We start from the raw sequence: 144179 nt of genomic DNA on the forward strand, positions 1-144179 counted from the left end.
ACCTACTACAACATAGACGAGAAGTGCTAGTATAATCCTATTACAGAGCCAGAGTTAGATGTTCTGCAAGATATTTTGAAATTAATATTTATTGTACAAAACTTCTTGAAAGTAATGGAAAGATGAGTCACACTGGGATTTAGTTCCGATTTTTTTTCCCCACTTAGGCAGTGTTTCCAACAGATGTCCAGGGAGCAGACAAATGTATAAAAATTTTGAAATGGCAGATGATATTAATTATAAAACTTTAGTGTCCAGAGAAATTTAACCAGAGGTACCAGAGTCAATAGCTAGCAGTGTGAGTGTTCTAGAGGTATGAAGATTAATTATATGGTGTGAGAACCAGGGCCTTCTGTTTACAGACAGAGTTAAATTCTCACAGCAGTTCTAAAGAAGACTTTTGAATTAATGGCTAATTTCAAACAAAGAGTTTAATGTCACCACTTGAAATGTTTCAGTAATAATTCAAATGGTTTAATTCTAAGCCACTTATGATTATATTTCAAATATGCTAAGGTATTATTAGACATTTATGGGAAAAATCATTTTTCCCCTGCAAATTAAATGTTCTTCTTTGAGAATGATTCAAGTTATGATGGGGGGCTCTTGTTTCCTTTTAATTATAGCCCAAACACTTATATGGATAAGATGGCAATACGATCTTGATTTCACTTTGGAGCCATTATTACCGAAATGCAAAATATCTCAATTTCTAGCCCTCTCCCCCTCCCCCTAGGTTTTCTTTTTAATCCCATAAAAGCATCTGTCTTTGATTTCAAGTGGAGTACCTGCTGTGCAGGATGCAATGCAAATCCAATTTGTGTGTAACAAAACCAAATGGACTGAAATGAACTCTGCATTTTAAAGATGCTTTTGTTTAATCATCACCATCACTCCTCTTTAATGAATGCATAATCAAGTTAAACTTCAGGCAAGAAAGAGAATGGCTCTTCTTAAGACAGAAAAAGCAAATTCTTGTGATATTCCTTATTGCAGATCTATCTCATCTTCCTATGTGGTCAGAAAAGACATAGGAAAAATCTTCAAATGCATATTCTGGTAAACTGTTGGGAAGCATGGCATGAGAAACAGCACTGCTCATTTTTCCTGCTTTCTTCAGAAATAACCACTCCTGGTGTTTAAAGCAGAATGTGAGAATGCAGGATTCCTGGGTTCTCATTCTGTTCTCTCTTTTTCCTGTATTTTACGGAAGATAAAAAGTATAACAAAGTACTTTGGGATTTTAGAGGAGGTTACACCTTTCTGCGTCACACATTATCAATCCTAAATGTTGATAGTTTCCTAATTACAGGGATTCTTGGTGGTGGTGAAACTATTGTGAGTCTTTCATTTAGAAGGAGTCTCTTTAAAAGAACTCAAATTGTCAAATGACTTTCATGTAGTCTTAATGTTGGACAGATAGATCAACTGCAAACAAGGGAATGGGAAAGAGAATATTTGGTCATGATAGATCCTTAGAAACCATTTAATTTAGTCATTTTACAGATGAGAAAGCAAACTTGAAATGTATAGTCACTAACATGGTGTCAGATGGTGTAGCAGTTTGATATGGTTATGATTTCCAAAAATAGATATTGGATTATGTTTGTAATCTGGTCTGTACCTGGGTGTGATTAAGTTGTGGTTAGGGCTTTGATTGGACCACATCCTTAGGGTGTTGAGTTCCCACCCTTTGGTGAGTGGGGACTCAGAGATAAAAGACATGGCAAAGGATAGAGTTTGAGGGTTTTTGATGTTGGAGTTTTGATGTTGGAGTTTGATGCTGAAGCCTCAAGCTGGAGCCCCGGCAAGTAAGCACACAGAGGAAAGAGAAGCCAGCCCCAGAAAGAGAGGGACACTGAACCCAGAGTGAAGCCTGAGGAAGGGAGGAACCCAGGAAGCCTCAACCCTCACAGATGTCAGCAGCCACCTTGCTCCTACACGTGAAAATAGACTTTGGTGAAGGAAGTAACTTATGCTTTTTGGCCTGTATCCATAAGCTCTGACCCCAAATAAATGCCCTTCATAAAAACCAACCAATTTCTGGTACTTTGCATCAGCACCCCTTTGGCTGACTAATACAGGATTTGGTACCAAGGAGTGGGGAAGTGCTTTTGAAATTACCAAAATGCTGTAATGGTTTTATAAATGGGTAAGGGCTATTTGTTTGAAGAATTGTGAGATGCTTGGAACAAAAGACCTACAGGGCTTTGAAGAGACTGTTGATAGCAATATGGATGCTAAAGAGACTTTTTATGGTGACTTAGAAGTAAATGATGAAACTATTATTGGAAACTGGACTGGTGGAAAGGCAATCCGTGTTTTAAAGTTGCAGAGAATGTAGCAAGATTAACTCCTGGCATTTTATGGAAGGAAGAATTTGAAAATGGTGAACCTGGGCATTTAGCTGAAGAAATTCCCAAAGTAAACCTGGAGAATGTGGCTTGGCTTCTGCTTGCACTTTGTAGCAAAATGCTAGATGAGAGAGATATACTGAAGACTGAACTGTCAGGCACAAAGTAAACAGAAACTGATTCTGGAAATTCCAAGCCTCTGGAATCAAGCTCCCAGATGAAAGTGCCCCATTGGAGGACTTAGCTAAACTTGGAACTCGTTAATCAGCATTGAAGATGCAGTTATCTGGGAAAGACTTGCGATGGCTTGGACCCCTGCTTCCTGCATGCTAAACCGACAGACTTTTTGAGAGTGCTGTATGAAGAAAACCACTGTCAGTCTGTAATAAAGGGACATGGAAAGAAGAGATTGAAGGGGAAATGACTTCAAGAGGAAAACCATGGAAGCTGAGATCTGGAATTAAGACATCGTCTTGGGCCAAGAGAGGAACCCCACCCATGTGCGCAGAGAGGATGTGTTTGTACCAGCAGTTGAAGAAGGTGGATGTTCCCACCCGATATTCTGGAAGAATTTTGCCACCCAGGGTACAGAGAGGTGGAGCTCATTCCCCAAGGATTATGGTGGTTAAGGTCAGCACCCCACAGGTCTGAGAGGGGTGGACCTGTCTCCCAAAGGTTAGGGAAGGCCGGGTGGTCAACATGTTGCTCTAAGCGGGTTGAGTCTGTATGCCAAAGGTTGGGAAGGTCAGGTGGTCAACTCATTGCTCTGAGAGGGTTGAGCCTATATGCCATAGGTTAGGAGGAATGTTGTCTTCACATCACTGTGCTAGGGGGGTTAAGACTCTAACCCAAAGATTGAGTAAGGTGTGGCAATCACCCCGGCACTCTTGGCGGGTGAGGCCTGGAGCTTGGTTGATACCCAGTTACTTGATGAGGGTGGAATGAAGAAAATGGCCTTTGGGCAAGCATGTGGAAAGGGTGGGTTCCCATAGGGCACCAAGGAGAAGAAACCATCATCTTAAGAATGACTCTCAGACTGAAACTGAATGGAAGATGCCCTGCAGGTTTACTGAACTGTAGAGGATCCATAACTCATATTTCCCTCCCAATTTCTCCTTATTGTAATGAAAATGTTTATCCTTTGTCTGTTTGTGTACTGGAATCAGATAAATTGTTTTGTAGTTTCAGAGGTCTATAGCAGACAGGACTTTGCCCCAAAACAAACTGTATTTCTTTAAATTGTACTTATAGAACTTGCATTGTTACTGACTTAAGGTTTTTTAAAATATTGTAATGTCTTTTTGGAACTCAGAGGGTGGAGTGTAGCAGTTTGATATGGTTATGAATTCCAAAAATAGATATTGGATTATGTTTGTAATCTGGGCACGATTTAGTTATGATTAGGGCTTTGATTGGGTCACGTCCTTAGGGCATTGAGTCCCCACCCTTTGGTAGGTGAGGACTCACAGATAAAAGACATGGCAAAGGACAGAGTATGAGGGTTTTTGATGATGGAGTTTTGATGTTGGAGTTTGATGCTGAAGCCTTAAGCTGGAACCCTGGGAAATAAGCTCACAGAGGAAAGAGAAGCAAGGCCCAGGAAGAAAGGAACACTGAGCCTAGGAAGAAGCAAGCCCTGGGAAGAGAGGAACCCTGAACCCGGAGAGAAACCCAAGGAAGGGAGGAACCCAGGAAGCCTCAACCCTCACAGATGTCAGCAGCCACCTTGTTCCAACACATGACAATAGACTTTGGTGAGAGAAGTAACTTATGCTTTATGGTCTGGTATCTGTAAGCTCTGATCCCAAATAAATATCCTTTACAAAAACTACCAATTTCTGGTATTTTGCATCAGCATCCCTTTGGCTGACTCATATAGATTGTTAATGAATGGGAGAATCAGAGCTGAAACAATGGCCTTTTGATCCTTAGTCTTTCCAAAGCAATCCTAAAATACAACATTTTGTTACTAAAAAGCAGAAATGGTGGACCTCAAAAAGGAAATGTGTTCTAGAAAAATTTTTAAGTAATGAATTGTCTGCGTGGGCTTTGTATTCAAGGTGACTATGGATGACAACAGGGTTAGGTTCAATGTCAGCACCTAGAAACACTTTCTAGTTGTCAACCAAAAATATAGGGATTTATGAGGCATAGAATGCAGCACTCTATATCTTTTTTTTTTTAAGATTTATTTTTTATTTATTTCTCTCCCCTTCCCTGCACCGCCCCCCCCAATTGTCTGCTCTCCGTGTCCATTCACTGTGTGTTCTTCTGTGACTGCTTCTATCCTTATCAGTGGCACTGGGAATCTTTGTTTCTTTTTGTTGCTTCATCTTGTTGTGTCAGCTCTCCGTGTGTGTGGCACCATTCTTGGGCAGCTGCACTTTCTTTCGCGCTGGGTGGCTCTCCTTATGAGGTGCACTCTTCGTGTGTGGGGCTCCCCTACGCGGGGGACACCCCTGTATGGCACGGCACTTCTTGTGTGCATCAGCACTGTGCATGGGCCAGCTCCACACGGGTCAAGGAGGCCCAGGGTTTGAATCACGGACCTCCCATGTGGTAGGCGGACGCCCTAACCACTGGGCCAAGTCCGCTTCCCTCTATGTCTTATGATTATTTTTAATGGAATAAGGATTGGAATTGGTTTTATTTTTAGTTGAGAGTCTACATCATGGAATTTGCAAAACTCTGAGATGGACTACTTGAACACCTGCCTTTTGCCCTAGAATTCCAATGTTGCAAGTTATTTTTATGTGGTAAGGCAATATTTTCTACAAAGGGGAAAATTTCTTCTAGAGCACTAACATTATGAACCAGCATTTGTGCTTTACTCTTAAATTTCAAAAGGTTCATCAATTTCCTTTCTGGTTAAGAGCGTTTAACTGAGAGCAGAATCTGCAATTATAAAAGACTGCTAAATTTTGACAATTGATGCAAAGGTTAGGGCCTCTAGAAGGACCTAAAGGGCAGGTCTGTTAGGACTTTCAGTGAGGGTGTAGAAAGCAAGGGGATGAACGCAAACTGAGAAAGACCCAAAGTTAAGTGCATCTATTCACATGTTCTTCGAGGGTGACTGCCCTAACTTACGCCACTTGGGGAGCAGATGTCCTGTCCCAGGAGATCCCTGTCCTTTACCTGCCTGGTGGCATTTAAGAGATCTTTTGTTCTTCATTTTGGAATTTGTTTATATAAAGAGGTTAACGAATGTGTGCTAACTGGTGAGAATTTATGATGAACTGTTTTGATATTTTTAGGTAAAAGGGTTTAATAAAAAAATTCCTTTTTAAAAATAATGTTGGTTTTCTGCTGAAGAAAAATGTGAACTTCAAACAAATTATTATGATGAGCATACTTTAACAATATAAAAGAAGCTTTAATATTTGGGTTGCTCACCAGGCATCCAAAGGAAGCTCTGAATGTTGGTTCTTAAATGGTTTTACATTCCGCTGTGTGGTAGGAAGAAAGACTTTGAGCATAGTAATTACATCTCATTCCAAGAGAACAATATTTACATGCTATTTTGTATTGACCAAAATATTTCCTGCTACATCAGAACAACATCAGACAACATCCAGTAATATTATTTTAGGGAGGTGAAGAGACACATGGGTTCTTTCCTCACTGAGAGATTTCAATTCCCAAAAAGTAATGTCATCATGTATACTTTGCTTAAGTGTAGTCAATAATTTTGGACAATGTACTAGAATGCAAGTGTCTAAAAATAAGACTATTTGGGGAGATATACTTGCCAATTGGAGTATAGATAGAAACTGCTGCCAAAGGACCCTATGTATTAACATTTTAAAAATTATTAAAACCAGAACTCTTCAAAGGCCTTTTGAAGCAGAAGGGTCTACATCAAAAATCAAAACATATCTTTGTACCAATAATTCAGTTGTTATCAACCTGCGTGGCCACTGGATGTCCCCACTCTTCCTCAAATGCAGCTGAAGCATCACTTAACTGGCAGTTATAAAAACAATGCATTTTCCTGGGAGCCTTCTGAAAGATCCTGCAAGAGTTCAGGGTGTGCTTAGCAGCATTGCTCATCCCTGGGTACAGCGGAGGGACTAGGAATGGGTGGCTTAGAGAGTGAGGTGGAAGGGGTCCTTTGAGTTGTGTCGCACTGCGTCAGTGCTTATTTCCTTCTGTAATCCTCTCCAGGGGTCAGTTTTTGTAAAAAGCTCTAAAAGTGAAGTAAGTCTGAGGGTACTGCTGCTGCAATTACTGCAGGTGAAACAAGTGTGATTTGGGAAGGACGAGAACGTGAGAATCCACTGACCCTGAAAAATATATGAACAACGGCCTCATGGGAGTGAGGGATATAAAGTATATGGAACTCTTTAGCACACTAGAAGGTCTGAATTTTGATCAGTCATTTCTTCTCCGTAGTTACACGTAACCAGGTAACAGTTGTGGGGTTATTCCCTGAGCACTGGCCTGAGTTAGGAGATCAGGATTTGAATCCTACACTAAGACTTGCTCTGTGACGTTGGGAAAGCTTGCTTTGCTCTTCTGAACCTCAGGCCCTTGTCCATAGAATGGGGATATTAGTACTGCTCTAAGATTTGTTGAGAAACTTAAATGATACTTTATATATAAAAGAGCTTAGGACACAGCAATTAGGAACAAATGTCAAATTTATTGGGAATTTGGGAGGCAATTAAAAGTTTAAAAAAGGATTTTAAATCTTCAAAAGATTTCCTTTAGTTGAAATGGAAAAGAGAAGGATTTGGTTTTACTTACAATATATTTTATCTACTCAGAGTTAATGAAAATTATTTAACTACATAGTTCCCCTTTGGAATTGTCAGAGAGGGAGAATTATGCACAGCTAGTGCAAGCTGCACCTAAAGAAAGGCCATGGAAAGTGGAACGTTTTTAAAAGAAAAGTGCTACAGTTAATTCTTAGGGTTTTAAAGAGAGTGGAGGAGAGTGCCAATGAAATGAGTTTCTTTACTGATTAAGTAGCTGAAGCACAGAACTCTGTGCAAAGTTGAAGCAAAATGACTTTGTACCATCAATCACATGGCAGTGCAGACGTCAAATTGAGAGGACAAAGCACAGTAGAATTGATGTCATTTGTTCTAGGACTGAAGCATTTAGAGAATATGGAAAAGTAAAACTGAGAATGTTCCTCTATGAATGGGTTCGATCAGGTTCCCAAATGAAGTCTCGTTTCTATAATGACATTCTACTACTGAACTATTTTATTTTCATTTAGGGAAAACAATAAAACTTGTTTTTAAGTAAGGAGCATTCCCTGCACACAGTTCCTGCTGGGAAAACAGCATTGGAGTGCATCTATTGGGAGAGTATTTGTGCTTACTACTTATTTGCACTGACTACCAAGCTGCTAATTAGTATTTCTCAAAGGAGGAAGCAGACTTTGTCTTTTGGTTATAAGCTCTCTAAAATAGAACAAATTTCTCTATATGGTGTAGCAAAAATTTTTCAAAAATCAAGTAAATGTTTGCAAATGGATGGTGGCGATGGTTGCACATTATTCTGAGGGTAATGTGAATGTGGTTGAAAGGGGAGGAAGCTTTGGGTCACGTAAATAGAATGAAAGAAGATAAAACATGGGACTGTCTAACATGGTGAACCCTGCTGTGGAGAATGGACTGGGGTTAATAGTACAAGTATAAGAATGTTTTTTCATGAATTATAACAAATGAATGAGGCTAATACAAGATATTAATGATAGCATAGTATATTGGAAAAATACACCTAATATAAACCATGGGCTACAGTTAATAGCACTATTTTAATGTTCTTTCATCAACTGTAACAAAGGTACCATACCAATGCAAAGTATCAATAATAGGGGGATATATGGGAATGCTATATTTTCTACATGAATTTTCTGTAAAGCTACAACTTATGGAGGCTAGTCAGGAACATGAAGATGTAAAGGTTTATTTTCCTTGTAGGCACGAGATACAATACCGGGCCGGGAGACTGGGAGAGTGGAGGAAGGAAGGAAGGAAACAAAATTGACAGTATGGACTACTGTCCTAAGTTCCCAGGATTGCTATGGGAAATAACACACAATGGGTTGCCTTCAACAACGAGAATTCTTTGGCTTATGATTTCAGAGACTAGAAATCCCTAATCAAGGCATGGCCATGGCAGTGCTGTCTTCCCAAAGTCTGTAACATTCTGGTGCTGGCTTGTTGCAAAACTTGGGGTTCCTTGACTGGCATCTCTGCTATCATGTGGTGATTCTCTCTCCTTTTGCCTGCTCTGTTGGTTTCCTTTGACTTCCAGCTTGTGGCTCCTGGCTCTTTGCTATGGCTTCTCCTGACTTCTGTTTCTTCTTTATGAGGCCTCCAGTAATATGGATTAGGACCCTCTCTGATTCAGGTGACCCCTCCTTAACTAAAAATAACATCTCAAAGGGTCCTATTTACAAATAAATTCATACCCACAAGAAGGGGATTAAGATTACAAGCATGTTTTTCAAGTGAGTACATAATCCAATCTACCACAATTACTATATATATATATATTTTTTAAAGATTTATTTATTTATTTATTTCTCTCCCCTTTCCCCTCCCCAACCCCGGTTGTCTGCTCTCTGTGTCCATTTGCTGTGTGTTCTTCTGTGACCGCTTCTATCCTTATCAGTGGCACTGGGAATCAGTGTTTCTTTTTGTTGTGTCATCTTGTTGTGTCAGCTCTCTGTGTGTGTGGCGCCATTCCTGGGCAGGCTGCACTTTCTTTTGCACTGGGCGGCTCTCCTTACAGGGCGCACTCCTTGCATGTGGGGCTCCCCTAACAGGGGACACCCCTGCGTGGCACAGCACTCCTTGCGCGCATCAGCACTGTGCATGAGCCAGCTCCACACAGGTCACAGAGACCTGGGGTTTGAACAGCCGACCTCCCAAATGTAGACAGACGACCTATCCATTGGGCCAAGTCTGCTTCCCCACAATTACTATATCGATACATCCTATATTGATACACCATTAGATAAATTACTACCCATTGTTCACTTCAGACTGTGTATCACGCATGATGTGGAGAGTAGAGGACCCAAGAGCATGGGCTCTGTGGGTACACTATCCTGGTTTGTCTCCTGGTCTGCCAATTAGTAGCTGTGTGACTTAAAGAAAGTTACTTAACTTCTAAGTGTTTCTGTTTTCTCATTTGTAAATTGGAGATAACAATAGTACTTATTCCACAGAGTTGTTGTGAGGATGAAATGAATGAATATAAATAAAAATGCTCAGAACAGCTGACCCTTAGTAAGAGCTAGATAAAAGTTACCTATTACTGCTATGACTCATAATTCAGTGGTTTTTGGGGGGAAGGAAAGGGGATGCAGTTGGAGATGAAAATGAAGCAATGGGATGGGGTTGCTCAGAGTAGAAGAAAAGAATATAATGCTTGCCAGACCTTAAATTATGGCAAGCCATTTTGTCATCAGACTTGTTATTTTAGGATAAGGTAACATGCAAATTTGTATGAAGTTGAACTTTTACACTTTTGGTATTGGTTTTGCTTTTGGTTCTGCTTTGCTTTTTGGGAAAATCCTGTATGAAAAATTCCAAGTGGATATAAAGGAATGAATGTCCTGGAGCAGGCATTCTTAGGCTTGAGGGGATCTGTGAAGTCAAATTTTTGTTATATATACTTCAGCGCACTTGTAGACACTGGGTAGAAATGTTTCCCTCAACAAATTCTCTAAGAGAACTGGGACTTCCAAAAACGTTTAAGAATCATCTTCTGAGAGCCAGCTTCTCTGAGGCCTCTTCCTGTCTCTACTTTCAACTCCACCTCCTATGAACCTAGAAGATTGGTGTCAGCAAGGCAACCTTTCCCTCCCCCTTGCGGGACATTTATCAATGTCTGGAGACATTTTTAGTTGACGCTACTTGGGAGGTTGGGACTGCATTCAGTGGATGGAGGCCAGGATGCTGCTCACCACCCACACTGCATAGGGCAGTCCCTGCAACAAAGAATTATCTGACCCTTCTCAATAGTGCTAAGGTTGAAGCATCTGACCCTAAAGGTAATACTGGCAGAAACCCAACTGGAGACTAAAGGTAGGTCTGGTGACACTGGGCACTTAGTAGGGAGAAATGGCAGAACCACTTCTTTGCTTTGGGCTTCCTGTCAGTGATCCCTTAGATGCCAAGGGTAACTAATCTTTGTTTACCTACAGAGATACTCCTTTTTTAAAAAAATTTATTTTTTATTTATTTCTCTCCCCTTTCTCCTCCCACCCCCCTCCCCCCGCCATTGTCTGCTCTCTGTGTCCATTCGCTATGTGTTCTTCTGTGTCTGCTTGTATTCTTGTCAGTGGCACTGGGGATCTGTATCTCTTTTCGTTGCGTCATCTTACTGCATGAGCTCTCCGTGTGTGTGCGGTGCCACTCCTGGGGAGGCTGCACTTTCTTCACGCTGGGCGGCTCTCCTTATGGGGCACACTCCTTGCGTGTGGGGCTACCCTACATGGGGGACACCCCTGCGTGTCACGGCACTCCTTGCCTGGCAGCACTGCGTGTGGGCCAGCTCACCACATGGGTCAGGAGGCCCTGAGCTTGAACCCTGGACCTCCCATATGGTAGGCAGATGCTCTATCAGTTGAGCCAAATTTTCTTCCCCAGAGATACTCCTAACCATACTCTCATTGTGTCTTTGTGACTTGGTAATACATAGGTGGACTCCCACCACATGGTCATCACACTTTCCTTACTCATGGGTCATGTATTAGGCTCATTGAAACTTTGGATATTTGAGTCAGAAGCAGGCAAATTTAAATTTATCTTTTCTGTAGTACTGACTTGATCAGGGGAGACATTTCCTCACTTGGGTAATGGAGTCCCTATAATAATTAGCACTAATTGATATCCAGATAGGCAGCCTTAGTAAAAAGGCTGACAACTAAATCACTCATGGCAGTGACCTAGGGAACTAGTCTCGCAGGTCCACTTTTAGCAACATGAATGAAGGAGAGGGAGGCAGAATTGAATGGGATTACTAAATCACTTTACAGGAGGCATTACATGTGTTGTAAATAATCAGCAAAATATTTATTGGGGCTAAATTCTATGACACACACACACACACAGATCTGTACCTAATTATAGACAGATATCATAGGGTCTGCAAAATTATTCTTTGAATAATACATAGTTGTCATTAGTATCCTGGGGATGAGATCACACATGTCCCAGTCATGTCCCTGGGGTGTCTTTGTGTGACTCTCCCTTAACTTTTCTTTCATTCTCTCCATTATTAAAATGATCTAGACCTCTGTTGTTTTCTGCTTTGTAGCAACTCTTCCATACCTCTGAAGAACTACTTTTGAGGTGAGGCCAGCAGTAAACAGAGCTGTGAAAATAATAGAGAGGTATGTTCATTAGTTTTTTAGAGTTATAGACAGTTTTCTGGGGAAATGGAGTGGGAAAGAGAAAGAAAGCCATTTAGAAGAAAAGATTCCTTTTTGATGGGTCACAGAAGAGAAAACATACAATGGAAAATCTGGGAGATCATGGCACTTGCTATGGAAAATCAAATGTGCATTGGTAAGGCTTCAGTTTCATGGTATAAATCTGGGAATAGATGCCAAGGAAAGTTCACAGAACTTTGACAGTTTCTCTCTAATCCCTCTTGTAAGAGTAAAGCCCAAGAAGTGGTCTGGATTGTGTGAGGGCAAGTTGGACATAATCCAGGACAAGTACGCCAGATGCCAACAGTATAAGTGCCAGTAATCTTTGCCCTGTTCTTGGGATTTATTTGTATTGCCCCATTTTGTTGAGGAGAGAAAAGGAAAAAAACTAGCTGAACTCTAGTTCCAGCTTTGCCATTCACTACCTGAAAAAAAAAAGTTTTTTTTCATACGCCAAGGAAAAAAGGGTTGAATTCATGACATTTACGGTCTTCTTCAGAGCTAAGTTTCTGTAAAACTCACCTCAAATGTGCTTCAAGAACACTAATTTCAATTCAAAATAACTTTCTCTGACAAAAGTTTCTATGAGAAACAGAGTAACATTTCTGTAATCTACTCCCCCCTGAAACTCCCCAAGCCAGAAAAAGAACCTGGCTCAGATCTTAATCAGACCAAATTCATCATCAGAATTAATTTGTTGCTAGTGGGGTCCACATTTGAGTCTAAATTGCTGTCATCCTAGAGAGTGGGACACACTTGGTTTTAGCAAAACCAAGCCAGCAAGGCCATCTACCAGGAGGCCATTTGCACAAGAGACCTGCCAACTCCATCTTTAACTAGTCTCTGTCCAAAGAAGAAATTCTTGAAGAGAGTGCTAGGCAAGTGAGCTAGCTCTAAGCATGAAGGCTTGGTAGTTGAAAATGTTTTGAATATATAGCAGCATCCACTATTGATAATTTTTATTGTATTTATATATTAGTATTATTTTATATTATTTATAATATTTTCTGTTTCTACTAATCCTTCCACAAGACCTAAGTGCCTGGCTACTTGGCTTTGGTATTTGTGTGTAGGAGTGGATCAGGAAATGGGGAAAACCTGTTGGCAGGAAACAAAAGTATGGTTTTGGGCCAAGGGTTTCAGAATATAGAATCCCAAAGCCTCTAGCCAAGTAAAAATGCCTGGGGCAGGAAGAAGCTCTGGCAAGGGTACCTGGCAATGGGCTTGCCTGGGGTGGTCTTGGAAACCCTGAAGAGAAGACTCCTTTGGGGAGGGGCCTCACTGCGGGTACCTGCTTCAGCGGTGCCTATGAGATCCTCTTGAGTAGGTCTTTTTTTGAGTGTGTGTGGTGTGTGTGATACAACAATGGTACACTCCACCTGGTGTGCGGAGAAGATTCTTCCATGAGATTTTCCGTGTGGCAGAAACAACCACAATTGTGGGTCCAGGAGGGAACTGGACAAACACAATATATAATTGTAGTGTGATCTTTCTCTTCCACTGCTAATGTATCCATCCCTCTCTCCAGTCTCCTCCTTCTAGAGCTTCCTACTCCTAGGCTGCTCTACTGAAAACCACTCAGTCAGGAGTGAAATCTCCTGGGAAGTCTGAGACGAACAGAGCTAAACAGTAGTAGTGCTGGGTATTATGATATTTGACAGAAATTCTTATATAACACTGGGAAATAGAAATGAGTTTTAGGGGTCCAGGATAATTTGAGGCTAAATTTTGAATGGTAATGGTTAGAGTGAGGGAAAAATGCTAAAAGAAGCACCCAAGTGAGCATCTGGAGCAGAATTTGTACACATACCAGAACCACAGTGTATGGTATGCTACACAATGTTACCTGGAGGCCTTGACTTGGAAGAGAAAAGTCATCAACACAAGTTCTGTGACCTTTTCCAGTTCCACAATCAAGCATAGTTGCTTAACTGCACTATTTTTTCTTCATTGACACCCCAGATCTTGATCTCTGACGCTGACCTTTATTTATTTTTGCTTGCTTGCATCTGTTTACTCTACTTACTCTACTTTTGGTGACTGCATCCCAATTTTCCTCTGGCAGACTACTCTAGTCCCAACTTTCAATCCATATGCTTCTCTTTTATGGAGAGTCTTCCTTTCTAGTGGTCAATGAGCAAGAGCCCTAAGTAATCAGAGAATTATATGCTTGAGTTATAGTGATTGGTTCAGAAATAGATACATGCCCACTGAAGTCAATGAGATGTACTGAGGCAATTGCTGGAACTCCTGAGAAAGGAACTCTATCTAGCTTGCTTTTTGTCACCATGAGAGAAGAGCCTCATGGTTAGTAAAGCCAACAGGAGGAGGAAATAGAAAGTGGAGAAAAAGGCAGGGGTGCTGAAGTTATGGTAAGCTTCCCAGAATGCCATATCAAAGGACTCAGGACTACTTTCCTCAGTATGTAGCCTATGCAGGTGCACAGTTCCCTGTGCTTGGAAGGGCTCCATGCTTGAGTTAATGCTCTGCTATAGCTGTCTTGAAAATCTTAATACTTTTATCTCTGAGGTTGTGGTTTTTTGGGGGGAGGGAGAGATACTGGGGACTGAATCCAGGACCTTGTACATGGGAAGCAGGTGCCCAACCACTTGAGGTACATCTGCTCTCCCTGAAGTTGGGTTTTGTAACTGAAGTGTTACAGAACAACGGATCCTTGGAGAGCAGAGGAGGCTCTGACATAATGTGCATGTCAGACATTTCTTGCCATCCCATTTGTACCTAGCTTTTGTGTTTTGTGATAACCCGTGAGCACAGAATTCCAGTGGATAGGTTCAGCAAGACTCAGAGTGAGCACAAAGTGAGCCTCTTAGATCTATGGCTAAGTGTGGAAGGGTAGGTGGAGGGGTGCTAACGGGCCTGCAGCCACTGTTTCCTTTTGAACTAGAGCTTGCTTGAAAGGCAGTGTGGCATTCTGAGAAAAACAACCAGCCAAAGAACTCTGTGCAACCCTTTCTTACTCACTTCTCTGTGAGTGTATTAGCCAAAAGGGTGCTGATAAAATACCAGAAATCTGTTGGTTTTTATAAAGGGTATTTATTTGAGGTAGGAATTTACGGATACCAGGCCATAAAGCATAAGTTGCTTTCCTCACCAAAGTCTATTACTACATGTTGCGGCAAGATTGCTGCCAACATCTGCCAAGAGTTCAGGCTTCTTATGTTCCTCTCTTTCTGGGACTCCCATTTCTCTCTGGGCTCAGCTGCTCTGCTCCTCTGTGTGCTTACTTCCCAGGCTCTAGCTCAAAACTTCAACTAACTCTTCTGCCATGCTGTTTCCTCTGTGAGTCCCCTCTCCCTTGTGAATGAGGCTGGTGACTCAAAGTCCTACTGACATGGCCCAATCAAAAGTCCTAATCATTATTTAATCATACCCAGAGGAAAAGGCCAGTTTACAAACATAATCCAATATTTCTTTTTGTAATTCATCAATAATATCAAACTGCTACAGTGAGCAAGATGACTTAGAAGGAAAGGGAGAGAAAGGGAAATCTATGTTTCTTTCCTTTCGGTCCTTCCTCACTTAACAGTAAACCTAAGATAGAGAGTATTGTTGGTAGAATGTGCACATACCAAGGAGTGAACTTTTAAAAAAAAGTTGAGTTAATTTTCTGAAGCATTTCTACTACTCTGGTAAGAATAATATACATTTGCATGTGGAAGCTACAAAATAATCATACAATTTTGGTGACTTCCCCATACAAATTAAATACTCTTATATTTGCATTTAAAATTGGCATTGCACAGTTTAGAGAACGGTAAAATTCATGCTAATAATTCAAAATTTTAAAACACCATGACAAGTTGAGAAAGAGACCTCAGAAGGTGGGAAAATAAGATTTAGTTTTTAGTATCTTTAATGACACTTCCCCCCCCTGCTTTTTGAACCACATTTTCATTTTTCACTGGACTCTGCAAATTATATAGCCAGCACTACAAGGGTCTTTTCAATGATACAAGCCAATAAATTCCCTTTTTCTTTATGTCATTGGGTTTTTCTTCTTTTTTATTTTGTTTTTGTCACTTAGAACATAAAAGAGTGTAATTGAGACAGCTTCCCAGGGCATCTCAGCTCCAACTCCTCAGTATTTTGCCATCCATAAACAAATTATTTTTAATGCTCTTATGCAGCTTAGAATTGAGGAAGATTGGCAGCTAAAGTTGCCACAAAATGGAACCAGATGCTTGTGAAAATGTATCTCCATGCTTTATCCATTGAGCTCAGAAAATGTTAATGCTAGTGGAGGTCAGGTATATAAACCTTTTTCTTTTTCACAGATAATAGAATGACGAATTAGGAAAGTCAAATAAAATCCACATCTCTTCCTGCTGAGGGCAGGACTCCTTCCATTCTACTCTGTGGTACTTCCATTGTACTCCATGATACTTTGTCCACAGTGCAGAGTGGAAGGGCATGATTTTGATTCCTGAATTAGTATACTTGATTGCTAAAACTTACCTCTCAGGTGGTCTTTGGTTGTGATTTTTGACACAAAAGATCATTTGAATAAAATGTGCACCAGTATATGAAGATTTCCTCAAAATACAAAAATATGTACAACAGAAGAATGTTTGCCTCATTTTGCAACAACTTATTTTATAGAAGAAATGCAAATAAATGCACTTCTCATTCGGGAAAAATCACAGATGTTACAATCGAAGCTGGTATTTTTTTGTAGATGTGCCTTCAATTACAGTATATGCAAAGTAATCAATAATTAGAGAAGACAACGTCTCTAAGGCAATATTGGGCCTCAGAACCAAGCTTGAGATTTGAAAGTGAGAACAACCTCCGTCCGTCCCCTGGAGTCAATTCCACATGCAGGGCATAGCCTTTGTTCTCAAGAACTAACAGGAAGCAGTAAAAGCACTATTTCTCTTGCACAGTTTTCTAAAGAGGAATCACGTACAGGGTGGGTGGATATTTTTTATTTATTGAATGTTCTCAGCATTTCTCATTGGTGTCTCTAAGCAGCAGAGCTAAGATCAATAGGAAGGCATAAAGTTGCAAGATGGGTATGAAAAATGAGATTAAGAGTAATGCTTGTAAAAATGCAAAAGTACCTGCTTGAGTGGATTCAGCGTGACCCAGATTCTGTCAAGTTCTCCTTTCTTCTTGCATGACAGTCCCGGGGTTGGGACCACCTTGAAAACAGCCCTTTGCACAGTGTGGAAGGTACTGTGGAGGCAGTGACAGTGTGCCCCGGACTTCATGAGAAATAACTGCCCACAGTTAAGAGGTTTGTCGCTGCCTTCAAGGCACACAGTTATAAAGCATTTTTTTGAGTTGTTTCTTGTTTTTCACAAATAAACTAATACGTCGAAATAAATGCTTTCATTCAAAATTATCACCTTGACAATACATACCGTAAAACACAGTGGCCTTTGCTCTAAACATCTTTGGGATTTCCTTTATTCTTTGAATATATTTCACAGCTAATAGACATTTGTCCCTTGATTTTTGGAAACAGCTGGAAGCCAGCAAATGCCAAGCTTGATGAACAAAGCCATGATTTCAGTTGATCATTTTTTCTTTTCTCTTTTTGTTTTTCTTTTACAATTGGTAATCAAAAATGGAGAGTCAATAGAAACTAACCGATTTTCTTATATGGTTTATAGACTGATGCCGAAGACTTAAAAAGGGTTTGAACAATGACAACATTGTACATAGGGTCTCCCGAGATGGCTGAGATGGCTGTTCTGCAGGGTCCAATGTTCAAGTACATTTGGTTATGTTTATACAACAAACAAACCCACTCCCAGACAGATGCAGCTTGTGTAGGGCTTGCAGTCCTTACATGAGTCTTGGTTGTGTGCGAAGTATAACTTTATTTTATGTAATTCAAATAAATATACATTCAGACACCTCATCATTCCCTGGTTATAGACAACATAATCTAAATCAATTCTGACTTGTCTCAGTTTCTGGCTTAAAGTCCGTCAAGTCAGAACTTTTCCTTTTTTGTCCCTGGAGCTGTCTAAGCTGTGAGGTTTTCACAGCCTCCCCATAGTGGTGAGGAGGTGGTATTTAGCCCTTGGTCTCTGCCTGTCCTGCATTGGTCTCTACTGGATGCCTGACTGTCCTATCTGGTCCTGTAACAGGACCTCTTCCTGTCGCAGTGCCCCCCCTGCCCCTACCTTGACTACAAGGACCGGCTGGCCCACTTTCTCTCTCTCACACATTCTTTTAGAGTTGCAAATGTGGAGAAGAGGGAATGTTCAGTCTTCCACACCTCTTTTTTAAAATTTCTTAAAGATTTATTTATTTATTTCTCTCCCCTCCCTCCCCCCACGCTGGTTGTCTGTTCTCTGTGTCTATTTGCTGCGTCTTCTTTGTCCACTTCTGTTGTCAGCGGCACGGGAATCTGTGTTTCTTTTTGTTGCATCATCTTGTTGTGTCAGCTCTCTGTGTGTGCGGCACCATTCCTGGGCAGGCTGCACTTTTCTTTCATGCAGGGCGGCTCTCCTTATGGGGCGCACTCCTTGCGCGTGGGGCTTCCCTACGCGGGGACACCCCTGTGTGGCACAGTACTCCTTGTGCGCATCAGCACTGCGCATGGGCCAGCTCCACACGGGTCAAGGAGGCCCGGGGTTTGAACCGCGGACCTCCCATGTGGTAGACAGACGCCCTAACCACTGGGCCAAGTCTGCTGCCCTTCCACACCTCTTGAGTAAGTTGGGGACTTGGGGAAATCATGGACCCTCTGTCCATGAAAACATTTATCTCTTGCTGTAGAAGTGTAGAAAAATATCTGTGATGATATCGCTGTTGGGTCACAGGAGCTCTAGGAATCCTGGCTTCCTGGCTGGCTGATGGAACGCAGTTGCGCCTACCCAGGGTTCTGGAAGGGAAGAAGGGTCTATGTTTTCTTGTATTTTGGTTTCCCTCAATTATCCAGGAATTCTGTTGTTTTCTCCACTTTTTTTGGAAATGAATCCTGGGGTACAGGGGTGGGGGAGAAGAGGATGAGGTCACTTCAAAGAAACATTCAGGTATAATTCTCGTGTTTGAAGTGACAAATGCACACCTATGTGATTATACCAGATACCACTGATTTTATACTTTGGGTGAGTGGTATGTTTTATTAATATGTATCAATAAAATCAATTAGTTAAAAAAAAAGAATAATTCTAGATCTCCAACGACTTCCTCAAACAATGTAGTCACTTGAGGAGGCTGCCCAATTTTGAACCATTCCTCCTCTTCTAAATTACACGCATCTTTAGGTTTTGAATGAGACCTCATCCCTTGATTTGTTTCCAGACTGTGCTCTAGGAGCAATAGCCATTGCTGTCCCTGTTACCTTTGAATTACCAGGTGCCATACTTGGCATATCAGGCCATCAATATTCACTTCCAAAATATTTAGTGTCAATATGAATGATCGAACTCTTTAAGTCAGGCTATTTTGACATTTCTGAGGGTCACTGGGGTTTTCTAGATTTTACTACTTTAGTTACCTAAGAAATTTGGAAGCATTGTTTTAGTCCTGGCTGCATCCTTGAACTTGAGGATAATGGGTGAAGAAGGAAATGTTAATATCTCCAAGTCAAAAATCCCTTAAACAGATCAAATCTTAGGAAGGTGCTTTTGTTTTAAGATGCTCTATATCTAACTTTTCAGATAGTTGCTTTTTAAAAAAATCACACACATTCAACTTCCTATTAGAGTGCTCTGGGACAACCTAGGATTTGACAAAGCCAGTAATCACATGCAAATTTTCTGTTACATAACCATTTCTTCCATTTCAGATTCCTCAGTGACCATAAATGAAAATGAAAGGAAGAGTTCTCCTCACCAACTAGTCCAGGGAAATCTCCATTGGACACTTTGCACAGTGAAGATTAGGAATGGTTGGTAAATCTTTAATGGACAATTGGCTCCATTCTTCATGGGTTTATGAGACCAGCTGCACCAAACTTTCTAAATTGAAATATTCTACTGAGAAAGATCAACTTTTCTTTTCTCTTTCCTTCATTCTTTCCTCTTTCCTCTTTTTCTTCCTCCCTCCATCTCTTCCTCCTTCCTTTCTTCCTACCTCTTCTCCTTGCTTATTTCAATCTTTTTTTCCTATTGTATTTCTAACCAGTATGTCTTTAACTTAGTTAAAAGTTTTGCAGAGAAGTAATCAGTTTTAGAATTGGCACATGTGGAGTGAGAGGAGTATTTATTTCCAGTTGTTTAAACCTCACCCATCTCCACCAATTGTACGTAGAAGCTGCATTTTGAAGGATGAAGAAAGGAAATGGATGTGACTCAACCAATTGAGTTCCCGTCTACCATATAGGAGGTCCAGAATTTGATGCCCAGGGCCTCCTGGTGAGGGCAAGCTGGCCCACGCAGTGAGCTGGCCCATGCTAGAAGGTTGCCCTGCTCAGAAGTGTGCCCCCTGTGTGGGAGAGCCCACCTGCATGGGATTACCATACAGTGCAGGCAAGCTGCCCTGTACAGGAGTGCTGGCCTACAATGAGAGCTGGTGCAGCAAGATGATGCAACAAGAGACAGAGAGGAGAAAAAATAAGAAGACAGAGCAGAAAAGGGAGCTGAGGTGGTGCAAGAGAGTAATTGCCTCTTTCCCACTTCAGAAGGTCCCAGAATCAGTTCCCAGAGCCGCCTAATGAGAATACAAGCAGACACAGAAGAACACACAGTGAATGGACACAGAGAGCAGACACTGGGGGAAATGGGGGTGGGGAGTGGAGGGGAGAGAAATAAAATAAATCTTTGGAAACAAAAAACAAAGGATGAAGAAGAATAAAATTCAAGCTGGATACCAGTAAGTAGTATTCTTTTCATCAGACATAAAACACAGAGTTTTATATGTCTTTAGAGCTCTGACAAAAATTTATCAAATACATGCAATATTTCATCACCGAATGGCACACAGCCAATAGGAAGGATGGAATTTAGAATACATTGATTCTTTATCTTAGAACTGGAGCAGTTTATTTAACTATAGCTTTGAAATCTGGAATTTCTTTTCCTGAGCAAACATAGATATTTAATGTTTTTAAAATTTATTTTATTTTTTAAATTTCTTTCCCTTTAGTTTTGACAGAGGATCTTCAAAATATTAGGTAGGAAGTTGGATCACCAGGAGGCATCTGCTAAGCAACTAATTGCATATGTCACTGCCGTGCTAGTAGCATTTATAGCACCCATGTACTTTTTAAAAAGTTTTATTATGGAATATTTAAAAATATATACAAAAGTAGTAAGGATGGGTGTAATGAACTCCTATGTATCTATGGTTGTTTGGAACTGTATGCATCCCCCAAAAAAATTGTTCTTAAAGTTAATACATTCCTATGGGTGTGAACCCATTTTAAGTAGGACCTTTTGATGAGGCTACTTCAGTTAAGGTGTGACCCACCCCAAACAGGATGGGTCTTAATCCTATTATTTGAGTCTTTTATTAAGGAATGAAATTCAGATAGAGATAGAGAAAGCCAATGAAGCAAGAAGCTGAAATCAGCAAAACTGGAAGAGAAGGGAGAGACCAGCAGATGCCACCATGTATGTGCCTTGCCGTATGACTGAGGAGCCAAGGTTTGCAGGCAGACAGCCTTTAGGAAGAAAGAATTGCCTTGATGATGCCTAGATTTGGACATTATCCCAGCCTTAAACCTAAAAGTGGATAAATTCCCGCTGTTTAACCTGACCCATTTCATGATATTTGCTTTGAGAAGCCTAGGAAACTAAAACAGTACCCAAATCCAAACTTCAATATTTATTGACTCATGACCAGTTTTAACTTACTCAGTTCCCTTTCATCCTAAATTAATTTGAAACAGATCCTAGACATCATGGCATTATCTCCATCAGTATTTTTGTGTTAGTCTCCAAAATATAAGGATTATTTTAAAACACTTAACCATTAGGCCATTATCACACCTACAAATGAACAATAACTCCTTAATATCATCAAACATTCATCAAATATTGACAGTGTTCAAATTTCTCCTGTTTTTTTTAATTTTTATATGTATTTGTTTGAATCAGGGTATAAAATAATTCCATACACTGGAGTCAATTCAGATTTTATTTAATTTTCTTTTCATCTAAGATTATTTTCCGTTCAGTATATTTATTATAGTAGTTGAGGTTTTTTGTTCTGTGAGTCTCTCTTAGTCTTGGTTTTGCTGACTGCATCCATGTGGTGTTAAACATATTCCCCCACCCCCTGCATTTCCTGTAAATTGATAGTTAGATCCAGAGGCTTAGTCTACATCATAGGTCATGATGTATATTTTTATTAGGTGGTATCTAGTGTCTGGTTTTCTTTCTATTTGTATAGCATACATTTTAACACTGGATTACACACCTTTTAAAAAATTGTTTGTTCCATTAGTGAATATCCTATCTGCCAAAAGAAATTTTAAGTGCCTTTAGGGTGATGTGGGCTTCTTATATTTATGGTGTAGTTTCCAAAGGCTGGATTCACAGCAGGTAAGAGTACTAGGCATAACTGTTGGCAAATATGGCAAATAAGCAGACCTTATTTCTTTATTAAGAGGCTTAGGAAAGAGGGTAGGTGAATTCATAACTGTTGTTCACGGAGGAGGAAATTAAGTTAACTCTACCAAGGCTCGCATTCTAAAAGAGGAATTCTTTTGCAAACGTTTAATGTGCAATCAAGATCTTATTTATTTCTTTGCATTTTATATGGTGATTATTTCTATGAAGCTCTGTTTCTATTTGTAATTCAGATAGGAATACCAAAGAAGAGGAGAGCCGTAAATTGTGTTTCTGGAGAGATTCACAATTCCATGGAATTTGGAGACTTGTTATAATATATTGTCAGAGACTTTTTTGTTCAGATAAATGAGATTTCTGCTTCCCCAACTCTTCCAGACCAAGAATTGAATCTATTTAAGATCTAGTATCAACATGATTGGTATTAATGGATAAATATCTTGTTTGGAGTAAAATAAATGGGAAAGACTGCTTTTAGTTTTTCTGGACAATAGTGAGGAATATAATGTTCATTAATATATATTTATGAATGGTTTGGGGTGTATAGAAAATATTCAGTAAATATTTGCTAGTTGAGGTGAAAAAGAGTAGGTGACTAATTTGTATTTACCATCACCATGTCTGAGGGTAGATAGAAAGATAAAAAAAGTATATATTGATAAAAAATGTACAAAGTCCTGTACATTTTTATTTTGGAATATTTAAAATATATCCCTACTTTGCAATGTGGAAACTGAGGCGCAGAGGAATTAAATATTGTGTCCAAGGCCACCCAGCTAGACGGGTAGACACATAGTTCAAATCCAGTCCTGTCTGATTTCAAAGCCTCTGCACATTCCACCCTACCAGCATTTACAAAGTGCATAGCGAAGAGCAGTGCTGAAAATATTCCCTGAATAGAGAATAATGTGGCCATGTTAATTTAGAAAACATTGAATACCAAAATCCCTTCCTTTTGTGATTCTCAGTATACATAATAAAGTTTCTGAAAAGCCCTGTAGAAGTCAAGCTAAAGCATTTGATTATGGAGACTTTTCTTCTCCTTAATTCTGGGAAATCTGTACTCTACTGAGCTGGATGAGAGTCAGAAATCCTGGAAGCCTTAACTGTTAAGTAAGTGTTTATCTAGAGTGTATTAGTCAGCCAAAGGGGTACTGATGCAAAGAACCAGAAATCAGTTGGCTTTTATAAAGGGTATTGATTTGGAGTAAAAGCTTACAGTAACAAGGTCCTGAAGAGGTCAGTTCAAGATTACTTCTTTACCAAACACTGTTGCCATGTGTTGAAGCAAAATGGTGGGCTACATCTGCGAGGGTTCAGTTTTCCTCTTCCTCTTAAGGCTCCATGGGTCCAGCTTCTTCCGATATCAGCTGTATGCTGGGAAGGCTCGTCTCTCTTCCCAGGGCTCATTCTTTCCAAGCTCAGCTGCTCTGGTCTCTTCGCAAGGTCAGCTGTAAACTATCAGGCTCACGGCTCATGGCTCTTCCCGGGGCATCTGCTGTGTCTATGGAGCTGTCTCTCTTCCTCTGTGTATCTTCTCAGTGTATCTACTTCTGACTTCTTGATTGAGTGTCCATTTATATAGCCCAGTAAGGGAGCAGGGACTCAATCCTGCATGCCCTAATGATGTGGTTGAATCCAAGTTCTAATCTTGGTTTAACCAAGTGAATGCCCTTGAATTTAAATCAATCAAAGGGTATCAAGCCCAGAGGAACAGACAAGTTTACAAACTTAATCAATATCTCTTTTTTGGAATTCATAAATAATATCAAACTGCTACAACGAGTAAGGCACTTCATCTCTCTGGGCCTTGATGATCTCATTTATGGAGTGAAATTTGGCTACATATCCCTTCAGGTCCCTTTTAACTATAAATGCTCAATAATCTGATTCCTTCCCATATGAACAAAACCCAATATGCCTTCTCTAGATCCCAACAGATTATTAGAAATCTCAAACAGGATTTCTGACAGACACCTCAAATTTATTATGAACAAAGATGTTTTTATCCGTTCCACTATCTCCCTCCCTCATCTGCCTCCATTGCTGTATGGCTGTATCTAGTTAAGTGGCATCAGTAGTCATTCGGGTGCTTAAATCAGAATCCTAGTAATGATCCTGGACTCCTTGTCCTCTGCCACCACCACTTCCAGTCCTTATAACGGTAATTCAAGGTGTGGGCTCCAGTATTGGACTGTAGGAGACCTTTGGATCCTGGCTTTAGTTGTGGACTAATGAGATAGTTGAAGACACTCTCTGCATCTCAGTCTCCTTATCTGTAAAATGGGGATTATAATAATACCAAGATCATAATTATGAAAATTACACAAGATAATTACGTGCACAATGGACATTCACTAAATGGTTTCTTCCTGTTATTCCACCATTGAATCTCTTGTATTCTTCCCCTCTTTTCCATTCTCATTACCTCCAGACCTCATCATCCCTTTACTGATATTGTTAGTCTCTTCACTGGACTCTCTAACTCTTGTCTATCCTTGCCAATTTATCCTCTCCATTTTTGACCAAATGCTCTTTTTGAAACACAAATCCATAATATTCCTCTGCCCTTCAGTCCTGTGCTCCAGGCACACCAAACGACTTGCAGTTCCCAGAACTTGCTGTGCTGTTCACACTTTTGCTAATGCCACCTCCTAAGGTTGCCTGGAATGCTTCTGCCACTGTCTCTTGATTGCCTAACAGCGTCATCTTTAGACTTAATAGATCCATAGCAGCATTTCTGCTCCCAGATACTTTTCCAGAATCTTTCTACTCTTGAAGAGACAGAGTTTATTTCACTTCCCCCTAAATCTATACAGGACTTCCTGATTTTCTCAAGGAACAGAATGCAGTGAAGGGGATGCTGTGTAACCCCCAAGGCTAGGTGGTGAAAGGCAAAAAGGCTGATGCCTGGTTTTCTTGGGATACCTGCCCTTGGATACTAGCCACCAAGGTGTTAAAGAATTCCCAAGTAGCCCATGTGAGAGACAACATGGAGAGTCCCATGTGGAGAAGACCGAAGATTCCAGCTGGCATCCAGCATCAACTGTGGCTATGGCTCCTTAAATATAACATGTATGTGTGTTTATACATCTCTGCTTTCATGGACCACACATTATCTATGAGACCTCAGAAAGCATCCTATTACATAGACTTACTTGCTTGTGTGCAAAATAATTTCCTATTTAGCAAGAATTAGAAGAGAATGCTTGAAGGTGAAAGGGCCTTTGAGACTGTCCACCTGCTCATCTCCCCAGGGAACTTCATGGACAGTTCCCCACCCTAGCTTCCTTGTCATTTAAGCCTCCTCTTGTGAGCTGCATATGGTGATCTGGGCGAGCCGTCTGGGATGTGACTCCTGCTCCAAGAACATGGATAAAGTTGCTAGCACTCACTGTCGTTGCGGGAAGCAGACTGTTGTTGAAGTGTTATTATTAATGAGAATTACTGCTGGACAGCTTGAACTTGAGGATAATTTATTCTCCGTGAACTTCTAATTGCAATGAAATGGTTCATTCCCTGCCACACTTGTCCATCTTGCTCATTCCTGTCTCTCAGGCAGGGTTGGCTGCAATGAAATAAGGCAGAGCTGCACAAATCCACACCAGAAACCAAAGGCTGCATTTCTGGCAAAGCCGTGGAAACTGGTCAGAAAGATTTAACTCCTGTATGAGAGGTTTTGGAAAAGGGTAAAAAGCTGTCTGGCATGCTTAGGGTGTTGTAATCCTATGGCTCAAGGCACCTACTATGTGCATGGCATCATGCCAAAACGGGTAGTTGGTGTTTCCAGATGGCCTCTCCCTGCTCTTGCTTTTGAAGCTCAAACTTCCTCTCTGGCATTTTCCTTATCTGAATGATTTCTTATGCCCTTATTTTAAAATTCAGCATGTCCTCTCCACTCCCTTTCTCATTTTGCTTGAATAGTTTTGGGAAAATGAAAACTGTCCATGATGATGACATATATATATACACATATAAATATATATTTTTTGGTAATATTGTTCCTTCTCCCTGATTTTTGCCAAATCTCTGCCTTCCATTGATTCCATTTTACTTTACTTTTCATCCTTGGTACATGGTTGGCTTAGTCTTTGCATAAACATCATCAAATGTGCACTGACTTGCTGCTACCATGGTAATAGACACTTGTCATGGGCTATTGATTCATTACTGTATTTATATGAGATTTGGTCACTTGTGGTTTAGCAGGCTTATGAAGCAACCTGATTCCCAGCCAGTAAATGGATTCAAACCTGTCTATGATGGATGATAGATAGATTAGAGTTTGGATCCTATTATTTATTATTTAATAGTAAAGTCTCTGAGTGGACTGTTGACAGTGCATCACCTGAAGAAATGATCCTGCGTGTCAAATAGCATCCATGTCTATAGACAGTCTTAGCAGGCCACACAGCTGGGGAGAGAGACTGGATCCTGTTTTCCCTCTTGTCCTTGATAGTTTTATGCTCCCTGGAGAACAGGGCTGGAGGAGTCCCAGGGAATGTCTGAAGATGCCAAGGAAGCAGAGAACCTGTTTGGCTTCAGACTCCCCTCTTGATCTAACTAAAATTGTTTACAGGAAGAAGAGCTTACATTGTGACTTGAGGAACACTGGAAAAGTCTCCATACAACAATTCCTAAATAGATAGGTCCACTCAGTGCCACAGAGCCTGAATTTCTGCTCTTAGCATCATTCCTTTGGGTTTAAGCAAGATGGGGAGGGACACAGCCTGGGGTGCTGAGAATCACTGTTGCAGTCTGGTAGTTACTAATGGAAGAAGTCATATTCTGCTGTGTAGGGACTGATAAAGGCATTGGGTTAAGGCCTCGTCTTCTTCAGTGTTCCCCTAAGAATATACTCAAACCCACTGTAGACAACAGCCAGACTGAGAGGCAGTTACACACCTTTTGCAGCCAGACTCCTTGGGTTCAATTCTTGACTCTGTTCATACTGTCTGCACAGCCTTTCGATGCTATTAACTTTTCTGTGCTTCAGGATTCTGATCTATAAAGTGGGGATAACAGTTCATAGGGTTTTTTGAGGATTAAATGAACTAATATTAAAAAACAAAAACAAAAACATTGGAACAGAGTCCTGCACTTGTAAGTACAACAGAAATCTTCACAGTTATTAGTAAGACTTTTGGGGGTAAATTTGTTCTTTCTCAAACTGCTCTTTTCTTTGGCAGCTTGCTATTCATCGGCAGCAGCGCCGCCAGGGGGTTTTGAGTAAAAGAGAGGAAAGGAGCAGCTTCGAGTCTGTATACTGCCCCCTGCTCCCCAGGGCTGTGGGCCAGTGCAGGTGGGTCTCTTCCGTGGCGAACTTCCGACAGCCTGCGGGGCACTGGAGAACGGTGCACAGCTTGGGAGCTGAGTGAGAAGAAGAGATGCAGGGAAGAGGCTTGGTTTTTGTTAACTGTTTTGCCAGGGCCTCTCGCCAGGATGCGCTCTTCCCTGCCATTTGCATTTCTTTGGAGATGCTATAGGAAGGGTTCTGGATGGCTGGGAAAGATCCAGCGTTAGCAACCAGCTGTTGGTAAAAGGAACTGGCACTTTAGAGACAGATAGCCCAGGGTTCAAGTCCTGTCGGTGCCACTTACTGCCTTTGTGTCTTGATAAATCCCTTCATGTCTTAAAGCTGCATTTCCTCATTTACAAAATGGCCATACTAAAATGCGCCTACCTCCCAGAGTGGTGGTGCTAATCAAATGTGATGATGTGCATGACAGTAACTTGTAAACTGTACAGGGTGACATAGATGTGCCTTGCTTTTATTAGTGGCTCCTTTAATTCTGCTCTCTAGCAGCAGACCTGCATTTCAGCAGCACCTGTGTGCTGTCATCACCTAGCTGATGATTTTATTTAAGGCGTTTACTTAGGTAATTGCACGCGGCTGCCTTCTTTTGCATTGGAGAAGGTGTATGCCTATTGCCAGACTGGTTCATGGTCCTAAGGCTGAAGCTCTGTTCTCATAAAACAAGGGATTCTGGCAGTTTTCAGCAGGGGTTATTCTCTCTTCTTCAATTTGTAAATCACACAAAAATTAATAAGAAACTTGTTGGAATCATAAGCTGTTTTTTTGTGATACCGTGAGTCTGATAGTCGATAAAACACCCTCAGAAACCAAGAGAATTAGAGGTTGGCCAGGGTGGAATGAATGCTATAAATCAAGATTACCTGAAGGGGATATGAGAGATAAGGGATTAGGCTGAGTAAAGAGATAACAAGGAGAAATAGCCAAGGAGCTTGGAAAATTTACCAACTTCCAGGAGCAGGTCTCTGTATGCTATTTTGTGCCATTAAAAAAGCCACTCTGATGGGAACATTTTCACTTGCACGTTCCTGTGATAAGAAGGATGGCTTTCTTAATTTTGTATACCGGATTCATTGTAGTGACTTTTGACTTAAAGCATTACAAGGAAAAAGAGGATGAAGAAAGAGATATCACTGTCAGTTTTGGACAGAATCAGATGGGGCCAGACCTGTGCTCTTCTGGGGGTGACAGGTCACCTTTTCAAATACCTTTCCATTCTGGTCTCGGTCTTGACCAGAAATAGAATAGAGCTTTTTTTTTTTTTTTAGGTACCAGGTGCTGGGGATTGAACCCAATAACCAGCTCCCCTGATGGATCCGAACCCGGGACCTCCCACGTGGGCAGCCGGCGCTTCACCGCTTGAGCCACATCCACACGCGCCTGCAGAGGGAGCGTGCTTCTTAAGACTTCTTTTTCCATCCTTTCACCACTTGACCAATGGAGCCCATGAGTGGCTGGGTAGAGGCCCCTTGGCACCAAGAGTGCCAGTACACTGCAGGGACAGAGGACTTTGCCTGCCACTGAGCATATTCCTGGAGAAATAGAGTCGGGAACCCAGCAGGCTTCTGCAAACAGCACATCCTTTTAAGCTAATTGGTGTTAGATAGAAGCTGAAATGCTCCGCTTATTTACAAAGCTACAGATTTATGTAAAGCAAAACCAATTACACTTAATGCCTAAACTATTCCAGGTGCTCAGTGATAATGTTGCAGGCACTAGAGAAGAAACTGCTGTGCGAAGGCATCCTGTTCTGACGGGAAGCACGTGTAGCTGCTGCAATTTAGCTAATCACGGGTGTCTACCCCAGGGTGAGAATTCTCAGCTCTTCTGGTGTTTGCTTTGGGTCAGCTTTATAATTCTGTAGATCCCCTTTCAGCTTTAAGGACAAAGGAAAGTATAATGAGCACCTTTTTCTATGATGATTTAGAAACTAAGGACGTGAAGGCAAAATTTGGGGAAAAAAACCCCGACAAAATAAGACAGAGCCTTCTTATTTTTTCATCGGGGAGAAACGGCAAGGGCTTCTCACTTGTGCTGAGGGGAGGTGTTTAAAGGTGTCTTGGACTTTGGGGTGTTTACTAAACTTAAATAGCAAACTTGCCATTTAACCTTTTGCTGCAAGGAAAACTTTTGAGGCATGTCAGGGGTCTGCTTTCTCTTTTGCCAGAGAACAAATGCTAGACAAAGGAAGGGTTGCAAGGGAAAGAATTTCTGCCTTTTTGTTCTCAAAACAAACAAAAAAAAAGTAGTTTGAGTAAGAGAAATGCCTAGTACTTTAAAGCTGCTCTTTGGCAGTTAAAAATGCATATCCAACTGAATGGTGTTGAGTAAATCTTTGATTCTGTAGTCTAAAATATTTTATGTACATGTAACGGGGCATTTAATAACGGAATCGGTTGCCATCAACTGACCTCCACCCCTCTCCTATCTGACATGAACTGTCTTGGGAAGCAGTGGTTCTCCAACTTCAGGAAGGCTGAGAATGACTTGGGCGTGCCTGTTGAAATCCTGAACGGTCCATGGCAAAAGGTTTGGATTAAGGCAGTGTGTGGAGGGGCCAGAAAGATTCACCTGAAGCAAGTGGTTCTCAACCAAAAGTTGAAAAACACTGCTACAAAGGCATGGGGCATTAGCTTTGTCTGACTTTTTTTGTTTAAAATGAGTTTCCAGATTTCTTTGCTGATCAAAGAAGACTCTCTTTAGGATGATGACCCTGCACGTGTTTGACGTGGTAGCAGTGGAGACCAAAGTTGTCACCTGGGTTAAGCATCTCTTTGGTTTGGTCATTTACCTTCCTCTCAGAACTCTCACGACCTTCCTTAATTTTCTTATTTTTGTTAATTCCAATAATTCCCTTATTTACATTTATTTTATAACATCTTAAATATCTGGATAGTCTCTCTTTGTGAAGGACATCCATTTTAGGAATTGTGTTTTTGAATGCAGAGAAAATTTCCATAATCAATTCATATCTTGATAGTGTAATATCAAGATCATATATTGTAAAACGGAATATAGGTTTATTATGTACTCTGACATAGAGAGTATAAGGTCACAATGCCTGGCATATAGTAAATGCTCAATAAATTTACTGAAGGCAAGAATACTTACATACTGTTATTTTTCTACCAATGACTCTTATTAAACCTCTAAAAATCATATATGTTGCTTTTAATAGCCAAACCATTGTAAAAGTTGCAAAAATAGTATGATGTATAGGAAATTGACATTTTCTTGGCATAGAGCAATCACTTAGACTTTGAAACCACCTTATTAATGCTAATGTATAACACAATGAACAAACCTAACAGTTTTGCTTGAGAGGTTGTACTGGTCTTTGTAAATAAAGTAGACAAGTGATGTCCATAAAGCCACTCCCATATATATTGGCTCTTATACTAAAATGCATGAAGTATTTGGGTGAAACCAACAGTGAAAGCTGTGCTCATAAGACAGGTAGAGTCAAATAGTTTCATAGGGCTGTCTCCCAAAGATCAATACTTGAAGAAAATTCTTGTATGCTGCCATAAAATTTCAGAGACTTTTCATGGAGGAGAAATGTTTCTTCGAGATTACTTCCACCGATCTTCTGGGCATTAAAATGATTTAGATTACAATATCTAAAAAAGAAAGAAAGAAAGCTTTTCTTAGCACCAGATGTAGATGACTTGATAAATCATCTGTTTTCTTCCCATGCTTGCCTCCCTTTCATGATGGGCCTGTGGATACTGGCACAACCGTGCCGATTATTTAAGAGCCCTGCTCTGGGAAGAGTCTTCACAAAAAAACACAAGGAGGTTTAGTGAGTATTTAGGGTGGCTCATAAGGATCTTTAGATGGCGCTCTTTTACAACCTGCAGCAAGCCTGCTTTCAATGCTGACAGCCGGGGAAGTCTGAAACCCTTCGACTTGACAGATTTAATGTGGCCAGGACTCAGGAAAGGTTTATTAGCTGGCAATGGGGATTTGTAAATTTGGTGCTGAGATTATGTGGAGAACACTATTGTTGAAGAAGGAAACCATGACTATATTTCTAGAAGATTCTACCCTTCTTCCCACATCCTTCTACCGAAAAGAAATTTTTCTTTGGAAATGGCTTTCCAAGTGCCTTCTATGTACAGGCTTCATGCTAGGGCCCAGCACTCACCCTAACTTGCTGAAGTCTCCCTACGACTCTAGAAGGATGGCGTCATCCCCATTTCACAGACTGGGAAACCAAAGTGCCAAGAGGTTCAATAACTTCTTGGGGTTATTGAATTAGGGTTATTGACAGTATTCTTTATTCTGAATCCTGGGCTTTTTCCTTCATGGCAGCTGCTTCTAAAGACATTACTTTCTTAAACACTTTTGGGTGAGCTCCAGGAGGATGGGAATGTCTGACTGCTCGATTCACTACTGTATTCCTGGGGCCCAGACCAGTGCCTGGTACATAGCACGTACTCAGTAAATATTTGTTGAATGAGCAAATGAGATGAGTTGTAAGTTCAGTTTTGTCGAGTAGACCTGTGTCTCTAGGGTCAGACATCTATTTTTGATTTGTGAAGATTTCAAAAGCTAATTTCATCTTCTTTCCTTCTCAATATTTAGCTAAAAATAACTGTAAGAGAGTGAATTTTGCCTGAATCACTCTGGTCATTTGTTTCTGAATTATGTCTCTTTCAATAATTATTACAGGTTATGCACGAAAGATTACTGGGATCTTTGACAAAGTGAGTGCAATAATATCAACTTTACAAGGTGTGTTGTACAATACTGGAGGGCCGTGGTCTCAAATTATAAAAACAAATACTCTCCAACCCCCACCCTCCACAATAAACACGAGTAATTTCTTTTATTTATTTATTTATCACCCCCCCCCAAGTTGTCTGCTGTCTGTGTTCATTTGCTGTGTGTTCTTCTGTGACCGCTTCTATCCTTATCAGCGGCACCGGGAATCTGTGTTTCTTTTTGTTGCATCATCTTACTGTGTCAGCTCTCCATGTGTGCAGCGCCATTCTTGCGCGGGCTGCACTTTCTCTGGTGCTGGGCAGCTCTCCTTACGGGGTGCACTCCTTGTGCGTGGGGCTCCCCTGTGTGGCAGGGCACTCCTTGCGTGCATCAGCACTGTGCATGGGCCAGCTCCACACGGGTCAAGGAGGCCTGGAGTTTGAACCACGGACCTCCCATGTAGGCGGATGCCCTATCCACTGGGCCAAGTCCACTTCCTCCCCCATTTTTAAATATAATTATTGTTCATTAGTACTTGACAAAAATAATCATTATAGAAGTAATTCAGAATCATGCCCTCCTCGCGATAGACACTGAACTTGCTCCTTTAGTTTCCATACTGGTTCTTTCTAACTCTTGTGCCTCAGTCTATTCAATCCCAATGGCCAATAGGTAACCAAGGTACACCTTTGCACTAATGCCTTTGGTTCTAGCTACTTAATTTTCTGGAGTCAAATTTTCCAGACGCTCCTGTCTTCTGATATGTGACCCTCTGTTCTTTTCCTGTAGAGTATAGTAGTGGGTAAGTTATGTTAACTGAAGGGACTAGTTTCCTCCCAACCCACCAGAGTTCAGGGGTTGTCAGCAGAAATAGGGCTCCCCATAGAAGAAAATGTATGGGTTTTGGAGAAAATCAAAGTGGGTTTGAATCCTACTTGTGTGAACTTGGTCTATTTACTTAAATGGCTTTGCACTTTAGTTTTGTCATTGATAGAGTGATAAGATCTATGTGGCAGTGGTGGAGAAAAAATGAGGTTATTTGTGTGTGTCTAAGATGCTGTCTGAGACATTAAAGATGTGCACCACATGGAAAATTAATTTTTTCCCTTCATGCTTTGTGTCATCCTCTTTATTCCTTACTTTAAAAAGGATGTAGGAGAAAAGGACTTACTCAGGAAATGGACATTTGGCAGAAATCAGATTTAATTCTAAATAAACCCTACATTATCTTTTAGTCCCATCTCCTCTTTGACTCCTCCAATGGTGCTTGGTTTATTTTTATTCTTACCTCCTTCCCAACACTCCACCTCACAATATCTCACTTTTCCATACCTTACTTGCTGAACCATCAGAGGGACAAAATCACACTTAAATATTTTAATTTGAGCAGTAGATGTTAGCTTCATGTAGACAGGTACTTTGATTTTTTTTAACTCTATTTCTCTAGGACCTGGGACAATATTTAGCATGTTTATTGAATAAACAAATGAGTGAATGAATGAAGAAATCCCTGAGCTAATAGATTCTTGTTCCATTGCTCATTCTACCTGAATTCCACCCAGAATTGTAACCACCTTGGTTATACCTCCAGCATGAGTCTAGAAGAATAAAAAGCAACTGATAGAGCATCTGCCTACCACATGGGAGGTCCAGGGTTCAAACCCAGGGCCTCCTGACCTGTGTGGTGAGCTGGCCCATGCGCAGTACTGAAGTGCGCAAGGAGTACTGTGCCACAGAGGGGTGTCCCCACATAGGGGAGCCCCATGTGCAAGGAGCGCGCCCCATAAGGAGAGCTGCCCCATGTGAAAAAAAGTGCAGCCTGCCCAGGAGTGGTGCCACGCACATGGAGAGCTGACTCAAGAGGATGCAACAAAAAAGAGACAAAGATTCTGAGTGCCGCTGACAAGAATCCAAGCAGACACAGAAGACACACAGCAAATGGACACAGACAACCGACAATGGGCGACAATGGGGGGTGGGTGGGTGGAGCAGGAAGGAGAGAGAATAATAAAATCTTAAAAAAGCAGATTGAAGAGGGAACACAAGGCAAATTATGAGGGCATTATTACCATTATTGCTATGTTGTTTGAGCATTTACTCGTCCTCACAACAACCTTATGAAGCAGTTACTATTCTTATTGTTTCCATTTTACCAATGAAGAAACTGGGGCTTATTGAGGTTAAACAGTTTGCTCAAGTTTGTACAGCTGACTGGTGGTTGTGGCAGTTGGATTCAGCTGGGCTGGATCTGGAGGCTGCCTTTGAACCACCCTGTGAAAGCTGAGACAAACATCTTACAGTGGGAGAAAAAGGAAACATTGCGAGACAGCAGGGGGTGGCATGGGCACCACTCGTGGTGGAGGGGAAAGAGGCTCTGCCTGCAGACTCGGTTTCCATTGCCTGCTGTTTTGCTATGAGGCTGGGGAAGTTCCTTTTGGATCTTTCTGCAGGGCTTTCTGATTCTCTAAGTTGTTTTTCAGTCTAAGAATGAAACTTGTGCTTTAGGGAAATTGTGTATTGTGGAAGATGAATTTGATAACCTTTGAACGGTAAGAAATTTTTAAAAATCAGGGAGCCATGAAGGCTTTTGAATTGGTTGTTAGTATCCTGCCCTGCCTGGGTTTAAGTGTCTTTCCTTTGTACTGGACCACATGTTCCATGAGAATAGGAGCATCAGGGCACTAAATAGTTATGAATTATGACTTTATTTCCTTCAAGTCTATTCAGTACCTATTGCATGGTTGGTGCTCCGAAAAAGATTTGTGAGATCAATGAAAGAATGGCTTAGGCAACAGAGAACTGACAATGGATGAGATAACATACAATTAAATAGATCAGTGAGTGGAGGGAAGTGGAGAAAATGAAGATCTGTTCAGTTCCTACTATGGCAGGCATTGTGCTTGGCCCTTTGCCTAAAGGGCCCTAAACCCCACAAGAAGTTGGTCGTTCTGTCTTTATTTTACCCGAGTGAGAACAGAGGCTCAGAGAAGTTAGGCAGTTTGCTCAAGAGCACACAGCCATTCTAGAATGTCATTGAGAACGAGACATGGCCTGGTGATGGATTGATGGTAGATGATATACATTAAGCCACTGAAAGCTCTCAGGTGACTGGCTAAGCAATTTTGCACAGTTTGCTATTGTCCTTGAAATGGTCACTGCTGATTTAAAGGCCTGAATGGGATCCAAATCTTGTCATTGTATTCTTAGCTATTTGTTTAATGATATTTGCTCCTAATGATAATGCTCATTCTTCATTATTATCAATATCGTTATTTCTAATTCTAAAGTGGTAAAGTGAGGAGAAAAAGTCTTGCTTTAGAACATGTTTTAGAATTGAGTTAAACACGATTTCATTATGTGGATCAATGGAAAAGTGAAGTCTAAATTGCAATTTCTTGCTCTGAATAATCTGCTAAATTTTTCGAATATGCTAATTTGTCCAGTCATGGCATACAGGATTCCCGTTGGTTCGGTGATGGTTCCCAGACCAATATTTCATGGGCTCAGAAATTGTTCATCTTACTACACACTTACTTACCTTTGTGAAACACTCCAGAATCCCAGGACGTTCAACAACGTTAATGATGCCAGGAAGAAGAAGAAGCTTTCTAAATTGCCTTTGTTTAATGTGTTTGGAAACCAATTGCCTGTTTGGAACAAATGTAATTGTTATTCAACTGCAGAGATGTAAGTTTCTTTGAATATTTTATCATTCCACAATTCATGGAGCTTTATTCACTTCAATAGTATCTACAAAGCAATGAAGCTCACCTGAAACTTCATTGTCAAAATTCATTTAATTCTGTAATTAACAGTAAAATTGAAAAGCAAAGTACCCCAAATATTTTAAGTATTTTGAAGGTCAAAAAACTAAATTTGCATAACACAAGTTTAGGTGTCAGAATAACTATATTCCATAGGTGACTCTGATTATGCTATTAATTTGCAGGAAGCAGGATTGTCTTATTCATCCTTATATTTTTAGTATCTAGAACAGTGCTTGGCACATAGGGATTGTACAGTAAAATATGTATCAAATTGGGAAGTGGCTGTGGCTCAGTTGGGCTCCTGTCTACCATATGGGAGGCCCTGGGTTTGCATCCCAGGGCCTCCTTGTGAAGGCGGGCTCGCCCACACGCTGCAGAGAGCCGCCCAGCCCACAAGCCCTGTGGAGAGCCAACTCAGCAAAGTGATGCAACAACAAAAAAAGGGAGACAAGCAAAAATAAAACACAGAAGAGCGTGCAGTGAGTGGACACAGCGAGCAGACAGCAAGCAAGCCACAAGGGGGGAGGGAATAAAATAAATACAGATACAGAAGAATGCACAGCAAATGGACACAGAGAGCAGACAGCACACAAAAAGCCACAAGGGGGGGGGGATTAAAAAACATTATAAAAAAATGTATGAAATATTTTAAATGACCAGATAGTCTGTCTCATATGCTCTTTTTAAAGTTAGTGAAATAATATTTGTAGATGAAAGATGCTATGTTATATTGACAAATTAGATAAATCCAGTGTTACCTTATTATAATATCACAGACTTTATTGGTGAAATTATTTGCAATCTCTGATTGATATGGAGATTTTCTTTTGATCTGGTAAGTAATACCTTCTACATAATATCACAAAATAAGGAACACCCATTTCCTTAAAATGTCAAATGGTATGTATGAAACTATCCAGGGTTTAAGGTAACTGTCCTTACTTTGCTCTTATATTTTGACTTTTGCTTTGGATATTTGCTGTACTTCTACATCTATATCAATCTATCTGCTCGTTTTTTTTTCCTCTTTGGATTTGAGGTATTTTTATTCAATACATTATATAAAATATTATGTAACATGCCATACATATTTTATATGTAACATTTTTTATGCAATGATTTTAAAAAGTAATGGAATCTAGTATTACTAAATATATTACAGATATATAGTGTTACAGAATGTTTAGAATTCTGTTTAAAAAGGAAAATCACAAAGAGAACTTAAACTCAATTGCAGCTCGGAATGGGTAAAATGTTTCAAAAATATGTGTCATGAGCACAGGAGTTGGTTATTTTGAAAGAATCAGATGCTAAAGTTTTAATTCCTTGCCTTCTGGCGGGACAACCTCCAACAATGGGCGAGGAAGGGTGTGGGACCAGCACAATCGGGCTTTGTCCCAGTAGACATGATCTTTGGTGCCACCCTTGGCACATGGGTTGTAGGTTGCTTCCCAAACTAGAAAATGGTTCTTCACCTCTCCCTTGACTGTGAATACTTTCAGTTGGAACTTGGATCACCGCTCTGTTCAAGGTTGATATCAGCTAATGCATAAGTATTACAGCACTGATTAATTGTGTTATTTCCCATTTAAAGCTATTTCTCTTCTGTCACTTAACTTCCCAATGACCATTCTTACGGATCAACCGTGAAAATTAGCTTGGGTCCATTATAGGCTTGGACTCATAAATGAAAGCTGGTACTGAGTTTCAAGCTATTTGTAAGTTCCACTTCCCCATTTTATTGTTTTGTGTTCTATTACAAAGAAAATTATGGTTGTATTGTTATATCGACATGAATCTTTCATCTGATGTTTGGATGTATTTGTGTATTCGCTGAATGTTTCCCTACATGTCGGTCAGTTCAGTGTTTTGTAGCCCTCTTTGTGTGTGCACGTGTGTGTTTATGTTTGTGTGTAGGAACTCAACATTTGATTGCACTTGAATGGGGAGTTGGAGTGGAGGTCAAGATAAAGTGACATAACATCCCACTTATTTTCAAGAAGAACTAAACCATCCTGCTAAACCTACTCGAATAGTCCTATTTTCTTATTTCACTTGAATTAATATCCCAGTCATATTCCTACCCTTTTCATTTCTCATCAGCACTTTCCATGTCACACAACTATATCGTTTTATGGCTGTGTTTCTCTAGCTGGAGTAAGAGGAGTTTGCACAGAGTATGTGAAAACTTAGAATTAACATGACATTAATTCTTCATGGAGCATGAATTTTGATCCATAATACGCAATTGAATAGACTACCTTTATATTACAACGAAGTCAGATGCAGGAGAGGAATATAAATTTTGTAAGATCTTTAAGGGTAAAACATAATATTTCTAAGAAATTGTGCAATCCCAGCAAATACAAGCCCTTCAGGAAGTGCACCAGATGCCCCTGGACATGCCAGTGCCTGCCAGTGAACTTGCACCTGTCATTGGGGATCCTGCGGTGGACACAAATGAGAAGCACTGCAACTTGGTGTATGGAGATGTTGGGTGACAGGAGGATATTGTATTAGAAAGAGTAGAGAAGGGTGGTGGAAATTTGCAGGCATTAACAATGCATTATGTGAGTGGGGTTATTAGAAAATAAAATGAAATACTGCCATATCACCTATTCAAATAATGTTCCCATATTTCTTTCTTCTCTTTTTTTTTTTTTTTAGGAGGAATCAGGGATTGAACTCAGGACCTCATACCTGGGAATCAGGTGCTAAACCACTAAGCTATATCCATTCCCTTCCCATATTTCTTTTTAAATATCATTTTTTTGGATGCAGCTTTCTTCCTCATGCTGATCTTTATTCCAGTCCCATATTTTTGCCTGATTTAACTGACCTAACATTCTCCGTGTAGCTAATTTACATGGTGAGCATCGTGGAAAAGAGAACCATCACCTGAACTGATAGCAGGGAAGAAATCCTAGCATCAAATCTGTCAGAGAGGTTCTTTGAGACCTTAAACTTGCTTTATTTATATCAAAATTATTATCTGTCTATGTAAAGAGACATTGGGTACAAAAAGATAAAGAGCATGGACTTTGGAGTCAGACTTTCAAAGTCAAATCTTGCCTCTGTGATTTATCAGTTTTGTTTTTGGGCACATAACTGGGCCTTCTGAACCTCGGTTTCTCCTCTCTAAAATGACAACAATACCTCCCTTACAGAGTTGTTATGAGAAATGAAAGAGATAATGGATGTCAAGAGGAGGCACTCCATAAAAGTTAGATTATTACCTTCCCCCTGCCCCTTTTCAAGGTAGTTCACACCAAATCATGTAGCCTGAGTTTGATCTTGAGCCCATTTCCTGTCAGATATTTCTTCATTTTTCTGTGTGCCATTTTTTTTTTTTATCATTATCCCAGGACTGGTTGTAAAATGTTCCATTTAACATTGTCAGTTGACTCAGCTCTTAGGTACTATAACTTTATTTTAGTAGCTTATAAACTTTTATTGTCGTAATTCACATTTATGACATTTTTCATCTGACATTTCTAGTAGCTGATTGAAATCAGGAGCATCCGTGAAAAACAGGAGATAAAGGGAAGACTTTTGGTCTAGGATGGGACTAACTAAATGTCTTTAGATTTTAGCTTGGGTAGACAGGAGGGTTAACAAGATGAGAAAAGTATGCCACAAAAGGAGGCTGGTGGGTCACTAATCGCCATTTGTTAATGCTCATAGTATAAGTATACTCTAGTGATGAGCTTTAATAGTGTAATCAGCTAATGGCTTATGAGTGTTAGACTGCTGAAGTAATACAGCACTTACAAAATATTTGGCATTGTTCAGAATTCTCTCCAATACCTCTGGCTCAGCTCGATTTATTTTTCTATTTGAAAATCATTTATCAAGATCTTTTCATGCACCACGAAATGATTATGGCAGGTTGCTTTAGAAAAGGAGTCCATTGGTTAGTAGGGGAGACATGCAAACAAGTAAATACACTTACAGATACTAAGTATAATTTTGCTATTTGTCTTAAATTATAGTCATATTAAAAGAATGATAAAATAATCTAGACTATTTTTTTTATTTTTCAGATTAAAGACTGAAGGTAGAGCTATAAGGTGAAACAGCAGTCAGGAGAGCCCTCATCTTCTAAGACAAATGTTCCGAAACAGCCCCCTGTTGGTGCTAAAGGAAGCATCACTTTAGTAACTTTCCTTAACATCTTAGTAGTTTAAACTGTGTTTGGACAGCTGCCTTTGAAATACCCTACCCCGAATTCCCTCTAAAATATTTAGGACAACATCTCCACCTACATTCTGGGATTGGCATTCAACTGTTAAAAGGATCTTGGGGTAATTTGCACTAAATTTAAGGCTTTTGAAACTAAATCCTGATCCACTCATGCTGTGCTCCCCTAGAAACAGCACCCAGTAGCTAATGTGAGAGAGGAATATAATTTATTCCTTTTCCATCTTTATTTCCCCACCACAGAAATCAAGGTCAGTTCTAATCAGAATACTAATAGCCATTTCTCTAAAGCATAGCTCCTGTCCGTATACCTCTCGATACCAGCACCCAGAGCCGAGTACCTCTGCTTCTGAACTACACCAGGGAGTGCAGCTCCCTTAAAACCACAGGCAGGGAACCCTGCATGCCAGGAAGTGCAAGTCCCAGAAGGAAGGCGTTATCGGTGAGAGTGAGCCCCTCTGCTATAACTGACTGTAGGGGACTCTCTCATAGCCCCACGTGCTTGAGACCATAGCCACTAATCACTCAGGTTGATCAGAGCGTTGGAGAACCTGACAGCGGGTGCAGATAAAGTTCTCACTTCACCCCAGCAGTCTGCTTGTTGTACGAACTTGGGTTTTACTGGAACACATAACTGTCGACTTAAGCGCCCAAATGGAATGTGAGCAGGATTAAGGAAAACCGTAGATACTCTCAACTGGTAAACTGTTTCTCAGTAAATCTCTTCTTTTGAGAATGAGTAAATGAAGAAAAGGCCAATATGGGGAAGAAAAAAATGACTAATATATGTACATAAATGTTGCTTACAAGAAATACCCCCAAAACAATAGGACAAAGGTAATCATAGTAATAATAATAATTACTATTACTATAAATTTATAAGGTGAAGACAAGTAAAAATAGAATAGTGGGAAATATTAATTTTAGACGGAGTTGAATTCAAAGGGACATTGAGGATCATTTTATATTGAAAAAAAATCACAATCCAAATGAAAGATATATCATTGAATATCTAGTAAGTAATGAACCATAATAAAATCTATACAGGGATAAAAAAGCTAGGAACACAATTCTTGAGAATGATTATATCACACTTTGATCAGTGTTTGATGGCCTAGACAAAAAGAAAATGATGTAGAGAAAAATTAAAATAATGAAATTAATACAAGTTTAAAAAGATTATAACAGTTATAACATTGTTTTATACAAAGGAAGAATATACCTTCTTTCAGAAGTTTAAGTGATAGCAACACCAATCAAAAACAGCTAGATAGTAACGAGACTGCTCCTAAACAATTAACTGGTCAAAGAGGAATTCAAAACCACAATCACGAGACACTCAGAAAATAAAGAAAATTGCCTTTATAAATGTGGGGATACAGATATAAAACTCTATTCAGAAGCACTTTTAAAGGTACACGTTTTCATTTTTAAAGTAATAATGAAAACGAATTAAACACTCCTGGCAAGAAATCAGAAAAAGAATAAAATCTAAGGAAAGTAGCATGAAGGAAATAACAAAGATGAAAGCAGAAAATCAATATATTAATGTCCATTAGGTTTAATAGTTGTAAGAGCTGATTTATTACAAAAAAAATAACAAAATGGGCAAATCCAATCAGAATATATTTCAAAGATACAGAGGCTAAAAATGTTTAATTATGAGTATGCTACATAATGTTGAAAACCTTATGGAAGAGGGAAGATTATCTAGGAAAACAATTGCCAAAATTGAACCAAGAAGAAATGAAAAATTGTAATGGCCAAAAATAACGAATAAAAGCAACAAAGAATGATCTCTGAAAGAGACATTTGGCCCTGAATATACCTTCTAGTTTTCATGGAAGAAACTGATCTTTCCCGTGCTTTGCAAAGAGTGCCAGAGAATAACCAAAGGACCATCCATCACTAACAAGTGTTATTTCTTCCACATCTGTAAAGATGATTTAATATATTTTTAAAAAATCTATTAAATATACCATAATAGGTTCAATAAGAGAAGTCACAAAATCTCAATAGCTGCTTATGAAGCATCTAATAAAACTGAACCTGATTTGTTCAAATCTAAGAAAGGAAGAAAAAGAAATTTTCTTATGGTAAAGAATATCCATTAGGATTACCATTATAAACCTGCAAATATACTTAATGGCAAAATAAGAGAGATTCATATGAAGATCATGAGCAAAATAAAATGATCATTGCCACTCTCTTCTGATGTTAACATTGCCCTGGAAATTCTGTATTTTGATAAAGGCACAAAGCATAGGAATTAATTACTGGAAATAAGGATATAAAATTATATTATTTGAAGATTATATAATTTTGCCACAAACTTAAAAGCATCAACTGAAATACTCTCATAAATTTATTATGAAAGTTTAAGGAATTGGATGCAAGATGAGAACTTAAGTATTAATAATCTCCCTATAGAATTGTGATAACCTCAGTGAGTTGTAATGGGGGGAAATAATTCAGTTCAAAATAGCAATAAAATAAAATAAAAGAGCACAAAATGCTTACAACAGGAAATGTTCAGCTATATATGAAGAAAATAACAAAATCTTACTGAGCAGAACTTTAGAACACTGAATAAATAAAAAAGGTATTTAGGGAGGCAGCTGTGGCTCAATCAGTTGGGCTCCCGTCTACCTTATGGGAAGCCCTGGGTTCGTGTCCCAGGGCCTCCTTGTGAAGGCGGGCTCGCCCATACACTGCAGAGAGCTGCCAGCCTGCAAGGCCCATGGAGAGCCGACTCAGCAAAGTGACGCAACAACCAAAAAAAGGGAGACAAGCAAAATAAAACACAGAGGAGCGTGCAGCGAATGGATACAGAGAGCAGACAGCAAGCAAGCCATGGGTGGGTGGGTGGGGGGGGATAAATAAAAATAGTAAAAAATAAAAAATATGGACACAGAAAGCAGACCACAAGCAAAGCTATGGGGGGCGGGGGGGATAAAAAAATAGGTGAAAAAACTATTGTAAAAACTTCAGTTTTCTAAAATTAACTTACAAGTTCTGCTTATTTTATTAAAATATAAATGGGATTTGGGGAAAATTGATAAAATGACTCCAGAATATTTAGATTCTCTCCTAAAAAGATATTCAGTGATATAGTCAGATTATACATAAAAATGCTCACTTTAGGAATATTGATAGCAATGAAAAATTGGAAACAACCTAGACATTCTATAAGAAAAGAAAGGGGAAATAAAATATATATTTATACAATGAAACGTATTATTCAAAGTGGCCTTCATATTTTCCTTTTCGGAGAATTTCAAGTGGCATGGAAATATGCTCACAATATTATTTAAGAAAAATGTAGGGACCTGATACAAATTTGTTTATCGAGCATTCAGCAGGGATTATTTAGAACCTAATTTTGTTTAAAGCTATATGAAGATATATAAAATTTTAATTTATGCAAACATAGCACATGCACACAGAAAAATATTGGAAGAAAATTTACCTAAATAATAATTACCATCATCTCTACAAAGCCTTTTTTAAAATTCCTTTATAGTTTTGATTTATTTCATCATATATTACCTTTAGAGCTGAAGAATAATGTTTTAAAACCACTTCATCAAACATACGTTGGGTAAAATTTGATTCTAAAGATCATTTCTGATTTACTGTGATACAACAAAAGGTCAGTAATTGAAGTACTGGATGGCAGGCCTGTAAGCCTTGAGACTGTAGCCTAGAAGTTAGGTGCTCTTTATAAAACTGTCCTACTCTAGAGATCAAATAACCCCCAATAAACAATAAATAGTTGATTTTGAATCCTAAGACTCAACTCACTTCAGTGATACGTCATTGTAGTCAGTACTGAAGCCACAGAACCAAGAGCTGCAAGCATGCATGGCGTTATTCTAAGTGCTACAGAATATTGCTTTTGATTGGAGACAACTTTCTGTTATCTCTTTTTAGAGGAAGATGCAACATTTCCTCAGAGGCTTTTTACCAACTACTATTTTATTTTTAACATAATGGAACTTTGAAAATTTTATAATGTGCCCCTAGGAAGCTCCTCAAATGACAGTGGCATACGGTGAGCAATTATTTCCCCCATGCTTCTTTGGATTTTTTAAGAAGTTTTTTTGAAATGTCGATGCTCTAGCAAACGTCCACAGTTGTTGAGACAATACTGAAACGGGTTTTATATCCTGTTTCATTTTAGGCACACCTTTCTCCACACTTTGTGTTTTCTGTTTGGGAGCAAATAAATGTGAATTAAAAGATGTAACAGTCATTCTCCGGGGTGGACATGCTTCTGTACCACGGGAAATAAACCCAGTGTAGTGGAAAAGACCTTTGGAATCAGAGAACCCTTGCTTCAATACTATTATATGATTTGGGCAACTTTTTCTGAGCTCATTTTCCTCTTATATATGATGGGGCTACCCCCAAAGAATTGTTGAGAAGATTTAATGAAATAATATCTTTGTGCAATGCATATAGCAAGTTCTGCATATAACTGACACTTAATAAATGTTAATTTCTTTCTTTCCTCCTTTCAGTAACCTGATTTAAATGCTTCATTTCAGATTCATAGCTCTCCTACCTGAGTTAATTTTTAAAACACATTAATTTTCATGGTACCTGAAGGAAATAATACCTAACAACTATATTCTAACTTTGACTTTTCTACCATTTTTTCATATTTATCTAATAAGAATTGCTATTACTCTCAATTTACAGATGAGAAAATAGGGGCACAGAGAGGCTGAACTGTTTGCCTAAAGTCATATAAAGGAGACAGAATAAATATTTGTTGAATGAATGGATGAACTGAGATTGGGCCCCAGATCCGCACATACCTAATACTTTGCTACTGATAAAACTTTAATTTGCATTTCTGGTTCTTGGGAATTGTGGATCAAAATGAAGGCAGGTTGCTGTTTTCCGGAAGGGATGCTGTGTCTTTCAAACTTGTAGAGAAATAACTCTGCACCATTCCCCTGAACTGCGGAGGGCACGGGCATGGGTGGTATTTGGCATCATAAGCTTTCTTAAAAGAGGGAGTTCATTCTTTCTAAGAGCATTGGGAGGTAAAAACCCATCAAGATAGTGTGTTCTCATGATGATTTCAATGAATTATCATGGAAATGAGTTTTAGAAGAGAGGTAATGCTTTGTGATAATAGCCTGATAATGCCATTAGCTATGAACTGTAATTGTAATAGCATTAGTCAAATGAATATATCTGATATTAATTTGAGTGTCAAATATTTCTATAAGGTTCTTCTTGTTAATTAAGCCTCAGCCTTAGTATTATTAATTCAGCATCTAGCCAGTGCTTGTACATAGTAGGAATCTAGTATGCATTTGTGGACTCAATTAATAGATTGATCTCTAAGTGGAACTATTTAAAAATAGCAACATACTGAATTTAAGTCATAGCATGGATATAGCAGAAAATGACTTTTATCCACTGTCTGCTTGTTTACAGAGTCTGTTCTCTCATTTGCAACACAAGTTAGCTAATGTTACAGACTTTTTTTCAGAATTTGAGAAGAAAGCATTTCTAATCTTTTGTATATTTGGGGGGAAAATAGTGCATAAGATTTACCCCAATTTACTTTAATTCAAGATTAAAGTAATGTCTTGTAGTCTAGAGATTATTTTTATTTTATTTTATTATTTTATTTTTCATATCAACCAAGCACAATGTGTGGACTTTATTTGGAACTTAATGCAAGCAAGCTATAAAAAATTAATGACATTTATGGTGCAATTGGAATTTGAACACTTATTGGACATTTGATAAGGCTTATTCCTAATTTTAGATATAATAATGATATTGTAACTATGTTCAGAAATAGTCCTTTTATTTTATTTTTAATAATTTTTTTACTTTTAAAGAAGCTTTAGGTTACATAAATGCTACATAAAAAATATGGAAGATTCTCATATGCTCCCATTCCCTTCCTCTCTCACACTTTCCCACATTAACAACATCTTTCATTAGTATGGTCCATTTGTTAGAATCGATGAACCCATACTGAAGCACTGCTACTAACTGTGGACTACAGTTTACATTACAGTTTACACTCTGCCCTGCGCAATGTTTTAGGTTATGACAAAATACACAATGGCCTGTATCCATCATGGCAATGTAGAGACCATTTTTAAATCTACCAGACATCTTCGTGCCTGCCCTGAGCACCTGAATATTGCTTGGCAACATCGTGCTTTAGTATTGACACCAATTTCCGTGGTCACCACTAACTGGGACTTCCACACTGCCAGCAGTCTTAGGGTTTTTCTTATAAATTGTCTCTTCTGCTGCCACAATGATGAGTTCCCATCTCCTTGCTGCACACTTCAAAAAGGAAATTGGAGGCTTTGAAGGGAGGCTCTGTCATCTTCTCAATTCCAGAACTACTCATCTGCTTGTATCTGTCCCCGTCCTCTCCTTTCTCCCTTCTGCTTTCGTGCAGGAAGGAGCATCCATCCTTCTGTAAGAAGCCAGTCTCTCTCGGTAGATTCTTGACTGTGTCCACCACCCCTTTCCTTAGTGCCTCAGCTCCATCAGTTCTCACCTCTTTTTCCTGCATTTTTAAACATTCTCTTTACACCAGATATTTTCATCAGTGTTAAATATGCTCAAGCAACTCTCATAATAAAGAAGTATTTTGAACTCATGTCTAGGATTGCCAGATAAAATTCAAGATTTCCAGTTAAATTTTAATTTCAGAGAAACAGTGGTTTACTTTTCAGTATAGACATGTTCTAAATATTGAATGAATAATCTTTTAATATGTGTTCCAAATATTGCAGGGGGCATACTTATACTCAAAATAATTCATTGTTTTTCTGAAATTCACATTTAACTGGGCATCTTGTATTTTTATTTGCAAAATCTGATAACTCTACCCACCCTCCAGTCACCATTCTTGAATCTCCTTTAGTGCCAAGTTCTACAAAATAGTTATTTCCTCACTTCCTAGATATTCTTCACCAATCTTCTGTTTGGCTTTCATTCCCATCTCACCAGAAATGGCTCCTGCTAAAATTATTGGTGACAATAATGTTGCTAAATCTTAGGGACACTTTCTATTCTTCAACCTGCTTGATCTCGCTGTAGCATTTGAAACAGTTTACCATTTTCTGCTTGAACCAATCCTCTTGTTTGTATTTAAAGAATATATATAAATATATACTACATATAATATATAATATATATTTATACACACATACAATGCACATATATTTATTAATTTATATTTCACCTTGCTTTGGCATGATATTTCACCTTTGTTCAACTTATAACATTGGTGTTTTCAGGTCTAGGTCCTGGGCTCCTTTTTCTCTTCCTTCTTAATATTCACACTAGGTAATTTTATTCACTTCAGTGGGTTCATATGTTATTTTGTGCCAAAGAGTCCATATTTGTGTTTCTAATCCAGATTTATTTTCTAAGCTCTAGATATTGCTATTTGGATATCTCACAGGTAAGTCAAATGTGTTTAAAAATGAATGAGGGGAAGTAGATTTGGCTCAACTGATAGAGCATCCTCCTACCACATGGGAGGTCCAGGGTTCAAAGCCAGGGCCTCCTGACCTGTGTGATGAGCTGGTCCATGTGCAGTCCTGATGGGAGCAAGCAGTGCTGTGTCACACAGGGGTGTCCCCCAAATAGGGGAGCTCCACAAACAAGGAGTGCACCCTGCAAGGAGAACTGCCCAGGGTGAAAAAAGTGCAGCCTGTCCAGGAGTGGTGCCGCACACTCGGAGAGCTGACACAACAAGATGACGCAACAAAAAGAGACACAGATTCCGGGTGCCTCTGACAAGAATACAAGCGGACACAGAAGAACACACAGCGAATGGACATAGAGAGCAGACAATGAGGGGGGGGAGGGGCGAGGGAAGAGAAATAGATATAAATAAATAAATCTTAAAAAAAAAAGAACAATGGGTGATAAGTTTCTTAATCACTTCTTTTCTTAGAATTCTCTATTTCATAATAGGAATTGTTGCCCACCAAGTTTCTCACGCTAGAGTCTAAGATGCTCCCTTGGTACCACCTCCTCTTTCCTGCATCCTACAACCCCTGGCTCTGTATCAAAACCATCACTCTGCATTATTTTATTTGATTTTACCTCTAAAATATAGCTCGTATCCATTCACTTCTCTCCATCTGCCTATTACCTCTCCAGCTCATCACCCTAAACTTGCCTGGTTTACTTCAATTGTAATCTCCCTGCTACTCTCAAGCCATTCCTTTTCCCTTGCAAGTTATACTGCATCCAGAGTGGTCTTTTAAAAACACAAATAGATCATGTCACTCACCTGATGAAATCCTTTGATTTATCACTTTCAAATTTAAAAAAATCCTTGTACGCCCAAAGGTCCTGCATGATTTGACCTCTAACTGCTCACCTTGATTTCATGTCATTCTCTTTTTCCTCAGAATATTTTCAGCTTACTGGACTTCTTCGGGTTCTTCTGATGTTCCTAGTAACTCCCCATTTCAGATGCCCTGCATACGTGCTTTCAGCTAGAAAAATTCGTCCCCATGCTTACCAAGCCAAATACCACCTATTCCATCCTTCTAGTTTCAGTGTCAGTACCATTTTTAAGGACTCAGTGTGAAGATGGATACGGCTCTAACTCTCCCCAGACTTCTATATTTGCCATGCAGTGGAGGATCCCTTAATGTCAACAGGCCCATGCAGCCAAGAAGGATCACAGAGCATTGCTTTATTTCACCTGATCAAAATCTGGACCTGAAATTGGAGTAGAGTAGAACAACCTGGACCTGCATTTATTGAGCACATTCATTTTTTGAGAATTATTAAAGTGCCACACCAAACTATCATATCCAGTTGGAAAACACTGAAAAAATCCCACTCAAATTACAATAATAACACAACAGCATTTTTTGTGCACCTATATTTACCTTGCACGTGGTATCCATTTCTTCTAATCCTCCTAAAAATTTTGCAAGGTAAGTCGTTAGGAACATTATATTAGAGAAAGAGAAACTGAGGCTTGGTGAGGTTAAGTAACAGACTCAATATCTCACAGCTCTTGAAAGACTGAGTCGAATTTGAACTCATATTTTTTGACTAAAAACTCTGTCCTTTCTATTTCTTGTGAGCCAGCAGCAGCAGGTGATTCCTTTCCATAGTCTAAAGGATAATTTGTGCTGTTCTGATATGGTTATGAACCCTAAGATCTCTGACTAGCTCCAAGGATTTCTGTAGAACCAAAGATTGAGGGTGTGGAATAAATTGTTTCTGAGATAACATAACCCTATTATATGAAGAGGGCTCTGCACCTAATTCCGACTGAGGACTGTGGGCAATGTTTGCCTGTGGGAGACTTTGGGGCCAGCCAAGTTGGCCATGAGAAGACTGTCACTAAACCAGTTGACATGCAAGCTGAGTATGGGCTGGCCTAAAGGTGGATTATAGACCAGCAGGCCACTTTAGCCTCTGGTTCTAAAAATCTATAATCTCCAGACCCATATGAAGTTGGACTCGAGGCATGGAGCTGAATTTTGAATAAGCACATCACTTAAAAAACAGGCATGGACCCATGAAATCCAGTCAAATAGGGTTCTGTATGCATAAATATTTTCTCCTTTCAAGTTTATTGCAACTGCAAATTCCTGTGTCAAGAGTGACATGGTGATTCATGCTGACATTGGCTGTCAGTGGCCTCAATAATCATCGATATTTAAATGAGGATTTTAAATGATCTCACTTAGAATTTAAAATGATCTTGATTAGAATTAAACAGATAAATTCTTTGCTCCTTTTCTGAATTTCAAGGAGTGAAAAATTGTTGGGACAAGATGTACACTTTGACCTCTTGACACTGCCCAATTATCCTTTTCCTCTTAGACATTTTGTTTTGGATCTTTTAACCAACTTGTACATCCGTAAGTAAGATGTCATCTTTTATTGAATTATATTTTTTTATTTTTGTCAAAAGGTAAGTTTGAACTCATGAGTGTTAAAAAATTGATCTTGTTGCTAATGGGATATAGTTGAAATAAGCAGTTTGACTGACTTCTTCACTTCCTTATATTAGCATTGCTACTTTTAGATAAACTATTTCTGAGATGATTAGTGTAGGAGGATGGGTTAAGTTTTGTATCTTTCCTTTAAAGCACTCAGAGTTAGAGATCCCAGAAGGATCAGTTTTCTCACTTGTACTGAAAATGTCACTCTAACAGTTATCTGTCTGCACAGTCAAGTTTTGAGAAATCTTTTGAATTTACCGCATTCACACCATTCTCCATCATGGTGCTAAAAATGACTAATGCAGCTTGAAGACTGGGAGACTGTGATAGCTGATCATCTTTTCAAATGGTGCTCTCACACTCACACACACTTACATATACAGATGCTCAGCTGACTTTATGACTACTTAAAGCTTTAAAATATCCTATATGCTCAATAGAATGCTAAGGGAATTGGGTGGCCTAAACTACAGTTGAAGTGAAGGTTTCACGAAGGTTGGTTCTGTTAAAAAATTGGTCTGTTTGTTTGACTGAATAGACTTATCTTGTTTTTAACCAAAGTGGGTTATTGTAATGTTTGACTTGATTTTTATATTTAAAAATAATCTCTGGCATTAAAAATGTCAAATACCTTATTTAATCTTATCTTCTCATTATTTCTGAGGAAAGTGAAATGCAGTACGCCCAGTATTCCCTTTTTAAAATACGATGAAACAGCCTTTGAGAGATAATGACCTTCTGGAAGTCAGGCTTATGGTCAAAGAGTCACTATCTTTTAATGGCTCTAATTAGTCACTATAAGCCAGGATAGGGCCACTACAACCAAATCAGCTAAATGAAATTCATTTCCTTTCTTGAGGATGATATCCTGATGGTTCAAGGAACTGTCACAGACACAGACATATCCTACTCCCAGAAAGACATGTGACAATATCTCCTACGATGTCATATAGAGCTGGATGGAGAAGTGTGTGGGCTGAATGATAATGATTAAGTGAACTGGTAGCTGATTACATCCCAAAAGGAAGATTAGTTGATTGTTATTAACTTGAAGTAAGGTGTCTAGGAATTTTCCACACAGCTCTATTTTTGGTCTTGTCCAATTCAACAGTTTTTTCAATTATCTGAAAGAAGCCCAAGAACTTGCTTACCAAATTTGCAGATGACACAAGGCTAGCAAAGAAGTAAAAATTAGTAATTCACTGGGTGACAGAATCAAGTTTCAAAAATGTCTGTTTTTAAGGATGATGGGTTGACATTTATTAACTCTAAAGTCCTGAATTTAATTAGAAAGACAATAACCTTGATAAGATGAGTGGAGCTGAACTGAGAGCAAATGCTAAAAATACAAAAATAACTTCAGGTTATAATTGACCATATGCATGATGCAAGTACTAAAAAAGTCAACATGATCTCGGTTGACATTAGGAGAAAGTGTATTGGGTTGATAAAAGTAATGTATCTCTTCTGGTTGCACCCTTCTTGATTCTTGTTTTATTCTGGAAACTGCATTTTAAGGAAGATATTGATAAGTTGTTTAGGTGGGATGGAGGGTCTTGATAGTGAAAAATTGGAGAATCATACTATATGAAAAAACTGGGCGTGGTTTGTCTATAAAATAGAAGAGGATCATGATAACTGTCCTTATTGAACACTTAACTCTGTGTCATAGACTATTCTAAATATTTTTTGAATTAATGTACTTAAGCCATAGAAAAACATGATGAAATAGTTATTGTCATTATGGACATGAAAATGGAAGATACACAACTGGACTCTGCATTCAACTCCAGATAGTCTGCCTCTGGAACCTACTCCTTTAACCACTATAGCACATACGTTTTCCAAAAATCTATCAAATATTTGAAGACCTGCTAGGTGGACAGAAAATTAGGCTTGTTCTATTGAACATAATTAGTTACCAATAGAGGGGAAGACTCAGCATATAGAATTTTCCTAAACACTAGACGATGCTAGGGCATCTAGATTTTGGTGCAAGGTTAGACAAGATGACCTGGAAGGGAACATCCAACTATAAGATTCTAACTTATTGGGATACGCTTATGGTGAAACACAATATTTTATGCACAGAAAAAAAAAAACTTGAAGAAGTAAATTAAATTAGTGATAATTTAAATGGTGTTCCCTTAAGCACAGGCTTGAGAGTACCCCGCACATATCCTATCTTGCTAAGATATAATTCCTTATTTCCCTATAACCCTCTTTTCATGAGCACCAAATTTTGGCAAAGTTATATTACATTTTTATTCACTTATCTTTGTACTGTAATCTAGAATATTATCAATATTATCTCATATGCACACACAACTGTGGCAGTTTGAGATTATTTATGAATTCTAAAGAGAGAGATTATGTTTGTAAAGTGGTCTGTTCTCCTGGGCATGATATCCTTTGACTGTATTAGAGTCAACTGAGATGTCTTTGATTAAATTATGTTAAGATTAGGGCTTCATATTCAACCACATTAGTAGGGTGTAACTCAGGTTAAATCTCCACTCCCTTGTGGCTATATAAAAGGGCACTTGCTCAAGAAGACACATAGAAGAAGATACAGAAGAGGAAAGAACTTGGTCATTTCGGTCCTGCCATGTGACAGAAAGGAGAAGGCTCAAAGAGCTAAAGCCCCAGGAAGAGAGATGAGCCCTGTGCCAGCCTACAGCTGAGACTGGAAGAAGTGGGGCCCACAAAGTCGTAAGAAGAGAACAGGCAGAGGTTGCCTGCCATCTTGCTTCAACACATGGCAACAGACTTTGGTGAGCAAGTTACCTTGAGTTACACTCTTTAGGACCTTGTTAACTGCTTCTACCTCTTTGGCTGACTAATACACCATTTGCTTTAGTTTACTATGCTGCTTAAGGCAAATACCACATAGTGGGTTGGCTTAAACAATGGGGATTTATTAGCTTTTGGTTTTGAGGCTAAAGCAAGGCACCATCAAGGCAATGCTTTCTCCCTAAAGACTGGCATTCTGGGACTGGCTGCTGATGATCCTCGGGTCCTTAGTTTGTCACATGGCAAGGCATATGGTGGTGTCTCCTGGTCTCTCTCTTCTCTTCTGGGTTCAGCTACTTGCCTCCTTTGACTTTCTCTCTCTGTGTATAAATTTCATTCTCTTATAAAGGACTCTAGTTATAGGTTAAGACCCATTCTAATTGAAGCAAACTATACATTAACTGAAGTGACCGTGTCTAAAGGTCCTACTTACAGTGGGTTCACACCATTGCACCAATGGTGTTAATGGTTAATTGGAATAACTTTAAGGGCACGTTTTTCTGGGGTACATACAATTTCAAACCACCAGACCATCCAAGGAGGTTGAGTTATAAAAATAACAAATGTCATTAAAATGCCCTTTCTTTAGGTTACTACTAACAGTAACAAACAGCATTAAAAAGCCCTTTCTTTGGGTTACTCCTAATAGCTGCCTAGTGTATGGCGATCGGCATTGGCATTGGTTTCAGAAGGCTGAGTTTGGCTCTCTGTCCAATACTAGTTGCAATGACTGGAGCACTTCATCTTCTCTTTTCTTCCTTAATTGTTTCATTAAAAACATGAATGATAACATTATTGTCTTTATAGGTCTGTGGTAATAAATGAGACAATGCATGTAGAAACTCCTGCCCCTCTACGTAGAATCTCAGTATTTAGGTTTGCAGGGAAATATATTTACAAGAGTAGGCTCTTAAGCAAGTACATGAAAAATTTAAATTTATATAAAAGATAATTGGTAGTAATATTGAATCTTATAGTTCTTCTAGAATACATCAAATGTTATTTGATTATAAAAATTAAGTTTTTCAGAATTATCTTACTTGAGTAATAAGAAGAAAAGAAACGGTGCGTTTAAGGCCTAAAATGTTAGGTAATGATATAAGTAAGACTTTCCCAAATTATTTTACAAAATCCAAAAGGCTTTGCTTTGCCACTTGTTTACATACTAGGATTATGATCACCAGAGAAGTTGGCAACTTGCTGCAGTTCATTCAGTTAGTTACGACAGTTTGGATTTGAGCTCTTAGAAGACTGAGCTCTTGAGGAGTTCTAGCTCGTGTAATTCTGTGTTGCACAGGGCCGGACATAGGCTAAATATTTAATATGTGCTTTTACTTACATTTCTCAGGTAACTAAGAAAAGGGCAGGGTTTGATTCTGTAAGTAGCATTCCAAGATTTGTGGGTTCCATCTCTAGACCTGTACTATATTTATCATTGAATCTATCACTTTTGTTTCCCTGCACCACTGTAAATTTTGTGAGGACTTGCAAGTATTTATCTTGCTTGTCATGGTATTCCTGGTACCCAATATGGTGCCTGGTACAGAGCAAATACTGAAAATATATTTTTTGAAGGGAGACATATTGTTCCAAGGAGTTTCTCATTTGTAGAAGTTAATTCTTCTATAGTTTGGAAGTAAGAAAATTGAATTTGTTTGTTAAAAGAGAAAAACACTTTGCTTACGTTAGTATAAGTATAAAACTGTATGAATTTTTGAAAGTAAGAAAAGTAAGGCTGCAGTATAAAATAAGTAAAAGTAAATTAAAATAAAATTTAAACTATGTTAACATCTTAGAACAATTAAGTAAAAATGTCCCAAAGACCAAGTATTTAAAATACAGTAAAGACATTTCATTGTGACAACTAATCATTATGGTCATCTTATTGATTTTTCCAAGACACACACCTAACAAAAGATTAATAATTTTTGTATTTGCATCTGAATTTTCAGATTGGTTGTTTTCCCTGACTAAAATCTCCACTGGGAAAAATTTCCAAGATCATTTGTTATTCTGCTCACATTTTCTCTTCAGCTGCATAGACAAGATTTCTGGCAAATTGAAAGGGAAAAGATCAGCCAGATACCCTACCCATGTGTATTTCTTTACCTTTTCAGGGAATTGGCTATGCTAACTCTGAAGCATTATTGAATATGGCCTCACAGAAAGACCTAATAAGAATACAATGACCTGTCTGTTTCAAAATACACTTAAAAAAGACAGTAGACAGGGTCTCATGAGAAGTGGCATTCTGTAATTACCTCTTTCTACCAAAAGAAAAACAATTCCCAGAAATTAATGAATACAGCAAGAGTCTATTTCCTATCTTAATTCTATCTTAATTGCGAAAGTGGATCAATTAAGAAAAAACTACACTGGCACAGTTCCTCTCTTTAGGTTTTGTCTCCCAATTCTCTAGTCATCAAAGTTTATAAACATACCATGAACCAGTTTTTACCTTCTGAGATGAGATATACCAACTCTACCAGCAGTGCCCCCGTGAAGCATCCAAGTCCATTGAACAGTGTTAGAAAACTCATGGAGGTTCCTCTGATGCTACTTGGAACAAATTTGTATGATATTACTGAGACTGGGAGAAAAAGAAAAGGTCAGACTTTAGAAATTCCTGCCTAAAACACTCCCATAGATATTATCCAAATTAGTGTTGATTATTCCTCAAAGAATGTTTGCTGGTATGGTCATATTTTGAGTTGGACTTTGTTAAGGTTATTGTACTTAGATATATTATGATGTTACAATTTACACATGTCTACCAGAATAAAATATGGCCATATATACCCTTTTAAAGCTATTAAGAGAATTTGATTACCCGATGGTTGGGTATCCCAATATGTTCCCTCAAATGTCACCCTATTTTTGTAATTAGAATATTTCTGATGAATTTTGGGTTGAGGTAAGGTCTGTACAAGATAATAGCATGACAATCTATTAGTAAGAGCTGTAATTTCATGCTTGTATGTATATTGTTAGTTTCCTTATGGAAAAATTTGACTTTACTCTATAAAATGAAAATAGCAATTAAAAGCATAGGCTCTGGAGTGAGTCAAGATTGTGCGAATACTGAAGGCCAACCATTTACCTCCTCTGTGACTTTAGGGTAAGTTACTTAAACTCTATAAGCTTTGATATCTTCCTCTGTAAATTGGGAATAATATATTTACTTGCCTTGCAAAAGTGCTATGAGGTTTTCCTGCTATCTTGTCTATAAAATACTTAGTACAATGCTTGACTTGTAGGGATTAAATAAAGGTTAGTTATTTTCAACAATATCAATCAAATCAAATAGCACCTACTTTAAGCAAGACATTGTGCAACGCACTTTACATACATGGTCTCATTTATGGGCAGAAGACTTAGAGAGAGATAAGAGCTTAAGCATTGGGTCTCAAAAATGGCAATGGTTTTTTTCCAAGCCATTGCTGGGGTTGTAGTAATGATGGTGGCAATAGAGTGAAAAAAATCATGGAGGAAAATTTAAAAATTCAATTAAAATAATTTTTTTATATCAGAAATAATGGGTGAAAATAGGTATTCGTGATTTTTTATATATCGCATTAACACATCTTTTAAAAATATGCATGGAAATCTTAGTGATACATACGAAAATATTTATGATATTTATTATAATGTGATACCTGGGATTTGCTTCAAAATTTATCCAGCAGGGAGGAAGGGTGGAGGGGATATGTGAATGAGAGGTAGAAATGGAACAAGTTTGGACGTGAGTTGAAAATTATTGACAGATACATGGGAGTTTCAAATACTAGACTCTCTCTTTTGTGTATGTTAACCTTTTTCTTGTAATCAAAGTTTTTAGAATTGCATGGCAGAAAAATTATAAAGAAACATTAAATAACATGAGTAGTTTTAGCTTTGAGGAGCTGAACTATTGACTTGTAATTTTTTCCTCTCCTTACTGTTACTGTTCCATACTTTCCAAATTTTCTATGAGATCATAAACAAATATTAAAGTTCATTTTAAAAAAAGAAAAGGGATAATAGAAAACTGATGTTACGGTAAATGCTAAGCCTTTAATTTCTCTCACTGTGAGAAGAGACAGATCTTATTCTCTCTTCTCTTCCCTCTCGGGAATATTTCAACCCAAATTTTCTTGTTCTTTACCCCTGTAAAGCTCTGCCCTGGCTCAGCACTTACAAATGAACTTACAGACAGTTAATGTTCCTTCTGACATGAATTTAACTTTTCTGCTTTAGTTTCTGTGTCCTCCACATGGTTTTACTTTTTTATCCAATATATTTAAAGGAACCCCTGTTTGTGCTCCAGGAAAGGTTCTGTGTGCTGGGGTATCAGCCCATCTTTCCTGGATTTTAAACTCTGGGAGGGCAGAGAACAGAGATGCACATTTCTAAGGGAGGTGCCAGACTCTTATGCACTCAATACCGCAAATACTGATTGGAGGTGAGGATAATGATGGTGGCAAATAAAAGCAGTGGAGAAGGGCTTCAAATATTTGGCAGCAAGTGGCAGCATGCCCCACAGGTCCCTTGTGCAGGGGTGTATAAATCTCTGGCAGGAGCCAGAGGCCATACTTTTAAGATTTTTAAGGAAGGTGCAAACTAGTGTAAGAGGGAAATGCTGAAGAGGCCTTGGAAGAAATGATTCACAGTGATAAAAAGGAACTTGGCTTATGAACTTTCCTCTTTATAAATACGGGCAGACAAACAATGGGCAGAAAGACTAAGTAGGCCTCTCTTTTTCACTAAGAAAAAGCAGAAGTACAAGCCCATTATTACTCTGCTAGTTAATTATTAATCCTATGCTTTTCTCTTGCTAGAACTTCTGGTGCAGTATATAATTCATGAACCCACTTTGCCAGCTCTCTGCCTGCTGGTTAATCTCTCTTTGGTGTCATTTTAGTCATTTTGAAAGTCTCCAGTTCCCTTTTATAAGACTTTGCTTTTCAAGCTCCGGGATCTCCATTTTCAGGCATCTCCTTGCATGTTCTGATCATTTTCAACTTTAGTGATCATCAACTTGATTTTTTAGGCTCCAGAATTCTTCTTTTTATTAGCGATAGTATCATCAAGTCTGCCACTATTCCAAAATTCTTATTTTACTGTGAAGAAACAGTAAAAAACAAAACTTCTTTGAACATGAAAGCTGGTCTTCTTGCCAATGAGAGCTAAAACGAGTCTCCAGGTGGTGGCTGTTCAGTGTTTGCAAAGGTGCCACGCTGGAGCAAATGCGGACTCTATAAAATATAGACCCATAACCACCTTCCTGAGGCACCTGGTACGGGGGTCTCATTTGCTGGAAATTTCCTTCACTCCAGTTATTCTTAAACAGTTGGAACACATTTACTGTGTTTGGTGAGAAGTTGTGAACATGTAGAGGAGGACTGCGGGCCCAGAAAACGGAAATTTCTTCTCTTGCCCCTTTAGACCATTATTCTTTCCTCATCCCCCCAAAGCTTCAGCTTTAGATCTCATGCTATCAGATTATATCAGCCAACACTTCTCTTTGTGATATTATCTACTGACTTCTGGGCCATTTTTTCTCTGTTTCTTAGAGTTGTAAGTTTCAGTCTCCTTGTCACACACCTGCCTTAAATCCTGATAATTTTAGTTTAAATCTAGATCATCTTTGCGACCTTCCATCTTTCCACATCTTGGCCTCTCAGCTCCTTGACCTCCTCTCCAGTGACCTTGTCCTTCGCTCTACTTTAGCCATTCTGCCCAGACCAGGGATTAGGCTTCCACAGCCAGGTGAGGTCTGGTCTGCCACCTATTTTCATGAATGAAGTATTATCAGCACACAGCCACACCCATTCATTATTCACTGTCTATGTCTGCTTCCATGTCACAACAGCAGAGTTGAAAATAGTTGTGACAAAGACTATCTGGCTTGAGAAGTATAAACTATTTACTGTCTGGTCCTTTATAAAAAGAGTTCATGAACCCCTGCCCTACACCAATAACTGTGACCTCTCCGTAATCTCAGTTTTGTACATTCAGCATCATCAGCATCTTCCCCTTCCAGTGTCCTTTTTACTATTCAGTCCCCAAAATACTGGTACTCCTCCAGGTCCTCTAATCCATTGCTCCTTTTGGTATTTTCATCTCTCTCACCCCTCGACATCCCCACTACTCTTTTCCCCAAGTTACGCTCCATGTTCAACTGATATAGCATGGTTCTTTCACCTACCCTCATTCCCTTGCCCCTCTCTTGCATTTTGAAACTTGATTGCCAAAACAATCAACTCTCTCTCTGCTCCTGTATCCATGCAGCCTAATGAGGTTGGAGAAAAACATACAGCAAGTGAACTGACTCATTTCATATTCTGCCCACAACCCTCAAGTGGGCTCCTAATGCTTCCTGGATCATACTATATTTCTGGGAGGGATCCACTGTGCTTGCTTGTTAAGTACCATCCATGTAGGGCATTGCCAGTAATTTGAATTGTGTGTTTCATTATACCAGTATAGAAATGCCTGTAGATTTCACCAATTCATTCATTCATTGGTATATTCACTCAGGCATATTTGTTCATCGTGCGCTTTCCTGCACCGTGCACACACTTTCCAGGGAATGCGGGAATGGTCAAGAGGTGCGAGAGCCTTGGCTTCAAGGAATGTGCATTCTCATGGTGAGAGGCAGGCAACAGACATCCAAAGCTAAATAAGATAAGCTCAGGTGCGAACAAGTGCTATGAAAATAACAGGGCAGGGTAACGCAATGGAAAGTGACAGGGGGCCCAGGAAAGCCTCTCCAAAAAGGTGAGTGACTTTTGAGAAAACACAATAGTGGGGAGAAGCCAGCCAACTGGAGAGGAAAGGGGATTCCAGGTAGAGAGAACAAGTGCAGAAAATACATCTGGCACTTAAGAAGACTCAAATTTCTAGTTAAGTGGTTAAGGGGCAGAATGTTCCATAATGTAGTTGGGACACCACATGGAGGCCAAATCATGTAGAGTCTTATTCACCATGGTGAGGAAGATGCCTCTAAAAGCCCCTTGCCCTATTGTAGAGTTTTAAGCACAAGAACAATAGGACTAATGTTTTGGAAAGAACATGGTAACTCTTCTGAGAACAAGCTCTCATGGGGCAGGAGAGGAAGCAGGGAGACTAGTCCAGGAGGCTCTGGGAAAGTTGGCCCTAGAGAGGATCATGATGTGGACTAGGATGGTAGCCAAGGAGACGGGGAGGGGGGCGCTGGCATATCTAGATTTTATTTCAGAGTAAAGACTAAGACTTGCTGTTAGATTGGAGGTGAGAAGGAACGGAAGGGGTGGGATCTATAAGGATTCATGGAAGAAAGACACAATTCCGATCACTACGCCCTGTCTCCTCAGTCAGCGTTGGAGTTGCGAGTGGTAGGAGGAGGTGGAAGCAGGTCGCTTGTGTTCGAGTCCTGAGTCTGACCCTGTTCCTTCATGTGGAAGATGATCATAGCAACAGTAACAACAGCATATTTTATATCTGCTAATTATTGAGTGCATTCTATATACCAGGCATGGCACTGGTTGTTTTATATAAAATATTCCATGCAGTCCTTACAGTAACTCTTCCCCATTTTATAGAGAAGGGTCAGAAATGTGGAATAATTTTCCCAAGGTCACACAGCTGGTCAGCAGCAGAACTGGGTTTGAATTCAGATCTGACTTTAAGTCTACAGACCTGAAGCACGATGCTCTACTGACTCCCAGAAGCATAGTATTTAATTTTAGGTTTCAACATACCCTTTCACGTAGTATCTCATTTAATTCCCAAGGCGTATTCTCCCATTTCCACAGATTCCTACATTAATGCTATGATGTAGGAAATAATCATGATTATTTCCATTTTAAAGATGAGAAAGGTGAAGGTTGGAGATTAGAGTTCCCAGGGCCACACAGTCTTCTGATTGCTCCTTTGTGAATGCTAAGTCAGTTGACTTAATTGGCCCATCGTTTCCTGATGAGTACAACAAGGTGGGTGGATTAAGTGATTTTTATGTATATAGTTGGCCTTTTAACAGTCTATGGTTTAAGCATCTCTCTGGCTCTCGTATCTTGAATCAAACACTATTGATAAATTGGCTGGGAATTTTCTCACCATATTCATTTATTACCTGCCTCCACATCTAGCCCTGAAAATTTGACTGACTACTTCCAACAATTTTCCAGAAACAACATCAGGAAAGATCTCAATGTTCATGTAGTGGCATTCTTTTATGCTTCTATATTCCTTGCAGTTCACAGTGATGTCCTGTCATAGAATCTCATGAAATAATTTATTCATGTAAAATAAAGTGGAATGAAAGGTGTTAAAATTATAAAAAGGAAGTTTGACACTTAAGTATGACTATAATTATACAAAAGTTATGAATTAATTTTATTTTGAGTTTTTTTATTGAATTGCTATTGAATTGCTTTGGTATCATGGTACACACATATATATTTTCCTCTATGCAGGAAGTCACTGAAATATTTTGATGAATTTTAAAGTAGCTAGTTTAATAAAAACAACTTTGATAATCCAGAAACCCTTTAAATTTAAATAAAGTTGTTTTGAATCTGTCTTGTGAAACGCTAGTGATCATACTTAATTTAGTGTAATTTAATTTAAATGCATTGAGTTATCTAGAAAATTGGCTTAAATTTTTATTTCATTTGCATGTCTGTGTACTCACGTTGAATGTCATTTTTTTGAAGGGGGTGTATATGTGGGCTTAGCTATAATTGAGAGGGAAGGGAAGAGAAGGAAGGAGAGTTTTCATCTGAGTATTTTTCAGTTTCTACTTTTGACAGTTTTTCCCCTCCTGTTGTGCATCTGACCAAATGGTTACTGCCTTTAACCAGGTTAGTAAATCTTTCATTCCACCTAAATCCGGGTAGAATTAATAATTGTTCTGTATGTGTGGTAAATAACGAAAAAAAATTAGACATTTTAAAAAAATGAGTGATGAATAGGCTTGTTCTGAAGAATTGTGGGCTATTGCCAGGGCTTGTGTAGATTGGCAGTTGCTTTAAGTGTCCCTGTGAAGGTCATGTGTTCTGTGGAAAGGTTCAGTATATTCTAACCATAGTTGATAAAAGCTGTTAACTTACCTGCTGGGTTTACCAGTGTTTCAGCCACTCCAAGTAAAATATACTGAAGAACTAGGTGGAAGTAGGGCATGGAAGAAACGGTGAGAACTTTGCCTAAAAGAGTCTGCTCCACTGCAGGGAAGTGTTTCCTGTGTATTTCAAAAAAGCCAGCTACCATGACAGACAATGCAGCAGTGAGATTTCCGGCAACTGGAGGAAAAGAATGCAAAAGAACAAAATTAAAGAAAGAGCTAGAAGTCAGTGTAATCTACCAGACTGTTTCTTACACACTGACATTAGGGGATATTTCTCCAATATTTTTTTTTACCTGGGGACATCCAGGAGCCAGCTTATTGTGGTATAGCTATCCGGTGCCTGAGTTCTGGTTTTAGAACGAGCTGTGCTCATTACTTACTTCCCAACTTTTTAGTTACGTGACTGCAGACTAGTTACTTAAGTTCATATCACCTTCCTCAGCTTTAAGATGGAGTTAGTGATTTTATGTATCGTATATATTAATATAATATCACAATTATTATAAGTATCAGTTTGGTGGGTGGTGAGACTTAAATAAAATAATGTACTGGTATTATTATAATGGATCCTGGTAGCAAGTAGTAACAATTATTATTGGAGATAAAGCAATGGTTTTGAACTTTTATCCCCAGATGGGATAAATGATTATAGAAAATATTTTTAAATATATGTGAATGAAACATGATACTAGCAAAATTAAAATTATCTTTTCATATAGTTGCAATCATTACCTTTAAAATGGTTTTGAAATAACCTGTAGTCTTCAGATTTTCTGATATTTGCTCTAATTTGTTTGCAGAAAAAGTAAAGCAGCTGTTAGAGAACTTAAGGACTGGAAGCTTTAAATAGGAAACTTTCTTTTTAAAAGGGTAAATTAGCTAGATGAAGTATATAAATTGAAGCATTATTTAGAGAGTCGTCTAGCTCTTCTCTTCCTTTTGCCTTTGAGGAATTTTCTAGAGGATTTTGGTTGGACAGTGAGTCATTATTTTGTTACAGTTTATATCTGTTGCAACCATTCTATTTCTCAGTTTATCATTCATATTATTAGACCTAATCCCTTAGTTAGAACAGAGACAAACTTTAGCTTGATAGAATTTATTTGAAATTTAGAGATAGTCACATTTTGCTAACTTGCATAAAATTTTAGATAAGGTAAAGCTTTCAATTCAGAAAAATCAATCTCATGTTTATTTTTAAAAAAAATTTTTTCAATCTCATGTTTAAATAGCTTAGTGTTTGTTTTGGTTGATAGAGAAACAGGTAGATGATTTTTTAATTTTATCTGAGCATTTAAATACATCAATTAAAGTCTGCTCTCTACTGGGTCTCCAAGAAATATAAACTGTAAAAAAGGAAGAAAGCTGAATAATAGTTCAAGAATTTAGGTAGTTTATTGTTTATTACTATTTTAAATTAAATCCCATAAAGACCCATTCATAGTGAAGTAGAGATTGTGGTTAGAAAACAGCTCATATTGAAAATATGAGTTTCACAAGTTATCTGCCTTTAAGATCAAATTTATTGCATAATTGTATTTATCTAGATTACTTGGCACATTACAGACCCATGAGAAAGAGAGTTAATATGTCAATTCAATTTAATATTTACTCTGTTCCTGATATTTGCAAGGCACAGTGAGGGGTACAAAATGAAAAAGATCTGTTCACAGTCATTGCAGACTCATATACTGTTGGGAACTATAAAAAGAAGAATTTACTTCTAGTTGGAGAGGAGAGAGACATTTTATGCTTTAAAGAAAGTTCTCAGTAGGAAAAGGTGAAGGCAGTACAATTGCATTGTATTAGTCAGCCAAAGGAGTGCTGATGCAAAATACCAGAAATTGGTTGGTTTTTATAAAGGGTATTTATTTGGGGTAGTAGCTTACAGATACCAGACCATAAAGCCTAAGTTACTTCCCTCACCAAAGTCTATTTTCATGTGTTGGAGCAAGATGGCTGCCGACATCTGCGAGGGTTCAGGTGTCCTGGTTTCCTCCCTTCCTGGGGCTTGTTAGTCTTTCCTCTGTGTGCTGACTTCCTGGGGCTCCAGCTTAAGGCTTCAGTATCAAACTCCAACATCAAAGCCCCTCAATTCTGCCCTTTGCCATGCCCTTTATCTGTGAGTCTCTATCCACCAAAGGGTGGGGATTCAACACCCTACTGGCACAAGAGGTTTACATAATTGCTTAATCAAGTAAACCTATGAATCCAATATAATCTAATATGCCCAGTGGAAAAGATCAATTTACATACATAATCCAATATTTCTTTTTGGAATTCATCAATAATATCACACTACTACAGGCATGAACAAAGGCACTGAGCTGTGGAAGCGGTGGCCATATTTTCAGAATGGTGAGCTCAAGTTACTTGGAACCAGGGGAGAAGATAGATTGGGGTCACATCATAAGAGGCATTTAATACCCTTCTTAAGGACATTAATCTGAAGATAATAGAATCATTGACAATTTTGGACACAGATGAAATTATTAGAATTGTCATTTAGGATGATTATTCTAAAGGTCATGGGCTGGGTGGTTGAATGGGAGAGATATTGGAAGTAGCCTGACAGGAAGCTAAAGAAATAATCTTGGTAATGGGGTCTTGAATCATAATCAGGGCTCCTACTGCAGGAAAATATGAAGAAGAAGAAACATAAGATACAATAAATTCAACATAAAATCACAGCAACTGAAGCAAAGAGGAAGCATATCAATATTGAATGTGAGCTTAAGTAACTGGAAAGATGGTGGTGACTTTACTATAAATAGGACTTATAGTAGATATTCAGAATGAAAATGAATTTGATTTTGAACATGCTGTCTCCAGGTACAAAGGGATCTTCTAAAGAGATATGCACAGAAAACAACTGAAAATGTAAAAGATACCTCAGAGTGAACGGGTTAAGAGAGAAAGATTTATGAATCATCTGCTTAAAGTTGGAATTCAGAGTTAGATGAAACTGGAAGAGGATTGGGGAAGGGGAGAAGAGGACATCTAGGCAATGTGTTCAGATGTATTTGCATTTGGGAGCAAGAAGAAGTAAAATCCTGGAAAGAGAGGTCAAAAAGATAGTGTGGTGTCTAAGAAGACAACTAAGGGAGGAGGATACACAAAACAGAACTTTTGATCTTTTCCTCTAATTCTCCTTCACTTTTCAGTTTCCTCCAATAGCTTCAGACATTCAAGACAGAAATCTTGGGTCCCCTTTGTCTCTTTTCCCCTACCTCCAAATCCGTAATTAAATTCTGTAGATTCTTTTTCCAAAATACAGTATGAATCAACATGCTTTGCTCCATAGCCATTTCCACCATACTAATCCAAGCCATTACAATTTTGATGTCTGTTGCACAGACTATGTACAGCAACACTAACTGGTCTTCCTATTTCCACTCTTGTCTACCTCTAACCTCCTTAAGCACTCAGCAGTCAGAGTGATCTCATATAAATGCAAATTGAAGATTACGCCTATGTTTAAATTCTTTCTGTGTTTTCAATTCACTTAAGATGAAATTCCAAATCTTTAACATGGTCTTCGTGATTTTGTCTATGCTAATACTTCACTGTAATCACTTACTTTCTCTTTTCTAACCATGGTTCAGTCACTGTTTTAGCTTCCTTGGTCACTCAAGCAAATATCTTGCAATGGGTTGGCTTAAACAATGGGAATTTATTAGCTCAAGGTTTTGAAGCTAGGAGAAAGTCCAAATCAAGGCATCAGCAAGGTGATGCTTTCTTTCTGAAGACAGGCATTTTGGACTTGGCTGCTGGTAATGCTTGGTCCTGAGAGCCTCTGTCACATGGCAATGCATATGGTGGCCTCTCCTGCCCTTTCCCTTCTCTTCTGTGCTTCCTTCACCTTCAGCTTCTTGCTTCCTGTGACTTTCTCTCTCTATAGCATCTGTTTTAATTTCATTTGGACTCCAGTAATATGATTAATACCCATCCTGACTGAGGTGGGCCACACCATAACTTATGTAATCCGTCAAAAAAAATGGATTAAGTTTAAAAACATGTTTTTGGGGTTTTTTTTTTTTTTGTACACTCAGGTTCAGCCACCACAATTACTGGTCATCTTTATCTTTCTTCAATATCTTAAACTCTTTCCAACATAAAGAACTTGCTATGTTCTTCCCTCTCTCAAAAACTTTATTTCCCCACTCATTATCTGCCTAATGCCTACTGGTCCTTCAGGTATGCAGTTCATATCATCTAAATTAGATCCTGACTGTTAATCTCTCTACCATATCTATACCTTTCATCATATTTATCACATTTGAAATTAAATATTTTTGATATATTCATTTGTACCATGCCTGTATCATTTGCTTGACTGGAAGCTTCATGAGAACTAAAACCAAGTGTGTTTTGTTTACCACTTTTTAGTAGCCAGAAAACTGCCTAAATTCACAGTATGCAATACATATTCCTTACATGTACACACACATGAAAATGATTCCCCCGTACTTGAATAAATGAATAAATGACAATAAAGTATTTTGAGAGATAGAGGATAATGAAGACTGTGAAAGGCAACAGTATCGATGGATGGATTCTCAGTTACCTTTTACATTGAATCAGAAAGCAAGGGGTTCAAGAATGCATGGGTGTGAGTATGTGTAAATAGTGTCATCTAATCTTTTAAGAAGTTTCATGGTACAGGAAAGGAAAAAGCTAAATCTGTAGCTTAAGAAGTTAACAGGATCACAGGAAGATGTTTTATAAGACATGGATGGTTTGGCCATGTTTGTATGCTGAGGGAAGACACCAGTGGAGATGGGAAAAATTAAAGATATGTACAAGAAATAAATAATAAAGGAATGCCCTAAAGTAGGCAAGAGAGGAAAAAAGATCAAGGACCCAAATAGATTATAGAAATGAGGAATAAAATCCTTTAAAGGAAAAGAGAAAATGTATGCAAGGTTGAGAGACAGAAAGGTGAATTTGAGGAGATTCTTACCTTTTGACCTTGATCTGGTAACTTAAAGGGGACAGTCATTTGCTGAGAATGAGTGGATGGGCACAAAATTGAGGGAAAAGAGGGGAAAATGTTTCCAGCAACTACTCTTGCTCAGTTTAGCTGAAGGTGGAGGGTCTATGGTAGAATTAGAGCTGGAGGCTGTGATTTGCCACTTATGGTAGTGAGCCAATTTTTTTCCCCAGTAGTGTAACAGCTGAACTAGCCTAGACAATGGATGTGAAGTACAATACTTTTTACATTATGCTTTGCTTTGGACATTATAGAAAACAATGAGAAAAAATACACAATTTTTTAACAGAATTTGGATGAGTTGTTTTTATGTTTCACCAAAAAGGGTAATGCATTACAGTTTTTTTATTTTTTAATTTGTAGAAAGGACAAAATCCTTAAACAATTGTACTTTTCAATTCTCAATTAGTCAGGTTTGGGACTACGTAATAGAAATGTCTTTCTAATTGAATAGTCACTAATGGCAGCAGATATAGTATAGAAAAAAGAATCCAGGGCTGAAGATGCCTTTTACTAGTTATGTGACTGTGGGCAAGTCAATTTACTTTAGAGTCCCAGTTACCTTTCATATAAAATGGGGTTATTAAATGGTGTAGGGAAAAGTACCTTGCAAATTGGAAAGGATGATATAAATTTAGAAAAAAAGTCAAGACTCTATTATATGATGAAATAGATTTTTATCTATGTTCCAATATCTAAAAATGATAGAGTGACTTCCAGTTAAGATGGCTGATTGACCACACAATTTTATCTGTCTTCTTCCTACAATCTCAATTAAAAAAGAGTAAAGAGATTTTAAAAAGGTAAAAAGCCAGAGAAGGAGGAGACACAAGTGGACAGGAGACTGAAAAAAATATTTGGAAATTTAAATAGAGAAGTGATTTAGCAAAAAGAGAGAGAGCTACAGTGTAAACTCCTTGCTGAGGGAGATACCGAAGAAGTGTGACCTTTGTACCCTGAGGACACCATTAGAAACTTACAACTTGAAGGTGTCAGGTATTTCAAAATGTGGGGTTGATTTCTGATTTCAGTTAGATTCCATTGGTCTGTTATGACTGTCCTTGTACCAGAACCATGCTATTTTGATTACCATGGCTTTGTAATAAGTTTTAAGATTGGGAAGTGTGATTCCTCCAATTCATTCTTCATTTTCAACATGGCTTTAGCTATTTGGGGTTCCTTACTTTTTCATATAAATTTGGCGATTGGCATTTCCATTTCTGCAAAAAGTTTTTGGAATTTTTATTGGGATTGTGTTGTATCTATAAATTGCTTCAGGTAGTGTTTTAGTTTGCTAATACCTGCTGGGAGCAGTATACCAGAAATGCATTGTCTTTACTAGCTTATACACTTACAGGACTGAGGCTGAGAAAAATGTCCAAGTCAAGGCACCAGGTGTAGTTCTCTCCGCTAAGGTTGGCTGCTGGTCATCCTAGACTCCTGCCCCATGGCAGGGCACGATGGTGGCTCTGACAGTCCCTGCCTTCTCCTCTGGGCTGTGTTGCTTTCAGCTTCTTGCTCTTGAGGCATTTTCTCTGCTTACTGTGTTCCTCTCTGTCCCTCTGTGGCCTTCTCTCTGTGTCTGTGGCTTTTTATTTCTCCATTTAAAAAGGACTCCAGGAAGAGGATCAAGACCCACCCAAGGTCATGCCCTACAGAAATAATCTAATCAAAAGGAAGGTCCGTTAGCTGAATCTAAAAAAAGGTCCCATCTATAATAGGTTTTATACCCACAGGAATGGATTAGCTTTAAGAACATGGATTTTCTGGGATCCACCCAGTTTCAAACTGTCACAGGTAGGATTGACACCTTAACAATATTTAGTCTTCCAATCCATGAACACAGAATGCCCTTCGATTTATTTAGAATTTCTTTGATTTCTTTTTAACAATATTGAAAGTATAAATAAAATGTGTTTTATACATACAATGGAATGTTATTCAGCCATGGAAAGGAATGAAGTCCTGATATATGTGACAACACGATGAACCTTGAAGACATCATGTTGAGTGAAATAATACAGATACAAAAGGACAAACATTGTCTGATCTCATTGATTTGAAATAATTAGAATAAGCAAACTCACAGAGTCTGAATCTAGAATATAGGTTACCAGGAGATGGGGTAGGGATAGGGAATGAGAAGTTAAGGTTTAAATTATACAGGATTCCTATTTGGAGTGAAGGAAATGTTTTGGTAATGGACAGTGGTGATGGTAGCACAACATTGTGAACATAATCAACAGCACTGAAATGTATATCTGAATGAGATTAAAAGGATGAAATGTTGGATCATATACATGGTAACAGAATGAAAGTTTAAAAAAAATTCATGGAGCTACATTACACAGAGAACTCTAAACCATAGGCTAGAGTTGATAGTATAATTATAAAAACATGCTATCACCAATTGTAACAAAGTTTCCACACCAACGCAAGGTGTTAAGAATAGGTGGTATATAGGGATCCTGTGTTTTATGCACTGTTGGTCAGTGAACCCACAACTTCTCTAGTAAAGAAAAGAGAAATAAGCGGGGATAAGACACAGAAGGAAAACTGGGAGGACTGAAAGTCTGTACACTAATAAATGAGAGTTCAAGCCTCCATCCCTAACCCATGAAACTGGTTGGTTAACCTTGCCCCATTCCCTCCTTTTTTCAAGAAACTGGATATATACTTTAGAGAGTTAAAATAAATGAGACCTTGGATGAGTGAGACTGAAAGTGGGAAATACATAAAAAGTAGGATTCTGAATGGTGTGATCCCTTCTTCCTTTCCCACCTCATGCTCAGCTTTTGGGAAGATACCTCAAAATAGGACATTGGAGGAGTCTTCTCTCAGTAATCCAAATGATCCAATCCAAAAGACATCCATATTTCATACTTGGGAAGGGGTGTCCTCACAATAAAATGGCTGGTTCCATACCAAAGGATTTTACTTCCTGAAGCCCACCATTTGGTAAGTCCAAACAACGCAAACAGAAGTTCCTCAATCATACTATCTGCTTAGAGTGTACATAAATGGATAGCTGAAGATCACCAGACATTTGACAATAGCCTCCAATATGAAAACTACCGAGACCAGTAAACAGGAACCTGAGGTAATCTGTAGTAAATTGTATCAGATAAATGAGAAAAACTATTACATCCCCAACATATAAATAGGTTGTTATAAAAAAGGATGATAAGTGTAAACCATAAGGTAAACTATAGACCTTGGCTGGTAGCAAGGTTTCAATATTGGTTCATCAAGTGTACCAAATGTACCACACTATTATAAAATGTTAATGATAGGGGAAAATGAGTGTGGGGGTTATATGGGAATTCTCTATACTTTTGATGTAACTCTTCTGTAATCTAAAACTTCTCTAAACAGAGTTTATTATTACCAAAAAAAAAGGATGATAAGAAACCTTGAAAATATGACTAATCAAATTCAAAATTCTATAGAAAATTGGAGGCTAAACTCAAAGAAATCTAGAAAGTAGAATACCAACCAACCAAAAAAAAAAAAAAGGCAACAACAACAAAACTAACAACAACAACAAATCTGGAGAGGAAAAATCAGACTGGATTATTTTAGATGGGTAACTATCTGATTAATCAGAGTTCAGAAAAGGAAATACAGAGAAAATGGAGAGGAGGGAATTATTTTTAAATATAAGAATCATTCTCTGATTTAAAAAGTCCATCTGGTCAGCAATACAATGGGTGAAAAAGACTTTCACAAAGGCACAGTAACAATGACATTTTAGAACATCATGGGTACAGAGAAGAGCCTTCCAGTTAGGAAAACCCAGGAATGAGATTCGAAAGGGCACTGTGCTTCTCAGTAGTAATTCAGGCTGCTGACACTGTGATTAGGAGTAATGGCTATAAATTCTGAGGAAAAATGATTTTCAACCTAGAATTCTAGATCAAGTATAAGAATAAAATAAAGGCATTTTTTTTTGGTCATATAAGTACTTCACAAATTTACCTCCTGTGCACCCTTTTATGGGAAGCTGTTAAAAGATGGATACCAATAAGATGAGGGAGTAAACCAAGAAAGAAAACGAGAATGACCTAGGTAAGCAAGAGGTCTAGAAGAGGAGAGCCTGGGAGAAGATCTCTAGGAAACTGTGGACATTAGTCCATTGTTCTATAAGTTTTAGCATTTGGAAAAAGCTTATGATAGTACAGTGAAACTGATAGAACAATTTGAAAATATAAGGAAAAGTCTAATAGGAAAAAATTACATAAAATTATTTTATATGAAAAAAATTGAATTATAAACCTCTTTTTAGGTTTTACAGTAATATATATAACTATAGTAATATATATTAAACTGATATTGATTTTAATAAAAATATCCTATGTTTTTTAGCAATATTTACTAGTACAAACAAACAACAGCTAAAAGATTTAGAAATGATGTATCTCTCAGAACTGTAACTGGGTGAAGGAAAAATTGTAGCTGGAGACTGTTATTTATTGTTATAAGACTTTCAGCACTATTTTTTAACATACCTTGTTTCCCTGAATCTAAGATTAATTCGATTATAGGAAGTAACATTTTTTTATGTACTGCCGAAGAAGAAAAAATGTTGCCAATCCATCATAACACATAACCCAATTTCAGAGATGTACATTCATATATTGTATGTTCAGTTATACATAAAATTTGTATTATTCAAACTGCATAAATTAAATTGGCCTCTGATAATCAAATCAACTTTAGGGATAGTGTTGGATGTGTAGGGATAAGATTTTCACACTTTCTTTGGTCTTCTGTTTTAAAATTTGAATTCTATAAGTATTTTTTAAGTTATCCCTCATCCTAACTCATTTACATTAATCTAGATTTTTAAAAATTAAGGTTTTTGGTTATTACCTATATGTTATAAAAAAGTTTATATTTTATCCAAGAAAGTTTATAGCAATTATAAGCAATAGTTTAGACCAGGGACAGCAAATATTTTTTGGGAAGAGGCTAGGAAATAAATATTTTTGGCTTTGTGACCCAAAAGGAAAAAATCAAGGATATTATGTGGATCTCTAGCAGGTCCGTATTTACAAGATAAAGCACAATGGCTCCAATGGAGATATTATATTGAGATAAATAATGTTTTAATATTGGCTATGTGGTTTCAGGCAAATCCATAAGAGTCGTGAAACTCTTATGGTTTATTCTATTATCCTACCATGTAATAATTTTCCAAACTAGACCACAATGAAATGTAAGAAAGTCAGAATAAATTCAAACATTAAAGTTGAACTTTTCATTTTGTATTGAAGTGAAATCTTTATATTAAAGATATGGATATTTTAGGAGTTTTCAGCTAATGGCTAAATTTACTGACTGCAAAAACTATGGGTTTTCTATGGGTAGTCTGATGTATGAGTCTATGATATGTAAGCTCACAACCATAAATATGAAATTCTATTGAGTCCTTGAAATATTCCCCTTTGATCAATGATTCTGACAAATTCCCAGAATAGGAAATTTGCTTATCTGAGAGCACGCTAGTGTCCATAAACCACTCTTATGGAGGTGGCTATAATTTTATTGTTATATATATCTTCTGCCTTTGGGAAAGATTTCTCACCCACTATTAGGATGGCATACGCTTTTTATTTTTATTTGTTTCTCCTATTAGTAGTGTATTCCTATATTTAACTGGACTGTCTACCTTCTTTCTTTTGTTTCTCTTTCGACCATGGAAATTTATTTCATGAGATTCAGCTTCAGTTTGTGTTTCAATTTCTGAGTTATGGGACAGATAACTCATTTATATGGAGATCAGATAAACAAATATATCTCTGTAAGGAATCAATGATTGTTTCAGATGGTATACTAGATGGTCGCTTTACCTCAAATTTAAGTCCAAGGTTGATGTCTACTTTGAAAATAACCTAAGAACACTGACGTGCTTTTATTAAATAAATGAACAATTGAATGCATGACTTATTCAGGCTAAATATTTGCAGATTATTTCTTTTAGGGTTTGTGTAGTCCCATTTATTTGGCACTTTGCAATGGATATACATTGTGGTGTTTCTTGGGAAAGTTTCGGTTCCAAAACTACAGTAGAAAGAAGTAGTTTTGTCCAAGATAATCCTACTTCCAGTGAAGGTGACTGGATCCCTGACTTGGATTTTAATTTACCAAATAATTTGGTCTCAGCTGAAAAAGAAACGATATAATTTCCATTTATTAAAACTAGTAGGAGTAAGTAGTTTTATATACAAAGGGATCAATGCCCTCACATACTGAGGTCCTAAAGGACTTTAGTTAGAATTTGGATTGTCTGGATTTTGTTTTATAGAGGAAGGTCTTGTAGATATTTGGATATACTCCATCTGCATTCAATTTAGATGTTATTTAAAAGTCAAGATAATTGCTACCTACTGTGTTATATACTTCTGCTTTGTGTGAGGCTTAATAACAATCTTAATTAGGCTAATTTTAGTCAGATTAATACTTCTGTGTGTCAGCAGTAACTACTGAATGCCACATACTGCTGGATTCAATTAATGCTAAGGAAAGGAAATACTTACACTGTAAACATTTCTGAACTGCACAAGAGTAAAGTGAAGTATGCCCAGTCATACTTGGGATAATTACAGTAATATCACTGACTCTAGATTTTGTTGTCTAAAAAACAATGTTAGGAAATGATGGGGAAACACAGTCTTGATAACACTCTGGACTTATCATCCTTTTATATTTCATAGTTTGGAATGTTTGGAGAAATTTTTATAGTTGGTACCTTGGCACACTTCTTGAGTTCATTAGGTGGTCAATTCAGGAAGGTAACACCTTGGAAAGAAACCCCCATTCCCTTTTGTTGCATTACTCAAGAGTTAGGTAAAGGAAAGAGGCTTATTGGTTGTGTGTGTGTGTGTGTGTGTGTGGGTTCCCCCCTTCATTATATTTCAAGTCTGACCAACTGGGCAAGATTTCCCATCTCTGTCTTGACTGGGGCTGTGATCGTGCATGTCAAGCATGAGGCATTTGTCTTGTTCACACTCTGCCTTCTTAAAGGTGACAGTCCTGAGAGAGAAGGAGAATGAGTGAATGTGGAAGGCAGTTGAGGAGTGTAGGGCACAACTACCCACTGTGGTGGCAAAAGGATGTTTTCATTTCCTTCATAGGATTTATTGGAAATAGCAGTGAGATTCCAAGCTAATACTGATAGTTTAATGCAATTTAGCTTCAATGCTGTATAGCTGGTAGGTAGCATGATGATGATGATGAAAATAATAATGGTAATAATAATAAAGCAATGGCCTTAGTTGATCTGAAATACAAGATCTGAATTCAAAAGATATTTGTTATCTTTGTGAACCTCCATCTATTAAATGGTGGTTTAAAATGAGGTTATGTGTGTTATGAATATGAGGTGCCCAGCTTCAAATTAGGAACTCAATAAATATTAGTTCATTCATAATTTATGTACTTATGAATTTCACCCACAATTCCAAGGCACTTGAGTTCAAGGTGAAAGGAAATTTTAACTAATTCAGTCAGAGTAAATAAGACTAATTTGATTATGAAAATTACTATCAAAAAGTATACTAAGTTTGTACCTATGTGTCTTGATAAAACATGTTAATCTTCCACAATCATGACCAGAATATAGAGGCTTAAACAAATGTAGAATTAAGAAGTTGAGTATCCTGGTACTTTTAATATTTCCATTGGACACCAAGGGCTAGGACTAAGATCCCATATTCCTAGTCTGAACCTGGTTTTACTGTACCAGCAATTTTCTCCGTGTTCCATGAAGGTGCCTAAGAGGCCACAGCTAGTAGAGGGGAGTGTGATCAGGATATACTTCAGTTCCCCTTTTCCCATTTTAATCAGAGAAATTCTATTTTATGTTCTATTGATTGTGTCTTAAGATGTCATAATTTTTATCGCTTGTAAATATGTTTGAAAATCATTGCTGGTATGCCTCACGATTTGAAGAATATTATATTGAAGCTGTGACTCATAATACTAATTTTTAATAAAATTTGCAATTGGTTCAGAAATTAATGTCTTCCAAGTCTAACCTGGTAGTTCTTTTTAGGTTCATGACCTCTGTTAATTTTAAAAGAAATAGCATTGTCTTAGGACTAAGGCAGGGGTTCTTAATGTTTTTCTTCCTCAGACCCCTTTGCCAGTCAGGTGAAATGAATACTACTGTAATTTATTTATTGCATATATTCATAAGTTAAGGAAATGCTAGCTTTCCATTAGTGGTCAGAGAAAATAAACATAATAAGTTCATTTTTTCTATTCTAGTCTTGGAGTCCCTGAAATCGTTCTATGCACCCCTAGGGGCCCATGGACCCCTGGTTAAGAACCGCTGGACGGCCTTACTTTAAGAAGAACAGGCCATCTTGTGCTGTTACAAATTTCACCATCTTTTTCTATCAGGTGTGACTTCTGAGGGGGCATAAATAAAGATGAGAATGAGATGGGATACTGAAGCAGAGGTTTGAGACAGTGGATAGTATCACTCACAAATTTACTTTCTTCACAATTTGTCAGAATCTGGAGCTTAAGAATTGTAAACAGTTCACTTAGGGTGCCAAGTTGTACTTACTAATGCATGCCAACAGAAAGGGACCATTTCTCTTAGAGGGAAGCAGGCAGGTGCTGAAATACTCCATAAAAGGCACCAGAATTAATAATGGCAGGATGCTAATCACATTCATAGCGGCAACTGGCAGAAGAAATCCATCCAAATGCAGGTTGGAGTTCATGGTCTGCAGATAATATCCAGAAGGAATCTGCATTTGAGGTGGAAACAGTCATTCAGTAAGACAGCGGTTTAACTTAGGGGAAAGCCTGGCCCCTTGTGTGTATGTTGTGACAGAGGAGCTGGATGTTCTTCAGCTTTTCAAGGTTCCAATTATGAGCTGCAAAAAGGATTTTCATCTGTGGCAGTAGGAGCTCTTTTTAGTTTATGGACAGTACTATGGAGGAATTTTTTGTCATCTTGTCTGTCTTCTTACTTTTCCTTTGGAAAGTAAAAGAAAGCCCTAATTTTGTTCTTAGGGTGGCACATACGAAATCAAATAACTTAAGTTCTGCATGTAAGAAACTAGACTTTCTTTTTCACAGACAGTAACGTCAGAAGTATTAAAGGTGTTTTCACTCCAGTGGAAAAAAAGTTTTTTTTGTTTTTTCTTTTCTAGGATAGCATCTTGTTTAAATAGCATCTAGTTTAGTGGCAAATAGGAGTGTTTTTTTTCCTAAGAAGAGGGACTGTGTGGAAAGCACATTACTGTTGACTGTTGTTGTGGGCTTCCTGGATTAGCGTCCTTTTTGATGGAGCCAAGTAGCATGAAAAGAAAAGAGAGACAAGACGCCTGTCTCCATTTTCTATTAAATTAACTCTGTGATACTAATGGACTGCTAAGAGGACTACATGAAAAAGGTGGGTATGACAACAGATACAAAAATAAAAACTCCTCTGCTCCCACAAAACCCTCAGTGTATTGTTGGAATTTTTTCATTTTTGAAAATAACCCCAACTGTAACTAAAATCCCTTACCCTAACCTGAAGCCTCTTTCCGTGTTCCACGTCCCTCCAGGACTGAGAGGCAGCGTCCTAGGAAAGAACTCTCTCCTCCCTTGTCTAGTCCACGGGCCTTGCTGCAATCATCGGGTCCTCATCCTTATCAATAACAGAATATATATACAGTATTTCTTGAGTTCCCATTGGCGCACAAGGCTCCTGGGAGGAATGGAGAGAAAGTCAGCCCTCATCTTCTCCTGGAGGAATGGATTCTCCCAATGGTTTTTCTTACAGTGTGTGAACTGTGCTAGGTTCCCCCTTCACCATAATCCTAGGGAAGCATTTCCACTCAGGCATCCAGATGGTAACTTCTCATTTGACACCTTCACTAACTCCTTCTTCTGTAATAAATTGCTAGCTTTAGGGGAGAATGAGGAGAATCAGAGTCGTGGAGTTGGCTCTGCCGGCACTGAGTCCACCATTTGTAATGAGCCTCATACCATGTTAGTGGTCTAAAAGAGAGACTGGACTGCATTCCCACGAAGGCTCTTCTTTCTCTTATAAAACATGTCCTGGTGATAATTTATCTTCCAATTTTTAATTTGACCCTTAGACAGTAAACAAAGATTGTTTTGAATGGCTACAGATGGTGAGAATTAAGGGAATATTAGCTAGTTCTGCCCTAGTTCAATAAAATTCATAAGCATACTTCCCTAATCAGAGAAAAATGAATGATGTTTTAAAATGAAGGGCTGGCAGCAGAAACACGCCAAGAGTGACAGGCTCCCAGCACAACTTGGAAGTTTCTGTTACTGATTCCAAATGAGAATTATTGTTAATAGGAATAAAGTTATTATCAGCATGAATCACAGACACAGAAACCTGTTAACTTAATAATGTGGCAAATGTACTATTAATCTTTAGTGAAGCAATATTAATATATTGCCTAATCTAAGAAAAGGCTCCAGAGCCTTGAAAGCTTGAAATCATTTCTGCTTCTGCCTCAAGTTCTGAAATCATCCCCTTTTAAAATTTTAAATACTTTTATTTCATACAAGCCTCTGAGTATTCAGAAATAATTGCCGTCAATAGAGATTCATTGTCACCTTTGAGTGGCCAATAATGTCAAATGGCAACATCATCAGCCTTAATATCAACATATTTTACATGTATGTCTTGCAACCGAAGGTCAATGTCTACTAAATTTAAAATATGGAATTCTATGATGCTTTATTCTTGGGACATTGATTGCCTTTGTACTGGTGATTATTTCATCTGGGGGCAAAAATGTAATCCCAGTCTATCCTAATGAAAGTTTCCTCTGCCTCCCAGGGGAAAGAGAGACTAACCATTTTCTCTGAAGTTTCTGGCATAATATTACCATATATAATTTGGAATCTACATGGCCTCTATCAGAGATTTTTAACCCAGCCATGAGAGAGGCACTGCCATGTTGATACCGTCCTAGCATGGCTGTTGACACCAGCTCTGAGTTGGAATGGCTGCTCTGCAGGCAAGTTCCTTTATGTCTCTGAGCCTCAGAGTTAGAATAATAATATCAGCCTTTGCAGGCTTGCTGCAAGGATTAAATTAGATACTGGGAAGCCAGCTTTTAGAGGCTAAGACTGGTCAAGAAATATTAGTTTTGTTCTTTGAAATAAACTGGACATCTAGTGTTGATGAAAAGCTTAAAAATTAGTTCATCAAAATTTATTCTAATTTATGTGCAATTAAAAAATGTATAATGGTGTTCAGAAAGTCTCAGATTTAATCAGAAGAAACAACAGGTATCATTATGAAGATTAGAAATAGGTAGTTTGTTGGAGAGTGGCTGTAGCTCAGTGGTTGAATACCTGCTTCTTATGTGTGAGGTCCTGGGTTCAATTCCCAGTACCTACTGAAAAAGAAAATAGTAAAAAAATAATAACAATAAGTAGTTTGGGCTATCACCACAGTATATTTGAGGCTAGGTATGGACCACTTAGGAATTTTTGTTCTCATTATTAATTTCTCTATTCTAAAATGTTTTTATGATAATGACCCTGTACATGCATTTATTTTTGCTGTATTCTACATTTTTGTGCCAGCTATGATTATAGTATCAGAAGGGAAGTTGAATCTGCTAAATCAGACTAGTTTTCATGCATTGTTTAGAGCAAGAGTCAGCAAACTTTCTGTAAAGAACCAGATAGTAAATATTTCCACATATGGTCTCTGACCCAACTGGTCAAACGCCACTATTATGCCTAAGCGGCCTTAGTTAAGACAAATGAGCGGGACCGTGTCTTAATAAAACTTTACTTATGGCCATGGTAATGTGAATTTCATATAATTTTATGTCACAAAGTTGTATTTTTATTCTTTTATTTTCTCACCCATATAGCAATGTAAAAACCCACTTAGCTGGCAGGCCATACAGAAATAGGCAGTGGGCCAGACTCTGTCTGCAGGCCGTAATTTGCTAAACCCTGGGTTAGAGAAGGAGCATTGTACTGAGTCAGAAGGGAGGTTCTGCTTTGCCTTTCATTACTAATTAACTGAATGACCTTCACCCCCTCAAGTCACTTTTTTAGGTTGTTTGTTTTTTTTGAGGTACTGGGGCTAGGGAATGAACCCTGAACGTAGTATGTGGGAAGTTGGCGCTTAACCACTGAACCACATGGGCTTCCCCGAGTTTGTTTTATCATTTGTTTTGCTAGCCGTTTGTTTTTTTTTCAGGAGGCACCATGACTCCTGGGACCTACCGTGTGGGAGGCGGGGACTCAACTGTTTGAGCCACATTAGCTCCCAAATTACTATATATTTTTGAGTCTCAGTTTTTCTCTCCAACAAATGAGGTAGTTGAGTAAATTAATACCTAAATTTCTTTTTACTTCTATTATTCTACAGTTTATGAATATAACTCACTCAGTAGCCTTCTTAATTCCATGTTGGGGGTTTGCAATGAAGAAAATACCAAATTTGTTCACAGACTTTTAAAATCATTTATTTTTTTTCCACAAACATGTTAGTCTTTGACCATACCATATTGTTTTATTTAAATTACATATGTTTATAAAAGGTCCTTTGGACTTCGCGTTTTTCCTCTGATTTCTCCATAGCATAGGTAGCGATTCACCAAGAAACCAATAGAGAGGGTGGGGAGAGATGCACTTGCTCATTAGTACTTTCACTTAAGAGTGCAGCGGAAGTGGTTCTCAAATCAGCCAATTTAGCTACTTGGTAGCGCCTCCTTTTAAAGACTTAATGAGGGGGGAGGGCAAAACGTTTGGCTAAAGGGAAGTTTCATCATTGCCCATAGATCTGGTATTTTTGTGTGCCACTCCTTTGCCTTTTGACCATGCACTCTGAATATTATTGTATGTTCTGTGCCCCCATTGATGGATATTTAAAATTCTATAGATCAACAACAAACAATGCCAAGGTCCCCTTGGCTGCGCTTCTGCCTGATCCTGCTTAGCTCTTGAAATTAGAGCTTGAAATGGTGACAAGCATGTGTGGGATAACTGCCGGAAGAAGCATGTGAAGCATTTGCTGGGGAGACAGGAAACATCTACTTGCAATGTTAGTATACACCCGCGCTGTTGTTGTTGGCGGGCTGTTAATTGTCCTTGCTGTTGGAATAGGATCAATTATCCTTCCTTACCTGCATAATGCACGTTCTGTATAGGAGCTGGAAAGTGAAGAGAGGGAAAAGCAGGAGGAGAACTTTCGCGCCTTCCACGTGAAGCTCACTGTAGCCGCCACCAGTGTTTTCCTTGGCATGATCTAACCAGCTCGTCCCATCTCTGCCGAGATGGCAGTAACGAAGACAGCACGTTTTCAGTGCATTAACAAACACCTCAAAGGTTGTCAGGAGGGAGCAACCTGCAAATAATTGGCGATGTTATGTATTAGTAAAGACATTGCTCTTCAGTTTTCCAAGATGCCAATCAAAAAGATGACAATTGTAATGATGAAATGCAGGAAAGTGATTGAGGTTTTAGCACCCAAGGGATTACATTCAAAGCTACAAGCTTCTGACAAGGGTTCCGGCATCCTGGTGACCAGCCCAAGGTGGTGCCTGACAGCTATGTAAAAAATGTAAAAGGTAAGATCAATGGGAACATATTTAAAAGGGAAGAAAGGTGACAAAATAAAACACCAAAGTAAAGCATTTCAGAATCTCTCAGAAGTCTCTAACTTTAACTCATTAATGAATGACAGCCTGAACTTTCTTTTACATCCTTAAGACAAAGAACTAGTACTATTTTTTAATATAATTCGTTATATAAATAATCCTCACTTTACTTGGCAGGTAGAAGGCGGTTTCTTATTTTGACACGGAGATGAAGGGAAATGTATTCTCTGCTTTGACTTTATCCTTGAATTTCAGACGTAAGGTTAAACTTTGAACTCTTCAAATGACTTTATACATGTTGATAGTGTCACCAAAAGTTCAGATTAGATTAGGTGGCTTTTGACTTTTTCAGTAGTTTCCCCTGGATTTAGTTGGCAGTTGCTTTGGTTTCAGAAACACTTTCTTGCTTCAGATGTTAGCAGTCACATACTGCTAGTGATTTGCAACCTCGTTGTTGCTTCTTTTTATGACCTTTCAAATTCTACCTTTTCTTTGACTCTATTAGGACTTCCTGATACAATGACAGATAAGAGACCCCTATTTAGTTAGCAGTTCAGTTGTGCCATCATAATTGTTACAATTGTTCACAGCACTCCCTTTGACCAGATAAATCCTTTCACAAATTATATAGACATCAAACCACGGTTGCAAGGTAAATAGTATAATAAACATGAAAAGGTTTGAGTTTCTCCAAAGAAGGCTACTATAAAAAGTCAAAGTATAGTTTGATCATCATTTTGATGGTGTTCACGTTTCCTATAATAAAATTCTGGCTGAAGGGCCGTATGAAGCGAATTCATTTTAAAAGCCAAGGATTCTTGGTTATTATATTTAAATAAAGAATATTTATTGATATTTCTTTTATGGTTATAGAGTGGTTATATTGATTTGATCTGGTCTCTTCTTTAAGCATTGGACTCATTTTGTCAGTCTTTGATTAATTAGGGAAGCTTGGGACCTAGTAATTGGATATTGAGCCTTTTACCACTAAGTCACTGAATCAAATCCAGCCCAAATCCAGCAAGAATGATTACAGTGGTGGCTCTTTGGTGGCCTCTGTGAAGTATATCTAGGACATGTGGAAGTCTGTTGAGATAAATGCTGACGGAACATAGGCTGATATCTATAGTGACTATTGCCTTTTCAAAGGTAGATGGATGTAGATGTAAGGGCCCAGGGACTGATAAAGCCAAGAGACATCTTTCTACTCTTGCAGAAAGAACTGCTCTACTCTGAGACTTTCCTATGTATTTCCATTAGTTTATTTAAGGTTTCAGCGAGATGAGAACTGATAGTGTGTTAATGAACAGTCTAGAGACCTAATCTGAACAGTCCTGGCCAAGTGGGTTAACTGTCTCACATTTCCTTAAGGTCTTGTCTCTGTGTGGCTCTTCAAGCAGTTCTCTATTCAACTCTTGCTAAGCAGGGCTGTGTAGACAGGAGGGTTATTATTAGTGTTGATCCATATTTCTCTGTATTTTCAAATAGGCTTTATTATTAAGCTATTTGCAGGATGAAAGACTATTCTCAAAGATATTTTGCCCAATTTCCCCCAATATTTTTAAAATTGGGAGCTTCTATTGAATTGAATATAATATATTCTCCACTTACTATTCCCTTTCATAAATTTGTTAGTATCACTATTTGTTGCAAGATAAATTGGGATCTTAGCCTAGATTAGAGCTTTGCAAACTGTTAAAGAATCTTTTTTTCAAAAACATTCTCGACTACCATGATGAATACATTTGTGCAATACCATTAAAACAAAATACCTGAAAAATAAAAACATACAAAATATGAGTTCTAATTTTTAGTTTTCCATTCAAAATACATAAAATTACTATAAACTTTCTAGAAACATTTCTAAATTTTTCTCTCATTTTCTACATTGATGTAGTCATAAGCCAGTAGCCAACAGTTCATAGACCAGCACTGCTCCGTGGACCAGGCCTTGAGCAGCACTGGCGTCAACTGAATGCACATTTTGAACAGCAGATTTATTTAAACAATAACATTGTATCTGGTACAGGCATATAAAGCAACAAACACAAAAAGGTCAAGAAACAAGAAATGGGTGAGTGTGAATAAGGTCTAAAATTCCATACTCATAATAATTTTGGGGGTTAGTCTGTGCTGAGGTAGCACAGCAAGTGCACACAATTGATGCCAAACAAACGTACATATAATCATTCATTCATTCAACTTATTTATTGAGTACCTACTCTGTGCCAGGGTCTGTTCTAGGATGTAGGGATATGGTAGTGAAAAAGACCTACAAAGCCCTGAGTTTTCTTTCTGGTAAGGGAGACATTAAATTAGCAGGAAAATTTTAGACAAGTTCCATAATGAAAACAAAATAGGCTGATAGGATAAAAACTCACTGGGGGCCTAGTGTGTCGGGGAACCCTCCTAAGGAATTGGCAGTTGAGCCATGGCTTGAACGATTAGAAGGCAAAAAGACCCAGAGGAGGCATATGGCAGGCAAACCACAAAGTGAAAATGAGCTGGAGAGGTATTGGAATTGAAAAGGCCAATGAAGCAGTGGCTCAGTTAGTGCGAAGACTGGGAGGAGATGAGGCTAAGAGGTGGATGGGGGTCCAGCCTGTAGAGGCAGAGGTAAAGAACTTGGAGCTTGGGAGCCGGTATAGCTCAAGTGGTTGAGTGCTGCCATACCACATACGAGGTCCTAGGTTCAATCCTGGAAAAGGACTTGGAGCTTATTCTCAGTAATACGGGACAGCATTAAGGAATTTTAGGTAGAGAAGAGGTATGTTGTATATTTTTAAAAGAAAGATTACTCTGGTACTTTAGTAGCTGTGTGGATACTGGATTTTGGGGATAAGAGAGGAAACTGGGAGACAGGCAAGAGATAATGGTGACTTGAACTAGAATGATACTTGCAGCAATGGAGAGTGTGAATAGAATGGCATGCATATTTGCAGAATTGAGAGGAATTTCTGGTGTGGGGATGAAGAAATGAGGAGATTTAGGATGACTACCATAGTTTCCTTAAACAATTGGGTGTTGGCAACAGACTGAGATGGAAAAGACGAGAAAGGAGCCAGTTTGCAGTCGGGAGAATTGAGTTTGGCCAGGTTAAGCGTAAAATGACTACTGGATAACCAAGCCAAAGTGCCAAACAGGAAGGAGGATATGTGGGTTTTCGATGTCAGGAAAGAGGTCAATATAAAATTGAGTGTTTGGTGTATACATGGCATTAAAAGCTATGGGACGAGAGGAGATTATACATAAGGACAGTGTGGGTCCCTGGGATGAATGGGAGTCCCTGGTATGAATTCTAGGATTCCGTACCAGATAAGAGTCTATCAGAGGAGAAAAATTTGACAAGGATACCAAGAAGAGGTGGACAACGTGCTAGATGGATTGTAAGTAAGGGAGAAGGAAGACAGAAAAGTGATAAGGTAATCAGCTGGACTGAGTGTGAGCTAATAAGTCAGAGAAGGCAAGAAAGGGAACTGCACAGTATAATCTGTCTACACAAGGGGAGCAGTGTTGTCCCGTGAAATCCTAGGGTTGTGATTGAATGTTAGGAGGAATATCTTATTGGAAAGATCAGAGCACCTTCTTGAATGAAATCCATTAGACAATAGAAAATTCATGCCTTCTAAACAAATAATTTGGAGTGTCATGTAGTCATAGCCTAAAAAAAATCCACTGTCATTACAATTATCAAATTGCTTTTCTATACCAGGGGCAGAAATGGGAAGTTGAAAAAAATCTAGAATGAAAAATTCAATTGAGACCTCATGCTCTGCTTTAAATGTGCATGGCAAACACACCAGGCGTGCACATTTTAAAATAAAACAGATGAGCTATTTTAAATATTTTATTGCACAACTTAAAGAGTGTAGCTGTTACTATTTTTTAAAAAAACTTTTAGGAGGCAATTTTTCTATTCTTTGTACCTTTAAGTCCTTGGCTCTGAAGTTCTGCTTCTCTGACCTTGATCTAATCATGAATATCTATGATACTTAATTATAATGAAAAAGCCTACATTGCACTCTAGATCGTAGATGCACATTTTTTCTTCTTTGGTCACCTGCCAGTTCTCAAAATTATAGCAGTGGGAAGAAATGCAAATGAAGGCCATGCTTGACAGCTAAACATAATGGAATACATGGTCCACATTTGAAAAGTTACCTTAAAATAAAAGGTAGCATATAAAAAATCATTTCTTTAAGGTCACCTATGGCTTTGAATTACAGCTTTGAGGAATTTCCAATTTAGTCATCAGAGAGGAAGAAGCCAAAATAAGGATTATATACTCTGCTAGAGGGAAGATAGAGTTTTACTTCATCATAGTTTGGTGATCTTTTAACTTGGAAATAGTTTTTTCACAAAACCAAAATATTCATGTTATAAAGTACCATGTAAAGTAATAAACTACTATTTTCTATGCTAACCGTACTTATAGCTAACAAAGTTTTTCTTGTGAATGTCAAAAGAAAGGTTACATTTTCATGTGTTAAAATATGTAATATATGGACTTCAATATGCTGGCAGTAAACAAGGTTAATTCTATAGATCTGTATTACCTGATAATAATTGTATTTCTTTATTCAGGTAGATCTATTTTCAAATAAGAGATTGGTATGCAAATGAAGGGATGATGAATAGTTATTTAGAAAATCTGAATGTGTAAGTAGTGTAGATATTTACATTTGCAAACACCCAACATTAATTGATAATTAGGTCTTCCAGTAGAAAGTTTATAATTAACATCTCCCCTCAATTTTTTGCTTTTCAGGGATAAAAGAGATAAACTTCTCAACTCTTTTTGTTTATTCTATCTGTTCCATAAATTACCAGGAGGGCCTGTTTTACTAGCTGAGGTCCACAGAGCATTACAGTCTCTAGAAACAGGGAAAGGGGCATCTGTGGATGATATTTCCGGGGCTTTACTGTTTCAGTATGCAGGGTCATAGAACGTACTCTAGCCAGAGGAAAATGGAACCGAGGTTCTGGTATCCCTTCAGTCATATTCTGCAAGATCTTGGACAGGTCAACTGAATTATGACTAAGTTTCTGCATCCAGTTTTAACAATGACCAGCACTGATTGAGCACCATATTTCAACTCTTTAAAAGACACAGGAGTTTCTAATTGTATTCATAAGCAGGTAATTTTAAGATAATGTGCCAGTGAAATAGTAAAGATGAGTTCAGGGTGTTACAGGAAGGGACGCAAAGCAGGCAGAGTCTACTTGGTAAAATGATACAATGGTACCTACCTCCCAGGCCTGTGATGAAAACAAAAGTAACTCGAGAAAATATGCCCATTGCTTAAAAAACAGCCCATTGCATTGCTATTAGTGGTAGTTGAAATGAATAATAGAGACAGTAAGAGTAGTAAAGGAAAATATATTGGAAATTAGGTCAGAATTAAAGATAGATGAATTGATTGATCAGTGGAACAGAATAGAAACTCAAGAAATGCAAGTGGCAATTAGTATATAATGAAGACTGCATCTCAAATTAGTGGGAAAAGATGGACTTTTTGATCCCAGGTTTGTATAACTGGATAGCCATGTGGAAAAAAGATAAAATTGGGTTCATTCTTAAAACCTCTTCTAATACTTCCAAATGCATCAAGGACATAAAGGTAAAAAAAGAAACCATTTAAGTACCAAAAGAAAAGATGTATGAATTCCTTTATAATTGGCAAAAATCCAAAAGTTTAACAACATACTCTGTTGGGAAAGATTGTGGGATAACAGACATTCTCATACATTTTTGGTAGAAATGCAGCATGGTACAAACAGTATGGAAGAGAATTTGGCAATATATAACAAAATTATATATTGATTTACTTTTTAACTAGGAAATCATATATCTAGGCTCTATCCTAAAGTTATGTTGCCGAAAAAAATGCAAAGAGAGGTATGCTCCAAGCTGTTGGCTAGAACCTCTTTACTATAGCCGACAATAAAGAGACAACCCAAATATTCATCAATATGAGACTGGTGAAATGAATTCTGGTTCGTTCACACAATGGAGTACCATGCAGCTATAGAAAGGAATGAGGAGTATGTTTATATATAATTATGAAGGGATCATAAAGAAGAAAAGAGGGTGAGAAAAGTATAAATAACTTGCTACTGTTTATATGAGAAGGGGAAATACAAACATATACACATAATTTTAAACTTTGTCTTTATTTTTGAAAAGTGAAGGGTAAACCATACTTAACTGGTGGTCTATAGGAGAGAAAGGGAAGAGGGTGGAGGACAGTACTAAGGATATAATTATTGGATTTTTAGATTCATAAATTTTAGATACATGAAAATATTTCCATGATATTAAACAAAATTGTATTTAAAGGTAAAAAGTAGTAAACAAAATGAAACAAAAGCACTTGACTGTATATCAAGTTAGTGGCATAACCACAGAGAGGAACGATACCAAGTGAGTTTAAAACACAATAATTTGAGTGTACATCTCTAATGGCTATAATATAAGGACAAAAGTAACTATAAGAAAATTACTGAAACTACTTTAAATGAACATATGCCTGCTGGTAGTGTTGGGAGCCTGGTGAGTATGTCCTTTTGGATAAAGCAAATGTTTAATCATATTAATGTCATTGAGAATTGGGATTTTTGGCAGTTATTGATGCTCAAATTCCTATTCCCTTCCCCCCCATAGGTCACTATTTAAATATGGTTTATCCTTCCATTTTTCTTAATAAAGGTAACTATTAAAAGCATATTTGTGTATGTATACATGTATGTGTATATATCTGAAACTCAGAATTAAGATCTGACTTTGATGACGTTAAGTAGAAATTCTATAGCACTGAATTTGATTAGGATATTACTGTGATTCATATCGTATGCTATCTTAGGAAAAAATAATATTTTTAATTTCTTTGCACTGAAAAGTCTTAGAAAGTATGAATCATTAAGTAGCAGTGAGCATCTCCATTGCCAGGATTGCAGTCTCTAAATACACTGTTTACTAAAAGGAAACAAAGCTCTTTGGAGAAATAGATGATTTAAAGTTCAGCGAAGACAATGCTGAACATGGATTGTTTTGTCGTGCCAGAAAGCAAGCAAGCAAGCAAGCAAGCAAAGACAGAGAGAGGCTTACCCAAAGGACTGCACCCACATAAAGACCTCATTGCCCAAATATGGGAAAATTTGAGTTTGAATAGCTGTAATGGTTTGGAACACATCAGAGATGTTTAAGTCCATTAATTCATTATAATCTTTTAATGTAATGTCTAATAGTTCACCTCTGCAAGATGCTGAAGCCCAACTCATTAATTTGAAAAACCTATAAATATAAAGAAAAACCAAACATTTCTCTCCCTTTTCCTATATAAACTTTACCTCTGTGCAACTATAATAAGTAGTTATTGGGGGGATATTTCACTTTACAGAGTTATTTCAGCTAATAATAAAGGAAGGAATATAGAATATCATAATTTGCAAGCCCCAATAGCATAGTGGATTTAGAGAATAATCATCAAAATAATGCTGGCACTACAAAGCCAGAGATAACTAGACATTGTGCCTCTTGATTGAAGAACAGAACATTACCTAAGAGGGAATTTTGGAAAAAAAACCAACACCACCTGAATTTGACTGAATTTGATTAAGCATCTGGACCTAACACAGTTTCTAGGAAATAGGGGGGAAAGAGAAGCCTGTTATACTATACCGTGTGCATGCAGTTAGCAAAATCTATGTTATGGGAAATGCTACATGAAAATGTCCAGATTATCATAAAAAGGAAATAAATAAATTGAAAAAAGAAAGAAGAGTGGGCTATGTTTATGGTTTAAGGGACATCTCTGCTATTTGGAATATAGGGGCCTTATTTGGATTTGATTTGAACAAATTATGAAATAAAATAAACAATATACACATGTAATTTATTACTCTAAGTGTGATAATGATACTCAGATTCTGTTTTTTAAAAAGTACTTAGTGTATATACATATATACACAATATGTATGTACATATTTACAAATGCAATGATATAATATTTAGTTCTTGTCTCACAATTATCCAGGGTGGAATTGGGGGAAAGTGAGTGATGAATTGATAATTGCTGAAGCTGATAGCTAGATATGTGGGCTTCACATGTGATTCTTTTTTTTTTCTTTTCTATTTGTTTGAAATATTCCATTTTTAACAAGGGAAAATAAATGGGAATAGAGATTATGGATATTCTTGAAGACTGTGTTGCTATCAAGAGTAATAATTGGCAGAATCCATAAATTCTATGAGTTGAAGGAAAGCAACAGGGAACCAAAGAGGAAGGAGACTTGGCAAGAAAACAATAAAACGAAAAAAAATACTGTAAAGTATGATTTACTTACACTTTTCTGGCTGATAAATCAGTTTCCAGTACATCATATGAAGAGTTATCAGAGCCATAAGTGTAGACATAAAAGGAATAATTAAAACCAGAGCCTGGGCCCCCGAATGCTGGATGTAAGATATTCCCAGGAAGACTATAGTTGCATTTAGATTCGTGAGCCAATAAAACCTGGGGTATACAGATAGACAAAAATAAAAATTAAAGTGTACTTCAGATTATAATTTCAGCTCTTGTATACAAACATAAGCTTTGAAAGAGTAGTATGGTAGTGGAAATTGAGTTTGGAAATATTGTTAGATTTCCTAATAAGCATAACCCATCAGCCAAATTCTTATCAGTTATGTTATCTTTGTTTCATCCCTATTTAGTATAGATGTAGAAAGAGTGAACTCTATTTTATCTAAACGAGAGGTTGACAAACATTTTCTGTAAAGAGCCTGATCATAAACATGTTAGGTTTTGCATGCCATCTGGTGTCTGTTGCAACTCAAAATCTAAACTAGTAACTTGTTGAACCTGGAAAGGGTTAAATGGCCAGATAGCTGAATCTTCCCATTTAATTTGGTTTTCAATGTCTAGGAAAACAGAAAAACCTGGGAAGTAAAACCCATAGATTATAAAGTCTCAAAGTTTTATCTAGAGCAGGCATTAAGTTAAAGAAACAAATGATATTTGAATAAAACTTCTAAGGATATAGTTAACTGCTCCACTAATCTGGTTTGCAGATTTGAGGGAAATAACCTTTAACTCTCAACTTTTGACTGGATTTTAAGTCTGATGTTAGAATCCCATTGGGGGTAGGGGTTTTACTATTAACTTAAAAAGTATCGAGGTAAAATAAAATAAAGTAAAATAAAACAAAATAAAGCCTACCCCTTTCAAAAGTATAGTTTGATGAGTTTTGGTTTCAGTTCTACAAACACCAATAGATTCAAGTTTAGAACATTTACATTACCCCAGATTTAACAGGCATATGTGGTTAGGTCAAGGCTACCCATGATATTATCGCCTTTGATTAATCAAAATCAATTGATTTGGGACAATTATTATATCTGAAAAATTCCTTCACCTTAGCTATATAATGGAATATAATGAGGGGAAGTGATATCCCATCATCTTTGCCATAATAGGTTGGTTAGAAACAGGTCACAGGATTTGTCCACACTCAGAAGGAGGGGGACATACAAGTGTGACTCACTGGGGTCGTCCTATGCATTTGACGGCATGTCCACCTCATCTGTAGTCTTCCTTCCCTCCTCTCTGCCCTCTCCCTCCCTCCCTTCCCTCTTCCCCCCTTTCCCCTTTGCCCCTTTTCCCTTTTTCCCCTCCCTCCCTCTTATCTCCCTCCCACTTCCCTCCTCCCTCCCTCCCTCCCTTCCTTTCTTGGAAAGCAAAGTCAATAGCTAAGAAACCAGGAAGGGGATATGATGCTTGAGAAGAAAAGGGAAGGTAAGAGAGGGTCATCTAAAGGAATGGATAGGGAAGTGGACTTGGCCCAGTGGTTAGGGCGTCCGTCTACCACATGGGAGGTCCGCGGTTCAAACCCCGGGCCTCCTTGACCTGTGTGGAGCTGGCCCATGCGCAGAGCTGATGCGTGCAAGGAGTGCCCTGCCACGCAGGGGTGTCCCCCGCGCAGGGAAGTTCCACCTTGCGCCCCATAAGGAGAGCCGCCCAGTGTGAAAGAAAGTGCAGCCTGCCCAGGAATGGTGCTGAACACACGGAGAGCTGACACAACAAAAAGACACAGATTCCCGTGCTGCTGACAACAACAGAAGTGGTGAAAGAAAAACACGCAGCAAATAGACACAGAGAACAGACAACTGGGGGGAGAGAAACATAAATAAATCTTTAAAAAAAAAGAAAGGAATGGATATTCCACTGTGTGCTGGCTGCGTGGTATTAAGTGTCCACTCGACGTTGGTAGTCATGGATTAAATGGGAACCTGGTCCACATGATTTTGCATTTTCTCCAGTCATGTTTGGTTGTGTGAGCACAGTAGTGGAGTAGGTGGAGAGTTAAATTTTAATCAGGATTGCTTCCCCTGTGACTCAGGAGAGGACAGTAAGGTTGTGTGTGTATGTGTGTGTGGGTAGGGGGAGGTCTTGGTGGAAGGAATTGAGGATGTGGAGTGTGGCAGTTTGCTATTATTTATGAATTCCAAAAAGAGATATTGATGATACCCTTTGAATGGTTTAAAATCAAAGACTTTACGTTTACTTGATTAAAGTGAGATTAGGGCTTTGATTCGACCCCGCCATTAGGGCATTAGGGCTGAGTCCCTGCCCCCTGGGTGGGCCGATTAAACAGACTCTCACACAGAAGTAGAGACACAAAGGAATAGAGAGCGCTCCACTGACACAGAAGAGGAAAGAACTTTGATTCCCTCGGCCCTGGGAAGAGAGATGAGCCATTTGCCTGATAGTCTGCAGCTGACCTTGTGAAGAGACCAGAACAGCTGAGCCCAGAAAGAAACGAGTCCTCCAGCCTACAGCTGAGATTGGAAGAAGCTGGGCCCACAGACTCTTAAGAGGGAAGGGGAAGGCTGAACCCTTGTAGCCATCTTGCTTCAACACTTGGCAACAGACATTTGGAGAGGAAGTACCTCTTACGGTACCTAGAGTCGGACTCCTTAGGGCCTGGTAACTGTAAGGTTTTACCCAAAATAAATACCCTTTATAAAAGCCAGCAGATTTTTGGTACTTTGCATCAGGACACCTTTGGGCTGACTAATATATGGAATTAGATGTTAGTTAATTGACAACAAGCACTGTCTTGAACCAGCTTGTCCTGCTTCATTGATACTAGTTTGGGTAGATGCTCAGCTCCCTGCAGTACTCAGCTGACCGCAGAAGACGGGAGTTGCAGAACGCCGGCTAGCCCAGTGAGCGTGGAGGTCAGGTAAGGCCTTGAAGTCCACGGTGAGGAGTTTGGTGCGATGGGAAGCCATTTGAAGGGGATAGAACAGTGGGTTGATATGATCTGATTTTAAATAAATTAAAAAAAAAGATTACTATGTCAGTTGTATGAGTGGTAGATGGCCCTGGTGAGGGGACTGGTCCCAGCTTTGTAGGAGCCCAGATAGAATCCAACAGGGGTGGTAGCAAAGGAAAAGGAGAGAAGTGGATAGATGTGTGGTATATTTTTGAAGAGGAGACATATGGACCATTGTCTTAGTCTTCTCACTGTCCTGTAGACAGATCTGCTCATCTTCTTTCCTATAACTTTTCATGTGCCTTGGCTTGCCCTGTCTCACTTCCCCATGTGCGTATCAAATCTTTTCCCACCCATTCAGTCTGCTCTTGAATATTCTACTTGTTCCTGTCTTTGAAATTCTAATGCAAAGACTCATTTTTCCAATTATTTCACTTTTGCCGATTTTGTCTTCTCATTTATAGATTGCAGAGCTCCCTGGCAGGAGCAATACCTTATTCATTTCTTTATCTCCACAGACCTAGCACAGTACTAGGTCCACAAGACATGCATAGCAAATAACTAGTTGGTGAGTCATCTGGCACCTCTCATCAAACATCCATCAACGTACCAACAAACAAAAAATGCTCAATAATTGATGTAATAGAATTTTAAACATGGCCATGCCCAGTGAACTGATTTAGTGTGATCCTGTGATGGAAATTTATCACAATGGAGGCCAAGTACAAAGTACTACAGCATTGTCTAGGATGACTGGGTAGAGTCCCTAGGCTCAGTTAGGGTCATTTTTACGACTGTAGCAACTGAGAGAACCTGGAGTGGAAAACTGTGTTACAGCTCTTTCAGTCTATAGGAGCCCCCTTTTTAATGTTAAGCACTGTTGAGATGCTCTCAGAGAATACTGTGTGCTCTTCAGTATACCACATGGTGATGCAAATTGCTCTAAAAGAGGGTCAAGGAAAATTACAATTACTCCAAGACGTAAATCTTCTGAAAGGCAGTTAGAAACCAAAGAATTATAGTGCTGAATATCTCTGTGTAGGAAGAGAGTTCACATAAAGTACTAAATGTATTTTAACAAATGTCACCCAACCTATTTGATTGTGTAATTTTCTGGAAGAATTACCCAGTTCAGGCATGTTTTATATATGTCTTTGTTGATCCATGGACAGGACAAGTCATAGATAATTAAGGGTGAAATTGTATATATAGTAACTGTAAAAAAAATAAAAGGAATAAAAATCTGCAGTCTTCAAACTACCATTAAGGTTCCTTTCACCTCATAGCTCACTAGCAAATTGAATATATAAAGCACCTCTTACACAGAAAGTCAGAGAGCAAAGCACTAAAGCAAAACAAATACCAGTGATTAAGGAAAATTGAAAGCAGCAGTAAAAATATGTTTCTTTAGTTTACTTTTAAATACAGACCGGGAACTGCAAATAACTGGGAGTGTATACAAGTGGTAATATTTATTTGTCTTCATGGTTCTATTGTGTTGAATACAAATAAGAAAAAAAAATTGTTGCTGCAAACCTCAGTAATCTTTTCAAGTTTACTAATTCTAAAAAATCCACTTTAATTTCTGTAGTAATAATTTTAAAATTACTCAATTATTTTGTCATTTCTTAGATTGACCAATTTGGACATGTTTCAGATTTCCTTGAAGTGATTTTAAGAGAAATGATTATAATCTCATCTTCCTTAACCTGAGAAGGCATCAAAGCGGGGAGATAAATTTTCTACAAGTTGCAGGGGGTTCATAGTGTTAGTGGACAATTTTGAAATGACAGAATATTTTATTCTACCCTGAACAATATTGAAATAATTCACGAGGGGATTTGTGACTCTTCAATGAGAGAACACTGAATTGTTTAGAAGAGTCAATGACATTCTTGAGGGCTGATTTCATGTGGCTGACTATTACCAATTGTTGTTTCTTTTCTTATAACCATTCGCCCATTGAACTACCTCAAAGAATGCTCTGGCTGCCATGGATTTAGAGAGAGAAGTAACAAAGAGAAATTTTACAATCCTTTTTCACCTACAAATTTTTTCAGCCTAACTGTACAAGAAAAGGAAGTTTAGTAACAGAAATTCATTGCTTTTGGTGATTAGATAGCAAAATGAAAGTAAAAGTTTCATTTTTAATTAAGAAATTTGGAGGAACATTTTCTCGTTCTTGCTCTTTGCTCTCATTCTGTTTACATGCTTTCATTCCCGTTCTTTCCTTCTCTTTTCCTTTGCCAGCACCCCAGTTTTAACAGTTGCTTACATATGTCATTTTCTTAGTCACTATATTTAAGATCTGTGAACCATCACACGTTTTAAAGTTTGCTAATGATAATAAGTCCTGACTTCTGTACCTTTCCAGCTTAAATGAGATCAAGCAATGTCCAAGAAAAATACGGGAAGTAGCCAGAACATTAGAAATGGAAAAAAAAATTTCTCTTTATTTTTTGTCAATTTTCTTTGATTTCCATGGTAATAAATAAGTTTCGAGAGAAATCCTGATGATATTTCCTGAAGGATTATAATTTTAGCAAAGGAAAAAGGTTATTTTTTCAATATTTAACGTCTCAATATTTATGTTATTAAATATGTTAAATATTTCAATATTTAATAAACACTCTTTTGTTATTAGGGTTAGAGGGTAGCGTTTGTTAAATTTAAAGCCAATGCAAAGTGAATTTTGGGAGGTCTAGGGATTTTTTTAAAAGTTATTTGCAGGCTGTTCCTTCGTACGCAACTCAGAGATGTTATAAGTATTAAGGAAATTATTTGCTCAAACTCTGAATTTTTCAGCTCTAATATACCTTATAAATTATGACTTTTCTACTATAGAATGTAATTAGGTTTCTATTTTGCTTCTCTCCCTTTTCAAGGACTATGTAGAATTTCTCTAGCAGGTAGATTGCTAAATGTTATTCATAAGTTAATATGAATTATAATGTATTCATAAGTTATTATGAAACATCAACTGTCCAAAGCAGCCTAGGACACAGTGCTCAATCAGTGTTCAGTTCCATTTCTTTACAGTGCTAACTCTGGACTGCATCTGAAGTCCCCTACTCTTATGGCTCTGGAGTTGCTTTCAAAATTTGCATGATCCTCTGGCTCACATGAAGTACTTTGTTAAAAATGTACATTTCCTGGCTGTCCTCCCAGGAAATTCTGGTCCAGAAACACTTTTTAACAAGGCCCCAAGTGATTCTTAAAATCAGGTAACACTGCTCTAGAGCAGTGGCTCTCAACCCTGCCTACCAAGGTAGCTTAAAAAAATACATATTACTGGTGCCTGGGACCCACTTCAAACCAATGCAGCATGAACCTTGGTGGTGGGGCCAAGGTATCCACACTTTTTTAAGGAGTCTGCTGTTGGCTTTAGTGTGCATGTAGGATTGAGAATCACAGTTCTCAAACAATGCTTAGATGAATATTAACATTGCTGTAGAGTAATAAATCTTTTCTACTAGCATTTCCCTAAGATGAAAGAGAATAAATTTGAGTAAGTTAAGTATTACAATCAGAAATATTTCATTATGGGACAGATACCATGTAGGAACAATTGGAGTACTAGAGAATCAAAATTTTTGGAACATATTCAGTTTCTAGACTTTTTCAGGAACTTCACAAATATTGTAGGCCTTTGATCATATCTAATTCACTCTAGTAATCCATTAGCCACAGATTTTGATAGGCAGATAGAATGCAAATTACCAGGTGAAGTAAGTTTAAAAATGCAGAAGCATGATTTGAGGTTAATTGTGGTAGAGTTTAAAATTATGGCCATGAACAGACTTAATTATCCACCCTCTCTTTGCTTCCAGAAAAGAATCTGCCCAGGGTGTATTTACCTAGATGATCTCTAGCTTGGTGACTCTTAATTGTACACTGCTGAAAGAGCCAGGTTCCAATCTGGATAACGGCACAAGAATGTTGGCAGATTATTATGCTTCTTGATTTCAGGGAGTTTAGCTTTATTCTTTCATGACGAAGCTCCAGCACCAGATGGTAATGTTGGCTGGGAGTGGTTTTCTCACCTAGTTTTCGCAGCTCTACTCGGAAGTGGTGCTTTCAGTGCTGAAACTTCCAGACTATGCTATCTAACATGATCACTGAAGAGCTTTAGGTGGTAGAGATGGCAATGCTATGTCTTCATTAAAGGTCTGGTAACTATGACTATCTGACGTCTGTGCTGAAAATAGGCCTGTGTTCAGGTGATTAGATTCAAGGGTTATGTTCTGAAACTCATGATCTTAACCAAGCTTGTAGTTTCCAGTGGCATTTTTGCCTTTGAGAAATAGGGTATGATTTAATGGGCTGCCCATTTTAAAGATGGTCTCCTCTTAAATGGGTTCCCTCCTTAACAACAATTAAGCAGTGGTCTTAGTTGATGATTTATTTATCATCCTCATCATAGCTGTCATGACTTGAATACTTATTATGGGCTAGGATACTTTATGTATAAGTTATATAACAGCTATCCAAGGTATTGTCATTTTGTGGGTAAGGGACCTAGGGCCACTTGCTGAAGGCCACTGAACCCACTAAGTGTCAGAGCCAGGATTCTGTGGTGATCTGCCCAGCGGGGCCTCTGTCCATCTTGCCGTCAACCCCTACAGAATGTCTAGGAATAGCATTAACATTCATTCTTGGGAAGCGGACTTGGCCCAGTGGTTAGGGCGTCCGTCTACCACATGGGAGGTCTGCGGTTCAAACCCCGGGCCTCCTTGACCCATGTGGAGCTGGTCCATGCGCAGTGCTGATGTGTGCAAGGGGTGTCCCTGCGTAGCGGAGCCCCATGTGCAAGGAGTGCGCCCCATAAGGAGAGCTGCCCAGTGCGAAAGAAAATTCAGCCTGCCCGGGAATGGCACAGCCCACATGGAGAGCTGACACAACAAGATGACGCAACAAAAAGAAACACAGATTCCCATGCTGCTGACAACAACAAAAGCGGACAAAGAAGATGAAGCAGCAAATAGACACAGAGAACAGATAACTGGGCTGGAGGAGGGTGTGGGGAGATGGCAAGGGGAGAGAAATAAATAAATAAATCTAAAAAAAACAAAACAAACAAAAAACATTCATTCTTATATATGGTAACCTGTGGCTGTTTATAAAAGTTTCCTGTAGTTTAGTATTTAAACTGGAAAAACAAAAAGAACAAATTCAACTAGATTCAGTCTTCAAGTTGCTTACCATTCAGATAGTTCTTTAAAGCTTTAAAGAATAACACCCTGGCTCTTCATATACATTTCTAGGAGCTTTAACTTTAGGTTTTTAAAAACACTGAATGATTCTTTTTACCAGAGATTTAACTGAAATTAGGAAATAATCATTTACAAAAAGCTAAATAAATTCATCTTAAATTTGGCCTGGATCCTTATAACTGCAGAAATTAATTTTCACCCCATTCCCTACCCCCTCCCCAAAGTCCTAAAGCAGGGACCCATTGGGAGTCCCCTCTATTTCCCAAAGGAAATAATTCATTCATATAATGTCTCCTTTGTAATCAACACTGAGAAATGTCACTTTGATTAAACACAACTCTGAATGACTAAGACCATAGTACAATAAATTCTCCAGAGCTATCTTTCAGAACAACTGATTGCTCTCCAGTCTTAATCCTCCAGAGTCTTATTTAATCAAAATGATGTTGCTAATTAAGGATTAAAACCTCTGAATAGAATAAAAAAGAAAGATTTTTCTTTCTCCTTTGGGCAGGTCAAGGAGGCAGAATTTGCTATAAGGAACTGAAGAGTCCCTTCCACCTTTGGTAAAACTGCATTATTCTCTGACATTTGGACTTAATCCAAAACAGGCCTATGGGCTTTGTAATATTAATATAATTGGAAGAGAAAGAAAGAAAGAATGAAAGAAAGAACAAGAGAAAGAAAGAAAGAGGGAGAGAGGGAGTGATGGAGGGAAGAAAGGAGGGAGGGAGGAAGGAAGGAGCTGCCTTGAATAGCTACATATATCCCAGAAATTATTTATTCAAAGATTTATTCATTTAATGCTTTTAGTATGAACTTTCTTTAAACGTTTTGTTTGATACTGTTCGTTCATTGTTTTGCTCTATTGCCAGCATTGGTGGAAAAAATTCACAGAAAAGAGGGAATAAAATGTAACTCAGATCTCTCCTATGTCCACTGATGAACAACAACAATGATGAAAAGAAATTCCATACTGAATACTGAACTACTTTCCTTTCAGAACTAAATTTCTAATTTTTCCTTGAATTTGTATTTGCTTATAGAAATTGGTTTCTTAAAAACCACCTAAGCTGTAGAAGAACTCATTGTGAGAAATGGTTCATTATTTAAGGTGTTGGGGTGAAAGTGGGTGAGAAATAGAGGTGCTGGTTGATGTTTTAATAATTTCTAAAGTACTTCATCCTAGTTTTTCTCTCTTCATTGGCCTGTGAATTTATAATCCTGCCAAGTTAGTTTATTACAATGTAGACATAACTAATAACAGCTACTTTTTATTGATCATCTACTATATGCCAAGCTCTTTGCCACTGAGCTGCATATTATTACCTCTAATAATCAGAGATGAGGTATTATTACTTGCCTTTACAAATAAATAAATTGATACATATAGAGAATAAACGACTTGGCCAAGGTCAGGTGGCTTTTGTTAGGTAGAGTTGAGACTTCCAACCATTTTGACTTGGCTCCAAAGACACATCCTATCCAACATGACAAGCCACTTTTGTACCTGTTTACGTGAAGGGTAAGTTTATCAATGTGTCTTTGGAAGGTGCTGGAAAGTTGTATCAGTTGGTACATGACTCATTTGCTCCCACAATAAATGACTGGATCATCATCATGTCGTGACTTACCCAGCCCAAACAATAACAGAGACTGTTAAAATGGACCAGAAAGTGAACAATGAGAAGTCCGCAAAGAGAAGAATGCCATACACTGGTTTCCTCTCTGAACTGATACTACTTACCAGTTAAAAAAAGACATTTGTTTCTTTGATCCATATTCCTGAAGGCTGTACGCCCCCAGTGGGCAGACGATGGCTCTTATTCCCCCGGTACCAAGGCAAATGGTCAACAGTGCTGCATAGAACAGTCTGTTCTGCTCCTCCTGTGCTACGTGGGTAACCACATGGTAAGTGCCTACATAAACATCTTCCAAGGGAAAAGCAACCACAGATAACAAAGCAGTTCCTGTAGGTAGAGCAGAAAGGGGAATGAATATGGCACAGACCAAATGAATGAACAAATCACATCGTAAGTATTTTCCTCTGAAACAGGGGGTGTTAACCTTGTTTGTTCCATGGACCCCTTTGCCAGTCAGGTGAAAACCACAGACCCCTTACTAAGTCCACACTGTGCTGTGTTTCATTTAATAAATCTGTCACACCTGCACCAACACATCCCCAGAAGAATGATGTTTTTTAAAAAAAATTTCAATCCAAGCTCAGGGATCCCTTGCTAAGAACCCCTTCTCTGAAAGGATTGTTATGTGATTGTTTTATTAAAATATTTATGTCAATTACTGAAATTTGGGGGATAGCCTGATTTTTCTAACTGTGAAATCTTCCTTCATTAGGTGTTTGAACTAATTTAGACTCCTTTTATTTCCTTCCCTCATATTTGAACCACCTTTTCCCTCAAAACGTATAAGCAAATCATGTCCATTTTAACAAAATTAAAACAATTCAGAAATACATCAGTAGGAAACAAAGATGCCTCTAATTCCGCCCTCAGAGAAAACTGCTGTTAACAAGGGTCATCTGTCCTTCATCTCAGCGGTTTGTTAAATTCTTAAAGAAAGAATATTATTCTTGTTAAGGAGAACACAACCTCTATTTTCCTTTTCTCCTTTCCCTTTCTTCTTTGTAATCTCCTTGCTTCTCTCATTTTCTGTGCAGTTGGATGAAGCCTTCCTTGCCACACTCAGAGGTGAGAAGGCTGGGAGAGGGGAGTGAGAGGTAGGCGATACTGTGCAGCTGGAAGGAGAGGAGGACACGGAGTGATGAAGGAGGGCTGGGGATCCTTCTCGCTTCCACCTCACAAGGACCACATGTGAGGAGTTTTCTTGTCTAATCAAAATTACTCTTCAATTTCTTTTGTTAAGCTCTTATAACTTGCAAAACATTTTTCCAGTACTATATTGTTTTATCTTGGGAAAAGTTGGTGATGATGGAGGGTAGATTTTATTATTCCAATTTTTCAAATAAAAATGCAGGATCAGTGAGGCTAAGTGACTTGCCCAATGTTTCAGAGGAAACCGGGCGTAATCTTTCTCTTCTTGGAATTCCCATCACCACTTGTCAAATCATTACTTTTTTGAATAGCAATTTCTCCCCATCACATTATAAAAGTAATGCATTCTTCTTCCAGAAAATTTGAAAAATACAGAAAAATACCAAGAATAATATTAAAGACCCAGAATGTCATAATCCAGAAATAGTCTTTACTGTTTATTATAATTTTATGAATCTATTTTATTTAAATAACAAATTGAGATTATGCTATTCATTCTCCTTAACATAACCAAATAGCATGAACAATTGCTAATATCTTTATATATTCTTCTTCAACATGATTTCTAATAATTATGTGGAATTCTAACCATAATTTGTTCAAAAATCCCTTTTCAGTTGTTTTGAATGAATGCTGCAAAATATTACAAAAATACCCTTATACAGAACTTTTGTGCACATTTTTAATTAATTCCTTACCATAAATTCTTAGCCAGAATTCATATTTTTATGGCTTTTTAATACCATTGACAAAATGTTCTTTAGAAATATAACAATTTAAGTTTCCACTATCATTGTATGAGACTGACTTCATCAACATTAGTTACCTTTATTAATTTTTTGTTTGGCAAATTTGATGGGTGAAAAATGGCTTCTCCATGTTATTTTTGTTTTCCATTTTATTAATATGATGTTAATTTTTTTTGGTAATAAATCTTTTATATAATCATTTTATGTGGTTGTATTCCTCCATTAGGCTCTCAGTCCCTTAAGAGCAAAAATTGGGTCTAATGTGTCCCCAGTAGTGGCTTTTACAATGTGAAAGAAATACGCACTAAATAGTTATTTGCTAATTGACTAGTTTACCATCAAGTTGGACCCTTTAAATTATAGAGTTCGAAAACTTTCCTTTCCTGGTTAACCAGTGTGGAATTAACCATTCTCTCTCTCATTTCCCACTCAGTCCTCTCCTTTGGCAGCGTGATGTATATAGGCAATGGGTATCTAAAGAAGATGGGTAGAGGAATTATTTCATGCTAAAAGCATTTGTTTAAGAACAAGGCACTTTTAGTCCATATGGTGCCTTTGTGTAAGTTAGAAAGACACTTTACCCCCATCTTTTATGAAAATGTCATAATGTAATGTTTTGTTAAATCAAGAATTTATTTCTAACTCCTGAAAAATTGATGTAATAAAAATACAAATTAATGGCGTATGCAATAGTGTCTCTTCTTTGATGTGATGCTGCATAATCACCATACCTGTACTCAGTAGCTCTGTAAAAAGCACCACGATGTGTCCTATCCCCTCCTAGGTGGTGGAGGTCCACTGGCTGTGCTCTCCAGGAGCTCATCAGTCCATTAGAGAACATAGACATGCAGGTAGACAATGATATTACAGTGTGATGATAATGTGATAAAGGCAATCCCATATGTGTGACCAGAATGAGGTTGAGTAAGCACAGAGGAGCAAGCAGTAAGTACATATGTGTTTTGAAAGAAGAGTAGGAGTTTTCAGCTCTCAGATTTGAGTGGAAAGCTGAGGGCCAGTAACAAGTTAAGGTAGAGAGGAGAGCATATGTGAGATTAGAAGAGTAAAGAAGACAGCAAGGAGAAGTTCAAATGGTTAGGGCCGCACGCTGAGGAAGAAGTCTGGAGAGGTAAACTTGCGATTGATTGTAAAGAGTTTGGGGTCTAAATTCATGTTTGAATTTTATCTTCTAGATGATAGAGCCAGCATATAGATTTATTTTTTGAAAGTCAATGTCCTGGTAGAATGGTATATGGAGTCAGACTGATGACCGGCAGACTGATAAGCAGGCTGTTCTGATGGTCAAGAAAAAGAAAGCTGCATTTTTGACCTAATGTTGTAGCAATTCAACAGAGGGTTTCTGATAGAACCCTTGACGTTTAGTGACTGGTTGGATTTTGGTGGCAGCTGTGAGTGGGTGGGTGCATGGAAATGAGCTTTAGTAGGAAAAAGAATGGGCATGGAGTTGACCTTGTCTTTTGTTTGCCGAATTCAAAAGTTGGGACTTCAGTCCTAGTCTGAGGGCTTGCACAGGACCTTGGACCTGTAGGAATTACCATGTTCAACAAGAAGTCACCAAACGCTACTGATGTTGCTAGTAGGATAGCCTGTCCCCAGGCTGAGAGTAAATCATTCAGGTCTCTGCTTAAATGTCTCCTTATCAGAAAATATTTCCTGACTTCCCAGTACAGAAGAGCAGCCTTGTCACTGTCTATTCCCTATTGTTTCCTTACACAGTTTCATTTTTCTTTATTACACTCATCATTAACTCACATAAGATCTATTGTTAATTTTATCTCTGCAGCAGAGCAGTCCCTACTTTTTGCTCTCTTGTTCCCCAGATCCTAGAGCAGTGCCTGTCAGAGTAGTCAAGAAGAAATATCTGTTGATCATCGATTGAATATTTGCCATGCAGTGACTTAGTTTTTGTTCCACAGAATGTAAGCAGTGAATAGTTTGCATGTTTGGATCACAGTGTGGTCTTGTTTCGGTGAAAGGTAATTTACTGCTGCCTGAAATGGTGTGCTAGGTTGAGGTCCTGGCATCTGTATCTTCCTCATTTGTGGTCCCCATCCCATGTACATTTCTCTTGTCCTTCTCATAACTGATTAACAACATACTAAGTTCTTCAGCTGGCAACCTTGGAGTTAATTTTTGTTTCCCCTGTGTGTTTGTGCCCTTATTTAGTTGCCAAGTTTTTTAAAAAAATACTTTTTCACATGACCTCTCCTGAATTGACATTTTTCCATCACCTGCCAATACCATTATCCTGAGATTTTTCTGGTCTCTTTTTATTTAATCTCTCTCTGGTTGTCCATTCTTTTTTTTCATAGAAAAATGTTTTCCAAGCATTGTTTTCATCTTATCTTCAGTGATTCCTTGTTGCCTAGAAGAATGACTTGAATTTTTCAGGCTAAAATTCTAGACATTTCATCAACTGGCTCTCTACTTCTTATCAGGCTATCTTGATATTTCCCCAACATCATTTCACACAATCACTTTACTCCTAAACATTTACTTCTTTTTCTCAGTGTAAGGAATCACAGGTTAGTGTATGAATTCATTCATTTTTTAACATATAGCCATAGCTCATAATTCAGATATCATGGCTTCATATACAATCTAACTAAAGGACCATGTTTTGATGAAAACTTATTTCTCATTTATTCTATGTGAACATCAAGAAATGTTTTAGTACATTTCATCTTAGTTGTGGAGCAAATGAATTTCATGTTTCAATTGGGGTGTATCATGAATTTGGGTCCTGGTAGGAAGAAGGAAAAGGAAGGTAATCTAAGGAGTATAGAGGTCAGACACATAAAGAAATAATAGTTATAAAATATAATAAATGCAATGATATAGGTATCAATGCATCTTCTAGTACACACACATACATACACACTTACTAGCATCCTTCAAACAAATATGAGAATGAAATGAATGAAAGCATTCTTAATTTACTACACTTTACCCTAAGAACAGCATACGAATAGAATAGTATAAACAAAAAATTCTAACAAAAATCCATTTAATAAAGTTGGAAAACAATCCAATCCCAAGAGGACACTCACCTAGAAAATGTAGAAATAAGCAAATATATAGCAGCTTGTTTCTTCCTAAACAGACATCCGCAAGCCATCCGGCAAACACAGGGCTAAGTATTGAAGTTCCAATAAAACACAAGTTCAAAATGGCAGCCTGGTAATTACGATAGCCAAGCTTGACAGTGCAAAAGGGGATCATATTGCAGACGACTTCAAAGAAAGTGAACCTCTCGCACAGCTCCACCAAAAGCAAACAGAGTCCAATCTGAATTTTTTTCGCAGAGCATGATGAAGAAAAATAACCAACATGTCTTATGGTTTTCTCCTTCTTGGTGCTCTGATTTAAGAGAACTCCCTCATCAGATATTTTAAAGTCTATAACAGACATGACTATCCTCCGTGAATAAGAACTTGTGTTAGTGGTTTGCACTTGGTGATCTTTTTACCCGCCCCCTCGTGGAAAAATAAATAAGATCTTTGCTTTGAATTTCACATGTCCATGCTAAAATTCCTTTTTTTTTTTTTTTTTGCACATTAGGGTTGTTCATTTTGATGATCCAAGAGCACAAGAGAGGAAGCATAAGGCTTAAGTATCAAGCATTTATGGTAGTCCAATGTGGCCAAATTGGATTTGTTTGTTTGATTACTTAGAGGCTAAATTAGAATCTTCTTCCAAAATTATATCGAATTACATGAATCCAGTTGAATACATATGGAAAGTCATCTGCCTCACACTGATAAAGGTTTAAATACTGAGACTGAAGAAGCTGTTTTTCAGGAGAATTTGAGCACTAGATCAAGTAATAATTTGAGGCTAATAATTTCTGATACTTTAATTAAACAAGCCAGAACAGTACCAAGAGATAAAATGTGAAAGAAAATCTGTTTTGAGGGGGCAGGATGCCTTATCATTATTATATTTCTTGTTATATTTGGTTGGAATTCTGATAAGAAAGTTAATTAGGTAACAAAAGTGCTAGTACACTGAGGTAACAGGCAGAGTTTACAAGAAAGTAATTTAAGTGCACTAATGAAAGGATAAAACATTAAACAAAAACTCTCTTCCTTTACATTGACCCCATACTTGTAGAACAGCCTCTCAGAGGAAATCAGAATCAAAAGGCACTATTTGAATCTCTTATTATTAGACATCAGCTAGGGATACAGCAACCAGCCTGCACATTCTTTGGGGAGTATCAGATCTGGTATCATCCGCACCCTCCAGTTGGGTGAATGGATATTGGCTTTCTGTTTTAGAAAGCAGAGGGCACCAATTAAAATGTAAAAAACAGAAAGCAAAAGAAAATACTTTAACAGTTAGATATTTAGCAGCAAGGATATATGAAGACCAGGGAATGAGGCTCTTGGGTCAAAGCCTGTAATAATTCAACACATAAGGAGTGAGGTAGGAGTATTAGTCTCATGTTGGAGTCAAAAGCAAAGACTGCTGGGGCTTTTGACTATGGTTCTTATCTTTTGACTTGAGAGACTGAGAATAAAACATTTTGGCTCCTTCTAAAAGTCTCATTGTAATGGCAGCTATTTTGATCTGCTCAGCCTCACTTTTACCTTCTTTGGTAACATTGCCCTAATTTTCATTTATATAGAGTAAACATGCCATTTTTTACTCAAACTTGGACATCCTATGAGTGAAGGTGATGCTTTTTGTGGTTATTCCTGGACAACAGGTATAAACTGGCTCTGTCCAGGGCAAACTCCATCATGTGGACAGCTCTGCCTATGCCGAGGCACTCTCCCCTATTATTTGAGGTCATGTTGGGCTGTTCATCAAGGAATTCCTTTTCTTCTGGCAAAGGGGAATAGCACATCATTTATTTACTTTTTCTACCGAGGAATTTTCATCAGGAGTGGAATGACTCAAGAAAGGACATGGAAGAGGCGGAGTCATTCGGATGGCAGTGCCCAAAAAGAGATTGCCCACGAGGCCCTGATGGAGAACTCGGAGTTGCCCTACTTCTGATCCTCCAAGAGGTATGACTATCCAGTTTTCCTTCTGTAAACTCCTAGAACCATGCTAATCTATTTTGGTTAAGGTACCACACTTGGTTTCTGTGCTTTACAAAGAACTTTAATAGACCTCACATTTTTGTTTGCCCCAGATACAAGGGAAAATTTCTCCCCAATCACTGACTGATATATTTAGATGGTCCCAACGTTGTTTCCCAAGGAGGGTACCTCTGCCCCTTCCCAGGGCCTAGTGAGCATCCTGTTTGAGTTCTTTGGTTTCTCTGTATACCCTGCTCAAGAACAGGCCATGTGTGGTAGGAATGTGTGATGTGGAGTGGCTCGGTTAGGGAAGGCAACAGCATTTGTCTTCTCTGAGGGGCTACTTGGTAACTCCCACACAGCCAGCTACTCAGAAATAAAGTTTATTTTAGTTTTAAGTTTTCAATTACCTGTGACTGACAATAGCATTGTTTAAAAAAAAGTACAAAGCAGCAGAAAGAATACTTACTGACTTGGGAGTTAGGAGACTGGAGTTTCATTCCTGCCATTTTGTCACTTAAGACAAAGTGTTTTACATCTCTGAACCCATTACATCAGCTGTGAAATCCAAACCGAGACACTTACTTCAGAAGGTCATTTCTGAGCCTTGTTTTAGAAAATGACGAACTCTCAGGGATCATACATGAAAAAGCCTTCATTAGCCCTTGCTCCTATATTCCAGCTTTTTCCAACCACCCTAACCTATGAGCCATAGAGAAATGTGGAACCATTTCCAAATTTCCCATTTGCATAAAGTCTACTTGGTACCTAGATATTGAAACTTTTATGAGTGAATGAATGACTGGTTAGCTTTCTGAATGAATAAATGAAAGAATAAGAATGTAAATTCAGATATTCTCAGGATGTTCTGAAGGAAAAAAATGCATTAATATGTACTACCGAGACCTTATCTGACTACTAATAAGTATTTATTGAGCACCTAGTAGTAGCCAGGTGCGACGGTTTGCTCGGTCGGTAGAGGTGGGGTCTGGCTGCGGACGAGGGGTCGGTCCCTCTTGGGACGAGGGGTCGGTCCCGCTTGGGACGAGGGGTCGGTCCGGCAGCAGACGAGGGGTCGGTCTCACAGGGGTTGCGCAGTTCGGCTGACGGGGTCGCCCGGCGAAACCGGCGACGAAAGGGTCGCCCGGAGAAGCAGGCGACGAACTGGGGACAAGGGAGGCCAGGCCCTTGTCGGGGGCTCTCAGGACTAGAGGGCGCACGGCAGAAGAACTACCGCGGAGACCAGGTAAACACGCAAGTCCACTTTATTGAGGGAGAGGCAACAGTTTTATAGGGGCTGGGGAAGGCTGATTGGTCGAAGCCACGCCCTGTTCTGATTGGTTGCCGGCGAAAGGTCAGTGGGTGGTACTGGACGGGGGAGGGGTGGTGATTAGGGATTGGCTGTTGCTGTTGCTGGGGGAAGTGGCAGGGTTTAGTGATTGGTGGCTGCTGTTGCTGGGGTAGAGGGCAGACTTGAGTTTCCCACCCACGCCTGGCTGTTGCTGCTGTGGGGGGGAGGGAAAAGGGCAGACTGGATTTTCCGCCCTGCGCCTGCACAGGGAGAAAGAAGAAGGGTGCCGCCCCACAGGCATCGTGTGGCGCCATCCGGGAGGAGGGGTGGCCGCGGAAGCATGGCTGCCGAGAAGGGGAGACCCGAGGGCACTCTGCGCCCATGCCGAGCTTCCTTCAGGGGTGGCGGTGAGTCCGACCAGCCACCCTATTATGGGGGCAGCGGCTTGGCCTGCCGCGGCTGCTCCCCCGCCAGGCCAGCAAACCACACTTCAGCCCGAGGGGTGACCGCAGCCAGGCACAAAACACTAAATCCTGGCTTAATGGGGCCTATGATCTAGTGAGGAATAACAATTAAGTGAGAACTGAAGTCCAGTGAGCTATGTGCTACCTTACTGAAAGAGGAAAGTGGAATAAGAGTATATAGCAGGGTGTTTCCATTTCCTAGCTGCCAGAACAAATAGCATACAATGGTTTGACTTAAACGATGGGAAATTATTGGCTCATGGATTTGAGGCCAGGCAAAGGCCAAACCAAAGTGTCATCAAAGTGATGCATTCTCCCAAAAGACTGACATCTTGGGAATTGCTGCTTTTCCTTCACATGGCAGGCACATGGCAGCCTCTCCTGGCTTCTCCTTTCTTTTCCGGGTTCTGTGAACCTTCAGCTTCCAGCTGCTCCTTCTGACTTCCTCTCTCTCCGTGACCTGTTCTATAAGGCCTTCAGTAATAGGATTAAGACCCATCCTGGTGGAGCAGGTGCAGCTCAGTGGTTGAGAGCTTGCTTCACATAGATGAGGTCCCAGGTGCAACCCCTGGTACTGCCAAAAAACATTAATAATAATAATTAATTAATTCAAAATTTTTAAAAAGACCCATCCTGATTCAGCTGGGCCACATTTTAACTGCTGCAACCTCATGAAAAGGTCCTATTTACAAGGGTTCACATTCATGGCAATGGGTAAATTGAATAACATGCTTTTCTGGGGTACATCATGCTTGTATCTCAACCTAAGAAGATTTCCATAGAAGTAATGTCAATGCTTAGATCTAAAGAAGGTTCGATTTCAGCTTGCAGAAGATATTTAAGGTGAAGAGTGATCCTGACAGAGAGCATGCCCTGCCACCGCCATAATAAACAGCATGTTCCTCTTTGAGGACTGGAAGAAGCTTTTTTTTTTTGGTTCAAGGCAGGAACATATTGGAAGGTCTGAGCTAGGGAGCTATAGGAAGAAGGGAGAGAGGAGGCTGAAGAGAAAAGAAGGAGTCCGATTATAGGTGGCTTTATAAAATACTGCATTGGCTTCCCTGGTCTCCCAGGCCTGCTGTAGCCAAATACCACAAACTAGATGGCTTAAAACAATAGCAATGTATTTTCTCAGAGTTGTGGCGGCTACAAGTCCAAAACCAAGGTGTCAGCTGGGTTGGCTCCTTCTGTAGGTCCTGAAGAGACTCTGTTCCACGTCTCCCCTGGCTTCTGCCTGCCATCCTTGTTGTTTCTTGGCTTGGAGAAGCAGCATTCCAATCGCTGTCCCTGGCATGTGGCATTCTCCTCCTCGGCCTTCTGTCTTCATGGTATTCGCCTCTCTATGCCTCAGTCCAAATTTCCCTCTTCTTATATGGACACCAGTCATGGGATTAGGGCTCATTCGAATTCATATGGCCCCATCTTGGTTTAACTAATTACATCTGCAGAGACCCTGTTTCCAAATAAAGCCACATTCTGAGGTTCTGGGTGGACATGAATTTTGGGTGAAAACATTCAATGCAATACAGATGCATTAGGGAATTTTCACTGTTTCTTGAAGTCATTGTTCTTGTATATGCTGGATCTGTCTAAATAGAGTGCTTTTCTAGAATAAAACCATGTATAGAGGACTAAAATCTTTCATACCAAACCATTTTTCTACTCAAGATCTGACATACAGGCACCAGTTAGGAGGTTTTGGCAATACTACATAATTCTTAGCTACTACTTTTGTTACTGCTATTACCACCATCACTCCTGCTATTCCTACAATGTTATTAATGATCCAGGCAAAAATGTAGGTAGAAAAGAAGTACAAGGATTTGAAAGAGAATTGGATCTTTAGGACTGATTGGATATAGGGTATAAGAAAGTGAGAGCATCAAGGATGATGTGTGGGTTTTTGGCATAGACATCTTGGTGGATAGTCATACTGTTAAGTACAAAAGCACAGATCTGGGGCAAGGGAAATGACTATACTATTGACTTGTTGAGTCTGAGGTACCCGTGTCATACCCAGTAGGTAAAGAAAGAGGGAAAATAAACTCCTTTTTTTTCTGTTGGAAGAGTTCCTTCTTGCTTTGAGTGGATGTGAAACATGTCTTCCATTTTACAGAAAAAAACATGGTGATACTTCATGTAACAATGTTACATGGAACAGGACATTTTGGTCAAATCTCTTGGTGACCCAAAACGAAAGTAGCTTAGAACATTACTGCTTAATTACCTTTTAATGAATAACATTCAAATTTACGAGAATTTATGGGAGCACTATGACATTCCCTGAGAAGGCTGTAGAAATCACAGATAATGCTAAACTTAAAGTACAGAATAATGAAAATCTTGGAAAAGACTTAAGTTTTCAATAAAATAGAAAAATAGATATATTTTAGTTACTTTGCAGTTAATTACAAAATGCTAATCAAATTTAAATTTAATTTTTTAGTCATTCTCTTATGCTATTTGTAAATAATTTGGCTGTTACAATGTATTTTCATTAAAAGAAAAAACCAGCAGTTGGATTGCCTACTATGTTAATCAATGCAAAGGTAAAACTAATTCTTTCTTATACATATCAGATTTGGATTTTGCCTGTACCAATTGTAGGGAAGATGTGTAGGAGGCAATTATTAACCTGTGTGGTACTAGTCTTTTTTAAAAATTTTTATTTTTTTACTATTTTTTAAAATTAAAGTTAAGAGATCACAAGGAATGTTACATTAAAAAACATAAAAAAACAAGAAACATAAGAGGTTCCCATATAACCCACTCCCCACCCTCCACCACATCATTTTTGAAAATTGTGTTTCTTTAAAGTTATATACATCACACAAAAAAATGTTACACTAAAAAATATAAGAGGTTCCTGTATAGCCCCCTACTTCCCCACCCCACTCCTCCCACACCAACAACCTTCCTCATCATTGCAGCACACTCATCGCACTCGGTGAACACATTTTAGGGCACTTCTGCACTACACAGATAATAGTTTACACTGTAGTTTGCACTCTCCCTCAGTACATTCAGTGGGTTATGGCAGAATAGACAAGATCCAGCATCTGACCCTGCAATATCATTAAGGACAACTCAAAATCCCAAAAATGTCCCCACATCACATCTCTTCTACCCTCTCCCTGCCCTCAGCAACTACTGTGGCCACTTTCTCCAACTCGATGCTAAAATTTCTTCTATTACCCATCACAATAGTTTAACAGTGGAATATCAGTAAGTCCACTCTAGTCCATATTTTATTCCTCTATTCTGTGGACCTGGGATGGCAATGTCCCCTCCACCTCTAGATCAAGAGGGGGCTTAGATTCCACATGGATAATGGATGGATTTCCTCTGCTTACAGTTGTAGGCACTCTTGATTCCCTGGTGTAGTGGTTGACCATCTTCACCTCTCTGTTAGCTAACCTGGGTGAGACCTACGAACCAGAGAGTAGGAGTCACCACTCTGCTGAGGCTCAGTGCCCAGCTGGCACATGGGCAGTCCAGAGATTCAAGTCTCCTGAGTATGGATCATCCCTAGCACCAACCACAGGTTCAGTAAAAGTGACAGAAGAGGCATGTTTAGAAAAGTCACATCTGAGTCCAGCTCCATCACACTCAGGAGCACAAGTTCCAAAGTAGAGGACCTTCTGACATGGCACAGAGCTCCAAATCCATCTGCCATGATTATATACCCTGTGGATCTCCATAGCCTTCAGGAGAACCAGTATGTAGGGTTGTATCTACTTTGGCTTTTTCTGGGGTCCTGCTGAGGTGTATGTAGTGTAACCCCTCTGATGACCTCCCAACTCTTTTTGAAAGGCTCTTAGCCATATCAACTCATTTGTCTTTTCCATTACCCCCTTTTATTCAAGGTCAAAGAGCAGTTTTTAACACTCGATCCGACATGTAGCCTGAGATATTCTGCTGGTCTGAGTTGACCCTTTTATTCGAGGTCTCTTTCTAGCTGCTTCTCCAGTTAGTGATCGGCAGTAATCCCTCAGCGCTAGGGAGGCTCATCCCCAGGAGTCATGCCCCACATTGGGGGGAAGATAATGTATTTACATACTGAGTTTGGCTTAGAGAGTGGCCACATTTGAGCAACATGGAGGCTCTCAAGTGGTAACTCTTAAGCAAGTATGGTACTAGTCTTGACAATTTAAATTGTTAATTAATGCTATAGATGCCGTTCTCAAATAAACATTCACATAGAATTGGCTGTAAGTTAGCAGGCATGTATTGAAGGAAGTGATGCTTCCATTAAGGAAGTGTGGGGGAAGGGGATTGGAGTTGATGGGTATAGATGGAGGACTGGCAACATCTGATCTTAAAAGTTCATAATTTTAGACTGTCTCCTGATTTCAGCATTTGGCAATTTTGTATTTGGGAAAGGTATTTTGGTTAAGCCTCTCATTTTTTTTTAGGTACTAGGGTTGGGGATTGAACCCAGGACCTCATATGTGGGAAGCCAGTGCTCAACCAGTGAGCTACACTGGCTCCCCTGAATTGATTTTTTCTTTTGTATGCTTGTTGCCTGTTTCCTTTTGGTTTTAGGAGGCACCAGTCAACTGGGGAACTAGGAGGTATTATAACTGGTCTAAGCTAACTTAACTCATGACTAGCTTGTTCAGAAATGGAATTCATGCCCCTTTGCTGTTGGTCCAATTTTATTCCTATAAAATTATAGTTGAATAGACAAATTTCTTAGCACTCTGAAGATTACCTTGAAAATTAGAAGTTGGCATGGACCAAAGACCTTATACTTGATCAATCCATCATATTGTAAAATACTTGTAGATCAGTTATTCCACTCTCTGCAGAGGTGTATACAATAAACTTAACTTCTTAGTACCTCAGTTTTCTTATTCAGTGACTAATGGCTTTGGATTAGATGGTATTTAAGTTCCTTTCTAGTTCTCTGATTCTAATTTCCCTTGCTAAAGACCCTGGAAATTTATAAGAAATATATCTTTTTCACAGCAGTAATCGAATCATCTTGCTATAAATTTTACTTTTCACGTATATAAACCATGCGCAGGGCATAGGTAAGATTAAACTATTTTAAAAGATGCAATTACCATGGTTATGGCTAGATTTCTCTCTTTGTAGTACCGTCCCTGAGGATCCAATTTGAGGGGTGGGGGAGGTGAAAAGCAAAGGAAGAGCTACTGCGTCTGTTTCCCCCTGGGTCCCAAAGTTAAAAAAGTTATCCCTGGCCTTTCAAAATGTGTACAGAGGAAAAAACAGAAAATTTAAATATATATAGTTATAAATAGCACTTTGGTTCTAATTTCATTGTTTCTTCCAACACTGCAAATTTTAGTCTGGGGACTTCATTCAAACACATGTAATTACCTAAGCTAAGCAGTTTTTCATACTTTCAGGGCTCTTGCATTATTGCACCTGTACGACGGCTTTATAATTCGGTAGTAATTGAACAGCAATTATTTTTCATGATGCATGTACATTTTTATATCAGATTGTTGGCAGATATTCTTTATGATGATGTCGTTTTCACTAATGAGGAAATTAGAGCAAGTTATCTCATAGAGTGCAATGTCTTTCTGACTCATTTCCTAGTTCTTGACATGGAGTTTCAGAAGGTTTTTGTAGTGTGAAGCTGCATAGACAATAATGGGAGCGATGTTTTTTCATGGAGGCGGGTGGCCAGGGAGGAGTGGGGAACGGCTTAATAGGGCCAGTAAGGTCCTGTTGCCCCATCCATATGATGGACTCTGATATTATACATGTGCCTCAGTGTGTGTGTACATAGAGTAAAATTCCCAGAGAACAAAGGCCAAACCTTGAACCACTTTATGCTTTTCAGCACCTAGTACAATGCTCTGCCCCAAATAGGACCTCACTGTCTTCATAACTGCCTCAATAATTTGGCGTAAGACAAGAGAAGAGAGACCTGGCTTAACTATCCAATAGATGCAGACAGCAAATTTCAATTGAGACTATTTAAAACCAATCAAAACTCATTTATTGAGTGCCTGCTGTATGTCAGGCACTCTGCTTGATGCAGGGGATTCAGAAATGAATAAGGTCTTATCTTCAACTTTCAATTTACTCAAATAAGTAGATTATATATTATAAGTATTTTATATGCATACATGTAACTATAATATGATTACTTCGTTCAATCAAGAAATATTTCTTTAACTCCTATATTGTACTAGAAGACCGTATTAAGTAATATGAACTCCAAGATAAAAGAATCAGTTTGGACCATCAAGGAATTTGTAGTCTGATATTTGAAAGAAATACAATGCATTTAGAAAACAGTTACAGTAGCTGTCAGAGAAATACACACAGGGCACTATGGGATTATAGATGAGGTGCGTTTTAATGAGATTGTAGGGAAAATACTTTCTTGGGGAAGGTATGGTTGAGTATCAAATCTCTATAAAGGATGATGGGCTATCTAGGCCAAGAAGGTGAGAAAGTAAATCCTGGGAAGAGAGAGGATGGGGCAAAGTAAGGATACATGACACCAAATAGGGATTGTGGGGGAAGTGCAATACTTTGATAGTACTGGAGTACAGTGTGAAGAGGAGAAGCAGTGAGAGAGAGGCTAGATGGGGTGAAATCGTGGAGCCTTGCATGTCATGATAAGGAGTTTAGATTTTATCCTAAACTCAGTGGAAAGCCATTAAATGTTTCCAACTTGGGACTGAAAGAGTCAGAACTACATTCTAGAGCTTAATGGGGAACATTATTCTTGTAGCAATGGGAAGATTAGACAGGAAGCCATGGAAAATGGGTAATCTAGAGGTAATCTAGGTGATAAGTGATAAGAATCTTTAGAACAGGTGTTATAATGGGGTTAGAAAGTAGGATACAGATTGGTGAATCATTAAGGAAGGAATGTTTTTAAAAATTCCTCTCTGCTAGGGGAGGAGGAATCAGTCTTGACTCCCAGGTTTCTGGCTGGAGAAGTTTTACACTGCTATTCTGTGAGACACAGATTAGTGGAAGGGATTCAAAGTGGGAGTCTGGGTGAGGATGCGAGAGATAAAGAATTAGGTTCATATGTTGTTTTTGTGAAGTCTATGGTACGTACAGAAAAAGATGTCCAGGATTTTCATACCTGAAGTCAAGGAGACAGATCTAGTTCATAAATACAGATTGAGTCGTCTGTTTACAGATAGTAGCTAGAGCCATAGGAGTGGTTGAGGGCACTCAAACAGGGTGGGGAGAAGAATCAAGGGTCAGGCCAGTAATCTTGGAGCACTTCAATATTCAAGACAGGAAGGGAGCTGCTTATGTGGGAATGTTGGCAACGGTAAGGATTTCTGCAAGATTCAGGAAGAACTGAGTTGTCAAATGTCAAGTTAGATATGAACATTAACGTGTACCTATCTGATTTAGCGAACAAGCTATTGACATCTTTGGAGAGGAAACAGTAGCATTGACACATCAAATGCTGTCCTGAAGGTGTTTTCAAAGTGCTTAGGAAGAGTGAGGCAACAGTTCCCCTGAGGAGGGGAGACAATTTTTCTGCTGGTTCTGGAAAAAGTGAGAATTTGCTAGGGAAAAAAGATAAAAAGTAAATTCTACCCAGTGATATAGGTTGTGCAAAGACCTGGAGACCTGAAAAACACAGAGTCTTTGGGGTTCAGTATGGCTTAGAAATAACTTAGTTGTCCTCCAGGCTTCCAGTTTTCTACCTGTGCCTCCCACTGGTCAAATTGAAGTGGAAGCTCATTGGGAATGGGTCTTAGAAACAGAGTTGGCAGAGATCAGCCAGCAGTGGGGAAAGCAGGAAGTGGACCTGGGAGACAGCCATATTAGAAATGGTAAGACAGAGATTAGTATAACCCACAGGGCAGGGGTACTGATGCCTAAGTATGCTGGTAGATTGGGATGGGTCAGGAATACCTCAGAGAAGATGGATAAAAGTGACTTCGTCCACATCACCAGCTTTAGGTGAATGATATTTAACTGGGATGGAGAACATAGATGAAAAAACAGCTTAGAGTTGGATAGTTAGCTTGGATTTGGGCACACAGGTTGAAGTTACTTGAACCCATTCAGATATTGATGGAAATATGGGAAATATGGGAATTGGGTACAAGAATATGAACACTAATGATGTTGATTTGGGAATTACCAACATACAGATAATCATTACAGCCAACGGGATCAATGAGGCCACTCAGAGAAGGTGCATACTATAAAACAAAACAACTATCAAGGACCCCAAATAGTCTGGAGTAGATGTCTGTAATATCTGTTTTCATTAATTACCCTTATAAGTTTCTGATGTTTTTGTGACCAAGGGTATTCAATCTAAGTAGAAAAGTGAAGTGGAAAGTTGAGGTTACTCTAATATTGCTAAGTATTCTAACATGTCCCTGAAAAAGAACTTTTACTACAAAAAGAAAGAAAAGTTTGGATCGTATAATTGATTATTTGCTGATATTTTAAATTTTTACATAAAACCATACTGATGATCTGGGTTGACTTATTACATCATCTAATTTCCTGAAAAAATAAAACCCTTTCTTGGCTTGTGTACTTACAGTCATACCCAGTTAATTTGCTTCAAAAAACGTACTTTGGGTCCTACTTTGGTCACCTCTACTGAGAGAAATCAATGACTATTTCCTGAATCTCTTTATGCTGTGCCTCTATTTAATATCAAGAGAGCATAGAACATTTAGTTGTTGCATTCGCTTACATTTCCAACTCATTTTTGGTGTCAATTCTTGTGGTTGCTATTGTAAAAATCATTTTAAACCTAGTTTAACTTTTCTTTTTTAACGTTTGGCTTATTCATAATTTTATGAGCTATAAATTTTATTGCATTGTGAATTGCCTTTCCCATCTGCAGATAACTCTGAGGAAGTCCTAGGAGGAATGGCTTAACATGTGGCAAGAAATGAAAAGAAAGGGGCTTCTGTTGTGACTTGGTATATGTTAGGCCAAAATGTATCCTTGACCAGGAAATGACCAAGGGTAAAGTTCTGGGCTCAAAATCTGGTTTTATCTGAAGTATTCATTCTGGCTAAACAAGTAAATTCTGTCCACAACATGCAAAATGAACATGACATTTAATGCTTGCATGGTTTACTGAAACAACGGCTCTAACTAATGCATATCAACCTATTCTCAGCTGAATATTTTTGTAGGTGTGAATTATCTAAGTAAGCTCTTAAAAAGAACTAAAATAATGAGACAATGCAAGTTTCTATTTTCCTGGTGAAGTGCTGACTTAGTCTTGGTAAGTCTAAGGCTGGGGCTACTAAGGTCATACCAAATGTATTTATTGAATGTTTCATTCATTACACCAGTATTTGTTATTAATGTAAAGGTAGAAACTAAGGGCAAGAAGTTTGGAGAAGGAAAATTATATTGATTGGTTTCATGTTTGTATTGCTAACATCTACATAACTCAAAGAATACTGAAGAAAAGTTAAGATAAATTTGGGGTTCAAGGTCTTTTGGTTTTTTGATTCAGTACAAACAATCTTATCTAGCACCTTTCTATTTCCTAACTCTTTAAACTTGTTGTTTTTATTATTCCCAGTAGTGAATTCCTCACTCTTTAATTTTGCTTCCTTTGCAGACATAGTGTATCTATAATTCTTACTTCGTGTGTCCATACACAACAAGCATGCATTTAGGGTCTTTTCCTTAGCTTTTCTCTCTGTTTAGAATGCGACTTGCCCCTGCCAGTCACATGTCTGACATCCCTAACCTCTATCAGGACTTTGTTCAGATACCATCTTCTCAATTAGTCCTGCCTAGAACTTTCTCTTTAAAATTGCTTACCACTTCCCCACCCACCCTCTAGGGTAACCATCTTGTCCTGGTTTGTCTAGTAATTTCCTTGTTTAAACACAGAGAGTACCAGATCCTGGGTACCCCCTCAGTCCAATACATCTTATTCTGCCCAAATTATTTTTTATCACTTTTTAAATTTTTTTTTTTTCCACAAAAGCATTCTAAGGACCTCAAAATGTGCTCAATGAATATGTGTTGAGCAAATGAAAAAATGTACGTCAGGGAAGATTAGTTAAAATTAAAATAGAAAGACCATGTTAAGTTTGTTCCATCTATCCAAATGGCTACCCAAATTAAGTTTTGATTTTTGTCATTTTCCTAACTCATGCTTACAGGTAAATTCTGAATGTGTTGGAGATCCCAAATGGCAGGAAATGTAATATGTACGTGCTGGTAGTTTGAAATGAAAATTGAGATTTATATAGTGAAAATGCTGATTCATATCAGAACAGTGGTGCAGGATGACCTAATTGGATAGAAACTTTCAGTTGTGCTTTAGTTTAATCTGTAGAAGGCACAGAATAGAAAAATAAAGAAATGTTGGCCCTAAAAGAGCAAGAGAGAGAGAGCTTGTCATCTGTCTTTAAAGTAAGCGTGGCATCGTAGGTGCTAGTAGATTTGGATTCAAATTCAGTCCATCAAAATGTGTTTAGGCATTTATATATGTATCATACAGATGACTATTATCTAGTAAAAAATTAAAACCAGAAAACAAAAACAATAGGCTTCAGAAGCAGAAATATGAGCTGGGATGCCTGGCTGCCAACACCAAGATTAGCCCCGCCACATACACACATTTTGCGTGTGAGGCGGCAACAAGAAGTGCAGGCCCTGAGGCTGACGTGGGGAGCTTCTCGTTGGGATCTGAGTGCTATACTCGCCAAAAAATGATCATCATCGATGTTGTCTTCAGAGCGTCCACTAACGAGCTGGTCCACACCAAGACCCTGGCGCCGCGCTGTATGTACTGTGCTCGTTGACAGCACAGCGTGCAGCAGTGTTCCGAGTCCCACTTTACTCTGCCTCTGGCCCACAGGAAGGGGGCCAAGCTGACTCCTGAGAAGGAAGAGATGTCAAACAAAAAACCATCAAAGGAAATTCAGAAGAAAGGTGATGAAAGGAAAAAGAATGCCAAGATCAGCAGACTTCTGGAGGAGCATTTCCAGCAGGGCAAACTTCTTGCATGCATTGCTTCGAGGCCAGACCAGTGAGGCCGAGCATCTGGATATGTGCTGGAGGCAAGGAGTTGGAGTTCTAGCTGAGGAAAATCAAGGCCTGGAAGGCAGGTAATTCCTCCCTCGCATCCTAGCTCATGTAATAAAGGTGTTTATTGTTCTACCAAAAAAAAAATAGACCTCAAAATGTTCTAATTAAAAATGAAGAGGCGGCGGACTTGGCCCAGTGGTTAGGGCGTCCGCCTACCACATGGGAGGTCCGCGGTTCAAACCCCGGGCCTCCCTGACCCGTGTGGAGCTGGCCCATGTGCAGTGCTGATGCGCGCAAGGAGTCCCCTGCCACGCATGGGTGTCCCCCATGTAGGGGAGCACCACACGCAAGGAGTGCGCCCCATAAGGAGAGCCGCCCAGCGTGAAAGAAAGTGCAGTCTGCCCAGGAATGGCACCGCACACACGGAGAGCTGAGGTAGCAAGATGATGCAACAGAGAGAAACACAGATTCCTGTGCTGCTGACAACAACAGAAGCGGACAAAGAAGATGCAGCAAATAGACACAGAGAACAGACAACCAGGGTGGGGGGAGGGGGAAGGGGAGAGAAATAAATAAATAAATCTTAAAAAAAAAAAGACATTAGACAAGATGCATGACATGCTATACCTACGATTATTCAACTAGTCTCTCTCTCTCTCTACATGTCTTTATCATAATTTCTTTTACCTTCTTACCTTCAGTCTATAATTCTGGTGTCCCCCCATTAAAGGAAAGATAAAAGCGATTCTACGGCCAAGCGTGTTTACCTTTCATTCTCCTTCCACTTTCTCATTTAAACTTTGGAGGTTTCAGACATTTCTCCTTCGCCCCCACATCCAATCAATCATGAAGCCCTACCATTTTTTTCTTTAACTATTTTCCAGGCCATCTCCTCTTCTCTACCCTTAGTGTTCCTTATTTAGGCCCTCATTATCCCTGTCTAATTATTGTAATGGCCTTCCTACTGATCATTCTGTCTTCACTTGTGTACCATTAAAACTGCTTCTCTATTCAGCAGCTAGAATCCTCTATTTACCATGGCTTTCCAGAATGAACCCATGTTCCTTGAGAAGGTCCAGAAGCCACCATAATCTGACCTCTTCCTGTGTCTTACCCTTCAGTACTCTCTGCTTCAGCAGTACTTGAACTGCTTGTACTTCCCAACACAACTGGCTTTAGTTTCTTTCCCTTGATCCATGCTGTATTCTAATTCAGTAATCCAATTTGCTAAATTTTACTCAGATTTCAAGATTATCTCAGGTGTCCTATCCTCCAGAAGAAGTCCCCTTGCCTCAGACCAAGGAGATGAGGTATGTTTCCTCTAGGCCCCCTTACCTTGCAGTGTTTCATGGTATTACATTGTACTTAGCTGTTTATATCTCTCTTCCCTGCTTTGTCCTCCTGCCTTGCCAACATGGACCAAGTTTATTCTCTTTGTATCAACAGGATCTGGCAAAGTATTGGTGGTCAATGACTGCTTGTTGACTGATTGAATGAATGATGTTCATCTGACTTCACTGTGATCAACATGACATCAGTGGACACGGTCATTCATTGATCAACATAAGGCTTCATTTTACTTTTTTTGAAGGCATCATCTTTTGTTCCTCTTATGGAGAATCCTCTTTGACTTAAATACCTGAAAAAGGAGTCACCTCTCTGCTGTACTAAAATTTCCTTTTTACTGCCAATTTTCTGTTCCTGATGGAAAGATCTATGTTCAAACTTTTATTTTATTCCCTTTAGACTATTGTAATGGCCTTTTGGCTGGTGTCCCAGCACACATAATTAACAGACTTCAGTCGGTATGAAATGTTGCTGCTAGAAGCCAATCCAACACTGAATCAAATAAGCACATAACTCTGGTTTTTGTGTCATCAAAATTAGAGATGGAAAATTATTATTAGTTTCACATAGATCCTGTTCCTCTGGGAAGTTAGGGCAAAATTGTTCCCCTCTGGTGTTTTGTCCATTGAGTTTAAGTGAATCAAGCAACAGGTCCTCTACTATTTCCCTCGGGAGACTTTTACACTGTCAAATAGAAGTGATTGTAAAAAAGAAAAAAAAGGAGAGGAAAAAAATCCTTCAACTTATAGTAGGTTTCCTTTACTGTTTTCTTTCTAGCTCTATTCAGTTGAATTCTAAAGCATGTATCATGATGCAGTGTATCCTTTGGCCAAAAGGTTTCTTCCTCTGTGATGCTAGTTGAAGGCACTGCCTTTATAATGACCCACTTAATCCTAGTCATTTGGAAATGAGTTAAATACTCCCTCCTTCACACATTCTAAATTGGTTTAACATCTCTCAATGCAAGTTATTTGTGCAATTCCCTGCACATTCTAATATATACACCTCAATCTGACTACATAGACATCAGGTTCAAACAAATGATTTCAGGGGCCCAGGAGGGAATTACTGTATTGATCTATTAAATAGACCTAAAACGCTTGCTTGGGTTCAGAAGTCACTTGCAATCAGCAGCATTTTAGTGAAAGACTTAGCCTGTGAATGACTTAGTGGCAGGCAAAGCCATGTTATCTAACTTCATACAGGGACTGGTATTCCAAGAAGTTTCCCAAAGAGCTCTCACTACTGGCAGGTTTTGCCATATGGCTTGATGTCAGTTTGTGCCCTTAAAGTAATATTCAAAGTTAGATTAGGGGAATAGTGAAAAATTTTCCCACCCTACTTCTTCACAGCTACAGACTTTATTCATTAGCAACTCTTTCAACACAGAGGAAAGAAAACTTGCTGGAATGTGAAGCCAGAAGAACTTCGTTTAAATATTAATTCCCCTACCTTCAAGCAGTGCAATATTGAAAATGTTACATGGAATTTCTGAATCTCGGAAATTTATTCCCTTTATAAACTGGGGATAGTTATATGATACTCATTTGGTCACTGTGGTAATGAAATGATATAACGTTTGTAGAGTGTCTTGGCACATGGTAGACACTCAGTAAATTTTAGATATCTTTCTCCCCTTCCATTTTGCTAGGTCTATTCTACTATACAAATCAGTGAAGGTATTTTGGCCAATGTACATGAACATCTGGCATGAATTTAACATGTGTTTTATGGAGATAGGAAGCCGAGGTGTACTCTGTATTTAATTATTAATAAATTACCACAAATGACATTAAATAGAAAGTTTCATGTAAATTGAAGATACTACTGCTAATATTATTATCCACCTCACCATCAATCACATTTCTTAATAGCTCCCTCTTGACCTATAAAGTCCTTTAAACTTTTCTTCCGAGGTATCTCTCTATATCCTTGGATATTATTTGGGGCATCTCAATCTTCCTTTTTGTCTCAATAGTATGAAAATTTATCATACTAAAAAGTATCATTTCAGACATTCTGTAGGTCTTTGTTAACTTTTCTTTCAAGGTATCTCTCTATATCCTAGGGTATTATTTGGGTCATCTCAATCTTCCCTTTTGTCTCAATAGTATGAAAATTTATCATACTAAAAAGTATCATTTCAGACATACTGGCAGCCTTTGTTCCCTCTTATTTGTAATTAATCAGTCAATAAAAGCAATTACGTAATCAGGGCAGGTAAAGTGTGTGTGTATGCGTGTGTATGTGTATAGGGTGGAGGTGATGGTATTGAGCAGAAGAGAAGATTTGTACCATTTAGCTGGATCCGGTTTCCCAGCCTACAGCATCCTCTAACTGATTCTTGAGATCTCTGAAGCTTTATTTTTTTGTTTCATGTTACAGTATATTCTACACTTTTTTCCCAGTAAGAAAAGACTGTGGAGTCTTTGGATTCAGGATATGGGTGTGGTATGGGGTTGTGTGGTGTGGGGGCGGTGTGGAAAAGTGCCGCCCTACACTACCCTAGGGTTTCCTTGCTAGTTCCAGTAAGCCCCAAGGGTCCCCAGCTTCACCAAGTTCCTGTAGGAAACCCAGGAGAGAATTTATGGCTGCAGGGATGATAGCCTTGTGAAGATTAGCTGCAGAAAAGTGATGGTGACAAGGATTTCTAGGCTGTGTTTCAAGCTGTTATGAGTCAATGTGAAGAATCCAACTCTATTTTTGTTTTCAATTTTTTAAAAGGGATTTCTGTCACCCTAGTATTTAATTTGCATAGCCTATTTTACAAAAGATCTAATTTTTCTTTTTTAAACAACTCTGAGACAGATCAAAATCAACTCTGGTTGAAGAAAGTCAGTTCTTCAAGACAGGTGTTCACTAGAACTTGTTTCTATCTAAAACAAGGCTCTGGTCCCATGAAAAGAAATGCCAGAGCAATATTAATTTGGTTATTTTTACATAAATCTGCATTAATATTCAAAAGACCTACTCCAGGTATACAAAATAAAGTAATCATTACTTAATTAGTGCTACCTCTCTCGGATTTTTTCAAACCCAGGATTCAAAGCATAAAAGTAGCTGAAACACAACAGGTATTTAAACCAATCAGTGCTTATTCATGCTTAGAGGAGACACACAAGGAAAAGGTTCCGACATACACACACAAAGGAGAATGTCAACAAGAGATCGCCTCATGCTTGCATCTGGAAACCTGAACACTTCCTTCCTGTTCCTCCCAAATCCCTCAAAACCTGCCACCGATAATGAGATGGAAACAGACTAGAGAGGCAGAAGACCTTTGGCCGGGACTCATTCAAGTCACCACCTGCAGTGTCTTAGTTTGCCAGGGCTGCTGTGACAAATTACTAAAGACTAGTTGGCTTCAACAACAGGAAGTTACTACTTTACAGTTTTGGAGGCTAGAAATCCAAAATGAAGATGTGGGCAGGATCCTGCTTGCTCTGTAGTCTGGGGTGTCCAGGGTCGTAGAATTCCCTAGAAACTTCTAAGAGCAGAGTCACATATCAGGGCTAGATCCTCTGAGCCCTACTTCCTAACTGGTACATGAGTGTTATGTACATTTCTGTCTTATTTGAGACACTGAACTGTTTGGCTCTCTGTGTTATAGCAGTTTAGCCTAATGGTAACTGTGGCAGTTTGAGATTATTTTATGAGTCCCCAAAAGAGAAAGATTATGTTTGTAAACTAATCTATTCCTTTGAGTGTGATACCCTTTTGGTTGTATTAAATTCAGTTGAGGGGCCTTTGATTAGATTACTTGGTGAGATTGCTTTAGGGCTTTTGGTTGGACTCTGTCAGTGGGGTGGGACTCAGGCTGAGTCCCCATCTCCTTGTTGGGTCTGATATAAATGGACTCACACAGAGAGGAAAAAAGGGAACTGCCATGTGAAAAAAAAGACTCCAGTATTGCCCACAGCTGAGCTGCAAGGACAGAAGTCCTGAAAAACAAGCCCTATGCCAGGAGAAAGGGGACTACAGGATTGCCTAAGTAAGAAGTCCCAAGAGGCTGGACCCATGGAGCAACTCAAGAGGAGATGGTGAGCCTGGAGGGGAAAGCAGATTGGTAGTCATCTTCCTTCACCATGTGGCACCACACTGGGATCAACAGTAGTTGACTTTGGTGAGAAAGCATTTCTGATGTTGCCTTGGTTTGGACTTTTCATGGCCTTGAAATTATAAGCTTTTATCCCAAATAAATCCCCTTTATGAAAGTCAACTGATTTCTGGTACTTTGCATTGGAGGGCCTTTGGCAAACTAAAACATTAACAAAAACAATTGGAGTTCATTTGATTATTGTCTATATTTTTTGGTATGTCTAAATAAAATTGAAGGACCCATCATAGATCCAGTACTCTATAGCTCTAGGATGTGTAATTCATTCATTCATTCATTCATTCATTCATTCAACAAATATTTATTGAATACCTACTATGTGCCATTTACTAGGCCAGGTGTTATGAATATAGTGGCGAACAGAGCTGATGTGATAGTGACTTTTAGGAGCAAATATATGCCTCTAAATCTTTGATTCTGGTCTTGCCCATTGGTGGTTGGGATGGCTTGGAGTTATGTACTCCAGACAAACACATATATATGTTAATCTATTCCTGTAGGTATGAACGCAATATAAACAGAACCTTATTAAGAGGTTATTATTACTATTATTTTTAAGAGGTTATTTTTTAGTTAATATGTTGCCAACTACATAAGGTTAGTATAGCAGTTTGGCATTATTTATGGCATTATTTATGAATTCCAAAGATAGATATTGGATTATGTTTTTAAACTGGTCTGTTTCTCTGGGTGTGATTAAATTATGATTAGGGCTTTGGTTGGGTCACATCAATAGGACATTGAGTCCCTGCCACTTGGTGGGTGGGACTTACAGAGAAAAGCCATGGGAGAGGACAGAGTTTGAAGTTTTCAGTTGGAGCCCTGGGAAGTAAACACAGAGAACACAGAGGAATAGAGGTGGCTTCCATAGACAGAGGCCCTGGGAAGAGAGCCTGATAGTCTACAGCTGACCTTGTAGAGAGAAGAGAGCAGCTGAGCCCAGAGAGAAATAAGTCCCAAGAAGGGAGGAACCCAGGAAGCCTGAACCCTTGCAGTCATTGGCAGCCATCTTGCTCCAATGCATGGAAATAGACTTTGGTGAGGGAAGTAACTTATGCTTTGTGGCCTGGTAACTGTAAGCTTCTACCCCAAATAAATACCTCTTATAATAACCAACGGATTTCTGGTACTTTGTGTCAGCTCCCCTTTGGCAGATTTATACACTGGCTTTAATCCAAGTGACTGGAGTCCTTTATAAGCAGAGGGACAGACAAACAGAGAAGCTATGGGAGCAGCCAGAAGCCTGGCAGTTGGAATATCATTGGAACCCAGAGGTGAAAGGTAAAAACTTTACCGCATGCATTGCCGTAGAAAAACGAGGAACCCCAAAGCCTGCCAGCCAGACAAAGTTACTGACATGGGAGGCCTGGTAGTCTCTGAAACCTTAAACCAGTAAATTCCTGTGGTTAAGCCAACCCATTATACGGCATTGGTTTAAGCAGTTAGGAAACAATACAGGTAGTCTCTGTGTTTCTACCGTATGCCTCCTTTGAGCTGAGGGAATAGTGTAGAGTAGTTATTTCAAATGACTCTCTACTTAATTACAATGATTTGAACAAAGATTCTGAAGGGGACTTCGGGGAATTTTCAAGAGCTTTAAAGTTTGGGTATTCTGATTCTTTAACAAGTTGTTTGACGTTTGTGAAATATTTCATGCACACAAAAGTGCATAAAACTCATCGGTATAGTTTAAGGAATAATAAAAAAAAGAACACCAATAAAACTACCGCATGGGCTAAGAAATGGAATCTACCGCATTCTTCCCTTCCCCACTCTCCCAAAAGTAACAACCATCCCAAATTTGGTATGGATCATTCTCTCCTGAACAACACCTTGTTTGTTTTTTCCTATTTTTGTGCTCTATGTACATGGAAATACTGTATGTAATTTTCTGAGATGTGCTCAGGTTTTGACCTTGAGATTATATTGCTGTATGTAACAGTAACTCATTAACTTTCTCTCCACTGTCATTTTATTTTATATACCACAATTTATTGATTATTCTGTCCATGGCCGGTAAGATTGTTCCCTATTTTGGGCTATTAAGAATGCTCTTGTACACATTCCCTTCCCTTATACTATAGAGTTTCTTCATGGTATATAGTTAAGAATGGAATTACTGGATGTAGGATATGTGTATGTTCCAGTTTCAATGGTAATACCAACTTAAACATTTTTTACAAAGTGTTTGGAACAATCTAAGTCATCACCAGTAGTATGTTATAGCCCCTAGCCTTGTTTTAACTGAACTTTAATTTTAATTTATCATAATTTTAATTTTCTACAAAATTAATTAATTGTTTCTCACTGGGGCTTTAATTTTTAAAAATTACTAATAAGGATAGGCATCTTTTCTTATGCTTAGGGCCATTTGTATTACCTTTGCTGTGAAATGCCCATACACATTTGTGTTCATATTTCCAGTGGATAGCCTTTTTCTTATTGATTCTACATACAAATCCTTCAATAAGAAGTTATCTCCAGCAAAACTTTTCTCCCACTCTATGATTTGTCATTTTAACTGTTTTTTGATGAACATAAAGTTTTAGTTTTAATATAGCTATATACCCATCTTTTCCTTTATGGTGTATAGCTTTTTCTATTTAAGAAATCCTTCTGCTTTCTGAGGTCCTAAGGATATTGTGTATCTTATTCTATAATTTCTATAGTTTTGCCATTCATATTTGCCTTTAATCTACAACTGGCAATTGCTTTTTTAAAAAATAAGGTATTCCTGAAGAATCCCATTTTATTTCTTTATAGATGACCAATTGTCTCAGACCTACTGATTGAATAAGCATTATTCTGCCCACTGAGCTCTAATTCCTGCTTCAAGTTATTTGTGCAAGTTTATTTTAGGATTCTCTGTTATTTTCTACTATTCTATATGTCTAATCCCATGTCAGTACAACACTTTCCTAAGTATTGTAGCTTATTTAAAATGTTTGTAAAGGCTAAGACTGAGAAATTCTAATTTGGAGCATACTAATATATAACACCTGCTTTAAAAAATGTTGGTGGCAGAGAGGCTTAATCTCCCATCCTCCTTGTTCTTCTCATTCAAGATTATTGTGAATATTCCTGTCTCATGCTATTCTATCTTAACTTCTGAATCAGCTTGCATGGTTCATTGTAAGTATAGATACTGGGGGTTAGATTTTTGACTTGGTAATTTGTTTTTAAATTTATTTAAAACACATTTCTTTTAAATATGTATTTCACAAGCCTGCCTTTTACGTTCCTGTTCTTATGTGGGTTGTAATTTTGGTTCAAAGTTAATCAGAGGAAGTAAAAGAAAGGGGTAATCGGGAAATAATTTTTTTTTTTAAAAAAAAAAAGAGGAAAGAGATTTTGTTGTTATTGTTTAAAGGACAAATTTAGACATTGAGAAAAAGATGATCTGATATGGAAAAAATGAAAACGTAAATCGTACAAACTAAAAAGGAAGAGCAAAGCATGTGCCCGTCTACGTGAAAGGTGAGGTGAGTACATGGAGGCCGCACTGGCTACCAGCTGGCCTGTGTTGGCTTAGCGTAGCTCCGGTACATTCTGGAGCTCTCTCTGAGGGAGAGGGTGGATCCTGAGGTAAATACTGAGGATGGGAAAGAATGAGTTCATTATATAAATAATAGTTGCAAGCCAGATGTTCATAGCTTGGGTATACCTTACTAGCCTGAGGCAGCTGTACAATGCATTTTGAGCTAGTTTTCATATCCTCGGGGGCCTTGCTATCAAATTCCAAAATTACTCCCTCTCCTCAGACAGCTTTCTTCACAACTGCTGAAAAAAGAAACTGTTAGGAAAGTCTCGCATTGAGGAAATTTTGGTAAAGCGAGTTACATGCAAACAGGAAGAGAGAGCGAATTAAGCAATCCAGATAATTATTGTCATGAATGCTGGATGTATAAAAAAGAGAAAGTAATTTGCTTTTCAGTATTTATACTGCAGTACATAAAATGAAAATAAGAATGCCATGGAGCTAATTTTTTAACAAACAAAATAGGCTTTTAGCTGCTCAGATGCCGTAAAAATCAAAAGGACAAATGTGATTTAAACTTGCTTTACTGAAGCAAATTTTCACAACCTGGTATTTAAATTGAGCTTAGGGGCACTGAAATAATCCCACAGGCATGTAAAATCTGACACTATATCTGCATCTAAATATTCTGCTCTGGGATTTGGAATCCTAATCGGCAACCTGGGAAAACCCTATTACTTACACTTGCTCAAATAGTCTCTAATTAGTTCTTCTGACCCTCTTGTATACTAATAAATGGCCCATTACAGAACATTAAAACTGAATTCTTTCCATTAAAAATGATTTCCTTGCTAGTGAGCGCGATCTCAGTATAATGTACAATGTTGGTTAACATTCGAAAGTTCTAATGTACAGTGAATATTTTCCAGTATGAAAAGATTGTAGCACTAATTAGGCTTTCTTGTTCAGTCAATTAGCTGAGAGGGAGATGAATCTTCCTACAGTGATCTAAATATTGCTTATAGTCTTAGTTTGTTTTGGGTCTATTACTTTTGATCTAAAGAGCTGAAGACTCTAATGTGAAATTGTATAACAAGCCTTGGAAAACTATGAGCCTAGGGAGACATTTAGATCACCTCATCAGGCCAATTTTCAAGTTTCATTTGGTTAGTGGTCTGAAGAGGCTGATGCAATGGGAACTTCTTTTGGGATTCCAGCACACATCCCCCAGCTCATCCCAGGCTCTGGCCCCCGGAAACCTAGCACAGTGTCACATGTAGTAGGTATCCAGTGATGACATGTTGGATTAATATTGTAATAAACTTCTAAGTGGTTGGTAATTATAAATTTCTGAGAAGCACCTAGATGTGCCCAACACTGTGAATAAGCCCTAAGGAAATTGTAAAAGACACATTAAATGTAGTTCCATGAGACAGTATTATGGGGGAAATATGATGTCTATATTTGGAATTTCCATTTTTATTCTCAGACCACCCCAGGAGAAGATACCATTTGCTTGTTCAGTTAGTTCTAGAAAGGCGTATTGGATAAGCTGAGAGTGGCTGAATTACTTTCCTTAAGGAAAGGGAAGACTTACAGGAAAAGCTTGTAATGGAGGGGCAGGGCACTAGCAAAAGTGGCCAGTGAGTGGAGTGAGGAAGGCCAGTGTGATGAAGAGGTATGAGGGTGGGGTTTAGGGAGCAAAGGGAGGAGCTAATCAGGGCTAAGGAGAAATATTTAATGAAATTTTTTAGACACTCCTGCTCTGTAATGTGTAAGGCAACCAAATTCATTGTCTTTCCAAGAAAACATTGGTAAAAATATCTTTCTTCAAAGCTTTTGGAATCAGATGTGTTGGGAGATTTGGAAAAAGATGATGGCCTGAGCCTCAGTAGGTTTACACTGTTGAAAGAAACAGGGCAGCATATATCTAAGTGCTTATTTATAAAGAATGAACTCTAAGTATAGTGGTTTTTCTAGAAGCCAAAATTAGGACACATCGTTTAAAAATATGACTGTAGTTATTTAGTAGTTGGATAGACTATCTTAGATTGGGACTATCCCAGAAAACATAGGCCAGAGGTTCCCTAACTTTGCCTACTTTCAGGAGGAGAGCAGGAGGTTGGGGAAAGTTGTAATACCAACAATTATAACTTTTCCCCCTGAATTGCTATGGTGGGAATCTTATTCATTGTACTCATATTTATTGAGCAGCATGTATTTGCTGGGGACCCTTCTAGGTTTGCACCCATGGATAAAGCACCATCACTGCCTTCCAAAATAGCATGGCCAAATGGAAGAGAGAGATGTATACACACAAATATTACAGTAAAATGAAATAAGCATCACAGTAACTGGTATTGCATGTTTAGCATAATATTGAGCCCATCTCCCTGCTGAACTCGTCTTTGCCTACCCAGGTGGAAAGACAAGAACTCTTAAGACTGGCTAGGGATAGCAGGTGAGGTAAAGGAATTGGTGAAAAATGTTGACTAAATGGAAACGTACAAGGGATAGGAGTAGATGCAAGAAAGCTGAGATATTTGTTGAAAAGTATGAGGTTCTGTAGAGGTTTGGGAACTTGGTTTAAGTTTCCTATGCTGTTCAAAGCAAATACTATGAAATCACTTGGGTTAAACAATGGGAATTTATTTACTCATGTTTGTTTTTTAAAAAGATTTACTTTTATTTATTTCTCTTTTCCTCCCACCCCACCCCCTGTTGTTCATTTTCCGTGTGTTCTTCTGTGTCCCCTTGCATTCTTGTCAGGCAGTACCAGGAATCTGTGTCTCTTTTTGTTGTGTCAGCTCTCCGCGTGTGTGACACCACTTCTGGGCAGACTGTACTTTTTTCACATGGGTCAGCTCTCCTTGCGAGGCGCACTCCTTGTGTGTGGGGCATCCCTACGCTGGGGGCACCCCTGCATGGCATGGCACTCCTTGCATGTGGCAGCACTGCATGTGGGCCAGTTCACCACATGGGTCAGGAGGCCCTTTGTATTGAACCCTGGACCTCCTATATGGTAGGTAGACACTCTATCAGTTGAGCCACATCCACTTCCTTACTCATGGTTTTGAGGCTGGGAGAATGTCCAAATCAAGGCATCATTAAGGTGATGTTTTCTTCCTAGAGACCGGCTGCCAGCAATCCTAGGCTCCTCTGTCACATGGCAAGATACATGGCGGTGTCTGCTGGTCTCTACCTTCTCTTCTGAATTTCACTGATTTTAAATTCTTGTGTCTTTGGTTTTCTCTTTGTCTGAATTTCATTTTCTTATAGAGGACTTCAGTAAGAGGATTAAGACCCATTCTGACTGAGGTGGGTTACACTTTAACTGATATATACTCTCATCAAGAAGTCCTACTTACATTGGGTTCACAACCATAGTAATGGATTACATTTGAGAACATGATTTTCTGGGGAATATATAGCCTCAAACTATTCCAGCTGGTATCCTGATATAAGAGCTTCCAAATTGCTGGCCCTATTTTCAGTCTGAGGATGCAATTTGTAAATGAATCTCCTTTAAAATACAGCACATCTATGCCCTCTGCTCAAAGGTCTCTCAACTGCTCAGGAAAATGAGCCCAGATTCCTTATTCTGACACTTCACACCTTCTACAGTTTGGCCCCAACATATAATTTTGACCTATTAAAATAGCATTTGATTTGGTTCAACAACATAAGGTTTGTCTCTCTCAACTTCTCCACAAATATTCAACTTTAGTGATGCTTGACTTCTTTATTGCCTCTCTGTATTTTCCAAAATCCCTGCTCATTGGTGAAAGCCCTTTTCTACTACTGCTCCTCTCCAAAGTTCCTCTTGAACCATATCACCCCCACATGGTGTATGATTTCTTCCTCATCTGAAAACATACCCTGATTTATTTCTCTTATGGTATATTTTCTCTTAGGTTATAATTATTTATACACACATATGTTTACATAAACACTCTTGATTATAAGGGATTCTTATAGTACTCAATTTTTGGTCTTTCCTCTCACTCCTTTTACTCAAAGGAACTACCATAGCGTAAGACCCTGAATAATTTTCATAAAGAGCAAAATTGAGTGCTTTGTGGAGTTGACAGTGAGAGACTGAAAGTCCAGAATGGAAGTGCAGGAGAGGTGCTGAGTTGTGATCAGCTGGGAGGATCGATTGGAGAATCTCTCTCTCCATCTCTCTCTGTGTTTTGTGGGTCTTAATATTTAAATGGAGATCAGGAAATCTATGCTTAAAGCATTAATAGCTTGGACTATTCAAAACCATTTTACTCTCCTTGTTTATTGTGTAATGAGATAGACAGCCTCATTTAAACATAGTGAATAATGCAAAAAGTCTTTGTTCAGTATTCCAATCGACAATTTTCAAAAGAGTTTCAATTAGTGAATATAAAGTATTTTCATTGCCAGTTCTTTCTAAGAACAAATTTGACCTTAAAGATTTTGTCCCCTACTTACATGATAAAATTTTGCTATATTTTTAATAACAAATATTTTGGGTGGAGCAGAATATCTGTGGATACAGGTAGAAAAGTTGAATTCAGTACTTGTATAATAAAAGGTAAGTATCAATAAAATAAAAGGAAAGATACATATGAAATAAAACATCACATAACATACAAATAAATGGTGCTTATCTACATTGGCTAACTTATTTCCAGCTATAGCAAGTTTGCTACTCAGAATATTCTCCTTATACCCATAGGAAATAAGGATTTTTCTTCCAGACATTGACACTGAGGCCCAGAATGACCATGTAATAGGCTTTCATTTTCTTCCTCTCTTGCTCTAGCTTTTGCTTTCCTTCTCTTAATCATTTAAAGAAATGGAAGTCACTGCTCTATAATCTTCCTGTATTCCATACTTGTGTTCTACTCTATTTGTTAGTCAACTCTCTCAGTTTTGCTAGGTTACTATCACAAATACTAAAATCTGGGTTTGACTTTAACAATAGGAACTTAATGGCTCATGATTTCTGAGACCAGAGGTCCAAATCAAGGCTTTGGCTATAAAGTTTGCTTCTTACCAGGGTCAGTAGTACTCTAGCTGGCCAGCAATCCTGTGTTGCCTTGGCTTTTCTGTTATACAATGATGTCCGTTCCTTCCTCTTCCAGGTTCCCACAGCCTCTGGCTTCCAGCTCCTCCCTATGGCTTTCTCTTACTATTTCTGAATTCCTTCTATTTATAGAAGACTCCAGTAACCTGGATTAAGGCCCACCTTCATTCAGGTGGGCCACACCTTAATGAAAACAACACCTTAAAAGATCCTGTTTCCAGTGGGTCCATACCCACCAGCTCCAAGACCAAGAACATATCCTCCTTGAGGCACACAATTCAATCTACCACAACCTTTTAACCCCAGGTCCTATGCTAAAATAGTGAGTTGTTCAGATGCAGATACTCTTATCTAATACTTTGATAAAACTTACTTTGTCTTGATTCCTCCCATTTTTTCTGCTATATATAATGTTATTATTGATCTTAATCTATGCCTTATATCAATATTATTGCCCCATTTTTTTTTTTGATAAGAAGACTGAAGTCCAGACAATTTATGATATTTGCCCAAAGTCACTGGGATTCCAACCCAGACCACTGAAGTCCTATGCTTTTTCTATTACATCATGTTGCATTCTCTGAATAGTTGTCACTTTGACTTGGGTCTTAAGTATCAGACTGTTGATGCACATTTATTGGGAAACACAAAAGAGGAAATGACTTATTCTCTCTGGGCATCATGGATGGTTTTATTGAGAAGCAATAATTTGTTAGGGAATCTTGCTTGAAGGGTTGGAATCTATCAGATATAGGCAGATTGCTGGTGGGAGGAGGGAATTCCAGGTCAAAGGAACAACATGCCCTACATTCACAGGTGTGTGTGTATGGAGGGGTGGTGCACAGTAGGTTAGGAAAAAGTACATAGTGTAGGGAAAAGGTCTGACATGATTGCAGGAGATACAGATGTTCTGGCATGTTTTAGTAAAGTTTATAGCAGATTAAGATATTTTAGGAAAACAGTTCTGACCATAAGGAAAGACTTGAAGGGAGGTCATTGTAATGGGTTCTTGTACTGGACCTAGTTTATGCATCATCCCAGGCTCACTCAGTTCCATTTATCCCCTAACCCAGGCCTCAGCGACTTTGTCCCCCTGTCTGGCCAGTGCAACCCCAGCAATGTCTCTCACCAGGCCTGTTAGCCTCTACCACAGCCATAGCCATCTCATTTCCTAACAAGAACAATTGCCTCAGCTTCCTCTGGAGCAAGAACTTCCGTTGGCACAAGCTTCACACAACTACCATAGTGGGAACTGTGAGAGGTCAAACACAACTATGCATGGGGACTTTAACTCTCCTAGCAGCTGCCCAGAGAGATCCAGTTACCTCTGACAACAGAGAAGTACAAGGGAGTTAACACTCCAGGGATTTGGGCCAATTATACATAGTCAATAGGGAAAAGTCAGCAGATAAATGGCTTCCTCTTTGGGGCAAGTTCTGAGTGGAGATGCTATTCAGCTTTGCCCATCAGTTTTGTTCTTAGATTTTGCAACTAGCTTATCTTAAATTTGTGTTGTTTCCTCCACTCCTGCACTTCCCTTTTTCAGACTCCTACTTCCCTGTCCCACCGAACCACCCCAACTCCACCAAACAAAATGAAATACCAGCATGCATGCTTTGGCTCAGGGTCTGAGATAGGCTAAAACAATTATATAAGGAGTGACTGTAGCAAGCTGACTCTTGGGTTGGAATTTTGATGTTGAATTGCCCACTGGTCTGAAGGTAATAAGGATCCCTGATATGCAGTGGCATCACAGTTACTAGAGCTTACATGTCATTGTCAAAGGCAATTTCCTCAGTTGATTGTAGACTTAATCTCATCAACTATAAGTGCAGTCAACTTACTGGTCATTTAAGTCCACAAAATATTCTCACAGTAACAATCAGACCAATGCTTGCTTGACCAAACCACTGGGCACTGTAGCCTGACCAATGTGACATATGAAATGAAATAGCACAGAGGCCTTTGATAAAAGAAAATACTAGGCTCAGGGCACCTACTTCATGAAAGCCAGTGGCAGTTTTACAGGAGAGAGCATCGCAAGCAGCCATATGGCAGGCTGTGCTGGAAATCAGGTCCAGGATCTTATTATAAAGCAGAGCTGAAAGAAGACTAAATTAAAAAACTTGACAAGTGTCCTGTATAAAAATGAGATGTCTGATAGGGAAAGAGTAGGATCCTAAGTCATTAGAATAGAGAAGCCTGAGAATGGTAAACCTTAAAATTCCTCGGAGTGTTCCTGCATGGCAGAAGCAGATCCTTCCCTCTTTGTCAGAGAACAGTTTCCCTTTGCCTGAAGACCATTCAGTGACCTCAGCTGAGAAGATGTGAGATGAGATGATGCTCACTGTTCTCATGGTGTGCCACCATCACCTCTCAATGCCTGTAGATCCCGTATACCAACAATTTTGGTATTTGTTATGTGCCAGCAAGTGTTGGGCGAACATATATGGGACAGGATCTTGAGGTTGTTGGCCTGTTGGAGGGGAATAGATACCTGAGTATGAAAAAAAAAATCCATTTGCATGGTGACTCAACAGTAATTAAGAATTCAGTTGTGCCAAGGACACCTGAAGCTGGTTATGCTATTTTGCTGGGATAACTCCTTGAATCTTAGACATGTTGATGATCTCTAGTAAATGAGGAGAGGCAAGATCTTCCTTGGCATTGTATTGAGAAATGTGAGTGAAAGCTGAGGGAGGTGGGAATATTAAAGTGAATTTCCTAGGTAAGACACACCACTTCATTATTGCCCTTGGGAGGGTATCATCATAGAAATAAGAGTGAGGACACTCCTTTCACTAAAGTAATAAGGAATGTGCTAAAGAGGACACCAAAATTTTTGAGAAGTTTGTTGGTGTCTGTTCTCTGTAGGCTGGAGTTGACAGTAGGAAATGCCATGGAGCTAAGTTCTCTAATATCAGTAGGGATGTTGGGATTCCAGAACGTTGGGGCCAGTTGACAGAACTTAGCCATCAAAGATAATATGGATTTAAGTAGAGAAGAGATATCAAAGATGGCAAAGCAGGAGTGACAATCAGTGTTCCTTTTCCTACAGAAATCTGTGGCAATGGCCAATAGGTCATAGAGTTCCTCATAGTAAGATAGAGAAACAGGTAACTAGAGTATTGGTCAATTTGTATGATAATTAAAAAAATAGAGAAAACTGGCAAATACCAGTTAGTTGCTATAATGGAAAATTTAGGCTCCTAATCCAGATTCCACATCTGTCAGTAAATAGATCTGGTTTCCATTGATTAAAAGGGACCTGGGTCCCCTTGAGGAAAGACCCCACAGTACCACAAGTATATTCAGTAAACGTTTTTCTGAACCTTTAACATAGGACATTTGTCCATTTTCAGAGAACAGTGAAAGGGGAATACAAAAACATTTCAAGATTCTTAGATTTGTGGTCTGACCTGAAATGCCAACATGGGCATCCAGTTAGATTTCGGGGCTTATGGAAGGCGGGTGCTAATAGAATTGCTAGTCCATGTCTGTTCTCACAGTGGATCCTATGGGTCCATGAACCCAGCCTCTTACCAAATGTATTATTTTCTCTCTTACCAAATGTATAACTGAGAAAAATGTAATTAGCTGCCAGCAGAATTCTCTGATTGATTCTCTGATCTGTGGAGTAAGGTACATTATGATAGCAAAGGCCAAGTGGAAACTCCTATAACTGACCTTACCTCTCAAAAAGTAGTCAATCAGAAACAATATTGCACCCGAATTTCAGAGATTAGGGTTCTCATTAAAGACTCGAAGGATATGGGAATTGTGATTCCCATTATATTTGTGCTCAATTCATCTGTAAGGCCTCTGCAATAGCCTGAGAGACCATGGCAGATGACATGACATGACCACCATAACTGGACTACCAACTGCAGTGGTTGTGCCAAATACAGACTCTTTCCTGGAGTAGATCAACATAGCTTCTGGTACCTGGTGTGCAGTTATTGATTTGGTGACTTCTTTCTTCTAGATCCCCACTGATATATGTCTTTTACTGTTTTACATAGCTCTGGTCCACTCTTCTGCTTTCTGTCATAATATGGTCTGCAGAGACTTTGGTTATCTTGATATTCTTCAGGTTGTCATCTGCTCAGCTATCTTGATGCACCATGCTAACTAGACTTGGTAAACAAGAAGGGGCAAATAGTCTATATGATCTAATAAACAAGGGCAAAATATAGTGGGTGACAAGGGCAAATTATAAATCTCAGGAAGATTCAGGAGCTTGAGATATCAGTGAAGTATTTAGAGACCCAAAGGGGCATGTTGGGACAACCCTAGATAAAGGATAAGTTGTTGTACCTTGCACCACTTATCACAAAGAAAGAGGCACAGTACTTGTCAGGGCCACTTGGATTTGGAAGGCAGCATATCTTACTAACTTTCAGTGTGATTTGGAAAGGTGCCAGTTTATAATTTATGACCAACTAACAAGGAGGAAAAGACAACTTTAGCCTGATTTACAGATGGGCTGGCAGTTGTGTTGGTTTGACACAGAAGTGGACTCCTTTTATATTATAGCACCACTCAGGAATGGTCCGGAAATCCTCCAGTGGTAGAACTATGAGGAGTTCACTTGGTTGCCCACTATGTTTGAAGGGAAGTTTGCTTGAGGTATGGATAGTCAATGATTCCTGGAAGTGGTGAATGACTTGTCCAGTTGGTCAGAAGCCAGAGAGGAATTCTAATAAAACAGGTTCATGACCTCTGAGGGTGGGCACAATGAGGAAACCTGTGTTTCCCATGATAGTACCTGCTCCAAGCATCTGCCACAATGGAGGCCATCACTACCCAGGTGGATAAACTGTCGCGTTCAGTGGAGATCAGCCAGCTCTGTCCTTGGTACCCAGTACATTTCTAATGAGTCTAGAAATAGAGTGGCCCCTGGTGGCAGAGATGGAGTCTTTAAGTGAGCCCCTCTTTCTGAGGAGCATCTAGCTCCTGGCCCTGTTGAAGGCACAGTTCAGCAGCATCAGAAATGAACATGTAGCCTTTGGTTGGTACCATTTCTTGGAGAAAACAGCCATATGATAGCAAGTCGACTAACTGAACCCTTTTCATTTTGGAGGGGGCAGTAATTCATACTTTCCAGAACTGATAAGATACCAGCATATGAATTTGTCATATTTGACTATTTTTGTCCTATATAAATGACAATTTTATTTGGTTCAATCAAATATATTACTCTGGGTATAGGTGTGGTAGGCAGAATAATGCCTCCCCACCAAAAATGTCTACATCCTAATCCCCAGAAACTGTGAATACATTATGTTACATAGCAAAAGGGGATTAAGATTGCAGATGGAATTAGGTTTCTAATCAGCTATCTTAAAATAGAGCAACTATCCTGATTACTCAGGTCAGCCCAATGCAATCACAAGGGTTTATAAAAAGGGAAGAGAAAATTTTCTGACTTGGTGGTATGGGAAAGTTAAAGCCCCAAGCCATGATCTTTGAACATTTAGAGACAGCAGGCAGGATCAGCAGATGATCTGCTTGTCCTTCCCTCCTCATCATGGATTCTTCTAGCAGTGTCCTGGTTCTGCCTTATGGAACCGAGGAAGAGCCTGCACATTTGTGAGAACCTGTGACCTGTTCAGTAACAGAGCATCCTACATTTGCTTTCTCTACTTCCCCCACTTCTCCTTTCACCTCTTTCTTCCCTTTAATAAAGTGTTAACACTTTTGTTTTACCTTAAGCTCTGAATTTTAGAAAACCTCAGCTAAGACATAACTGTTGAGACATGTTGAAAACCTTAACTACAGAAGTGGCTATGGGGATAGTAAAGAGAGATAGATATGTGAGAGAATCAGGGAGAATTGTCCATATATGCTCTTCTATTGGATTGGAATTGGAGCTCTGACTAAGGGTAAGGAAGGCAGTCATGAAAATGTTGAAATGTATAGCATTGCTAACTGCTGAAATGATGCATTAACTGGGATTTCAAATATTAAATGTTTGGAGAGAAGGTAACAAGCTGAACTTTGAATACATTGTGCTTGAAATAGGTGTGGGACATCAGGTATTGAGGTCTAGGAGCAAGCTGGAACTGTGTACTTGGAGCTCAGAGGTGGCTTTCGTAACTAAAAGGTTGTGGTCAGCTTGCTCGGTATAAGCTTTTTATGAACATGGATTTTTATGGCCACATTTCTGGCAGACATGTAGGTGTGTTTCAGCAGTGCCTATAACCCCTTTTGGAAAATAAATTATCCAATAGCCTTTATTTGAATGTCCCTTGCCTAAAACATTTTAACCCTCCTGTCATTGATTTCTTCCAAATCATCTATCATTTCTCCTTTCCTGGCTCAGGCAGCATTTTTCCACAGAGCTGGCTAAGACATGCTATCAGAAAGACAAGGAAGGCCTCCCTGTCTCAGTAAGTATCTCTTCTCCTGTCTTGCTCAAGCCTGTTTTTAACAATTAGTGGTTCTATTGTTGAAATAAAAGAGGTAATTCATCAAAACTCTGTAGATCATTTGTTGGCTTGTAATAACTGAGAGTCACAGATTCTTCCTGAGGGAAATTTTGATTGTAAGAGATGTGGGTGTGCATGTGTGTGTGAGAAAGAGAGAGAAGGGAGTAGGGAAAGAAAGGAGTTGGAGGTACCATCCGTGGTTTTAAAAATAGCAGTTCATTTAGTGAATGAGAGCTCAGGTTCTCTGATCAGCCATCCTGGGTTCCATTCCAGTTGTGGGTTCCCTGGCTCTATCACCTTGGATAAATTACTTCACTGAAACTCAGTTTTACAGCATCTATAAAATTGGGCATAATCATAAGGGACTGTTATGTGAAATAAATGAGAAAACAGAATGAAGGGCATGCATTCAGTTTTTAGTAAGCTCACCATAATTGTGTATGTGTATACACATTTTAAGGTGCAAATGATAATGCCAAGGACAAATATCATGTATTTCAGACTTGTCTCTGGAAAAAGCCCTTATGATATTGTATAATCATTTATAAGTAAATTTAGATTTGAGATCCCTTTTTTCTCCAAAATAATTCAAGTACTTTGGAATATAAATGAGCAGATTGGTTTCAATCCCCTCCCACCACCCATGGAACTCTCATCAACCTGCCTCACTTCTTGATTCACTGAAAAAGCAGCATCTCAGTATTGGGTGCTCACTCATTTATTTGGAAGATGCACTGTCTGCTTAATCACCAAACTATGTTTTCAGTTTTCCACTTCTAATCGTGTGCATGGCCTTGACAACAGCAGTGGTCTTCTGAAGGGACTAATTTTTTCCATTTTTTCTGCACTACAATATGTTCTCTCAGCACAGATATCACCTTTAGAATCCTTCAATGGAGTCCTCTTTTGCTTAGATAAAATCCATGGCCATGGCCTTCAAGACCTCACGTAAGCAGATTACTGGCACAACTCTTCAGTCATACATTTCCTGAGCTCCAGCCTGAAAAGGGTCTTTCCCAGTTCACAATGTGTTAGGATTGTTTACAAGTGATCTCCCTGCTGTGACTTTGTGATCACAACTCCCCTTTCATTTCCTTCATCCATTTTATATCACAATTTGTAATGATATTATTTCTTTGTTATTTTATTTTTATGTGCTTCTCTCATTTACATGAATGTAATCCTCATGAGACCAGGAGTCTTACTTCTATCTTGTTTATGTTTATATTCCCAATGTTGAAAAAGTCTGGCACTGAGTAGGTATTCAGTAAGTATTTGTCTAGTAAATGAGTGAATGAATGAATGAATGTAAGGGAGCATTGTTGCCTGTCCATGTCCTGTAACTAACAGGGTCAGAAAAGACAGTGGCAAAGAAGACCACCCACATGACAATAAGATTCAAAGTGTAGCTGTGCCTATGGGTAATTGAAAAGAAGGAAATCTGAAAGTTTTAACAGTTGACAAAGCAGTGCTTAACAATAGCCAATACTTAACATTGTGTTTCTTGTTTGCCATGGACTGTTTCCAGAAATTTAATTCTCACCACAACCTACAAGGTAGACATCATTATTAACTACCTGATGTTGTAGATGAGGAAATAGTCACAAAGGAGTTGAGTGAATTGTTGCTCAGGGTCACGCTGCTAGCAAGTGGCAGGGCAGGTGTGAACCTGAGCTGTTTGGTTCCAGAGCCCATGTACATGTCCACCCCCTCTACAGCTCCAGTAAGTATCCTAACAGGCTCATCAACGTGGACGTTGATACTAGACAATGAGAACAAGGGCCGTAACTGATAAATATTTGCATCCCTTATCTGTGATGTTCATGTATCAAATTGAATCAGACATTGAAGTCTCCAAGGATGTTGCTAGAGTAGGGGAAAAAAGGAAGGTCCTCCTTTCTTTTGGATGTTAAAATCAACTAATTAGCCAGTGTCTTAGAGATTTGCAAGAGAAAATCATGAAGATGTAATGAAACTGGGGAACATGGTGATGATAAATATAAGTAGGGTTTTTATGGAATCCAGGGAAAAAAAACAGGGTAGGAAAGAATATGTTTCCAGGGAGAGAGTGGCTTTCAACAGAAAGGGGGTAACTTGACTAAGGAACACAAATATATGATTAAATTGGCAAACATAGCTCTTCAGTGGAGAGGAATGACTCATCAGCTTTCACAGCTCCATGAAAATACCATCTCTTGAGGCCATGCAGTTTCCATTTCTCTTATTCCATATTTACCAAGCAACTTTCTAACTTAAATTCAGTTTCTCAATGTTTCATGACCTGGATAAGAAAGCTGTAAGAGACAAAAAACAAAGCCATGAACACCCTTTCAGATCCAAAGCGTGAATTTTATTGCGCGTTATGAAATTTGCTCTCTATTACTAACCCAACCAACGCTGCTCGGGCACTTCCTCTATGCCAAGAGCTCTTCAGCTGTGGGCAGCCTAGAGAGGAGGAGGCAGCACCCTTGTTCTCAACTCACTCACAAAGTGGAGAGGTATGCTTGTGTTTGCTCCTTTTGGTATAAACACAGGCCTTATCACATGTGGGCTTTACCACTACCCGTGAAGCTGACCATCGCATTCCTTGGCCTAGGGGACTGAAGAGTCAAATCCTGTACTCACATTGCCTTGGGGAAACGTGTCCCCACCTGAAATACCCATATTTCCGAGAAGGGCACAAACTTTTCCTTTCAGGGCACTTCCCTCGTTGGCACCTGTCCAACCTCTTAGGTTGTCCTCTGTCTTAGGAACTGGTACTGACCTGGTGGACCATGAATATCCCCCCATGGAGAGGCTATCCATGATAACGACACCGTAGTATTGGCCCTGTGACTTTTTTTGTTGTGACTTTAAGGTAATTGTAAGAGACAGAGGTTGTCTGATTAACAGTAACTTGAAAGATTTTTATTATTTACTTGCACCGAAAAGCCACAGAAGAATAAAACATTTAAGTTTACTTTAGGTGTACATTTTCAATCAAGAAGTATGCAGTTTGATCTCTCTCTCTGTCTCTCTTTTTCTCTCTTTCAGACATTCACACAGACTCACACAACCTACCCCAAAATACCATTACATAACTTTCCAATTTAAGCATTCTTGGAGCACAAACTAGAGTTGGAGCCACACACATCATATGGGATAAGGATGGGGAAAGGAATATACTTGAATGGCTCTATTTGCTACTGCAACCTTCATCATTTGTCCTACTTATCAGGGACTAACATATTAGGACCTTCTGCCTTACTCCATAAGTTCTGGGGCATCAGCTTCTCCCCAGTCTAGTTTTAATAAGTCTAGGGATATTAATTGAAATACAGCTAGAGGATAATATAGGGACTGTATAATTTAGTGATTTTGGTGGTAGATGAGGATTGTGGTTAATAATACAAACACAAGAATGTTCCTTTATTACAAGGTATTAAGAATATGGTGATACATGGGAAAATACAATGAATGTAATTATGAACTATAGCTAATTGTAATATGATTGATATTTTTGTAGTAAAGGCAAAGGTTAAAAAAAGAATACGGGATTTAGTTTTATGAGATGTAAATATAATCAAGAATTTCTTTTTCATTTTCTTTATTAACAAAGAGATTTTGGTTATGTCATTTACCCAATCTGGGCCCATTCTTTTGGGACACTAAATAAACAATTGAGTTTGTTTCTAGATTATATAAGGTAAATGTGCCTGGGCAGGATTTTTTAAAGCATTCCTTCCTTAGTTGGTTAAGCTGTTTTTTGTCTGTTATTTTATTTTTTGACATTGAAATAAAGTTTTAAAAAATACCCAGAATTACATAGATCTTACATATCAAGTAGGGATAAGACACACTGTGAGACAAAGAGAGTGGAATTTACCATGGCATGGCTCTGTTTAATATATAAGGAATTTTGGCTGGCTGGCTGTGAGGCTGCTTTGTGCTGGGGCAACTATGACTTGACCCCCATTCTGACCATGCTGATGTGGTAAAGCCTCAAATACTTCCCCATTTCTGATCAAAATCAGTATAAACTAAGCAGGAGGCTTTTTCTTCCCACCCCCTTTTTCCCTCCACGCCATTACTTTTTCATAGTTAATGCCTATGCGGAGTGAACTCACTGCACTGTTTTTCAATTTGTACTCCCCAAAGCCTCCTCTGGAGTCATAAAACACCGAATAAGAGGAATTAGCAAACAGAAATCCTATGATTTTAGAGTATCTGGGGTAAATGGGAATATAATTAGGCTGGTGCTGGTTTACAATTAGGAAAGGGATTATATTTGCCTTTACTCACTTTCTTCCACGGTAACCTGGAGAAATATGACTAATTTGGAGGAGAATTATCACCTTAGCCCATAGCTCTGGGTCAGCCTCTCTCTCCACCAGCTGCAGTAACCCTACCACCTCTTACAGAGAAAGCACTGGCTACCACTCCTGCTGCTTTATAAATGCTCTCTTCGACCTAAAGGGATTGTGCTCACTGCACAGTACAATTTTCATTTAGAAATGGGCTTCCAATTGTGTTGCCACACCTCATTAGCAAAGCCCTACCTCTTAAGTCAGGAACTTTCATACAGGTGTTAAGTACCGAAGGAAAAAAAAAACCCACAAAAGCTAACAAGTAAACAAGGAGGAAAAGCGGCATTCTTTAGCCAGAAAACACGGTGGAAGGAGAGTGTATCTTATTCCAAGTCCCATGTACCATGTAATTCTAAGGATTTTGTTGTTGTTGCTATTGTTTTATTTATTTCATTTTTATTCACCCCAGGGGAGGAAATGGCATTATTTGCAGATGATGAGGGTGGGGTTAGATATGAATTTGGCTTTTTAGAATTATAGAAAAATTGCTCAATACTGTTTTCTCTCTAAGGCTCCCGCTACGAAGCATTCTCTTCATTGTCAGGTGTACCATTTGGAAGTGTTCAGTTAAATTTACTTGGATGTTTTATTTTATCAACCCCTGCTGAGGGTATATTTGGCACTTTATTTTACTTATTGGTTTATCCAATGAGTTGTTTCTCGGTTGTCTAAGGGAATATGACTGCTGATAACTGCAGCAGGTGTTTAAGCGTTTGGCAGGGTTTGTCACTTGGAAGAGAACCAACTAGCTTGGGCCATGTCCTGTGGTAGTAAATCTCAGCTCCACTACACTGGTTTTTCTTACTCATCCATGATTTACATGTCAGTAAGAGCATCTAGGAGGTTCTATTGAGTTAAGTAACTCTGCCATCC

The 144179-nt window shown here is 38.6% G+C and overlaps 1 protein-coding gene and 1 pseudogene across 1 annotated transcript; one reads left to right on the forward strand and one right to left on the reverse strand.

Moving 5' to 3' along the window:
- Window positions 1-30749: 30749 nt before the first annotated feature.
- SLC15A5 (solute carrier family 15 member 5) lies at window positions 30750-104165 on the reverse strand. Its single transcript, XM_004460342.3, has 9 exons — window positions 103805-104165; window positions 98940-99162; window positions 89046-89215; window positions 80226-80446; window positions 75662-75848; window positions 62080-62268; window positions 55467-55598; window positions 35807-35915; window positions 30750-31181 (listed from the first exon to the last, which is right to left on the reverse strand). The coding sequence occupies exons 1-9, from the start codon at window positions 104163-104165 to the stop codon at window positions 31034-31036; spliced, it is 1740 nt and encodes a 579-aa protein (XP_004460399.2). The 3' UTR covers window positions 30750-31033.
- An 11428-nt stretch (window positions 104166-115593) lies between these two features.
- Window positions 115594-120339, forward strand: LOC101430065 (small ribosomal subunit protein eS8 pseudogene; annotated as a pseudogene).
- The last annotated feature ends 23840 nt before the right edge of the window (window positions 120340-144179 follow it).

Source organism: Dasypus novemcinctus, chromosome 20 (assembly GCF_030445035.2).
Source record: "Dasypus novemcinctus isolate mDasNov1 chromosome 20, mDasNov1.1.hap2, whole genome shotgun sequence".
Lineage (NCBI taxonomy): Eukaryota > Metazoa > Chordata > Mammalia > Cingulata > Dasypodidae > Dasypus > Dasypus novemcinctus.

Coding starts and splice junctions, on each gene's coding strand:
- SLC15A5 (XM_004460342.3), bottom strand. CDS start 104,165: ATGTCTGTTATAGACTTTAAAATATCTGATGAGGGAGTTCTCTTAAAT. Junction 62,269..75,661: donor CTTTCTGTTGGCATGCATTA/GTAAGTACAACT, acceptor CTTTTCCTCCAG/TTGCCGGAAATCTCACTGCT. Junction 55,599..62,079: donor AACACTGGTAAACCCAGCAG/GTAAGTTAACAG, acceptor TTTTTCTCCCAG/TCTCAGTAATATCATACAAA.